Source organism: Phascolarctos cinereus, unplaced genomic scaffold (genome assembly GCF_003287225.1).
Source record: "Phascolarctos cinereus isolate Bilbo 61053 unplaced genomic scaffold, phaCin_HiC Scaffold_4;HRSCAF=312, whole genome shotgun sequence".
NCBI lineage: Eukaryota > Metazoa > Chordata > Mammalia > Diprotodontia > Phascolarctidae > Phascolarctos > Phascolarctos cinereus.
The window spans coordinates 680913613-681057791 of record NW_027555847.1 but is presented as its reverse complement, the minus strand read 5'-3'; the positions used below and the strand labels follow the sequence as shown (position 1 = coordinate 681057791).

The following is a 144179-nucleotide window of genomic DNA, read 5'->3' as shown; positions in this document are numbered from 1 at the left end:
CTAATAGATCTGATCATGAAATGCAAAGTTGAGGGGCTCACTTTATTTGCTTCAGCAATTCCTGGGGATGGCTCACCAGTTAGGGGATCAGGAAGAGATAGAATAGGAAGGGGATCAGAAATGAAGGTGATGTGGAAAACAAAGGATACCTAGATTGAAACCCAGGTCGTCCCCCAACACCTTTTCTTTCCCCTCTTTTTTGAGATTACAGTTTTGTTTATTTTTAAAATCAATGACATTATAAGAAATGGGGGGGGGGGGGAGAATTGCATATTCACACTAAATTCCCATCAAACTCAACAGGAAGAGTGTCTTCTCATGGAAAGTTTTGTCTCCCATTACACTCCAGCCTTGTGCCTGTACCTGCACAGGGCTGAGGCCAAAAGCTGGGTGGGCTGGGTGGGAATGGGCAGATCTCTGGGGTGTTCTGGTAACTCATTGCTATCAGGATTCTTGTTCCCATGGCTGCAGCGGAAAGGCCCTCCAATGCCTTCCACTGCAACCCCCTCTCCATACCCCATATTCCAATTTGCCTCCAATGCATCAGCCTTATCTGGGTCCAGGCCTTGTCCTCCCCTGCCACCTCCCTGCATTCAGTTAAACCACTTGAAGGTGCAAAACATGTCACTCTTCTTCTTTGTATGTTCAACCCAGCACACCAACATCTCAACTGTTTGCTAAACTGAAAGTCTCATGTGAGTCTAGGTACCATGAGTCATTTTTCCCAGGTCCCCTTTCCCCACCCCAGAATAAGCTGACCACTAACTACCAATCTAAAATAACTATGCCCTGGGCCACCGAATCATAAGAACATAACTGGAAGAGACCTTAGGTCCAACACTTTCATTTTACACATGAGGAAACTGAGGCTCATAGAGATTAAATGACTTGGCCAAGGTAATAAAGCCTACATGTTCATAAGATCATAGACTTAGATCAAGAAGGGACCTTACAGGCCATCTGCCAATCCTTTCACTATGCCGTTGAGAAAAATGAGACCCAGAAAGATTAAGTGACTACCTAAGATTATATGGGTAATGAGACAAAGGTAGGAATGGAAATCAGGTCCTGTTCAAAAGCTTATTCTCTCTCCACTGTGCCATGACACCTACCTCACATCTCCCCCCAACTCTGAGACACCATAAGACACCCTAAGACCGAGTCTGACACAACTTTTAAAAAGGTCATTTCCTATTATAATGTTGACCACCAACTTCCAGATGGAGGAATATTGCCTCAGTCCCCTCTGCATCTGCCCCTGTGCTCAATGATCAAGCTCACATAATAGGCCCCTAATAAACATGGTAAAGGGAAAAGAAAGTTCAGAGCAAAGTCAGAGAAAATTCTGCCTTCAGAGCTAGAGCGAGAAGGGCAGCCTGCAGTGGTGAGTAAATAAAGAGTCAGAGTTAGGAAGAGCTGGGTTCAAGTCCCTGCTCTCACTTACTGCCCAGGTCAAGAGTCAGCATGGTGTAGTGGGAAAATCACTGCCTTGGGAGTCACAGGACCTGGGTTCAAATCCCATCTCTGATGCCTGCAACCCAAAAAACCTTAGACAAGTCACTTAACCTCCACGGGCCTCAGTTTCTTCATCTGTAAAACAAAGGGACTCTGAGGTCCCTTCCCTTCTCAATCTTGAATCCTGGAACTAAGGTAACCTTTCTGCATCAGTGGTAAGAGTTTTCTTCACCCGGAGTTCCTATGTGCACTGATGAAATCTCCAGCATTGACCAAACAAACGGCTTCCTTCCCAGCCCCATGAAATGTAGTAAGGGCCATTGGGTGCATGGCAAAGAGGAGACAGGATGGCTCAGAATCCTCAGTGAAGGTGCATGAATGCACCTCCTGGCCATCTCCACCATGCCTCCTAGATGGCCCATCACACTCCCCTCCCCCGGCTCCCTGCCATCTTCCTCCATTAGAATGTAAGCTCAATGAGGGCAGGGCCTGTCATTCTTGTTTGTATCTGCATCCCCAGCACTTACAACAGTGCCTGGCATATTGTCAGGAACCTCTCAAGTCCAGAAATAGCTCCTTCCCGTGCCTTTCTAGCCCTGAAATTGGGGAGAAACTTGAGATCACACGTGCCTCCTCCTGACATGACTTCCTAGCCCCCCCCCAGAATGCCGTTCCCTTCCTGCGATCACCCATGGCCAGAGCCTAAAGGGACCTACTCCAACCCTGAGCTTCATGGGAATCCCTTCTCTGACATCCCCTATTAGCAGTCTACCATCTTCTACCCTAACAGTTCCAGTGAGAGGGATAAAATGAGTTAACATATGTAAAGCACTTTGCAAACTTTAAAGTGCTATAGAAATGAGAGCTATTAGTATTGTTGTTGTTGTTGTTGTTATTTTTACATCCCATAGAATACCATTCCACTTTTGACCAGGTCTAATTTGTAGGAATTTTCCAAAATCTGCCTCTTTGCAACTTCTTTCCATTCCTTCCAGGCCCACTGTCTGAGGCCAGAGAGACCCTTATCGTAGCCTCACTATGTCATACAGGTGTGGGAGCACCTGGCCTCGTTAGCTGGATTCTTCTCTTCAGGTTATCAAATCTCAGCTTCCTAAGCAGGGGTGCTGCTTTACAGACAACTGAATTTACATTCGGTAGCCACACGGTGGCGCTGTGGCCAATCAGGCTAGATGGACACCACGGGCAGTCGCTATGGCTAAATTGAATAAAGTCCCTGGACTTACCAACAGCAGCCATGAGGTGGCGCTGTAGCGAAACATATTAAAACGAACCTGGGCCATACTTATAAAGGCCACAGGATGGCGCTGTGGCTACATATTTACATCCAGTCTCCCAAGCTAGCTTATAACTCTCACCTACGCGCACCTCGCTCTCCCAACCCCAAGACATCTCTGGACGGTGTCTTGTGGCCACATCTCCCCTCTAGAGGATCCAGAAAACAGCAGCAGAGGGGGCGGGGCAATGGGGAGCCCTGCAGCTCCTCCCCCCACCACACCCCACCCCCGCCTGAGCCAGGCTGCAATCCCCCCACGTGTCTGGCCAAAACGAAGGACAAAGAGCTAACGGCCAAGGCGGAAATGGAATGGGGCCGCAGTGACCTCTGGGAAATGGGCAAGGTCACAGAAAAGAGGATTCTGGGAGTGGTAGTAGTCCTGCTGCGTAGGACCTACGGGTTCGTTACTCTTGTTTGCAAAGGGTGTCTTTCAGGACAGGGAAGAGCATGTGGTTTTTGTAAGGAAGAGTGACACCTCTTAGCTGTGTGACCCCAAGAAAGTCACTTGTGTCCAAACTTCAGTTTCCTCATTTGAGGCAGGGGGGAGCCAGGCTCCGAATCAGGGATGTGACTTTTCTGACACTTAGTCGCTGCATGACCCTGGGGCAAGTCACTTAACTTTTCGGCATCCCACTCTCTAAGGCCATTCTCTAAGAATATTAATTTGCAGAGTCCATCAGTCAATACGCATTTATTAACACCTACTATATGCCAGGAACTGTCTAGAACAAGTTACCCCGGAAATCATGGGGTTCCCCATCACTGGAAGTGAACTGTCAAGAAGATTTCTGCCTAGGAGGGGTGAACTAGATGTTTGCCGGATTCCTTCCATCAAAGACATTGGATGAGGGTGTGTCTTCAGAGATGACAAGGACTTAAGGTTTTGGATTTCTGACGGAGGGTGATGGGACCAGCTCTTTGAGCCAGGGTACCCATTCACTGCTCCTGGGAGAGATCGGAGGTTCATTCAGTGGGAACCCAGACTTCCAGCACCCTGTCTCAGAATACCCTCCACCCTACTCTAGAGGCCAACAGGAAATGTTCACAGCCTTTTTCCCAAAAGAGCTCAGTCCTGCTGCAAGGGGGAAGAATAAAGGAGGAAGGTGCATTTCCATGGACAAACTGGAGTGAGGAAGCTGGAGGGAGCCTCAGCTGTATCAGCCCCCAGGAAAGGATCTAGTCACTCTCATGGAGTTCTCGCCTCACCTGGAAGCAGAGAATGAACTGCCTGAGTGACGTGAGACACCTGGCCCTGATGTGTTCCCCGTGTGGCCGCAGACAGGACTGAACCTGTTTTCTCTTCTGAGAATGAGTGTCTCAGAATTCCCTTCCAGCCCTGTCTATGGCCCCAGGAGATGAAGTTTTCTTTTCAATGAGTGGCAGTTTGCTCATCTGTAAAATGGAGCAGTTTGCAACTGCAGTCTTAGAGAGTTCCCTGAGCATTCGGGAGACATTGCCTGCACTTACATTGCTAGTAAGTGTCCACAGAAGTAAGATTTAAGCGTTGGTCTTCTGCGTTCTAGGTTCCACCAGTCCAATCCACGAGCGGCCTCTCTCCTACCGCAGAGGCAGCAAGCACTTAGTCAATGGTTGATGAATTGAATACTACTGTAACTGGGAGGGAAGGAAAGGACCAGTCTCTAGAATCACCCACCCAGGAGGCCACAGACCCCCCAAGCCGAACTACCACTCCCAGAATGCACTGAGAGTCCGCCTCAACACTATATTTCCCAGAGGGCTCAGCGGTGCTCCTCCGCTTCAAGCTCACCGCTTTGCCTCCTCAAGACTCTAACAACCTTGCGGTTAGGTCAGGGTTGGCCTGGAGACCGACCCCGGAGGCGAAGGAGCGGAGGGTATGGTGAGGATGTAGGTGGGGGGTTGGGGCCGGCTCCCCATTCCCCCCTCCCTGCTGGCGCTCCACCTGGAGCTGAGCAAATCTGTGTGTCGCAGTGCTAGTGTGCGGCCACTCAGGGCTACGTGCTAATCTGTGTGACCCACAGCGCCACCATGTGGCCACCGTGTACATGGTCAGACTCTAGGAATCTAGGTTACTATGTGACCTCAGCGCCGTCATGTGGCCAGTCTGTGTATGTCCTAAGGTTGTATTCTGGCTATGTTACCATTGTGTACTTGAGCTAAGGCTCTCTGCTAACTCACGCGACCACAGAGCCATCGTGTGGCCACTTTATATGGCCTGGGTTTGTATTCTAACTAACATCTTCAGCATCACCATGTAGCCACTATGTGCAGATCCTGGGCTAATATAATATATTATGTGTAATATATTAATTATATTTTATTATAATACATTATAAATTAAATTTAAATTAAAAATAAATTATAATAATAATGTAATGTAATAAGATCCATAGCTAACTTAAGCTATGATAGGTTTCTAGCCCTAGCACTCCCTGTGTATGTGGCCTGGGTCTGCATCCTAAACTCACTCCAGTGCCACCGCATGGCCATTGTCCATTTTCTAACTTGCATACCCTCGATGCCACCATGTGTGAGTCCTGGGATTCTAGTCTGACCATCAGGCCACCCTTTGGCTAGTCTGCACGCTGTGGTCCATTCTAATCTTTGTTATTACAACCCTGGCTTATGGCCATTGTAGGTACATCCATCATCTCTGTTCCCACTTCTCTGACCGCAGTACCATTGTGTGGCCTTCTTTTGCGTGTCCAGGTCCTCTGCCCTAGCCAGTGTGCCTGCAGCCCCATCCTGTGGCCACTACATTCCTTGGTAACCAGTGGGCTCTGTACGCCCTTTGAAGCTGCTTGGCCTTTCTCCTTGACATCCATTCGTGTAATATCAGAGCTGAAGAAACTAACAGCTTCCAGCCAAGTTCCCTGCTTTTACAGCAGAAAAAACAAGCTTTGTAGAAGGGAAAGTTTAGGGGCAGCTAGGTGGTGCAGTGGATAGAGCACTGGCCCTGGATTCAGGAGGACCTGAGTTCAAATGTGGCCTCAGACACATAACACTTACTAGCTTGTGTGACCGTGGGCAAGTCACTCAACCCCATTGCCTAACCAAAAAAAAAGGGCCCAGCTAATGAAAGACATCGACCTCAACCTGGTAGTTCCCAGCTCCACTGTGGGTGGGATGGTAAAGAACGTGGTGTCTGGGCCACAAAGGGTTGGGAGAACTTACCCTGAATAAAAGAAGACCTGTGAGGCATATGATCCAATCTGTCAGATTTGTTTGTCACCTGGAAGAGATGTGTTATGCTTGACCCCCAGAGAGCACAAGTGAGAGCACTGAGATTCTGGCTTCATGCAAAGAAAAATTTGCTCACAATTAGAGCTGGTCAAAAGGAGAATCTCCCTTTTGCAATGGCATTAAAATGGTATTTGAACCTGGGTTCAAATCGTGACTCCCAATTACGACCTGTGTAGTACTGGGCTAATAATCATTTAACTTCTCTGGGCCTGTTTTCCCACCTGTAAAACATGAGGGTATTGGGTGAGATGGCTTTTAAGGTCCTTTCCAGTTCTAAATCTATGGTCCTACAATCCTCCAGAGGTAGTGAGCTCTCCATCAGTGGAAGTCTCCAAGTGGTGGCTAGATGACCAATTGTTAGTCTGGTTGTAAAGGGAGTTTCTTTTCAGGCAGGCATTGGACTCAAGGTCTTCTAGGGTCCATATCAAGAATGTGTCCTAGGAGGCAGCCATGACCTGAGGTCCCTCCACATTTCAGGAGAGGCGAAGGAGGAGTGGATCCTGTGCTTGCTGGTGCTGGAGTCATCCCTGAGCAGCCTGCCTGGGAGCTCTGAGACCAACAGTGAGGAGGGAGTGAATTCCAGGAGGGTTGGGGACCAAATGATACACCCTGTGTGGGCCATAGGCCAACTCATCTCAGGGGAGACTCCTTTGAGACATAAGGTTGATGGAAGGCTCATTCAGAGAGGGGGAAGGTTTGGAGCTCTATCTTGGGCCCTCAGCTACAATACATCCTCCAGCCCCTGTCTCCTGCAGAGATCTTGGAAGAGACATCTTTCTACTGGCCATCCCCAAGAGGGTTGGGAGAACAGCCCAGTCACCTCCCACTTCCTGATCAACTCCTCCCTCCAAAGGGCCCTTCCTTCCTGGTCTTCAATCGGGGAAGCTAAGAATTTTTCTTTGAACTTGTCCAAGCACCCTTCCTGACTTTCCATTGTGTGTTCCCAATTGACCTTTGGCACAGAGGGTGGCTCCTGTACTAAGCTGCCTACTGGCTCATGTTAGTAATAAGACCAGGACCAGGACCCACACCTCTAATGCCTAGTTCTGAACCGGCCTGGCTTCTTGGTCTCTCTGATGGCAAAGCAAACGTATCACAACTGTGGAGTTCCAGAGAGCTCAGTGAGTGTGCCCCTCACTCCTCCATGTAAACCAATGGAAATTTTTCAGCTCGGTCAGTGAGGAGCTGGCAGAGAGCTTGGGTTTAATAGTTAGTGTCCTACAACACATAGAAAACAGAGCTGAGAATTCAGTTCCTGCACCCTTGTGCAGACCTGCATGTCCATAGAGCCAGATTACAGAGAGCAGTGTCCATGAACCTCATAGCTCGGATCTTAGAGGATCTTAGAAGGGCTTAGAGAGCCCTTCTTGAGTTGCTTCTGTGTCTTTCCTTTCTGAAAGTAGGAGCAGCACCCCTAAATATCACCTCCTCCATGAAGCCTTCCCTGGTTCCTCAAAATCAGTAATATCCTTCCCCCCCCCCACCCCATTTAACACTTTCCATGTGCTTCCTTAATGGACTTGTCCCACATTATTGCCTTATCATTTGTTACTGTGCAGTTGTTTCAGTCATGTCTGACTCTTCATGACCCCATTTGGGGTTTTCTTGGCAAAGATACTGGAGCGGTTTGCCATTTCCTTCTCCAGCTCATTTTTTGTTTAGTTGTGTCTGACTCTTCGTGATCCTGTGGACCATAGCATGGCAATACTGCACATGGGGTTTTCTTGGCAGAGATACTGGAGTGGTTTGCCATTTCCTTCACCAGATCATTTTACAGATGAAGAAACTGAGGCAAATGGGGTTAAGTGATTTGTCCAGGGTCATACAGCTAGTAAAATGTCTAAGGCCAGATTTGAACTCAGGAAGATGAGTCTTCCTGACTTCAGGCCCAGCACTCTATCCACTGTGCCACCTAGCTGCCCTTAGCATCTGTCATAGTTACCTGTATATTTGTGACATCCATATACTAGTCTTTGAATTCCACGGAACCGTATACCACGTCTTAACTAAACTTTGTGCACAGTGATACGTACCTAGTAGGTCCTTCATAAATATCTGTCATCGTATGTTGTTTGTTTTGTATTGTATTATTGGGATTTCCAGCCTGGACTGATGTGGGATAGGACTCTTCCCTCATACTTCCCTTCTCTTCCCCTAGCTGTGCCTTCCCTGGACTCTGTTCCCCAGAGGAGACAGAAAGGTCTGCTGGGCTCCAGGCAATCCAGTCCCAAGTGTCCTGAAATGCCCTCTCATGTCTCAAGGGCATTTCCTTCCCCTATCCCAGAACTTCTCCGTCCAACACAACTTTATTCTTGGACCTGAGCCCCTCACTGCTTTTCCACCAGGAAAGTGCCACAAAGCTGGGAGAGAGAGAAAACTAACCACTGGGTGATGGAATCAAGTTCCGAAAAAGTAGCTTCAGTCTGGAACAAAGAGACAGAAACTAATTGGACAGAGTCTAGTGGAGAAAAATGTAAAATCCTTCACGTGGGTTCAAAAAGTCATCTGTCCTGTCCAGGTGTGAAGAAGGCAGCAAACCAGACTTTTTCTTACCTGCTGCTTAGTATGAACCAACAGTGGGATGTGTCAGACAAACACATTCAGAGTCCTCAACTATCTTAACTAAAAAAGTCTAGTGCCCAGAACAAGGGACATAATAATCCTATTGTCTCCTGCTCTCATCAGAACACACCTGGCATTACAGAACGAAGGTTCAGAAGCTAAGGATTATCCAGAAAAAGATGAAGAGGAAAGGTAGGAGCTTGCCACCTGATGGCCGGCTCAAAGAACTGGGGATATTTAATAGAGAGAAGATATGGAATGGTAATAATATAACCTGCATTTATATAGCACTTTAAGGTTTACAAAATGTTTCACATTGTCGTTCAGTTGTGTCCAACTCTTCATGACTCCATTTGGGGGTTTTCTTGGCAAAGATACTGGAATGGTTTGCCATTTCCTTCTGCAGCTCATTTTACAGATGAGGAAACTGAGTTAAGTGACTTGCCCAGGATCACACAGCTAGTAAGTGTCTGAGGCTGGATTTGAACTCGAGTCTTCCTGACTGCAGGCCAGATGCTTTGTCCACCACAGCGCCACCTGGCTGAATGTCACAACAACCCTGTGATTCAAACTCATGTGTTCCTGACTCCATGTCCAAAATTCTTTCCACCTTTGCAAGTACGTGTAGGGCTGGCATGTGGAAAGGGGTTTGGCCCTACAGAGCAGAACAATGACCGATGGGTGTGAATCCCCATGGGGCAGAGACGGTGCCATACACACCATCCTGCACCCGGCTCTGTGTTCTGCACAGTAATCACTTAATAAATGTTTGGTGAAGTGGGAAGGGAAGCTAATGTTGTTTCTAGAAAAGGAAGAATCTCCTTGCAAAAATAGAATCAGCTGCCGTGTGAGAAACCAAGGACACTGATATGGCAAACAGCCTTGAGATCATCCATCAGAAAGCATTTATTAAGCATTTACTAGGTGCTAGAAACACAGATGCAATCCAGATAAGGATAAATTGGAGGAACCAGGACCTTTAGCCTTCAGGAGACAAGACTCATGGGAAAGAAGGAAGGAAGGGGTTAGATGATAGGATGGGGGAGAGAGAGAGGGAGGGAGGGAGGAAGGAAGGGAAGGAGGGAAAGAGGAAAGGAGGGAGGGAGGGTGAGTAGGTGGGAAGGAGGGAAGGAGAGAGGGATAGCAAGGGAGTGAGAGGAGGAGAGAGAGAGTTGCATAGAAAGCAGAAGGAGGGAGGGTGGGAAGGAAGGAAGCAGAGGGAGAGAGAGAGGGAAAGAAACAATCATTTATTAAGCACCTACTGTATTCCAGGCACTGTGCTAAATGCTTTATAAATATCTTATTTGAACCTCATAACAACCGTGGGAACTAGATGCTATTACTATACCCATTTGACAATTGAGGAAACTGAGGCAGACAGAGATTAAATTACTTGGCCAGGGTCATACAGCTAGTAAGTATCTGAAACCAGATCTGAACTCTCCAGGCCCAGTGATCTCTCTACTGCACCGGGGACATAAAAACTGTGTTCAAGGATTCAAAAATCAGTCAGGTAAAAAAAAAAAAAAGGCATTAGACTGTTGTGCTTGGACCCAGAGAGCAGCATTGGAAGCAGGAGAGGAAAAGAGGCAGACCTTGGCTGGATATCAGGGGAGACATCCTAAGTATGAGAGCGACTTACCCTGAGTGGAATGGCCTGCTTCAGGCGCTGGCATGCCCCCTTATACACACCAGAAGCCTTCATGCTAGATGGCCGCTCACTGAGTATGCTGCAGTGGGGATTCATTCCCTGGGTGGACTGGCCTCTGGGATCCCGTCTGTCACTTAGATTCTGTGAGCCAGGGAGCTCCTTTGCTGACAAGGATGGGATTAGCAGAACGTGTGTCATTTTGGGACATGTATCCCCAGCCCCCCGCACAGTGCCAGGCAACACGTAAACACTTCTTGATTAATTGATTGATTACTGCAGTTGGGGAGAAATTGGACTGAGAAGCATATAAGGCAATGGTGTCAAACTCAAATAGCAACCAATCTTTTCAGGTGCCTATTGACTTAGAAAACCACAAACTAACATTATCCGTGTTTAATTCTAATGTTATTTGTTTTGTTAAACATTTCCCAATTACATTGTAGTCTGGTTCTGGCATTGGTGGCCAGAGAGAGGGCCATGAGTTTGACACCTCTGCTCTGGAGCATCTTCAAAATCTAAGATTATCTGATTTTCCTTGCTAATCTAATTCAGTTTTCTCCTCTGAATCCCTGGATGGTCACTCTCTGTACCCCATGATTTCAACCTTGATTATTTAAATATATGTGTTTTTAGTCTTTTAAGAGTTTCATGTTCAGGGGGTGGGAGGGATGGAGGGGAAGACTTCTCCCCATTAAAAAAGGAATAGAGCACGGCCCTACAAAGAACCACAGAATCACTCGCAGTCAGGAGGGACCCCAAAGGGCTTCTAATCCAGTCCCTGCCTGAGAAGGGACCCCCCCCCGCTTGATGCCACCCCTGACAAGACAACTACAGCCACTTTTCACATGGTTTGTCCTCTTTCCTCCCCACCTCCCACCATGATATGACCTTCAGCCTTCCCCCTCTGACCCCTGAGGTCCCTGGGTGTGCAGGAACACGGTCTGTGTTTTCAGGAATCCACAACATTCAAGGATGTGGCCGTGGACTTCACCCCCCAGGAGTGGGTGCAGCTGAGCCCTGCTCAGGGGGAGCTGTACAGAGAAGTAATTCTGGAGAGCTTCAAGAACCTGGTCTCCTTGGGTAGGAACAGCTCCTCACTACTCACTACTGGCCCACCCAAACCACTCATTTCGGTGGCCATTCTCCTCTGCTCCTGCTGGTGGGAACGGAGAAGTGGGACAAGAGTTTGGGATCAGGGCTCCTACCTCCTCAGTCCCCTTGGGCCCCAGAACCAGGGCATTTCTGTCAATTCAACAAGCATTTATTAGGCACCTGCTATTTGCTAGACATAGTGCTAAGCACTGGAGGTACAAAGAGAGAGGGGGCAAAGTCCCCGCTTTCAAGGAGCTCACAATCCAATGGGGGAAACACGATGCAAGCAACTGCGTACGAGCTACGTAAAAATAAACTGAAGATAATCAGCAGAGGGGAGACATTAACATCGAGAATGGTAGGGTTTAGCTGAGACTTGAAGGAAGTCAGAGAAGCCAGGAAGTAGAGATGAGGAGGGAGAGAATTCTAGGCACAGAGGACAGCCAGTGAAAGTGCCAGGTCATATTCCCTATCCCCCAGGGAATGTCCTGTGCTTTGTATGGGTAAAATGAGAATTTTTCACTATGTAGCCCCTCAGCCCGCAGCTTTCCCATGTTCTGTTTCCCCAACTTGATGACTGCCCGAAGGGACCGAGGGAGATGCCTCCGTTGGTGATGGGAGGGAAGTCATTGGTTGAGCTCCTTCAGAGGTCTTCCCCACATTCCACTGGGCTTCCCTATTATCCTCTCTTCCCTGAAGACCAAGGGGCTAGCCTGTGAGCCCCATGAGAGCAGGAACTGTCTTATTTCAACTGTGTCTCACCCCAGCACCAAGCGTAGTGCTCTGCGTGCACTGAGTGTTTAAAAATGCACATCAAATGAATGTTGTTGGATGAATGGGGCAGCTATGGGGCAAAGATGGAATGGCTTCATGTCCCAAGCCTGGCTTCTTTTCCCATAAACAGGCCTGCTAGTTTCTAAACCCGAAGTGATCTCCCAGCTGGAGCAAAGGAAGGAGCCTTGGGCCCGAAAGAGAGACAGTGCTAGAGCCATCTGTCCAGGTGAGTGAGGGCAGTGGGCAGCCTATTGATTGGGTGGTTTTCAAAGAGGAGCAAAATGACATCACTGCATTAGAGTCAAGTAACAGTGCCTCCGACTGTGGCTGATCAGACCAGTATGAGCTCAGAATGCTCTACCACAAATTGGGCATGAATAGTCCCTGGGAACATTTGGGGTGGATTCTCTCAATTTGCACAGCTCGCTTTTCTTTTGAGCTGCTTCAGTTCTGCTTTGCTCATATGGCACAGCCCCTTGTCTGATGTGGGCGTGCCGTGGTGACGGTCCTCTGCCGGTGTCTCCCACATCACACGATCAATTCCAAAGTTCTTCAGAGAGACCTCGAGACTGTCCTTGTATCACTTTTTCCTTTTTTTTGGCTAGACAGTGGGGTTAAGTGACTTGCCCAGGGTCACACAGCTAGTAAGTATCAAGTGTTTGGTCTGAGGCCGGATTTGAACTCAGGTCCTCCTGACTTCAGGGCCGGTGATCTACCCACTGCACCACCTAACTGCCCCTGTAGCTACTCTTGGTAGCCTTTTCTGCATCTTCTTTTTTGTGTCTAGGAATCTGTCAACATCAAACTATAAGCCAAACACTGGGGATACAAAAATGGAAAATGATACAACACCTGTCCTCAGGGGTTTTACATTTAATAAGAGAGGAGGCTAAGGCATATATGAAAATAAGCCCAATACAAGGTAAGATATAGTAGGGGTGAAGAGAGATCTAAAAAAAAAGTGATCTAAGAAAATTTGAGGACAGAGTAATCACTTTCAGCTGGTGGGGGAGGGCAATCCAGGAAGCATCACTCATGGAGGCATCTAAGCTGGTCCTTGAAAGAAAATAAAGATTTAAATAGAAGGACATAATGAGGGTAGAATAGAAATAGAAATCCCATTCTCAGATACCACCATAGAACAGAAAATGTAGGAGCACCAAGCAAGGAGAGCCCTTAGAACACAGAATGTCAGAGCTCGGAGGGCCCTTAGAACGTGGAATGTCAGAGCTGGGAGGGCCTTTAGAACATAGAATGTCAGATCTGGGAGGGCCCTTAGGTGATAAACCATATAGGACTTGCCCAAGGACCCTTAGCTATCTAGGAGAGGCGATACTGACACCTCTTGCCTCCCTAGTGGCTTTATCATTGTCTTCGCTTTCCTCAGTCTTCTGCCATGTATGTAACTGTGTTGATCATACATCTTGACCCTACATCTTGAAAAGATTTCCTCCCTTGTCTTTCAAGAACCCACATGACTTTGCATTGTTTTCCTCTGCCTATAACCAATCTAATTCTCTTCTTTCCAGTGACGACTCTGCCTTTTTCCCTGACATCAGTCACAGAGCCATTTTATATTTTCATCTGCCTAGGACTAAGAAGCCCTTTTTCATTGACCTTCCTTCCCAGCCTTCACCAGTTCCACTAAATTCACCGGGGCTCACCCTTTCTTGTCTCTCCCCATAGCCAAGCTCTGTTGAGCTCTGCTCAGTTTTCAGGAGGTTAAAAAAAAAAATCCCTTTTCTGATTGCTGTCTGTCTTCTAGAACCAAGCAGTCATGTAGATCATTCTCCTTCATCTGCTTCTTCTCTGCCCTTAGATCATGGCTTGTGGTTTGCCCCAGATATTCCTAATTATCCAACTCCAACTGACTAATGAGTCAATTATAGAAATTTTGGAATTGGGAAGGAACCTCAGAAATCATCTCTTCTTCATCAGTATTCTGAAGATAAAACTGGAGACTGAGGGAATTGAAATGACTTTCAAAGATCCACAGCTGGCTTCTGTATCACTCAACAACCCGACTGTTTAAAAGAAACATGGTTTTGCAGCACAACCATTGAGTATTAAGCCTATTGTGTGTCCTAAATATAAGAAAAATGATCAGTTTTGCTCTCACTTACTGCCTCTTCTATCCCAACCAGCTCCAATCTCTCACTTGTACTCCAGATAAGTATTTTTGCTTTTGGGTGACCCCCTTACCTCAAACTAACCTTGTCCAGGACCTCACATGGAAGGAGGAGTAGCTCTCTTTTCTTCAGCATTTCATGGCTTACAAAGAACTTTCCTCAACAATCCTTTGAAATATAGCACCAGAAAAGTTATCATGCCCATTTTACAGAGAAGCAGATTGAAGTTCAGTGAAGGGACTTGCCGTTATCACACAGCCAGGAAGTTTGTGAGCCTGAGGTTGCAACCCTGATCTCCTGACTCCAGTTCCACTACTCTTGCCTCTTAGAACCTGTCTTCTTCAACCCAAATCAGTTTCCTTCCCCCCTCCAATCTCCTTCTCTATCACTGGTACTACTATTCTTCCAATCTGAAGCTAGAAAAACCATGACATAATTCTTTGAATCTTTTCTCTCCTTGATTCATTTTATCTGATTGATTACTGAATTCTGTCAGTCTTTTCTATGAGACATTTACCCTGGATGGACAGTTTCATCTCCATGTTCTCTACCCCAGTCTAGACCATTACCATTCGAAGGACCTCCCCCACCTTGTTCCAGCTTCTTCTATCAACCTTTCCAAAACACAACCACCAGGAGACTCTACATAAGACATTTCTTTTATCATGTTACTCTTCTGCTCAAGTATCTACAATGAATCCCTAGCGCCTGAAGTCTAGACTTCCCTGCCTGGCTCTCAAGACCCTTCATAAAACAATCCCATCCAAGTTCACTTTCTTCTACTCATTATCTTCCACCCCAAACCTTCCAATCTTCTGAACTTTGTTGTGTTGTCCTGGGCCCACCATCCTCCCCATCACCTGGGCATCTTTGACTCCATTCGTCCCCAACATCCAGCCCATTGCCCACTCCTGCCACTTCCATCTTCACCATTTCCATCTTCACATCTCTCCTATGGGTCCCCTTCTGTCCACTCACAGACACCAGCAGAGTTCAGATCCTTGCCATCTCATGCCTGGACTATTACAATAACCTTCTTATTGTAAGCAATTGGGAGAGATTGGCTTTCTTTTTAGCTTAGCACAGTGCCTGGCACATAGTAGGCACTTAATCAATGGTTATTGGATTGGAGTCTCTCCTCATTCCAGTCCTTCCTTCACCCAGCTGCCAGAGTGATTTTTCTAAAGCTCCAAGGAGCAAAGAACTCAGACCTGAGGTATACGTCAAGGTTGGGGATTGATGATGATTTATGCTGGGGGGGAGTGGAAGGAGGGAGGTGGTATTCACATTCCCTGATGTTGGGAAAAAGGGACCACAGTTCTTACTCTGTGTTAGGGAAACTCGGGCTTTGAGCCTCCCTGGGACTGCTTCATTTAGGGGTATGCTGGTAAATGTCTAACAATCAGCTCTATTTCTGGGCACGTCTTCCTTTATCAGTGTGGTGGCATCTGGGGTTTTTTAGTACATGTTTAACAATCATCTTTTCATGGGGTGAAGGAATATACAGGTGCCACCTCATTGGCATTATTAATATTTTCTTCATTACTTTCTTAAGTCTAGACAATCAGCAAAACAAGAAGTCAATCTTGATTTATAGCATTTGCTGATTTTCCAAAGTGTAAATGAAAATTTTATAATTGGCTACTGAGAGCCGGTTTTAGCTAGCTCCAGCATACTCCTGGCTACTATACTCTTTACATGATATAATGTACAATGTTTTATATATCATGGTTACCTGGGTTTATGTTATTATCCTCACATAGTTGCCATAATTCTCTAAAACAGTAGGTGCTTAAAAATGTTTGTTGAATGAATGAATGAATTTACTTTCTCCATTTCTTTCAGGTTGGGAGACAAGGTCTAAGACCAAGGTGTCATCTCTCATGAAGGATATTCCTGAAGAAGGATCATACAGGGTCAGGATTTTGGAAAGACTCAGAAGAGATGGTCCAAGGGATGTTATGTTGGGAGAAGCATGGGAAGTCAAACACCAGTTTGTAGTGCAACAGAGAAGCCAGAGAGATGTTTGAGGCGAGTGGTGGTCACCCACAAGAAGGCCTCTCCTGGGGAATCAGCCTGTGAATCAGGAGGAAGCACCAATATGCAGCCAGTTATTGTTGGCCAGACAAGAGTTACCAAAGGAAAAAAAAGAGTTACCAAAGGAGAGAGGCATCTCTCATCTGATGCCTATGGAGAGAGCTTAAGAGAGAAGGACTCAGACCTAGTTCAGCAGCAGAGGAAACTATGGAAGTGCCTCGATTGTGAGAAAGACTTCAAATATTGCTCTGCTTTTATCCAGCTTCAGAGGATTCATACTGGGGAGAAACTCTATGAGTGTAACGAATGCAGAAAAGCCTTCAGTGACAGTTCATCCCTTACTAAACATCAGAGGACTCATACTGGGGAGAAACCTTACGAGTGTCATGAATGTGGAAAAGCCTTCAGTGATAGTTCATCCCTTACTACACATCAGAGAATTCATACAGGGGAGAAAACTTATCAGTGTAATGAATGTGGGAAGACCTTTGGCCAAAGCTCACATCTCATTCTTCATCAGAGGATGCATACCAGAGAGCAGCCCTATGAATGTAATGTGTGTGGGTGACAGTTCATTCCTTACTAAACATCAGAGAATTCACACAGGAGAGAAGCCTTATCCATGTGATGAATGCAGGAAATCCTTTAGTGACATAGAATCCATACTGGGGAGAAACCATATGAATGTCTTGACTGTGGGAAGGCTTTCAACCATAGCTCACTCCTTAAAAAACATAGGAGGATTCATACTGGGGAGAAACCCTATAAATGTAATGAGCGTGGGAAAACATTCAGACAGAGACCAAACTTTACATCAGAGAATTCATACTGGAGAAAAACCTTATGAATGTAATGAATGTGGTAAAGCTTTCAGTGACTGCTCATTCTTTATCAAGCATCAGAGGATCCACCAGAGAGAAACCTTATGAAAGCCATGAATGTGGCAAAGCCTTCAGCCAGAGCCCACACCTTATTCGACATCAGAGGATTCATACCCAAGAGAAACCTTATAAATGTAAGAATGTGGGAAGGCCTTCAGCCAAAGTTCATCCCTTACAAAACATGTGAAAACTCATACTGGAGAGAAACATTATAAATGCAATGAATATGGCAAAGCCCTGACTCAGAGCTCATTCTTGGCCAAACATGTAAGAACTCATACTGGAGAGAAACATTATAAATACAATGAATGTAAGAGAGCCTTCAACAGTAGAGTGTCCTCCATTAAGCATCAAAGAACACATATGGGCCTCACCAAAAAAAAAATAAGTAAATAAATTCAAGGAAAAAAATTATTATCTCAAAGAACACATATGGAAGAAAAACTATGTACATGAAAGGAGGTCTATTTAACCCCAGCTCATCCAGCACAAAGCATCAGAAAATTCAGACCAGTGAGAAAGACTATGAGAAAAAATAATACGGTAAATCTTTGGGACAGTTCAGCCTTTATTGACCTGAAGAGAATTTTTACCAGATGGAAATCCCATCAGTGAAGTGACTTGATCAAATGTTTATCAAGCATTTACTATGCACTTAAGAAAGCAACAGGTGCTAGCTAGGGGGTTACAGAGAAGAATAAACAAGGAAAGGAAAGGGAGTCAAGAAGCATTTATTAAATGCCTAGTATGTGCCAGGCATTATGCTAAGCACTGATGATACACAGAAAGGAAAAGGAGAGTTCAATGGAGTCAGCATGTCAGCATGGTACAGGGGAGTGAGCACTGCATTTACCAGAAGACCTGGGTTCAAAACCCAGTTCAGCCACTCACTCTGTAGCCAAGTGACCTTATTAGAGCATATTTCTCTCTCTCAGCTTCAGGAAGAAATTGGACTCCACTTTCTCTAGGGTTTCTTCTGAATCGATGACTATTTTTATCTCTAGCACTTTGAGGTTCACAAAGGACTTTCCTCACCAATCTCTGATGTTGGTAGTTGGTCAGTCAATAAACATTTATTAAGCATCTACTGTGTACCAGGCCCTGTGCTAAACACTGAGGATACAAAAAAAGGTAAAAGAAGGTCCCTGCTCTCAAGAAGCTTCCAGTCTAATTTGGGGAGACAATATGCAAATAACTATATACAAACAAGATAGAAATTAGAAATAACCAACAGAATGATGGCACCATTATTACCTCCATTTTACAGATGAGGAAACTGAGAGGTTAATGAATTACCCAAGTCACACAGCTAGCAACTCTCAGAGCCAGGATTGGAACCCAGATCATGAGTGTAATTCAAAGACTCTTCTCCGCTTACCTGGAAAGAGTTCTTACTTGGCTCTAGAATCAAAGACCTGGACTCCAAACCCTCTCATGAGGCTTCATACCTGTGTGACCTGGGGCAAGTCATTAACCACTCTGGGCCTCAGTCTCCTTAAAGTGATGGGGTAGAAGAAAAAAGCTTCTGTGGTCCCTTCCAACCCTATATCTGTCAGCCTTGGAATGATACATTGGGCAGGATTCCAGATGGGAGCCTGGAGGTTAAAATTTATCTGAAGGTAGTGAGTTAACACTTACAGTCTTTCCCTCCTCCTCAGGGCCTTGTATATCATAGATGCTCATAAATCCTTGGCAGATGAAAGAATGAGTATTTTCATGGAAGATAATAGCTATCCTTTTTAACATGCCAATGTGTATGGGAGCCCCTGAACCCTTGAAAAGGGATTGGGGGTGACACAAAAGAGAGGGTCTTCCAGCTGAGCTAGGTAAGATAATAAAAATGAAGCTCTGAGAATGAAGGGTTGGAGGGAGGTGGGGGATAGGAAGGGCACAGAAGGAATTCAGGATCAATTAACACAGAACAGATAATGTGGGAATTCCCCTCTTCCCCTCTGCAAAGGCCAGAGAGACAAGATGGCAACATAAGAAAAAGGGAAGAGATGGGAGAAAATAGAACCCTTCCTGGGAATTGATGGAGATTGGGAACTCAGCTTAAGGAAACTTAGTAATGGGCTGAATTCTCCTAACCAGGGGAAAGACTAAATAAGATTGTGGAAAGGGAAGCAGTATTGTAGAGTGGTTACAGCGCTAGACCCCTAACTCATAAGTAAGGAAGAAGTGGGATCAACCCCTATCTCAGGCAGTTACTGGCAGGGTGACCCTGAGTAAGTTACTTAACTTTCTCTTATTATCTTTGAAAGATGATGGGGTTGGACTCAGTGTTCTCTAGGGTCTCTTCCCATTCTAAACCTATGCTCTTATAACCCAGCTAGGATAAGGGCTTATTAGAATAAAATTGACTTAGATATGGACAGCAAATAAGAACCATAATCCTTTGGGTTGAGACCAGGCACAGATCAGAGATAAGTTTACTGATGCCACAACCAAGCTACAGACTTCCCCAACCTCCTCACTAAGTCCCCATTTACCTCATTCAATTCCCATCTAACTATTGATCCCCCATCCCATGGGTCTCCTGACTCCCTTACTGAGTCCCTGGCACCATCTCCCTTGCTCAGCACCCCAACTCCTCACTGGACCCTACAGCATCCCAGCTGAGCCCCATCTCTCTCACCAAACCCTCAGTCTCTTCAAGCTATCCACTTCACAGACCGGTCCCTTCTAATTGAGCCCAACCCTCTCACTGACCACCAGTTCATGGAAGTTGCCTGAAGCTTTCAAGACAAATTAGGGTTTGATAAGGGTCCCTCCACACGTGTTGCCCCTAATCCTGCAAGGAGGCTAGAAAAGGAAAAAGCCAGGACAGGGGCCCACCTGTGGGCATTTCAGAATTCGGAGTGCCTGTGGAAGGGAGAACCAGTTGCAAAGAGGGGGTTGGAGGAGAGGTAGCTCCCTGGAGGGAGCAAAGAGATACTCTGGTATGAGTGTTCTCCCTCCAACCTTAAATCACAAAGTGTCATTACTGGAGGTAGCCTAGAAGACCATCTATCTACTCTAGAGCATCATTTAGAGAAACTGAGGCCCAGAGACTTCCCTGAGGTCCCACAGGGAGTCAGTTACAGAGCTGGGAAAGCTCTTATGACTCCTAACCCGAGGCTGTAGGAGATCTGTCCTAGGGAGATCTGTCCTAGGGAGATCTGTCCAGGAGGGAAAGCTTAACTGCCATCCATCCTAGAGCTTGGGGGGGAGGGGCAGTGAAGTGGTATGCACATGATAACCGTCTCCTCAGGTCAAGCAGAGTTCATAGGAACAGGGGACAGAGGGGCTTTCCCCTCAGGACAATGGCAGGATGGGGAAAGGGAACCTTGTGACCTCCAGGATGGAGGAAGTCTCAGCTCAAGACACCCTTCCCATGGCCTCGCATCCAGGCTGGGACCTGTTTGCCTGGTGTGAGAGGGAAAGTCGATGTCTATGACAGGGTCCAGGAGAAATATGGGGAATTTCCATGGGTCCTGGGAAGATATGAACCCCAGTGCATGGAAACTAGAGGCATAGACAGCAAGGCCAGGAAGTGGGGCTTCTTGATGACCCGGACAGCCAGGTCACTAAAGGAGTGGAGCCCTTATAGAGTAGCTAGGAGGTCCCTGAGAACATAGAATGTCTGGGCTGGGAGGGGGCTTAGAATACAGAATATCAGAGCTGGGAGGGCCCTGAGAACACAGGATGTCAGAGCAAGGACAGTCCTTAGGACATGAAATCCCCTGAGAGAAAGGCAACAAACATTTGTTGAGCACCTACTATGCTCCAGTCACGGTACTAAGTACTGAGGACACAAAAAAAACAGAACCTGCTCTCAAGAAGGTCACGTGTTAAGCAGCAATCATCAAAACTGCTTGGTACTGGCTAAGACATAGGGAGGTGGATCATTGGAATAGGTTAAATATACAAGACACAGTGGTCAATGACTATAGTAATCTATTATTTGATAAACCCAAAGACCCCTGCTTCTGGGATAAGAACCCACTCTTTGACAAAAACTGCTGGGAAAACTGGAAAAGAGTATGGCAGAAACTAGGCATAGACCAAAATCTCATGCCATATACCAAAATAAAGTCAAAATGGGTTCAGGACTTAGATATAAAGGCTGATACTATAAGCAAACTGGGAGAACAAGGAACAGTTTACCTATCAGATCTATGGAGAACAGAAGAATTCATGACCAAACAGGAGATAGAGAACATTACAAAAAGCAAAATGGATAATTTTGATTGCATTAAATTGAAAAGTTTTTGCACAAACAAAGCCAATGCAACTAAGATTAGAAGGAAGGTAGAAAATTGGGAAAGAATTTTTACAACTAGTCTCTCTGATAAAGGCCTCATTTCTAAAATATATAGAGAATTAAGACAAATTTATAAGAACACAAGCCATAACCCCAATTGATAAATGGTCAAAGGATATGAACAGACAGTTCTCAGATGAAGAAATTAAAGCCATCTATAGACATATGAAAAAATGCTCTAAATCATTATTGATTAGAGAAATGCAAATCAAAACAATTCTGAGGTACCATATCACACCTATCAGATTGGCCAACATGACAAAACAGGAAAATAATAAATGCTGGAGAGGATGTGGGAAAATTGGAACGCTAATACATTGTTGGTGGAGTTGAGAAATGATCCAACCATTTTGGAGAACAATTTGGAACTATGCCCAAAGGGCTACAAAAATGTGCATACCCTTTGATCCAGCAATAGCACTTCTAGGGCTATATCCCAAAGAGATCAAACAAATGGGAAAAGGACCCACATGTACAAAAATATTCATAGCAGCCCTTTTTGTGGTGGCAAAGAATTGGAAATTGAGAGGATGCCCATCAATTGGGGAATGGCTAAGCAAGTTGTGGAATACTATTGTGCTATAAGAAATGATGAACAGGCTGACTTCAGAAAAACCTGGAAAGACTTATGTGGTCTGATGCTGAATGAAGTGAGCAGAACCAAGAGGACTTTGTACACAATAACAGCCATGTTATGCAATGACTAAGACTGTCAAACTGAACCCTTCTCAGCATTACGAAGATCTAAGACATCTCCAGAGGCCTCAGGATGGAAAATACTGTCCACATCCAAAGAAAGAACTGTGGAAGTCGAATCACTATCACTTATTTTTACCTTTTGTTGAGTTTTGTTTCATCTTTCTGATGGTTCCTCCTATTGATTTTAATTTTTACTTACAACTTCACTAACGTGAAAATATGTATCACGGGTATGTAAATGTAAAGCCTATATCAGATTGTGCGCCATCTTGGGGAGGGTGGAGGGGAGGAAGGGGGAGAAAAATTTTCAACTCAAAAGCGTATGGAAGTGATTGTTGATAAATCAAAATAAATTAATAAAAATTTTAAAAAATGATCTCAAAAAAAGGTCACATGTTGTACACAACTTCACATGTGTAATGAGTGTCATATTTCTTGCCTTCTCAGTGGGTAGGGGAAGGGCTGGAGAGGGGAAGGGAACTTAGAACTGAAAATTTAAATTTAAGAAAAAAATCAAGGAGCTCATAATCTAATGGGGAAGGGCAATACATTATAAGAAACTGGAAAGATATTAGGGTAGCTTGATGGGAAATGCAAAGGGAGACAGGGACCCAGAGTGAGGGTTACTAAAGAGATGTGAGTTTCAGAGCTGATATGACCTTGTGGGATGACGGCTTTCTGGAGACTATGATGAAGCCCAGAAGAGCAACTGGTAGGAAATAAATGCCTTTAGGATATAGAATATCAGAGTTGGGAGGGACCTTAGAACATGAAATGTCAGAGCTAGGAGGGTCTTAGAACATAGAACTCAGACCATAGACTGTCGAAGCTGGAAAGGAACTTGGCATAGATACTGTCACAACTGAGGAAGAGAGACCTTAAAGAAAACTAAATGCAAACCCCTGATTTTACAGATGAGGAAACTGAGGCTCATAGAGAGGAAAGGACTGACCCCCAGCGAGTTAGGAGCAAAATTGAAACTAGAATCTTATTTGCAGACCAAAGCTCTGTTCCCTGCAGCAAGATGCCCCTCCTGCAAGAACCTTTCCCAACTTTAGGATTCTCTTCCTACTGTCTAAAAGATTCTAATCCAATCCAATCCAATAAACATATGTTTAAGTGGAAGGTGCAATGCTGACAGCCAGGGATAGAGAAAAGAAAAGAGGGAAAGAAAAAAAGAGAAATCCCTGCCCTCAAGGAGCTTACATTCCAGTAAGAGGAATCATACAAGGTTACTTCAGAAGGGAGAAATCACTAATAACTAAAGGGATGAGCTGAGCTTTGAGAGAGGCTAGGATTTCTGAGAAGCAGAGATGCAGAGGAAAAGCATTCCAGATATAGGGGACCCTCACACAAAAAAGACAAAAGCAGGAGACTGAGTGCAAAGTTCAGGGAAAAGCCAGGAGCCCAGGTTGGCTGGAAGCTGAATGCCTGTAAGGGAAGCAGCATGCAATAATCCTGGAAATGTCTCACACAACATTAACTGCTCTCTTACCACACCATTCAGTGTTTGCTTATATACTATGCATGAGCCTTCTATCTCCCTAATGAATCACAGACTGGTAACTCAGTGCAAGGCAGTTAAAATCTTGGGCGTAATCCCAGATCTGCAATTAACATATTATGTGTCCTTGGGCAACTCTTTTGCCAGCTCTGAGCCTCAGTTTCCCCATCTTTAAAATGAGGGGGTTGGATTTGATGGCCTCAAAGGCCCTTTTCCCCCTTATTAGAGTAGGCACTTTTAATAAAAGCTTGTTGGATTGAATTGAATTGAACACAATTAGATGATTCTCTAAAATTTGATACTTCAACTGGGAAACAATTCTCATTCAAGCTATGACAATGAGCCCTGTGTGAGTTGGGTAAGGCTTCTTCCCAAGGCAAAGTGGAACTCTGTTGAAAGCAATAGAGATTTGGAATTAGAGGACCCAGGGGTGAGTCCTGGCTTTCCTCAGTACTTGTGTGATGACCTTGGACAAGTCAATGAACCACTCTGGGCTTGAATTCCACATCTGTAAAAGGAGAAAACTGAATGAGATTACTTCTAAGAGCAAGTTACTGTTCATCCCCTGGCCCTATGGTACCTTGAGAGACATAGTGGATAAAGAGCTGGGCTTGGAGTCAGGAAGACCTGGGTTCAAATGCTTCCTCTAATTCTTATTAGCTGTGTGACTTTGGACAAATGACTTCACCCTCTGGGCTCCAGTTTCCCATCTGAAAACAACTAGGTGGCCTCTCAGGTCCCTTCCAGCTCTGGGTTGGTGATATTGGGACTCCTCTGTCCCAGAGCTGCTGTGGGGATCCAAAGAGGAGATGGACAGGAGCCAGAATAAGTGGCTTATTGTCCTACAGCTTCCCAAGCAGCAATGTCAGGTCCTCCCCATGGGGAAGGATTGGAATCCTGGGGTGGGAGGAGGAAGGATTGAGGGCTCACTCCCTGACATGACGAGCAAGCCACCAGAACAACAGCTGCAGGGAAGTCCCCGCCTCTTTCCCAGTTGCTAGGTGATAGGTGGATGCTGGAATGACAGGCAAGGTTCCCCCGCATCAGTGAGCAGCCCCACAATTTCTAATGGAGGAGGAGGGGAAGAATAGCTCAGGCCCTTAAGCAAAAGAGAGCACATTTCTTCGCCAATTGAGCTGAATCTAGAGACCTGACACTTCTGTAATCAAAGTAGATGAGGGAGGGAGGGAAGCAAGGAAGGAAGGAAGATGGAGGGGGAAAGGAAGGAAGGGGAGGGAAGAAGGAAGGATTGTCGAGGGTTGGGTGCGGCTACCCCCTCCCCATATCCCCACTGAGTGTAGAGCAAAAGAAGAGGAAAATGGGGAGGCTCCATTTATCAGAATGACTTTTAAATTTTTAATATTTTCTGTTTTATGTAACCTTCATTTCCCAATATATAATTTTATTTCCAAATCTATATAACCCTTCCCTGCTCTGAAAGTCATTCTTTTTTACAAACAATAAAAAGGAAAAAGGGGGGGACTACAAAACTAACAGTACATGGACAGCACATGCAGTGTTCTGTACCCTAGTCCCCATAGAAAGGAAAGAGGGACATTCTCCTGTCTCTTCTTTGGTGCCAAGTTTGATCATGATTTTTCAGAGAATGCTATTTTGACTATTTTGTTGTTCTTCCTGTTTACATTACTGTAATCATTGTATATGTTGTTTTCCTGGTTCTGCTCACTTCACTTTGCATCAGCTTGTATAAGTCTTCCCCAAATCAGAATAACCCCCTAATGAATCACTATGTAGGGTATAGCTCCCCAGCACTAAGCCGAGCTGAGCCGCATTAAATCCTGGACACCCACCACCTTAGCTTCTTTTGGGGGGGGCCTTCAACCTGATACACACACACACACACACACACACATACACACACACACAATACAGAACCAGCCATCACTTATCTCCTTTGTCTCTCAGCCCCTGGGAGCTCACCATGGAAACTGGGAGAGAAGTTGGCAGGGCCAGGAGGCAGCCAGAGAGGAGCAAGGAGATTCCCCAGGAGACACTGAGAGATGGTGAGGCATGAGAAAAGACAGAGGGAAAGAAGCAGGAGAGAAACGGAGCCAGCCAGAGTGCAGGCAGGGAGATTCCCTTTTACACAACACAGAGTTGTGAACAGATGGGAAGAGATACAGAGCCAGCCATTGAGACCAGGAGGGGAAATATCCCAAGAAAGACAAGAGACACAGATACTGGAGATACTATAGGAGAAACAGATAGGAGAAATTATACATAGAATCATTGATTTAAGAGGGGTCTAATAGTCCATTTTACAGAAGATAAAACAGGGGCCAAACAGCTGAAGTGACTTCCCGAACATAGTGGGGGTACCCACCCGCGGTTACTAAGTGGCAGAGGTGGGATTTCAACCCCGGGGTCCAGATTTATTGCCCTTTGTACCCCACTGCCTCTCTCTTCCCTAAGACAGATCATAATAGACAGAGCTAGCCATAGAATCGGATGGAATGATCCAGGGAGACACGGAGAAGGCGGTCTAGTAGAGGGTCCAGGGACATTAGTTCAAATCCTGACCCCGCCACTTATTCTGTGTGACTCTGGGCAAATCAGATCCTCTCTCCAGTTCTCGGTTCCGTTATCTGTGGAATGAGGGGGCTGGACTCGGCCTCTAAGGCACCTAGATCTATGAACGTATGATCCCAAGGAAACACATATGAGGAGACACCGAGCCAGGAGACACTGGGAGACACAGAGAGTAGTGGGGAGACAGGGGGAGATACGGTGACACCGGGTGGGGAGATCGTGGGAGCACCACCAGAAAGCCAAGGCGCGATGACCAGAGAGAGCAGACATGGAAAGAAACGAGCCTCTGGGAGCTACAGGGGCCAGAAGACCCCGGCACAGAGGAGCAGGGGGAGCCCCGCGGAGGGGGCCCAGAGCTAGGGGCAGCCCTGTCCGGAGACAGGGACGCGGTCCCCGGGAGCCGGGACGGCGCCGGCCTCGGGACGGCTCGGCCACACCCCCCGAGGGAGCCCCCCGGCCCCCGCGCCCCGTAGCATCCTGGCGCTCGCAGCCTGGCCCCGCCCCGACCGCGCCGCAGCCGCCTCCACCGCTCGCAGCCCCTCCTCCGGGCTCCCGCAGCCGCCGCCACCGGCCCCGCCGCGCCTGCCCCTGCCTCTGCCTTTGCCTCTGCCTCTGCCTCTGCCCCTGTCTCTCGGGCCCATCCCGGAGGCCCGCGGCGCGCCGGGGCTGGGATGCGCAGCGGCTGCGCGGGGCTGCGCGGGGCGCGGGGACCGAGGGGCCGCGCCGGGGAGGGGCGCTTTGTCTGCGCTCCGGCTCGGGCTCGGGCTCGGGCTCGGGCTCGAGCTCCAGCACCAGCTCGGGCTCGAGCTCCAGCTCGGGCTCCGAGTCCAGCTCCCGGCTGCCGCCGCCGCCACCGCCTCTAGACTGGGAGGGCCCCGCCGGTCCCTGCGGAGCCCCCGAGGTAAGTGGGGAGACGTGAGGATGCAGATCCGCGGGGATGCAGATCTGCGGGATAGGACGCTACGCTCCCCCCCCCCCATTCCAATTCCTCCCCCTGCTATCGCTCTCTTCTCTCAGAGCCCTCTGCTCGGGGATGGCATGGGGCTTCTCACCTTCCTGTTCCCCCCACAGACCTAATCGCCCCCCTCCCCTGCTAGCCTCCTGCTCCAGGACCTCTCCCGTCATCCTTACCATCCCCCCAAGAACGGGGCCAGGTTGGGGGGAGGCATAAATCAAGCCCTTTCTGGGGTCCCTTCACCCTCCCAGTTCAGAGATGCCTCTCCAAAAAACTGGGCACCCCTAGACAGGAGATGGGATGGGGCCAGAAAAGCAGGCCTTGCACTGCCTGCCATCACCATCCCCTCAGTACCAGCCCCACCACACACACACAGAGGCATGCATGCATGCATACATATCCTGGGTCCCTTAGAGACCACACATTCACCCTTTTCTTTCCTGTGCAGCCTTGGGGCCTTGACCTGACTGCCCTGTCCCTAGCCCCCAGGACATCATGCTTTCAGCCAAGGAGAAGGCCAAGGGTCCAAAGGACAGCATGACACTCCTGCCGTGTTTCTACTTTGTGGAGGTGATGGAACATGGGGACCAATAGACAGACTAAGCCCAGGAAGGGGTGACTGCAACCCCACTTAGGCAGCCATCCCTCCTCCAAAACAGCAGTTAGAAGGGGCCCTTGAAGCATAAAATATGAAATGTCAAAGCCAGAAGCGTCTTTAGAACATAGGACATAGAATTTCAGAGCTCAGAAGGACCTTAGAATACAGAATGTCAGAGCTGGAAGGGCCTTTAGAATATGGATTGTCAGAGGTGGGAGGGACCTTAGAACACAGAATGGAAGAGGTGGGAAGGACCTTAGAACATGGACCAAAAAATATCAGAGCTTAAGTGGACCTTAGACATGGAGTTCTACCCCCTTACAGAGAAGGAAACTGAGGTCCACAAACAGAAAGAGACTTGTCCATGAAAGTCAGAAGCAGTGCTAGAACCCAGGTATCCTGAGTCCTTAATTCAGAGATCTTTTCTTCTCTACCACCTCTAAGGCCTCTGAGATCTGATTTTCCAGCAGGTGGAAAGAGTACTTAGCTAACTGGTAGTCATACTGGAAGCCAGACGGACAAACAGTGGTGACAGGCAGGCCAGCCAGGGGCAGCCAGACATTATCTGGGTGGCCAGGCCCTAACCTAAGATTTGGCCTTCAGTTCCCCCGAAAGACTGTCAGGATGTTTGTGATTGAGAGAAACAGGACCACATCCTCAGAGGGATGGGGGCAGGCAACCAGGTCCTGGGAGGCAAGACAAATACCCCACCCAGCTGCCAGTATTGGGGTGGGGGGATCACCAGCTGGATCAGTCAGATCCATGGAGTAAAAGGGTCTCAGGCTTTAGACTGGGAGGGACCTCAGAGGTCATTTAGCGCAACCCCTTTCCCCACCACACACTTTTTACAAGTGAGGAAATTGAAACTTAGATGCTAAGTAACATAGCCAGTCATATAAAGGACCAGAATTCAAACCCAGATCTTCTGATTTAAAATCCAGCCTATCCGTTTCATATATATATATAAGATTGTACTTGACCCAAGGTCTTCATTATGAAAATTAATCCTTAAACAATACAATTAGAGATAATAGAAAGGTCCAATTTAGAGAATGCTGTATCCTTAGCGAACACCCCTACCTGGTGTGAGTCGATGATTCATAAGGCCAGCCCCAGTTCCCTCTCCTTCAGAAAGTCTGCCCTAACCACCAGAATTTCTCCCTTTTCTGAGCTCAGATTTGGGCAGGAGAGGTAAAAAAAAACACCAATGAGCCCAGTATGAAAGAGATGGGGAGAAAACTAGCTTGAACAGAATAAAAGGGCACATGGTGGGAAGGTCAGAAAGGGAGGAGTACAGACTGGAGGGTACATAGGGCCTTACAGGGACTTGCATTAATAATAATAATGATAATGATAACAATAGCCAGCATTTATATAGTGCTTTAAGTTTTGCAAAACACTTTACAAATATATCATTGAAGCAGAAAGGTAATCCAGTGGATAGATTGCTGGACCTGGAGTCAAGAAGACCTGGATTCAAATCCAAATACCTAATAACGATATGATCTTGGGCAAGTCACTTAACTTATGCCTCAGTTTCCTTATCTGTAAAATGAGAATAACAATAGCATCTACCTCCCAGGGTTTGTGTGTGGATCAAACGAGATCTAATGGGGGGCAGCTAGATGGCGCAGTAGAAAGAGCACTGGCCCTGGATTCAGGAGGAACTGAGTTCAAATCCAGCCTCAGACACATAACACTAGCTGTGTGACTCTGGGCAAGTCACTTAACCCCATTGCCTAACCCCCCAAAAAAAATAGATCCAATGCAATAATGAGATGTACAAATAGGTAGGGCCAGATCAGTACAAATAGGTAGGGTTCTTCATATGGGCCAGATCAGGTCTATGGTATTTCCCAGGGGATGGATTAGGAAAGAGGCTTGGGGGAAGGAGCGGGGATGTGGATAGAGAGAGACTGCAGGAGCCAGAGTGGATTTGAGAGCTAGAACCCAGATCTAGAGCTTCCCCACACCAAGCCCTCTCTCTTTCCCAATCTACCAGCTCCCCATTGTCGCCTCTTCCATTGTGACCCTTTACTTCTTGGAGCTGACCGACCTTTTCAAGCCAGCCAAGGTGGGCTTCCAGTGCTACGACCGGACCTTGTCCATGCCCTACGTGGAGACCAGTGAGGAGCTTATCCCACTGCTCATGCTCTTAAGCCTGGCCTTTGCTGCCCCAGCTGCCTCTGTAAGTCTTCAGGATGTCCTGTCTTGGGGTGGGTTTGGGAGGATCAGAGGCCAGCAGGATGGAGATTGGAGCCCAGCTGGATTGGCGCATGAGAGACTTCAGTTCTAGCACCCACTTGTCCCTTTGACTCCAATATGTGACACTGGGCTACTCACACAACCTCTCTAGAATTCCCAGTCCTACTGCCCACTGGTCCCTCTGGAGAGGGAAGAACCACGTACCTCTGAAGGCAACATGTGAGTGTCCCTAGAGCCCTTGGTGATTAACTGACTAATAGATATCAGAGCTTGGAGGACTGTCAGACCTGGGAGACCTTACAGAATGCAGGGGTAGGAGATCTTTGGCCACACAACCACATGTGGTCCTCTAGGTCCTCAAGTGTGGCCCTTTGACTGAATACAAGCTTCACAAAACAAATCCCCTTAATAAAAGGATTTGTTCTATAAAATTTGGACTCAGTCAGCCACACCCAAGGACCTAGAAGGCTACCTGTGGCCTTGAGGCCACAGATTCCTCACCACTGGTAGAGTGTCAGAGCCAGACAGAATCTTATAACATAGAACATAAAATATTAAAGCATCAATAGACTTTAGAACATAGAATGTCAGAGCTAGAAGGGACCTTAGAATATAGTGCATTGAATTTTAAAATTGAGAGGGGCCATGGAATGCAGAATGTCAAAGATGGTAGAGTCCTTAGAATTCAGACTGTCAGAATTGGAAGGAACTTCAGAACACAGAATGGCAAAGCTTGAAGGGGCCTAGAACACCATACATGGAATTCAAATCTGGGAAGGGCCATAGAACAGGGAATGTCAGGGCTAGAGAATACCTTAGGAAGAATTTCAAAGCTGAGAAAGTCTGTAGAACAGAGTGTCAGAGCCGGGGGGGAAAAAATAACCTCAGGGATCATTGAGTCCAATCTTCCTGTGAGGAGATTCAACAACATAACTTGGCCAAATGGCTAAGTGCCTGCTAGATGCAGGGCACTGTTTTAAGTGATTGGAATAGAAAAATAAGAATGATGCAGACCCTACCTCCCAATTTGTGGGGTGGGGAGGCAATGATGAGAGGGGAAGAGGTACAGGGTTCACTAGGTTCACGGACCAGGAGAGATCCAGACAGAGTGCTCTGGGAAAATTTAAGAAGAGAAAAAACATTTTCTTTCACCTGAGGAGATTAGCCTAGAGAGGAAGGGGCTTACTGAGGGTCATATTCCCTTTCCTCACACCTGGTGGGACCCAGTGGAAGGAGCTGGGAAGGGCTTGGGAAGAAGCTGCCAGCTGAGGCTAGCCCTTACTCCCCTCCCTGGTGCAGATCATGGTCGGGGAAGGCATCGTTTACTGTCTCCAGTCCAAGCTGAAGGGCCGCACCAACGCGGAGGGGAGCATCAATGCTGGGGGCTGCAACTTCAACTCTTTCCTGCGTCGGACAGTCCGCTTTGTAGGTGAGGATGTAGGCAGGAGAGTCCCTGGTGGGAGAAGCTGGAGTTATCTCTTATCCCCTGCCAGATGGGCCAAGGTCACTCTCCCCACACACATCCCTCACCCTGAGATTATTTTCCAAATTCCACAGCAACTAGTCCTCTCCCCAACTGCCTCTTCCCACACCTACCTCCCAAGGCTGTTGAGCTAGGTGGCACAATGGATAGAGCTAGGGTTAGACTAAGGATCAGAAGAGATAATTTTTGTACTGGGCTCAACACAGTGCCTGGCACATAATAGGTGTTTACCAAATACATGTTCCCTCCTTCCCTCCCTATCACCTCTGGGAGAGGCACCCCAGCACATACTGTCACCGCTGGACTTTCGATCTCCCTTGGCTAAGCCATGCCCACATTCCTGTGGCTTTTCTTGCTTTTCCCATTTGCCTCCTTCCCAATGGGTCTGGATGGGCATAGGGGTAGCTTCTTGGGACAATGTGGGATTCACACACAGCGCCTCTGACCCTTCCCTCCTCCTTCCACAGGCGTCCATGTATTTGGCCTGTGTGCCACAGCCCTGGTCACTGACATCATCCAGTTGGCCACAGGCTACCATGCTCCCTTCTTCTTGACAGTCTGCAAGCCCAATTATACCTTGCTAGGCATCTCCTGTGATGCCAACCCTTACATCACCCAGGACATCTGTTCCGGCCAGGATGCTCATGCCATCCTCTCTGCCAGGTGAGCCGCTGCCCTGGGGGTGGGGCCCGAGAGCCAGGGGCCATCTGTGCCCCAAGAGCAGGGAGCCAGTACTGCTTGACGTTAAATCTCATTTGATTGGAGAGGGTATAAATCCAACCTACCCTGTATATATTTATTTTGAAATCCCAAGCTCTAAGAGAGAGCTTGGCACCAGAATAGAGTGCCGCTCTGGAAGCCAAGAAGATCTGACGCTTTTCAGTTGTGCAGCTCTGAGCCAGGCCCTAAAGAGATGAAGTCACATGTCCCGAATTATGGGGTTTAGAGTGGGAAGGGGCCTTTGAAAATAGAAGGTCAGGGCTGAAAAGGGACCTTGGAGACCATTTCCGTTCATTTTTATAGATGAAGAAGCTAAGACACCAAAAAAGTGAAGTGACTTGCCTAAGGTCACAGTGGTATTAAATACCAGCATCTGAATTGGAACCTGGGTCTTCTGACTCCAAACTGTGTTCTTTCCACTGCACCTCATGGTGTGGTTTCAAAGAACCTTTAGGATAATGTAGTACCATAAGGAGGTTGGAAGGGCAAGATTTTCTAAATTTGGAATCAGAGGACCTAGATTCAGATCCTGTTTCTGATCACTTCACCATCCTCGGCCTCCCTTCCTGCAAATGTAGGAGATACGACCAGATGGCCCATAAGTCCCTTCTAGCTCAGACATTTTGTTTCTGAAGGGTCTTTCCAGCTCTATGTTCCTATCACAAGCTAAGAACAAAAGTTGGGAAGGTCCCTAGAGATGAACAAGCCCAGTCCCTCCATTTTACAGATGAAGAAACTGAGGCTTGGAAAGATCAGGGGGCTTCACTGAGCTTACAGGGAGTCAGGGGCAGAGCCGGGACTAGAACCCAGGGCTCTTGACACACCAAGACTGAAAATCACAGGATCTTAGATTTCAGACTCCAGGCCATGTGATACAGGGATTGGGGAGGGGGAGTATGGGAGCCTGATGCGGATACTGACTCACTTGGCAGGAAGACCTTCCCATCCCAGCATGCCACCCTTTCGGCTTTCGCAGCTGTCTATGTGTCGGTGAGTGAGTCTCCTGGCATTGGGGATGCAGCCTCGATTCCCATCCGCATGAAGTCTCAGAGTCTCCCCTTGTGCCCCTCCCTAACCCTTGACCTGCCCCCTTTCCAAAGGGACCCACCAGCCATTTACCCCTGAATGTGCCGGGCTTCTGCCTGGCCTCCACCCTATCCTCCCAGCCTCCTGACTTCTGCCAGCATCCTCTGCATGTAGTGCACATCTGGGAAGGAGGGTCCAGGTAGAGTCTCCCCGTGGCTCTGACAGGCATCTCTCCACACAGATGTACTTTAACTCCATCATCTCGGATAGCACCAAGCTGCTCAAACCCATCCTGGTCTTTGCCTTTGCTATTGCTGCGGGGGTGTGTGGCCTTACCCAGATCACACAGCACCGAAGCCACCCCAGTGATGTCTACAGTGGCTTCCTCATCGGTGCCGGCATTGCTGCCTACCTGGTGAGTCTGGGAGGAAGGGGTGAGAAGGAGAAAGAGGAGACGTGGTTGGGCTCTCATAGAGGCCCTAGAGATGTAACTCTGCCTTCAGACACGCCCTCTTGGCTGAGGAGAAAACCCAAGCCTGCCCTCAGGGAGCCCCTGGTCTGAGGTAGAGACATAGTTCCTGACCTCAGGGGACCTCCCCCCAACTTTGACACTTGCCCCATATTCCACAGGCCTGCCACGCAGTGGGTAACTTCCGGGCCCCACTGGAGAAGCCCCCAGCCCCACCACCAGCCAAGGATGCCCTTCGGGCCCTGACCCAGAGAGGCCATGACTCTGTCTACCACCAGAACAAGTCAGTCAGCACAGATGAGCTGACACCACAGACCCGACTTGAGGGCGTGCCCCGGCCAGTGCCACGGGAGAAGACGTCGCTGGGCAGTCTCAAGCGTGCCAGTGTAGACGTAGACCTTCTGGCCCCTCGGAGCCCCATGGGCAAAGAGAACATGGTAACCTTCAGCAACACCCTGCCCCGGGTCAACACCCCATCCCTGGATGACCCTGCCCGCCGCCACATGACCATCCACGTGCCCCTGGATGCCTCCCGCTCCAAGCAGCTCATCACTGAATGGAAACAGAAGTCTCTGGAGGGGGGACGGGCCCTGGCCCTGGCTGAGGAGGTTGGACCAGGCCATCTCCGAGGGGCTGCAGAGCCCATGGCCGAGGAAGAAGAGGAAGAGGAGGAGGAAGAAGAGGAGGAAGAGGAAGAGGAGGAGGAGGAGGAGGGGGGCCCCATCCCGCCTTCCTTGTACCCGACCGTGCAGGCCCGGGCTGGGGCCGAAAGGGCAGGGCTGGGGCCCCGGGTGCTCCTGCCGCCACGGGCTGGTGCCCCCCCATTGGTGCATATCCCCGAGGAGAGTCAGGCCACGGCCAGCAGCCCAGCAAGCGCCAGCCTCTCCCCCAAGAGCAGCTCAGCCGTGAGGGCCAAGTGGCTCATGATGGCCGAGAAAGGGGGAGCCTCTGTCACGGCCCCACCGCGCGTGGCCAACCCACCCCGGCTCCTGCAGGTCATTGCTATGTCCAAGGCACCAGGCATGGGGCCTGGGGGTCCGCCGGGCCCGAAGGCGGCCGAAACAGCTTCGTCCTCGAGTGCCAGCTCTGACTCCTCCCAATACCGCTCGCCCTCGGAGCGCGACAGCGGCAGCATAGTCACCATTGATGCGCATGCCCCCCACCACCCTGTCGTGCACCTGTCCTCTGGCAACGGGCCCTGGGAGTGGAAGGCAGCTGCCGGGGCCAAAGGTGCTGAGCTTGGGAGTGATACCTATGAGCTGGGGGAGCTGGCGGGCCGTGATTACCGGGCTGGGGGCAGCTTCCGGGCCAGCAAGGCCCCTGGTGTGTCCCCCGGATCTTCCATCAGTGACGTGGACCAGGACGAACCACCGCGTTTCACCGGCGTAGCCACCGTCAACCTGGCCACAGGCGAGGGGATGCCGACCCCAGGCGAAGGGGTGCTGGGACCCGCCAGCAGGGAGTCCACTCTTCGGCGCAAACCTGGCAGCCTAGCGCTGTCTGAAAGGGATGGGCACGGAGAATCTGAGGCTGAGAGTTACTACAAGAAGATCCCAGCTGGCCGCCGGTTTAAGGACTGAGAACCCAGCCTGGGGGCTGGATCCCAGCCACCACTATCCGTCGGCTTGTTTGCCCTGGTCCAGGGAGACTCTGTCTCTTGGTGCTCAGGGCTCAGAGCCAGGCATTCATGCTGTGGGCAGATCTGTTGCCCAGGGGACCAGGAGATGGTAAGGATGGGGCAGGGGACAAAGAAGAGGGCTGGGGAGGGGAATTTGCTTCAACTAATGGCCTCCCCAGACCTTAGGGCCTGAAGAGGCATGGGGAAAAGGGGCGATACCAAACCCCCTGATGGGTGGGAGGGGACACAGTGGATTTTATCAAAGGGATAACTGTAAATAGGAAATGGTGGGGAAGGGTGAAAGGGGGAGGGTGGAGTAGGGACTTGGGGCACTGCTCATGGGGTGGCATGGGTCTGGGTGGGTGAGAGGACATGGGGGCTAGAAGGCAGAGTCCAGCATTGATTGTAAAATACCATACAATACAAAGTTTGGTGAAAAATAAAGATTTCCAAACACCAGGTTCTGTGTCCTGAGAAATTTCCCCTTACCGTTCTCCATCCTGGCCCTGGGACCTCAAGGATGCTAGGGATAGAGACTCTGGGGTCTTCTACTCCCAACAATGGTCAGGTGGATAGAGTCTTTCCTCAGCCTCCTTGACTTTAAGGGGCTCAGCTTTCCCCATCAATGTCAGAGAAAGGTTTAAGTCGACCTCCCAAATCTCCTGCAGCAGGAGGCAAAGGGTATGGAGATGCCTGCCTACCAACCCATCCCCTTGAAAGAGTTCCACCTACATGGGCATGTCCATGTGCAAATGTGCCACACAGATGGTTCTCTAACACATGCTAAAGCATGTACAGTGCTCATATGTGTACATTACATATGTGCACAGACTACTCAGCCCACTACCCAACTCTCCCTCCATGGAGATGGAGGACCCGTATTCCCTAACTATAAGCCTTAGAGGAAGGAGGTTCTTAGAAAGAGACCCTATGCCCAGACTAGGAGCAACACTTTCCTCACAGGTTACAGCCTCTGCCCCTGCCTAGATCCAAAAGAAACTCAACAGATTAGTGTGATAGGCTGAACCCAGTCAGCTGAAATTTAATAAGGAGAAATATCAAGTACATTTAGGTGTGGCACAGTAGGCCTAGAGTCAGGAAGACTTAAGTTCAAATCCAGTTTGAGACACTTATTAGCTGTGTGACCCTGGACAAGTCACTTCATTTCTGCCTCAGTTTCCTCATCTATAAATTGAGGATAATAACAGTACCTACCTCCCAGGGTCATTGAAATTAAATGAGATAATATATATACAGCACTTAGTACAATGTTTGGCATATAGCAGGCATTTAGGGTTTTTTTTCCATTGTTCCTTCCAAAAAAATCAACTTCACAAAGACAGGATGGGGAAATACAGCCAGACAGTAGTTCACTTGAAAAAGATCTGCAGGTATGAGTGTACTACGTGTTCAATTTAAGTCAATGGCCTCATGGCAGCCAAAAAAAATTAAAAATAAAAAAAAAGGTTAATGCTATCCTACTCTCCCCCTTACCTTTGAGGAATACCCTTGTCATAGCAAGGGGCCCCAGGTCTGGATCAGGTTCATGTCCTGAAGGAGGCTGATCTCAAAGCAAGGGCATCAGGCTCTTCTCTCTTTCTCTGGCTCATTTTCCCTATACCAGAATACAGCTCTGGGAGAAATCCCTTAAAACTTGTCTGGCTCATTCTTAGGGATCCTCCGAAAGGGACTAAAAGATCCCTTCTGGAAAGGTACTCAATATACAAAATAGTTCAGCTATTTACCACCTCCACAATAAAAGAAATGTTAAAACAAAAGATTAAGAAGTGTTTATTAACAAGCATTTTTAAAATGAAATGGTAACCCATCCCTACGAATCCTATGATCTTTATGGTCCCAGCACTTAGCACAGTGCTGGGCACAGAGTAGGTACTTAATAAATAGGTACCGCCCGATTTAAGTTGTCTCTATACATCCTGTCTTTGAGGTCAGTGTTCTGCTTGCGTGATGATCACACTTTCTTTGAATGTTATTGCTCTTTGCTTCTTTTCTTCCAGATTGTCCTTGATGTCATTTATTTGCATTCCCAATTAGTTATTCTCTCTTTTGTTTCTTTGTTGAGACTTGCCACCGTGGATTCAAGTTTTTTCTCTTCTGCCAATTATTTCTGCTGGGCGGGCCATGCATTTCATTTTCACAATTCTTATTCTCCTTTCAACCACTCAGGAATGATGGGTTGTTGTTGCATATTCTCTTTGGTCAGCTCATCGAGTGTTGATTCATTTTCCTTGAGATGTCAGTCAGTCAAGATATCATAGCCATGATGTCATTGATCTTCTTTAAGAATGAAGGAGAAACAATAACAACATTTATTAAGTGCCTACTATGTACCAGGCAATGTGCTGAGCAGTGAAGATACAAAAAAAAAAAAAGACAGGCAGAAGGCCTCTAGGAAGCTACAATCTAACAAGGTAGAGAGCATGCAAAGAACTGTGTACAAACAAACTATAAATAGGATAAATAGGAAACAATCAACCGAGGGAAGACACTAACATTAAGGAGAAATCAGAAAAGGCTTTTGGTAGAGGATGGGATTTTAGCTGAGACTTGAAGGAAGCCAGGGAAGCCGGGAGGGGGAGATGAAGAGGGAGAGCATTCCAGGCATGGGAGATAGCCAGGGAAAATGCCTCGAAGTTAGGAGAGGGAGCTTCTTATTTAAGGAACAGCCAGAATGCTGGTGTCATTGGACTGAAGAGCATGTGATGGGCTGGAAGGTGTAAGAAAACTGGAAAGGTAGGAGGGGGGCAGGTTTTTCCCAGATCTGAAAACCATATTCCTTCCTGCTGTCAAGATCCTCCCTGCTGATTTAGCTGCTTATGTTCAAGGTCCTTAACTGAGTTTTCTTCCTTCTGAGGTCTTTTCTAATTTCAGTCTTTTTTCCTTATCTTTGCCCTATTGTTCACTTTCTGACTGGTTGGCCCAAAGGACAGAGTACTAAGCCTGGAGTCAGGAAGACTTGAGTTCAAATTCAATCTCTAACACTCACCAGCTGTGTGAACCTGGGCCACTCACTTAACCTCAATTTGCCTCAGTTTCCTCAACTGTAAAATGGGTACCTATCCCAACAAGGTTGTTGTGAGCTCAAATGAGATAATTGTAAAAAGTGCTTAGCACAATATCTGGCCCATATCAGCTATACAAATGCTGATTACCTTCCCCCTTCTCCCTTTCCACTTCCCCCTTCCTTTGATGGTGAAGTCGCTGGGAGTTGCATCTCAAAGTCACTTCAGGCTCCTCCTAAACCCAGCAATTTATAGGTTTCCCAGCTTCTGCCATTTGGATTTCTAAGGCACTGGGAGGAGGGTGGGTGGATTTCAGGGGGTTGGCAGCCCTGCCCAAGTCCTATGTGGTGGGCAGTGGGGGAGGGATGCTGAATGAGCCTGTTAGGGACTATCAGACAGTCTTCTCTGCTGTTAGTTCATTGAATTATTACCTTATTTGCATTCTTAGTATCCAGACCATGGAGACGGCTAAAACTGCCTCATCTCTTGCATATAATTCCTATTTTGGAGAGGTTTGAGAGGTGTGAGGATCGGAGAAAATGTCTTAACCCAGTTTTTCCTACAGTAACCCATGATAAAGGGCTCATCTCATCATGAGATACAGAAGACACTCACAAAAGCCCATCACTTTCATTACTGTCTCCTGGGAGGCTTGTGAGACTGCCATACGGATTTCACCCAACATAGAACTGTCCAAGTAATTCACCCAGGTCTGTATCTTCTGTTCATGCATGTCTCATGGTCCTGGCAGGGAATGTCCTGAGAAAGAGTAGCAGCAAGAAGCATCTAGGCCTCACCAACAGGCACCTGGATCCAGGAGCTGCAGAACTCTCAAGTTCAGGAGGTAGCTGTCAAGGATAGAAATACCCATCTCACTATCACTATCTGGTCTCCTGTGCTCAGAGTTGTTTTATGAGCTGTTCATAAAGCAGAAGAGGCAGTCATCAACTTGCAGTACAGTCTCAGGTTCAGATAGGCAAGCACGTGTTACTGCCAGGGAGAAGGAAAAAGATACCCTCCCTCTCCAAACTGGAAGTCCAAGGAAGAGGCCATCTGAGGCCTAAGTGATGAGAGAGAGAAAGAGCAAGAGGAGAGAGGGGAGAGAAAAAAAAGGAGGGGTTCAGAAGGGGAGAAGGGAGATCAGAGAGAGGAAAACGAAAGGAAGGAGGGAAGAAAAAAGAAGGAAGGAAAAAAATGAGAGGAGGGATGAGAAAGAGAAAGATCAGAGAGAGGAAAAAAGGAAAGAAGAAAGAAAAAAGGAAGGAAGGAAGAGAGAAAGAGAAAGAAGAAAGGAAGAAAGGAAAAGAGAAAGAGAAAGAAAGGAAGAAAAAGAGAGAAAGAGAGGAGAGGGTGAGAAGGGGGAAGGGAGATTGGAGAGGAAAAAGAAAGGAAGGAAGAAAGAAAAAAGGAAGAAAAAAATGAGAGAGGAGGGATGAGAAAGAGAAAGATCAGAGACAGGAAAAAAGGAAAGAAGAAAGAAAAAAGGAAGGAAGGAAGGAAGGAAGAGAGAAAGAAAGAGAAAGAAGAAAGGAAGGAAGGCAAAGAGAAAGAGAGAAAGAAAGTAAGGAAAAGAGAAAGAGGAGAGAGTGAGAAGGGGAAGGGAAATTGGAGAGAGGAAAAAGAAAGGAAGGATGGAAGAAAAAAGGAAGAGAGAAAGAAAGTAAGAAGGAAGGAAGGAAGGAAGGAAAAGAGAGAAAGAGAAAGAAAAAAGGAAGGAGAGAGAGGGAGAATCATTTTTCTTTAAGCCCACTGAGTAGGTGGTTTCTCATCCTCTTTGGAATATTCCCACCAATACCCCTGGGGACTAACCACAAATGCCCTACACTCAGGGCACAGAGCCAGGGCACATGTGTCACTGGTATCAGGAGGGCATACAAACTTAGGCTCATAATACTCCATGAGGTTGGCACCCCCAGGCCGTAGGCAAGAAGTTTGCAGGGAGGGCTCCCTCGATTACCCCCATTACTCACTGGTTCACTCATAATGAACCAATGATTCCAGAGGACTGAAGAGGAACCATGCTTCCCAACACCTGACAGAGAAGTAGTGGACTCAGAGTGCAGAATGAGACATACATTCTTTTTTAGGACATGGCCAATGCAGGAATTTGTTTTGCTTAACCATCCACATATGTTACATAAATTTTGTCTTTCTTTTTTTCTTTTTCTACTGAGGGAGAAGTGGGAAGAAGAGAAAATAGATTTTTGTTCATTGAAAAAGATATGATACCATGAACATTCAGGATTTGTCTAATGATGGACCAGGTCTGGCAGAAACTAGCTCTCAGTATTCTGAGACTTAAATTATATGGCCCCAAATGGGGAAGGAACTTGCCCAAGGTCACATTGGTCCAAGGTCAATGACTAACCTGCTGACCTTTGTTATCCTGGGTTAGCCTTCCTGCTATGGCCCATACTGAGACATTAGCTCAGGGCCTTCCCTGGCAGGTCCGATAGCCCCCTAGAACCTGTCCCACCAAATCCTATCACTGACTGATATCCCTTCAGTTTTTCCCTACACACATCTCAGTCAAGCCCATGAGGGAGCCTTGGCTTTTCCACCCTTTCCCCTACTTTCCCTTCCCTCCCAAGCTTGGAAATCTGTGTTTCCAGTCCAAACACCATTCCATTGCCATTCCATTGCTTCAGAGTTTAATTCTAGGGAAAATCAGGCATTTTTAAAGAGGAGGTGAGAGAGTGAGAAGAGTCCTAGAGAAGTCATCAGGAGACCTAGGATCTAGCCCCAAATCAGCCACTAAATTTAGGCAAATTCCTTCCCTCCTCTAGGCCTTCGTTCTACCACCTGTCAATAGAGAAGATTGAACTAGTCTGTAAGGCCCTTTCATGCTCTAACAATCCAGGGAGGAGAAATTAAACCAGATAGTCTCTGCAAGTCCCTTACAGCTCTCAGTTCTATGCTGCACAGTATAGAATTGGGTAAAAGTCCATGTGACAAAGATCTAGAGATCTTAGTGGACTGCAAGCTGACTGAATCAACAGTGCCACATGATTCTATGATCCTTACCCCTCAGCTCCACAGAGGACTTATCCCATATTTTATAGGCATATGCTCTCCAAGATTACCTTCTCACTCTGTTTTGTATATGTCATCTTCCCCATTAGAATGTAAGCTCCTTGAGGGCAGGGACAGGTTTGTTTTTTCAGTTTATCTCTAGCACTTAGCATAGTACATTGCACATAGTAAGCTTAATAAGTGCTTGTCGATTGATTGATTGACTGAAGCCTTTTACTGTGTTTTTTAACCTTTCTTGGGTACCATTCCAGACCTCAGGTTGGCTGTTATCCTTCACTCACTAACCACCTTTTTTCCAATCATTATTTCCTTTATGTTATCCTTGACACCACTTTTTGAAGCCAAGTTCAGCCTACTTGCAAACACATTTTCCCCATTGCCCTTTGAGTCACTGGCAACTGAGACCCTTTAGAGACTTGGAATGCAAGCTTTATTTTTGTAATTTAACTTTTTTTTTCAATTAACAAGTATTTCATGTTCTTTCCGCCCACTTCCCCATCACTCGTAAAAAAGAAAGAAAAACTCTTATTACAAAATATACACAATCAAGCAAAACAAATTCCCACACTGACCATGTCCCAAAACACATGTCTCATTCTGCTTCCTGAATCCATCACCTTGGAGAGCAGGAACATGCATCACCAGGAATACTGGTTAGTCATCGCAATGATTCTTAACTCTTCCAAAGTTGTTTATTTTTATGATGCTGCTGTTATATAATTTATTCTTCTGGCTCTGGTTACCTCACTCTGTTTCAGTTATAAAAGTCTTCCCAGATTTCCCTGAAACCTCTCCTTTCATCATTTCTTATGGCACAATAGTATTCCATTACACTCATCTGCTATAATTGATGGAACCATCCCTGAATTGATGGGCATCCCCTCAGTTTCCAATTCTTTGCTACCACAATAAATCAATCACCATTGGCTAGGAGCTTACTATGTGTCAGGTACTGCACTAGAGATACAAAAAGAAACAAAAGATAGTCCTTGCCCTCAAGAAGCTTACAATCTAATGGAGGAGACAACAAGCAAACATACACAAAGCAAACTATATACGGGATAAATAGGAAATGATTAACAGAAGGAAAGTACTAGAATTAAGAGGGGTTGCGAAAGGCTTTCTGAAAAAAAATAGAGGGGAAAAGGGCCATCATTACAAACAAGTACTTTTGTATAAATGGCTCCTTTTTCTCTTTCTTCAATCCCTTTAGAGTGTAGATCTAGTAATGGTATTGCTGGGTCAAAGGGTATACACAGTGTAGTAATTTTGGGGTGGTAGCTCCAAATTGCTCTCCAGAATGGCTGGACCAATTCCCATCACTACCAACAGTTCACTGATATGTCTAGTTTCTTGAAGTCCTTCCAATATTTGTCATTTTTGTTTTCTGCCGTCTTTGCCAATCCAATAGATGTGAAATGGGACCTCAGAGTTGCCTTAATTTGTATTTCTCTAATTATTAGTGATTTAGAACCTTTTTTCATAGTTTGGATTTCTTTCTTTGAAAACTGCCTGTTCATAAATGTTGAGCATCAATTGATTGAGCAATGACTTTTATTCCTAGAGATCTGAATCATTTCCTTAAGTATCTTAGAAATGAAACCTCTGTCAGAGAAACTTGCTACAAAGATTTTTTCCTCGTTAATTATTCCCCTTCTAATTTTAGCCATATTGGTTTTGTTTGTACAAAAACTTTTTAATTTCAATTTAATTTTATGTGCAAGTTTCATTAAGAAAGCATTGCACAGAAGAATCATGAGATTAAGAGCATCATTGCTCAGAGAGCAATGAAAAGAAGAGAAATGGAAAATGAGTCTCCAGAGGAAGCTTGGTCTAAAACTTAACTAAGCTATATCAGCCTACTAGTATTAATAGGTGACATTAAGACAAATAAACAGAAAATATAATGGGCTTCTCAGCATTGCCTTAATGATCTATCCTGACCATTTATACACGTCTGGACTCTACCTTCTCAGTAGTTATTGTGCTACATAAGATAGTCCAAATGGCCATTAAAAAACTCAAGTGGGGGCAGCTTGGGGGCAGCTTAGGGGCAGCTAGGTGGCTCAGTGGATAGAGCACCCACCCTGGAGTCAGGAGGACCTAAGTTCAAATCCAGCCTCAGACACTTGACACTAGCTGTGTGACCCTGGGCACGTCACTTAACCCCATTGTCTAGGGGGGAAAAAACACCTCAAGTGAAGGAGAGGCTCAGCCTAACCAAGTAAACACAGAATAAATCCAGGCTAGTGATAAAAAGGTTGTGAAAAAACATTAAAGATGGATTTTTTAAAGACATCTTAAGAAAGGGAAGAGACCAGATAATTAGGAGGGAAAGAAAAAAATCACAATACAGTATGCCATCCAAAAAAGATGGCTTGATATTAAAGGCAGCTAGGTGGCACAGTAGACAGAGCTGGTCCTGGAGTTAAGAAGACATGAGTTCAAATGCTTTAACACTTACTAGCTGTGTGACCATGGGCAAGTCACTTAACCCCATTGCCTAGCAAAAAAAAAAAAAAGAAAAGAAAAGAAACAAATAAACATTTACTAGCTGTGGGACCTAGTGGAAGCCCCTTAACTGCCTGCCTCAGTTATCTTATCTGTAAAAGAGGAATAACCATAGCAATTTTCTCCTAACACTATTGTTTCTGGGTTTGTTGTTGTTGTTTTGGTTTTTTGTGAGGCAACTGGGGTAACTGACTTGCCCAGGGTCACACAGTTAGTAAGTGTCAAGTAGCTGGTCTGAGGTTAGATTTGAACTCAGGTCCTCCTGACTCCAAGGCCAGAGCTCTATCCACTGCACCACAGAGCTACCACTAGTAAAAGTACTTTTTTGAACCTTAAGGCAGTATATAAATAGTAGCTATCTATCATTACAGACTGCATCGAGAGGCATGATAGCCCACTTTTTATTCCCTATCCTCCTTGCCTGAAATGCTGCTGTTCTTCCTCAACTCCCCCTTTTGGACCCTCCTAGATCCCTTCAAGGCTCATCTCAAGCTCCATGTCCTTTGAGAGACCTTTCCAGATTACCCTGTGGTCAGCAACCCTTCTTATCTGTGAACATGTTGTATAACCTATTTAAATGTAAGCTCCTTGAAGGCAGGGATTGTCTTTTATATCCATATCCTCAGGACCTGGCCCAGTGCCTAGAATACAGTAGATGCTTAATAAATGCTTGTGAGTTAACTGATTGCTTGTCCAGCTGTCAGGAGATGGCAGTGCTCTCATTCTCTCACCTAGATGGACTACGGAGTCCTGGGATGCCATACTTTTGCATGTGATATTGTGTGTTTATCGTATGACCCTTGGGGCGTTGTAATAGTGGGCTCCTCCATTAATGACTGTGAGCTCCTGGAGGGCAGGGACTGTCTTTGGCCTCTTTTTTGTTTAGCGCACTGCCTGGCATATCAGAGGCACTTAATAAATGTTTTTTGATTGATTGCTTGATTAATTGTTCTCATATCTCCTTAAGACTACACAACGAGTAAGGTAAAACATCACTCCATTAATCCAGAAAACAGTGCAATATCTGAGTTGCCCACCAGCTGGCGCTCTCCTTGAACCGTCAGCCCAGGAGGCCCCTTTGTTCTCTGATCAGGCACGGTGCAGCCTCCCAAAAAGGCTGCCGTATCTCCACTGGCCACTGGAGGTCACTCAACCTGCAAACACCTGAACTACACCTACCATTATCACCACTGCTAGGCCAGTAGGCTTCAAAGTTTAAACAAAGAGATGATGTGAAATGTGGCTCCAAATGATTAAAAAGAGGGAATGAATACCTTTCAAGTTCCCACTCTGAATTCCTTATTGATCCTACCCATCTGTACCCAATAACCAGTCCATCAGTCACCTGGGTACCAGGTACTGATCCTGGGTAGTTGAGGCCTTCTTGCAATCTCATATTCCAGTCCTTACCTCTATTTCACTTTCACAGATACTTCTATAGTGCTGGCCTCTTTTCCTCCTTTGGTCCTGGTCGTCAAAGACAGTCTCAGGCCACAGGAGCCTTAAGCCACCATGCTCCAACAATCAATCCTACCTCCCAAATTAAGGTGCCACTCAACTACTTTATGGGCAGAAAGCCCCAGCTGGATTGCAGGTAGTTCTCTGCTCCCAATCCCCTGCTTGGTAACCAAGAAGTCTCTATCTCTAGGACAAAGGAAGAAATAAAGGCACTCCAGATCTGTAAGCACATCCTCTCAGGCCTTGTTATTTTTTTGTTCTCTTGAACATTGTAAGGTTGTGCTCCCCAAGAGTACTGTTGAGGGGAGGGAGGAAGGACACAGTGACCATCAGAGACCCTGGCAGCTTCTCTCTCTCTGAACTATTGCCATTATCACCTCTGGGACCAGGATAGGAAATAATGATTTCAGTAGATGAGAGAGCAATGCATAGGCATAGACTTCCTGAGGATGATTGACAATCTGAACTGTATCCAAAGAAGAGTGGCCAAGATGGGCAAGGAAATGGAGATCACACCATGCGAAGACTAGCTGAAGGAATTATGGCTGTTTAGCCTGGAGAACAGACTAAGTAGAGATGTGAGAGCTATCTTCATTTGTCTGAAGGGCTGTCACTAGGACTGTAGGGTAACTATAGGGGTTAGACATAGGACTTCATCAGTTGTCGTTGATGCATTCAAGTTGCCTGGTCCAGATGAACTACATCACTGGATCATGAAAGATGGGCAGATGTGATGGCTAAGTCCCTGTCAATGATATCTGAAAAATCATGGAGTTCTACCATACCCCCTTCATCTCCCACCTGCCAATATGACCAAGGGTCCCAAGTGTGAGAAGGAACTTTCTTTTGCTGGACAGGTAACATACCTGGGGAAGGACTGGTATCTCTTCTGCCTGAAATGTGAGAAATATGGAATCAGGAGGCCATATTGAGCATGAAGGAAAGCACCTCTTTAGCCACTTCGGCTATGGAGTCATGTTCAGAACTGGGCCCAAGGGCTTGTGGAAGAGGGGGTGCTACAAGTCTTCACTTTCACACATAAACAGAAGTTCTGGGAAATACTCCACCCCTATTATTCCCTTGAATCCACGGGTAAATTTCAGCCAGACTTGACCACTTGCTGTCAATTATTTCTTCAGCAAACCCTAAACGCACTAGGGAGCCGTCCATCCATGCCTCTGCCATCTTATATACTTGTGACATTGATTTCTTGTATCCGAGTACAAGATCTTCAATTTATTCCTATTTAATTTCATTTTCAGTCAGCTCCCACCTGTGACATCTGTGTCCTAAGGACCCTCCCATTTCTGACATTTTGTATTCTAAGGGCCCTCCCAGTTCAGACATCCTGTGTCCTGAGGGCCCTCCCAGCCCCGACATCCTGGGCTCCAAGGGCCATTCTAGTTCTGACATTCTGTGTTCAGTAGACTACATTCTAAGATCCCTTCTATCTGACAGCCAAGTGCCCCGTCACTAAGGATTCTCACCAGGGAACTCATTGTTGCCTTGGCAACTTGTAGTCCTTTCCTTACATTTATTCAGCAAATATTTACTGATAGCTCTATCTGTGAGATCCGGTGGGCGGAAGGCATATGAAGAGAGGAAAGCTGGACTAGGCATCAGAGTCTCTGTTTTCTAACCTAGCCTCTAGACTCCTGGCTCCCAAGAGTCCCAGAGTCCAGACTGCATCCTTGCCCAATCATCCTCCACAAATCTGCCAAAAGCACTCATCCGAAGGCACATGTCTCACTGGGCCATTCCTCTGCTCAAAAACCTTCGATGGCTGGCACTCAGGATAAAGTATAAAATTCTCAGCCTGGCATTAAAATTCCTCCACAAATCGGTTCCTACCCATCTTTCTCGACTTATTTCATAGCCCTTATCTTCATGTACCTTCCATTTCACCCAAATTGGCCCCCCAGCTGGTGAATGGCAGCAATGCCCATCCCCCATCACGACACCTTTGCAAAGTGCCAATCTCTGGAAGGAGGAAGGGAACAAGCACCTACTAAGCGCCAGGCCCTGCCCACTAAGCTCGTAACAAATATTATGTCATGTGACCACTTGAAGTGGAAAGTAATTCTTCCTCACCTCCACCTTTCAGAGTCCATTCTTTCCTTTAAGAATCCATCCAGATACGACCTCTCCAAGGCAGGGATTCTTGAACCAGGGTCCAAGAATTATTTTTTAAACATTTTGACAACTGTATTTTAACATAATTAGTTTCCTTTATAATTCTACATGTTATTTTATGCATTTAAAAGCTGAGAAGAGGTGCTTAAGCCTCACCATCCCACCAGACTGGTACAGTACGCAAGGGGTAGTGATGGTGGTAGTGACAATAGTAGCAGTAGTGGTAGTAGTAGTAGTAGCAACAGCAGCAGTTAGCATTTACAGAGCACTTTAAGGAACTCACAGTCTAATAGGTGAAATAACATAAAAGTAATTATGTATTAGTAATAATAGCTAGCATTTGTATAAATATGTATTTTTATATTTACATGTGTAAATATATATAAAATACATGATGCTTTAGCATTTAGAAAGCACTTTATAAATGTCATCTCATCTGATCCTCACAACAACCCTTGGAGGTGAGATACTATTATTATCTACAATTTTACAGCTAAGAAAACTGAGGTAGAGCTTATACAACTTACTCCAGGCTACAAATTTGAACTCAGGCTTTTTGCTGACTCCCAATCTATCCACTGCACTGAGATCTTACAAATAAGATAAGATAAATTACAAACAAATTGAGAGAGGCTTTTTTCAAAAGGTAGAATTTTAGCTGAGATCGAAGGGAAGTAAGATGGAGATGAGGAGGCATTCAGGGCATGGTATTCACACCGTCTATGAAAATGGCTGTCACCCTTTGTTCTCCAAAAGGCCCAAAAATGGATGATGAGCTGTATTTGAGGTCAAACAGGTCAGTGCCACTGGATCACAGAGTATATGAAGAATAATAAGGTGTGAGAAGACTAGAAAGCAAGGAAGAAGACAGGCTATGAAGGCTTTAAAAGCCAAAAACAGGATTTTATTTAAAGACCAGGTGGCAATACAGAGCTACTGGGGTTTATTAATAACAACAGCTAGCATTTATACAGCAACTGATAAATACTCGTTTTATCATCACAACAATTCTGGAAGGTAGATGGTATTCTAATCCTCACTTTGCAGATGAAACTGAAACAGAGAGAGGTTAGGCCACACAACTAGTAAATGGAGGTCATATCTGAACTAGCATGTTCCTGATTCCAGGTCTGTTCACTGTGCCACTTATCTATCAATACCTGAATAGAGGGCGGCAGTGACAAGGTGAGACCTATCCTTTAGGAAGATCACTTTGACAGCTGAGTGGAGTGTGGACTGGAGTGAGAACAGAATAGGTAGGGAGACCAACCTGAAAACTAATGCAATGGTTCAGGCATGAGGCAATGAGGACTTGCACCAGGGTGGTGGCAGTGTGAGAGGAGAGAAGGTGGATGTAGACAAGAGATGCTGTGAGGACAGAATCAACAGGACGTGGCTACAGATTGGACATGGGTTTGAGAAAGAGTGAAGAGTCAAAGATAACACCCAAATTGCTATGTCAGAGGCTTCAGAGAGGTCAAGAAAGATGAAAATTTTGGGGTTTTTTTTTGGGGGGAAGGATGGTTTTTTTATTCAAATAAAAACATAGTTAGAAATCCAGTTCTTCCTTGTAGTTTTCTTTTGCTCTCTGCTGTGAACTTTTTAGAGCAGGAGTGAGAGATTTAACAAAGCTAAGGCCCTCCTTCTCTGAAGTAAATTATTACATTGCCAAAGTGCTTTGAGTCCAATATGGGAGGGAGGAATGCGTTTGTCTTACAATCCCCAAGGACTTTCAGGATAAGAATTTTTTAAAAGGCCATTAGATCTGGCAATTAAAAGATTATTATCAAATTTGGAGAGAACTGTTTCAGTTGAATGGTAAAGCCAGAAGCTGGACTATAGAGAATTAAAAAGAGAGTAGAAGGAAATGAAGTGGGGGCAGCAGCTGTGCACAGCTTTCTCAAGGAGTTTAGCCAAGAAAGGAAGGAGAAATATAGGGCAATAGCTAGGAGACAGAAGATCAAGTGAGGGTTTCTCAAGAACAAGGGAGAGATGAGTGTGTTTTTAGACTTCAGGAAAACAGCCAATGGTTAGGAAAAGATTGAAGAGAAGTGAAAGAATGGGGATGACAGAGGGTACAATCTGTTGAAGATGAGATAGAATGGGCAGCTAGGTGGCGCAGTGGATAGAGCACCAGCCCTGAAATCAGGAGGACTTGAGTTCAAATCCAGCCTCAGACCAAACACTTGACACTTACCAGCTGTGTGACCCTAAGCAAGTCACTTAACCCCAGTTGCCTACAAATTTAAAAAAAAAAAAAAGAAGAAGAAGATGGGATGGAATGGCTCAGGGGTATATGTAGAGGTCTTTGCGTTGGCAAGGAAAAGGACAACCACTCTTTGTGTTAGATGGGTGAAGGAGGAAATAGTGGCAGAAAGCAACTGAGTGACGAGATGAGTAGGGGGGATAAGGGAGCTCATGGCAAATGGCCTCAATAGTTTCTATAAAACATAAAGGGGGACAGGAAAAATAAAGTAAAAAGTTCATAGAAGAGAACAAAAGAAAACCTACAAGGAAGAATGTGTAGTATTTATTATATAGGTTTCCCTGAAATGGAAATTCATTTTTTTTATATTGAATCTTTTCTTGTGTTCTGCTGCGTATGTGGAAATGTACTTTTTTTTCCTTTTCTCGTTTTGTATTAAAGTTTAAAATGAATAAAAAAACCTACCAAAAAAAGACATGAGGCAAGGTTCGCAACTGAGAGAGTTGGGAGTGGAGGAGCCATGGGAGTTTTGAGGAGGGATGAAAAAGTTTAGGGGCAGCTAGGTGGCACAGTGAATAGAGCACCAGCCCTGGTGTCAGGAGGACCTGACTTCAAATTTGACCTCAGACACATAATAAATACTTCCTAGCTGTGTGACTCTGGGCAAGTCACTTAACCCCAACTGCCTCACTTTAAAAAAAAAAGAAAAGAAAAAAAAAGTTTGGAAAAGCTGCAGTGGAGAGTGGGATAGTGAGTCAATTAGGAAGGTCAGAATGTAGAAGTTTTTAGGAAGGAGCAAGAGAAGGGGAAGTGGAGGCAATAAGTGATTTTCTCCCCAAGATTTTGACTAACAAAGGGAGGAGAGATAAAGGATGATAGCTATCTGAAATGAGAGATTTAGTGAAAATTTTTTTTAAAAAAGAGGAAGACTTGGTTATGTGTCAGCAGAAAGAAAAAAACAAGCAGCTAAGGAGATGATAAAGATTAAAGGTGGGCAATAACAGGGCAATCTGCTGAAGAAGAAGAAGGGAATGCGATCAAGGGTAAATTTAAAGGGATAGGTCTAAAACAAGAATAAAGGCCACAAAGTTTTCATCAGATACTGGAGCAAAGGAGTTAGTGGGTAACTCTAAGAGTGGAGGATCCTCCGAACAATGGAAATTAAGGCCCAGGCATCTCCACTGAATCAATCAATTCATAATACAAACTAAATTAGAACCTGTCTTTAATAAGGAATAAAGTACATGGATCATTTGATACAGATGACAGTGCATAAGGAACCTCCTAATTAGCTAAAAGAATCAGATACACCATTGGGCTCCATATTAAAAAAAAAAAATTTAGTCAGTGTAGGAGTGGTCAGACTCAGCAATGAAGGACTCCTGAAAGGGAATGGCGTGCTCTTGGCATAGTGAATAAGATGGTTTTTCTCTTTCTCCTGCCCCACACCCAGCTGACCAGGCAACAGCTTTGTAAGCCACACCGTGTACGTTGGAGGCTGAGTCACACTGAGGAAACATAGCATTACAGAATGTGATCCTTCTGAAGGAAGAGAAATGCGGGGTATGGACTGGAGCCCATTAGAGAGCTACAGCTACAGAGAACTTTGATGAGAGCTCTACAAAGAGAAAAAGTCCCCAGTGACTAGTTCATATCTATGTTACCCACTGCTATACATGTTCCCTGGAACTTTTTCTTACAACCTCTTTGCATTAAATTTGAGCCCAGTCTGCCCAGATTTCCTGTATATTCAAGGGGAGAACATGCCCCTAGTTTTAAGGGAATGTTTTTGTAACAGCTGTCTTTGTTACATCTGCTGAGTAAATATCCTTTCTAAAAGCTAATTAAATATGGCTGATAATCACTAAGAAGCACACTGGTGGGGGCTCATGAAAACAGCAGTAGAAACTCCAGACCCTTGTGGTTATCCTTAGAACCCTGAGTAGTAGTAGTCGTCACCCTCAACTGGGGAGAGCAAATGTAAGTTGCGGGAGTAGCCTAGAAGGGATGTTATAATATCAAGGGGCTGAAAGATGAGAAGAGGAGAGGGAGTTCACAGAGAATGGCCTCCACTTTCTCAGGAATATAAGATGCAGGAGATTCAACTGAGAGAGCTGGGAAAGGGTGGTGTGAGAGGCACATGATCCTAGAGGCAACATGGAACCAATGTGTAGTATATTGAGAACAGAAACACGATCGCGCCTAGGTTTGAGGCACACTGGCAGCTGTGAAAAGGATGGAATGGTGTAAAGATTTAAGTCAGAGAAACCAATTAGGATGCTACTGCAATAATCTAGGTGAGAAGTGATAAGGGCAGACTTGAACTAGGGTGATAGATGTGTGAGTGGAGAGAAAGGAGATAGAAACTACACAACTGATTGGATATATTGAATAAGACTGAGAAATCATTGAGGTGGCAAAATTGGGTGATCAGAAGGATAGTGGGGCCCACTACAGAAATAGCAAAGTTCAGGGTTTTGCAGGAATGATACTTTCATATTTGGACATCTTAAGTTTAAGATGCATGTGGAGTATCCATTTCAAAATATCCAATAGGTAGTTGGCAACATGTGGCTGGAGCTCCTGGGCAATCCTTCATGAGTAACGTTGCATTCTATTCTTGCCCACCATGGACCTTTTCATTGCCTTTTGGGCTACATTCTGCTTTCATTCTTTGGATACTGCAATTCATGCTTCACATAGCCTCCATGGAATTCATAGTCTAGAGTTGTCTGGAAGGAAACGAAGAGATTAAGAGACTTGCCCAGGGTCACACAGACAACATCAAGGGAATATCAACCATAAAAAATGTGGGGCTTTGTCTCTTTGACAAAGAACTCGAGGTCATTAGAAGTACTGAACCGCTTTTCCAACCTGCTTTGCTCTTCCTGTTCATTTCTAGGGCTCATTCACTGTCCAGTTCACAGTCCTCCCCTGGTGTCCATCCCAGGTATATGTACAAAAGACAAGAAATCTCTGGGTTGCCCATTCAATTGCATATCATGGTCTGTACAATGGACATTCTTCATCCATTTGTGTTTTCCAGTGAGGATAGTTAAGACTGAATGAGTTCTGGAGAAATTATGGATCTCAATTAGGAGGCTCAGCCACGTTCTAGGGCTTTATGCTATTGGTAGTGTCATCCACAAAAGGAGAACATGAAGGAGCTTGCCACTGGAAATCCCTTTCCCATTTGGACTCTGTGCTGGACTCCCCCATGATTGTGCAAACACTCTTGGCAAGTACGTTTCCCTATTTCATACCTTGCTTATTGTTAATAATCAGAGTTGTCGAACAAAATTATCTCCATTGTTAAACATCTTTCAAAGAATCCTGTATGATTTTCATGTTTACCCAGTAGACACCTGGTGGGACAAGAGTCTTTAAGGAGGCATTTTGGTCCTGTAACAAAACATTAGAAATAAGGTCCAATGGCAGATAGAACAGTCAGCATCCCCCGCACACTCCATCTTCTGGAATGTTGCCCTGGAGAAAAAACTGGCAGAAAGGGGCTGAGATAACTTGCCTCCCAGCTTGAAGGAGATATACTGCAGAGAACCAGGAAAGTGGACCACTAGAAGAACAAAAGCGCAGAGGAGGAATCAGCGCAAACAGCTTGGTTGGAGACCAAGAAAGCAAAAGCCATGGAGAGTGATCACCATGGAAGCGGGAATAGAGATGTAGCAATGAGGTTGCCAACACCAGACTCCAAGGCCACAAGGCATGTTTGGGCAAATCCTGTCTTTGCAGGTCTCACCCAGAGAGGGGCAGACCCAAAGCTGGTGTCTGATCCCTCCCCTCTCCCCTCTTCTCTTTTGCTTCTCCTTTCCTTGAGGAGCATGTACTTGTTTCTTAAATTTCCATTTCTTGAATTTATTTAAGCTTTTCTGTTTACTTTTTCTTTAAGTATAATAAATGTAGTTAGCCATTACATTTCCAGTTACCAGGCCGTATCACTGCACAAATGTGGCAGAGAGATAATAGGACTTCCCTCCCTGGGACAGAAGAGATTTAAAACTGTGACATTTGCTCTGAGTCCTGTTGCTCCTGATGAAGATTCAGAGCAAACAAAAGAGAAGTATATTTCACTTTTGTTTTTGTTTTAAACTTCAGAGGTCAGAGACAGAATCTTGGACTTCGATCTGGCTAGACAAATGTATCTTCTTCTTCTTCTTTTTTTTTTTTTTTTTGGCTTAGACTACAATGATTTGGTTACCACCACCAGAAGGCCAGACATTGGCCACTTCCTTTTCCAAAGTGGGTTTGAACAGAAAACAAGCTAAAACTTCAGCAACAGTATGATAACTGACAGTATGACGTCTGAATGTGTTACTAAGACTTTCAATAAAAAAGGATTTTGCTAAGAAATCTTGGAGCTCAAGCACCATACAAGTTAGCAGACTGATGGAAAACTACCCCATAATTAGTTTTAGAGAGACTAAACAACTTCCCCATTTACAAAATAATCCAGTAGACTAATGGAGGTCTTAGAAAGACAAGAAACTGTAACCCCATATTGTCTATAGGCAAGTTGCTTGACCTTTCCTGAGCCCTAATTATGCAGACTTTGAAACACTTTATCACTCTTTCCTCCTTTCATCTCTCTGTATTTTCAGGACGCCATTCTCTTGATTCTCCTCCTACCTCTCTAACCACCCTTCTCTGCTCTCCTTTGCTGGACCCTCATCCAGGTCATGCCCCCTAACCATAGGTGCCCCACAGGGTTCTGTCCTGCGGGCCCCCCCCCCCCCCCCCCGTCTTCTCCCTCTATACTACTTGGCAATCTCACGCCTCCTATAAATTTATCACCTTTATGTTGATGATTCTCAAATCTACCTGCCCTGCCCCAAACTTTCTGCTGACCTCCAGTCTCACACCTCCACTTGCCTTTCACACATCTCAAAATGGATGCCCAATAAACATCTTTAACTCAAATATCCAAAATTAAATTCATTATTTTTCCCCTAAACCCTCCCCCACTTTCTATTTGGGGAAGTCCCCAGTCACCCAGAGTCATCCAGGGTGGAAACCTAGGTTTCAACTCAACTCTCAACACACACACACACACACACACACACACACACACACACACACATCCAATTTATTGCCAAAACCTGTTAATTTCATCTCTGGAACATCTCTCCAATATGCCCCCTTCTGTCTTCTGACATTGCAGCTACTTTAAGGCAGACCGCCATCACCTCATTGCCTGGACTATTGCTAGCAGCTGCTGGGGTGCCTGGCTGCCCCAAGTCCAACCTCTACTCAGTCACCAAAGTGATTTTCCTAAAGCACGGATGTGACCAGGTCAACTCCCCCACCCAGTGGCTCCCAACCACCACCAGGATCAAATATAAAATCCTGTTCCAGCATTCAAAGCCCTTCGTAACTGACTCCTCCCCTGGGTCTTTGCTGTATTCTTACACCCTCTTCTTATTCAATCCAGTGACACCAGCCTCCTGGCTATTCCTTAAACTTTTAGACACTCCCCTTAAGGAAGGTATTTTCACTGACTGTCCCCCAAACCTGGAATGCTCCCCCCTCCTATCTGTCTTCTGCCTTCCCTAAAGTCCCAACTAAAATCCTGGGGTTTTTTGGTTTTAATTTTATAGATGATATATTTTATCTTTATTGATGACAGAATCACATATCAATTTAAACTTTTATAAACATGCATTTTAAGAATAGATTCTTCAAAGAATAAGGTGTTTTTTTTCTTACTCCTTGTTAAAACATCTTTTTTTTTGTTATCCAAGATCTTTAGGAGGCTAACACAAATATACAATACCAAAAGTGATGCCCCAAGAAACAAATGGACAAGATATATGGATAGTTTTACAAGGAAGAATTGCAAACTATTTAAATGTTCAGGTACAAGACTGCTCCAATCAGTAAAAATGAGAAAAATTCAAATCTTCAGGAAAGAGAAACACAAATCCATTGTCTGGAGAAATGTAATTTGTTCCAACTGTTGTGCACACACTTTGTAATTATGCAAAGACAGTAATTAAAACATCCAGAAACTACATTGCTAGGTGCACAACCCAGGAGAGTGAAAGAAAAAAAAAAGGTCTAATATATTAAAAATATTTATAGTCACACTTTTTTGTAGTAGCAAAGGACCAGAGTTAAAATACTTTTTCATTAAACAGGGAACCATTCAGTGTAGTGGGACATCAATTTAATGGAATATTATTGTGATGTTAGAAATTAATATGAAAAATACAGAGGAGATTGGAAAGACAAAAGAACTGATGCAAAGTGGAATAAGTAGAACCAGGGAAAAAAAAAACAAATATGGAACACTAGTAAAATAAAGAAAAGAACAGCAAAAACAAAATAGAAGAGGCTCTGTAATTAGAATGACAAGGTTGGCCCCAAAGAGGATCTATGCAAATGAACTATCTTTTCTTTAAAAAGATGCGTCACAATGCATGTGGAACATTTCACATACTGTCAGATGTCTTGGTTAGTTTTACTGAACAGCCTGCTTTTCCTTCCTTCCTTCCTTTCTTTCTTTTTCTTTCCTTCTTTCTTTCTTCTCTCCCTCTCTTCTTTCCTCCTCTTCTTTCTCTCTCAGAGATGATTTTGTGTCTATGGGGACTAGCCTATACAGAGCAATGAAAAAGATGTTAAAGGAAAATGTATCATTTAATTTTAAAAATACTTTTACCTAGAGGGCAAGACATAGTATGTGTGTTTATTTTATTAAAAAAATTTCCAGGTGTCTTGGGACCTACACCCATTTGTCATGACGACAAAGGACAGAAAATTTAGGACACTTTTTTTGTAAAAATGAAATAAAATGTAATGCTTTCAAGTTTGACACCTCTTTTGAGAAATTTGTCCAGAGATAAAGAGACGTTTGCTGTAGGGGAAAAAAAGTTGCCATACACAATATAAAATCCTATTTTCTACAAGAAGGCTTTCCCAAGCCTTATTAATTCTAGAGTCCTCTGTTAAAAGTATTTCCTATTTATACTATATATAGCTTGCCTGTACATAATTGTTGCTTGTCTCCAATAGACCAGGAGCTCCCTTAAGGCAGGGACTATCTTTTGCTTCTTTCTGTATCCTCAGTGCGAGGCACATAGTTTACAATACAAACTTGTCAATCAGTCATTTGACAGATGAGGAAACTGAGGCAAACAACCCCCCCAAAAAAAGTGACTTGCCCAAGGTCATACAGCTAGTCCGTATATGAGGCCACATTTGAAACTCAGATCTTCTTGACTCCATGCCTAGCACTCTACGGTGCCACCTAGCTGCCCATATACATAATTACTGACTCCCATAAACGGTTGAGACTGATGGAGACTTAATTTAATAAAAAGCAAAAGATTACCTACTAGTTGTGGAAAGACTGCCTCAGACAGTTTTAGTCAACACTCATTAAAGCACCTGTGCACCAATCACTATGCTAGTTGCTTAGCAATTCTCAGCAATATAACAAAAATTTTGACATTACTTATGATGAAAAATGCCATGCACCTCCACAGGAAGAACTAATCATCTGAAGGCAGATCGAAGCATGCTTTTAAACTTTATTTTTCCTGGGGTTTTTTTGGCTTGTATTCTTTTACAACATGGCTAATATGGAAATATTTTGGATGACTGCACACGTATAATCTTTATCAAAGTACTTGCCTTTCCAAGGAGGGGGGAGGGAATTTGGAACTCTAAAATTATTTTTAAAAATTAATGTTAAACTTACTAGCTGTGTGACCCTGGGCAAGTCACTTAACCCCAATTGCCTAAAAGCAAAAAAATAAAAAATAAAAAGCAAAATTAATGTTAAAGATTGTATTTTACATGTAATTGAGGAAAAATAAAAACATTTTTAAAAATAAAGCTGATCACAGGAAAGCTCAGTCTACTGATATTGACCAGACCAGCGTATACATGTTGCTGGGGAATTTAGAAAAACTTAGACATACATAAGTAAATATGCTTGCATGTCCTTGCATGTTCAATGATGCACATTATTACATGTCTTAAATATGTTTATTTATATGTTTATTTAATTTTCTTGTCTACACGAATGAGCTTCTGGTTTAGGCAAGAATCATGGATAAAATTCATCTTAGTTGTGAAGTTTTATCTTCACACATAAGCTAGCTGTTAGTCTGCATATAAGCCTATCGTTCTTTGGGACAGCTAGGTGGCTCAGTGGATAAGAACACTGAGATCAAATTTGGCCTCAGACACTATCTACAAGACCTTGGGTAAGTCACTTAACCTGCTTGCCTTAATCCACTGGAGAAGGAAATGGCAAACTGCTCCTGTATCTTTGGCAAGAAAACCCCAAATAGGGATCATTTCAGTCCAACACGACTAAAATGACCAGAAAAAAAAAAAACAAACCAGAACTGTCTGTTATGTATGTTTGCTTTGTTCTGGCATACACACTTGTTAAGCACCTACTATGTTCAAGGTGCTGTGCTGCTGATGAAAATGCAAGTTTGAAAAAGAGTGCCTGACCTCAAGAAACTTACAATCTGATGGGGGAAGACAAAGCATAAAGAAATGGCAAGAAGCATGTGCCAAGCCCCTTTCTTAGGGAGAAGGAACCAGGCAGATTAAAGGGCTGTTCTCCACAGAGCTGCCAGAACACTCCCCTACTCCTCTCCTACATCTTCAGTAACTCCCCTTTTTTTTTTTCTCAGAATTGCTTCCACTGTTTATTTACGAGGTACTAATGAGGAGATGAAGTTGAAGCAACTTTGGACTCAGGCAGTCTTCTCCAGAGCAAGGAGAACTCTGACTCTGGAAAGACTAGGCAGCCCCAAGTATTCTTTTTTTTTTTAATCATTAATTTACTTTTAGTTTTCAACTATCACTTCCATAAACTTGAGTTTTAAATTGCACGCACAATCTGATATAGGCTCTACATTCTTATTACACATATTTTCACATTAGTCATGTTGTAAGGAAGAATTAGAACCAATAGGAGGAACCACAAGAAAGAACAAAACAAAACAGAAGAAAAAAAGAGTGAATAGTATGCTTCTATCTGCATTCAAACTTTATAGTTCTTTCTTTGGATGTGGATAACATTTTCCATCGTGGGACCTTTGGAAACGTCTTAGATCCTTGCATTGCTGAGAAGGGCTAAGTCTATCAACCTTAGTCATAGTACAATGTGACTGTTACTGTGTACAGTGTTCTGTTTCTGCTCACTTCACTCAGCATCAGTCCATACAAGTCTTTCCAGGTTTTTCTTAAGTCCACCTGCTCATCATTTCTTATAGCACAATAGTATTCCGTTACATTCATATACCACAACTTCTTCAGCCATTCCCCAATTGATGGGCATCCCCTCAATTTCCAATTCTTGGCCACCACAAAAAGAGCTACTATATTTTTGTATATGTGGGTTCTTTTCCCATTTGTATGATCTCTTTGGGATACAACCCTAAAAGTGGTATTGCTGGGTCAAAGGGTATGCACATTTTTATAGCCCTTTGGGCATAGTTCCAAATTGCTCTCCAAAATGGCTGGCTCATTTCACAACTCCACCAACAATGCATTAGTGTTCCAGTCTTCCCACATCTCCAACATTTATCATTTTCCTGTTTTGTCATGTTGACCAATCTGATAGGTGTCATGTGGTATCTGAGTTGCTTTGATTTGCATTTCTCTAATCAAGTGATTTGGAGCATTTTTTCCAATGACTATAAATGGATTTAATTTCTTCATCTGAGAACTGCCTGTTTATATCCCTTGATGATTTATGGAGGAATGACTTGTATTCTTATCAATTTAACTTAGTTCTCTATATATTTTAGAAATGAGGCCCTTATCAGAGACACTGGTTATAAAAACTCTTTTCCAGTTTTGTGCTTCCCTCCTAATCTTGATCACATTAGCTTTTTGCAAAAACTTTTCAATTTAATGTAATCAAAATTATCCGTTTTGCATTTCATAATGTTCTCTATCTCCTGTTTGGTCATGAATTCTGTTCTCCATAAATCTGAGAGGTAAACTATTCCTTGCTCTCCCAGTTTACTTACAGTATCAGCCTTTACATCAAATCACGAACCCATTTTGACTTTCTTTTGGTATATGGTGTGAGATTTTGGTCTATGCCTAGTTTCTGCCATACTCTTTTCCAGTTTTCCCAGCCGTGTTTGTCAAATAGTGAGTTCTTATCCCAGAAGTTGGGGTCTTTGCGTTTAGCAAATAATAGATTACTATAGTCATTGACTACTGTGTCTTGCATACCCAACCTATTCCACTGATCCACCACTATTTCTTAGCCAGTACCAAGTAGTTTTGATGACTGCTGCTTTATAATACAATTTAAGATCTGGAACTGCTAGACCACCTTCCCCTGCATTTCTTTTCATTAGTTCCCTTGATATTCTAGACCTTTTGTTATTCCAAATGAATTTCATTATTTCTAGCTCTATAAAATAATTTTTGGTAGTTTGATATGGCATTAAGTAAATTAGCTTAGGCAGAATTGTCATTTTTATTTTAATAGCTTGGCCTACCCATGGATGTTTTTCCAATTATTTAGATATGACTTTATTTGTGTGTAGTGTTTTGTAATTGCACTCATGTAGTTCCTGGGTTTGTTTCAGTAGGTAGACTCCTAATATTTTATGCCTACTGTAACTAAATGTAATTTCTCTCATGGCTATTGGGCTTTGTTGGTAATATATAGAATGCCAATGACTTATGTGGGTTTATTTAAAGCCTGGAACTTTGCTAAAGCTATTTCAACTAGTTTTTCACTTTATTCTCTAGGCTTTTCTAAGTATATCGTATCTGCAAAACTTTTTCTTCTTTGCCTATTCTAATACCTTCAATTTCTTTTTCTTCTCTTATTGCTAAAGCTAACATTTCTAGTTAGATATTGAACAGTGATCAATGGATATCCTTGTTTCACATCCCCCTTCCTGATCCTACTGGAAATGCTTCTAGCTTACCCCCATTACATATGATGCTTGCTGAAAGTTTCAGGCAGATGCTACTTATTAAGGACTCCACTTATTCCTATGCTTTCTCGTGTTTAATAGGAATGGGTATTGTATTTTGTCAAAAGCCTTTTCTGCATCTAATGAGATGATCACGTGGCTTGTTAGTTCTGTTATAATCAATTATGCTGATAAGTTTTCCTAACATTGAACCAGCCCTGAATTCCTGGTATAAACCCTACTCGGTCATGGTGCATTATTCTTGTGATAAGTTACTGTCATCTATTTGCTAATACTTTTTTTTAATTTTTGCATCTATATTCAAGTAGGGAAATTAGTCTGTAATTTTTTGTTTTGACTCTTCCTGGTTTAGGTATCAGCACCCTATTTGTATCATAAAAAGAATCTGATCTGGCACGACTCCACCTGCTTTCCAAAATAGTCTATGAGGTTAAGTATTTTATTTCCTCTTCTATTAATGCAACTTATATTTTTGTAAACATTCATCCATTTCACTAAGATCGTCAAATTCATTGGCACACAGTTGGGCAAAATAGCTCCTAATCATTAACTTCCTCTTCCTTGGTGGCAGATTCACCCTTTTCGTTTTTGATACTGGTAATTTGGCTAATTAAAAAAAAAGAAAACCAAAGGTTTAGCTTATTTTTTTCCCCCATAAAACCAGCTTAGTCTTATTTATTAGTTCAGTGTTCTAGTAACTCCCTTTTTTGTTAACCAAATCCAAATCCCATCTGATCTACTTTTATTTCTCCCAGCTGAACTGGAGAGAACCTGTGATTTGAGGAAAGGGATCACTGTTCCTTTAGTCTTTGAATGCCCAGCACCAAGCACATAACTATGCACAGAATAGATGCACAATCTTTGTTCAGTTCCATACTGGCTTCATTTTTGCTTTGAGCTTAAAGGCCTGGCACACAGTAGGCACTTCATAAATGCTCATTTGCTTCCTTGTTCTCTAGCAAAGGTGTATCCCCAGCCAACACCCCCTCCAAACACACACTGCCCTTTCCACCTCTGCTTAGAGACCTCCAGATTGCAAGTCCTAAGAAACCTGGTTTATTACAATAATCTTTTAATTGGTATCCCAACCTCTTGTTTCAACAACTGCTGATTTTCCAGAATCATGTAGGACCTTATTACCCCTACTGAATAGACTACAGGGGACTCCATTAACTGACTTTACATATACTCCTTTACAAACTAGCCCCTTCCCTTTATCCCAGTATTCATATCACCCACTACAGGGTTCCCCATCATGCTTTAGAATTTAACGAAATTAACTGACATGTAGAGTTGCATAGATAGTTTGAGTGACACAAGTAACTGGGAATTGAACCTTAGCTTTCTAAACTTAGTACCACCTTTACCAATGCACCTGCTTACAAATTCTTCCTTTGACCTGTTGGAATCTTCCCCACCACCACCTTTAAGTCCATGCCAACTGTACATCTCTCTAAAGGCTTTCCCTGACTCTTACACCCCATAGTATTTTACACTTCCAACCCACTGTTGTGTTTAGCAACCTGCTGCAATCTTGTCTTCCCACTACAAAGAGACCCCAGTTTCCACCTTTAACTTACGCAGTCTTGTGAAGTTCTCCTTCTTTAAGACCACTACTCAATTATGCTAGCCAAGCAAATTCAACCACTGCTGGTGGATTTTGCTATGTGTGTGACATCAGACAAGTGAATATATTTTGTAAGTACCGACTTACGTAGCATGTGAAATCAATGAAGATTCTTCCTTCCATGTTAGCAGCCAGAATCTAAGGTTGATGGAAAGGCCCTCACTCTGGCTGTTATTGGGCTTGGTGGGAGGGAATGGGGGGGCGGAGAGAAGGGGAGTGTTACCCAACTGGGCATGACTATATAGGAAAAAGATGGGGGCACAGTGGATAGAGTACCGGCCCTGAAGTCAGGAAGACCTGAGTTCAAATCCAGCCTCAGACCAAACACCTGACACTTACTGTGTGACCCTGGGCAAGTCACTTAACCCCAACTGCCAAAAAAAAAAAAAAGAGAGAAAAAGATGTCATTCCATAGCTGGAATTCAATGATGTGGGAAGAGCAAGGAGAATCCATCAAAAGAATGGAGACTGGGAAAAACCTGGGGGAAATCTAGCTAGGCCTATTCATTTTTCTTCTCCTACTGACTCTCACCACTCCCTCTTTTTCAGGACAAAATGTTAGCACCAGGGACTTCTGTAGAGGCTAGGACAAAGCAATGCTGACAGCATAAGGAAATAAAGGGCAAGGAGGGGCCTTAAGTCTGGAGCAAATGTCCCCTGTAGGTATTACTACTGCTTGTTCACCTAAGGCAATCCCTAAGAACAAAATGGCATCACGGATAGGGCCCATGAACACACTCATTTGGAGCTACAGAAGCAACATGAAATAGTCTCCAGTTAAAAAGCTCCTTTCTAAAGGGATGAGTTCTAGGTCTAATTGACCTACTGGCTATGAAAGTACCACCTACCATCTTGCCAGGTTTTAAGGTCTGGCTCAGGTGTCTTAGCCATTCCGGCTCAGAGAAATTGCTATCTCTTCTCAACAGACCATCACTCAATGTTGTAGAGGAGGTATTCCAACTCACTCATGTCCGTGATGGACATCAGATGGCCTCAGAATTCTTTCTTCTTTTTCAGCTGGGATTCTATACTAGTCTCTGATGGTACATTCCTGAGCTTCAGCCTATGGCTGAAATTTATGGCTTTTGTTCGTCAGGCACCTTTCTTTTAAAACAGAATGAAAGCTCTCATTTAGAACCAGATTTAGAGCTTAGAGATAGAAGGGACCAAAGAAGCCTAATCTAGTTCAAAGCTCTCATTTTATAGACACCCCCCCCGTACTGAAAAGTTCTCATCTGATACTCAAATAGAGCAACATCAAGATCTGAGGGAACCAATAACATGGGAATGTCCAAAGTAAGGAGAGCTTTGCCAAACACCATCAAAGAAATGAATGCAAAGTCAGGGCCCACTGAAGCATGTAAAAAGCATGAAGACACTGGAGTTTTGGATGGACTTACTTGAGGTGCTAGAAAAGCATAGAAGAGACCAAGAACTGATGTGAAAAAAGAGGTAACATTTCTAGCAGAGAATACTGCTTTTTTCCCCACTTTTGAAAAAAAATTACACACATTGCACTTGAAAATTTCTATTAAAAAAAACCCAACCCTCCAATAACACTAATATCTCTACTAGGAAGCTCCAGAACAAAAAAATAAACAGCATAACTATCTTTCTTAGGAAGGTTCATTCCAGACACGGAAGGGAAGGGATGGGACTCTGAAGACAGAATCACTGAATGTCAGAAACAGTGTGGAACACCAGTACCCAAGCCAGGCTGGTCGCCTGGTGTCGGGTCCAGAATCCTTTCTTCCAAACCATACAGCGCTGCTAATGTGTGAGCTTATTTTTAAACACTTTTAAGACATACATATCAGGAAGCCTGAGAGGTATTAGACGGACAGGTCAGTTACAAATCTACTCTCTTATTTCATGACTCCGAGCCTGATTTGTCACGTGAGGGTGCTGCAAAGCTGGTGGCACTCAGGCAGAATCAGAGGCTCAGTAGAAAAGAAAGGAATAAAGTTACTAATATGTGCACTGTTCCCTTTGACCATAAAACTGTAATGTCAGAAAACAGTTTCTAAAAAATCCACTAAACTAAATGGGAGGCAGCTGGATTTACATTTAAGAGGAAGAACAGCAGCAAACAAAACAAAAACAGGCACAATAAAAAGATAGGAAAATCAGAAGCAAAGAATATGGAAGAAATTTATTGAACCACAAAGTACAGACTGGCCAATAACTGCTTTCTACAATCCCAACAGTAAATAATAGAGCTACAGGAAGGTACAAAGTTTGTTATAAAATAGTTTTAATTCAATTCTTTTCGCATTACAAACATTCTCTGAAACAGGCAATGGAATTTGTTTGTGGTCACCCCCCCCACTTTCACAATACTGAACCTGGAATAGCTGTTATCAAAATATACAATACATCTGTTCACCATAAAAAAAACTGGGTTTTGCTGCCCCCTCATGTCTTACAACAGGTATAAAAAATTATAAATATGTACACCCTTTGTTACTCACATTCTTTACATGCAAACACAGGGATCCAAAAGACAGACCCGCAGTCGCCTGGGTGCTGGGCTTGCAACAGATTCACTTGCTATCTGGCAAACAAAACAAAACAAACAAAAAAAAACCTGCCTCATTGCTGGGTGAGTTATTTCAACACAAAACCAAAAAACAATGAAGGCCAACCTCCTCACTTGAATTCCAACAAACAGCCTAAAGTAAAGCCAAATGAGGTCTGAGAGCTTGCCCGAGTTGTGCACTTGGGTTCACATGAAATTCCTTGGGAGTAGGGCGAGGAGGGTTGGGAAAAACAGTCCAATCAAGTTTTCCCTCCTAGGAAGGCAGGAGACTTTATCCCAAGTAGTTATGAGGGGGTGAGGGCTAAAGAGGTGGGAGATGGGGCAAGGAATAACAAAAACATACAAAACTGAAATGTAGATTCCTGCAAAAATCAGTTCCTAAAGATGACTTGGTTGCTCCTGGGACAAATCTTTGAGCTAAACCAGCACAGGGGATTAAAATACAATTTTTCAAGGCTATCACAATAAAACATCACAGCTATTATGGCAAATTTCATACCCCACTCCTTCCTACCAGCAAGATGGAAACAAACCACTACCCAAATTTTATGCCAGCAACCCAAGACAAACTCTCACTCAGCTATCACATCCTTCCCTCCAGCACAAGTTCACACCCACACGAGTTCAGGGAAGAACTAAAAAAGTTTAAGACTTCAGATCTTCAGTGCCAGGCCAGCCAAGAGTTTTTCGGATATCATGACTACCAGCACTAAAAGGCAATTAAAAAACAAACAAAAAAAAACTTTGGTCCACAATTTGCAGAAAAAAACCCTGAAAAATGTATTTAAGAGATCTGTTTTGTAGATAAACAGGTTAAAGGTTAAACAAAGATATAAGGCAACATTGGATTTTGTGAAAATAGAAGGCAGAATGGTATGGGAGAAGCGAAGACCATACTCTAAGGCCACCTGAACACAGTACAAGTTGGCTCAGCCCACTAGATGTACTCATCTGCTGCAGAATTTACAGATGTTTCTTCCCTAAGTTCTGAATCTGAGGGGGTGGGTTTAAAAAAGAGAGAGAAGAAAGAGAGAACTTTAGCCTGGGTCCATTCACTCAATCCAACTCTTCAGAAGCCACTTTTATTTGCTGCTTTGAACATTTACATCTACTTAGCCCAATCTATCTTCCAATCCAATTAGTTTCCCTTTACTGATCAACCTCACAGCCATGACCGCAGCTTGATAAATCAAAACTAAATTCCTGCCCTACAATTTCACTTCATTACCAAAGAATAAAATAAAAGCTCAGTATACAAGGGTAATACCACAAGAGTAAATTTAGATTACACTTATACCATTTTTAATCCTCTTCTATAAAAGTTACTTAAACTATCTTTTGCATATAAATGAAAAAAAAAAGATTAGAATATTTGGTCAACTGGAATATTGCTAGGCACAGATGACAGCAAACTGCATCAAAAGTATAATACAAGGATTCAAACAAATGCTGAAGACAAGCAACAGGGACGATGGTAGGAACTACTTGGTCTCAATAAAGGTCAAACTGGAGGCATAAATATGCCTCAGCTTAACATATCACTAACTTACGGGCTTTACCCTACAAAAGAAATCCCAAGAATCATTAAATGCACCTACAAATTTGGGAAAATTCATGCTGATTCATCTTCAAAATGGTTCAATCAATGAAGAAAGTATAATAAGCTTGATCAAGTCATAGAAGGCAGGGGCTCAACTGCTGTCAACACTGGAATAAAAATGTATGACAAGGGAAATTGACTTGCTCAGACCTATTTGCTTGGTCAATTGAATGTTTCTAACCAACCCCACTGACTTCTGCTGGAAACAGAATGCTGATGGAGACACACTGGAAAGATACATGATACTATGCAGATTATGAGACAATGCCCAATATTTTCTTTATCCACTTGGCCAACTTATCTGCTCTGAGCAGAATGAGCTTCTCATCCCCTTCAATGCTCCAAGCTCAAAACCTATCTTTCTGCTGATATATCATGGTAGTTCCCTGCTTCCCCACTCTCCCAAAAGAAAAAAAAAGTTTAAGGCACAGGATAGCAGAATCCAGGATTAGGAGCATGATCCTAAAACCCAGGAATGGATGGGTTAGGGGACCCATCCAATACTTTGCAAGATCCTGACTCTCAGGCGACAGAGTGATCACACAGTGATTGGGGTCTTTAAAGGCTTGACTGGGTAAAGAAAATTAAAAGGCATCAATGTGAAACCTGATAAATTTGTTAGGATTCTTTTAAGGGGATGGGGAGAAAATTCCCAGAGCAATTTCCAAAAAAGCGTAAACTTAACTTGTGATTTTTCATCATGTAGCTTTTGTACAGTCACCAAGATTGTTATCCCACCACCGCAAGGTTAACAATGTGAATTAGATTTAATTTTTTTAAAAACAGGTAAACTGATTCACTTAAAAAAATAAAATCTCTGGTCTTTTAAGGTCACTTCAGCTGCTTTTAAAGTGGCTTTTTTAAATCTGGAATGATGGAAGTGATCCCAGGTGCTCAGCCTGACCAGGCTGAAACCCTGGGGTTCTCGTCAGTCAGGTTCATTCTGTCTTGTGCCTTCCCAAATTTTAAATGGTAGACTTTGAGAAGGACACACGAAGGTGGTGGTTTTCTCCAAGGTCATGGTTATGAAGGTCAATAAGGGACTGAATGGCCTCTTCCACTGAGCCCATCTGGATCAGAGCCATCTTCCGGTCCTTTCTGCCAAGACAAAACAAAACCCAAATGCCTCATTACATTTAAAAATGTTAGGAAAGTAGTAGATTCTCCTCACGAACGTGTAACAGCACCTGGGACAGGCGAGCACTTAATAGCTTGCTTTTATTCTAACAATTAGAGAGTTCAGGAAAGCTTTTGTTGTTTAGTGGTTTTCAATCACGTCAATTCTTTGTGACCCCATTTGGGGTCTGCCAGGCAAAAATACTAGTATGGTTTGTCTTTTCCTTCTGCTCATTTTATGGATGAGGATGACTTGCCCAGGAACATCCAGCTACTAAGTATCTGAGACTGGATCTGAATTCAGGTCTTCATTAACTCCAGGTCCAGTACTCATCCACTGTGCTTTCTTTGGGCTGTTATTTGAAGGAGTAATTTTAATATGTTTACTTACTGGAAGAACTTGAATCCTTTGACCATTCCCCCATTACTTGAGAACAACATCTTAAGGTCTTCTTCAGATATAGAAGGCCTAAAAGTGAAAAAGAGTAAGATGCTTTACCATCTGCTACCTTTAACTTCATTACCAGCCTCTATCTTGGTTTTATTTTGGGGGGGGGGGGGCGCGCGCGCCACAATTGGGGTTAAGTGACTTGCCCAGGGTCACACAGCTAAGTAAGTGTCAAGTGTTTGGTCTGAGGCCAAATTTGAACTCAGGTTCTCCTGACTTCAGAGCCAGTGCTCTATCCACTGTACTACCTAGCTGCCCCCACCCTCTATCTTGGAAGGTAAATGACAAATACTGAAGACGGAACTAGAGAATTAATCTCCCATCTTTGACAGATGGCCAGTTTCTCATTTAACTCCTCCCAAAATAAATTATACTTTGGCTATCCTGGTCTGTGTCAAGCAAGTTCTTCCTTACGTTAAATTCAATTTCTATACTCCTATAAATGCCCCTTGTAGCAACAGGTCATGTGTTATTTTGCCCAGGACCTGAGCCCAAACAATCTTGAACAGCTGACTCCAATTCTTAACATTGACTGACTTGTCCAAGGTTATGCAGCCAGGAAGCAGGAGACTGGATAAGGCCTTTTGGCTGCTCACTATCCATTGAGCCATGCTGCTTTTCTTTGACTCTACTAAAGGAAATAAAGGACCAAAGAGGGAACAAAAACCTTTGCTTGGGGTGGCTGGGACACTAGTAAATTAATATTGTGCTTTATTCATCTGGTCACACACAAAGCCTACATTCTCAAGTCCCTTCCCCTGATGGAAGGTGAAAATATCCCCCACAACACAAGACTTCATGAGAAAACCATTAATTAGAAACATGCTTCCAACAAAACTACCCAAGTTCTGCAAAAGGCATTTCCTTAACTTCTACTGAGACTACTCTTATCACCTGGTAGTAGTATAATGGTTGTTTTGTAAACAGAATGTTAATTCCACCACATATAAAATCAAATATCATACCATGCTGCTTTTCTGCCTTCAATACCTTTAAAACAACTTGTTGATGAACAAATTAAATTTCTGGTATTTCTAAATGTGTATTATCAACCATCTTCATCATGACGCCCCCAAGTTCATAGTTTTCCAAACTGAACCACCTCCTATCCTATTCTTGTATTACAGATCCTTCCCTCCTAGAAAAGCTATTCCTAAATAAACTATAGTCACCTTTTCACGTTCAACTTTTATGAATTAGCCCAAAAAGGAAAATAACCAAAAGAAAATCCCATTCACAATATGACAAGTCCTATTTCAATGAATTTTACCATGTATTGTGCTAGTTGTAGAAACCTCTATGTAACAGAATTGTGGAATATTGGATTATAGTAAATTAAAATGTAAGCCTAACTATCAGAAAACTGTCAATCTAGCATGCTAACAATATATTTCTCTTACAGACATGCAAAGGAATAACTCAAGTGCACATAAATGCTGTTTTGAGAAACTTCTGTAACCACATTCCCAACACAAGGCATTGGAACAGACACTCAAGACATTCCAAAAAATGTTGGTGTATGCTTACGGTATATTAGAAAGGTGCAGGGTAGCAGATGGAGGGAAGATATTTTGAAAGTTTTTGGAGCCTGGTTTCTTGAAACGGTGGAGGGGTGAGTTTCCATAGTCTTTAGTCAAGCCTTGGTCCTCTTGTCCTTCACGGGGAAGCTGAACTGTCTGGTGCTTGGAAAGAGTGATTCGGATTGGCTTCCCGTGAAGTTTCTGCCCATTTAGATGGCTCATAGCTGGAAAAAAGGTGAGATGAGAATAGGTTGTTTGGGCACCTCACTTTGTTTCCATTATGGAAATGTTATTTAGTACCTTGTGAAAAAACTCACTAAGCTTCGCCTATAACAGAAGAGTCTTGCTCTAACTTTACTGTACTAATTGTGATCATTGTCCAATAAAAATAAGGTTATTTCAAAACATCCTACTTTACAATCAACGTTGACATGAAAATTCAAAGAAAAGATTCAAAAAAGAAAATTCAAAGAAATTTAATCATTACACTAACTAGCACCTTGAATTTCTAAAGTCGTGATTTAAATTTTCAGAAAGCCCTTCAATAAGATCACATAAAACAGAAGACCAGGTCTACACTATGCCACCTTGGATAAAGCAACCCTCTCCCATCCTTCCACCTAAAAAGTAGAGTCCATTCCTGAGGGTTTCCAGATTATGAGGATAATGAATGAAGAAGCCTTACCAAGCTGGGCTTGGTTTCCATCTGCCATCTGAACCAAGGCATTCTCTTTCTTATTGAATAAGATCTTCACTCGCTGGACATCACCATAAACGCCTTCAAAAATTCGGGAAACAAGACAAACCTTAGGTAATTAACAGGCTAGGAAAAACTAATAATTATAATTTCTATGAAATAGCCCAAAAAGGAAAATAACCCCAAAAGAAAATCCCATTCACGATATGATGAGTCTTATTTCAATAAACTTTACTATGTATTCTGCTAGTTGTAGAAACCTGTATGTAGCAGAATTGTGGAATACTGGATTATAGTAAATTATAATGTTAAGCCTAACTACCAAAGAACCGTCAATCTAGCATGCTACCAATATATTTCTCTTAGAGACATGCAAAGGAGTAAACCATGCACATCTAAGGGATCACAGTAAAATAAACATAAAAGGCAAACTATGATAATACAAATGAAATTATGCATTCAAAATGGCAAACTGCAAACAACTGGACATTTGAGGCATCAAAAGTAATCTCAAATAAATGAAAACAAAGTAATAAAAAGTGTGAATAATAACATACCGAAAAGAATAAAGAGGCATTGGGGTGTAACTCTCTTTAGAGAACAGCAGAGCAAGGCAGCGGAGGGACAGGGGAGAAGGTAAGGAATCGAAGGGGAGAGCGGAGGTTGCACAAATCGTCCACCACGAGGAAGGGCAGTCCCCGCAGGAAATGGCGAAATTGGTTGATGGATGATGAAGTTTTCAAGATGGTTAATATTGAAGGGCAGGTTGGTTTCCGAAGAGCAGGGTTTTTTGGAAGGGGAATTTTTATTGTGTGTTTTGTTTTGTTTTGTTTTGTTTGTTTCAAGCAACAACAGGAAGCAGAAGTACCGTGCAGTCAGTTGGCAAAGAAATTCCGGATCAAGGGTAGGAAAAAAAAATTGGGAAAAGGGGAAGGGGAGAAAAGAAAAAAAGTAGCAAAAAACACAGGTCAGTAAATACATAAAGAAATATGTAGTGTTCCATCAGTAAGATATAGAATACTCTATACAATACTTGTTTACAGAAAGTTATTAGGTTTTTCCTAGTGGAACACAATGATAAAGAAAAGTATCTTTACTTGATATACACAGAGGAAAAGAAACAATATTGGTGCAGAGTGACTTCCAACATGCCAAATTGCTTTTCATAAAAGCGGCCTAAAGCACAATTTCTGCTATAAATCTGACTTCTTCAGATTTGATTTTGAAAGAATGCACTGTTTCATAACAGCAGTGCTATGTAAGATTTTGCATGTACCAACTGCACAATGCAAGCTGAGAAAAACTGGAGTCAAATAACAAGTAAGCACTATAGCTTGCTCTTCCTTTAGCTCCCCCAGAGCACAATATTTTTATCAGGTCACTAGATAAGCAATTTCAGTTCTAAGACGATCCCATTAATAGGCCAAGTTTGAGTTATAGGGAAAAGGCGTGCATAGGAGAGAAAGGAGTAACTAGTCCCCTTTCTGATACTTCATTTTAACTTAATTTTTTCAGTTTAGGTTCCCATTAAGTTTCACCTACTTCATTAAACTCACTCCACAAAAACATTGTCTCTTACTAACTGGTTACAAAGATAAGTTTCTAAAAACATTGATTACACGAGCAATGAATGACAAGGTTCAAGTCTGTTAGTTTATAGCTTCACTACCAAGTATCAGTCTTTCTAGCTCAAAGATAAGCTGGATGGACAGTAAAGAACTCATCAAAAATGTAAAAAGGCATGACATAGTCAATGGTCCCTTTTCACTAAAAAGTAGTTGCTTGAATCTTCTATTAGCAGATAGCAGATTGGACTCAGATATTTAACCCAATCTAGCACTGAAACAAACAACTGACCAGGAACAATGAATTTCAATCATTTATTAATAAGGAATCCTGGCCCTCCTAATTATTCTAAAATTGTTTCTACTCCATACCTAGAGTGTGCATAAAGCCATGATGATCACAATCCCAGCTGGAAAGGATCAACTGGGAAAGGGGGAAGGAGGAAGTCTAGAGGGGAGTCTTCTGTCCCTTCAGAAAGAGAAACTGCCCTATCTCATGCCTTATGGAAAACAGTATAAGAGTGTCAGACAGATGAAAAGAATGTTCAGTCTGAAATATTGATTAAATGTTAATCCCATCAAGAGTTAAATATTTTGAGCATTACTCTCTCATCCAAACTCTTTGAGGCAATATATTAATCTGACATAAAATTAATACATTTGCCTTCACATGCAGTCTATCTTTTAAGTAGCACAATTCCAGGTCTCTTCCCCTAGTGCTAATGGAAATTTAATACTTCCAATCCAAAAGGTTTTATTTGGGCAGAACGCCACCAAATAACAAAGTCTGGTTAGACTGCATCCTTCGGATTTCATCTCAGTTCTGCTTTTTAAAGATTGCCTTCATTGAAAAACAAAAAATATTTCAACTCTTAGTAAAATTATAGAATTGAAAATGTAAATTTCAAGGTGTTAGGGGAGAATAAGAAAACTTCAAGCAATCTTCGGAAAGGAAAATAAATGTGAGCAAATGGCCAGAGGGGGAAAAACATGGCAGGAGTACACAAAAGCCAAGCTGGCAAGGTTTAAAGACATTTACAGAGAGTAGAGGGCAGAACAGTCTCTCTTCATATTTAATTTAATGTTCATTTTTTTTTCTTTTAGGCAATTGGGGTTAAGTGACTTGCCCAGGGTCACACAGCTAGTAAGTGTCAAGTGTTTGGTCTGAGGCCAGATTTGAACTCAGGTCCTCCTGACTTCAGGGCCAGCACTCTATCCACTGTGCCACCTAGCTGCCCCAATGTTACTTTTTAAAAAACAGTATTGTAATGAAAAAGAGGTTTAACTGAGAGGACCCAACCATCACCAGTTGGAAAATTAAAGAGAATAAGGCTCAGGATTCCCTTCCTTGGAATCATGAAAATGAATGATCCAGGGTTTGTGATATACTCCATTTCTAAGGAAATTACTGCTTAGACAAGCAGACCAACCCTACTGGCTTTTCTAGTTTGGCTGCTTCCTTAAAGGGAATGAGATTTAAGATAAGGTGAAACATTCTCTGAAAGTTTCCAGAAAGTGAAAGCTAAGAGTTAACAGGAAAAAAAAGGGATATAACAAAGCTCCACTAACCTCTGGGTTCAAGTTGCTAACCAGCAAGACAGAATTCCCTGCCCCTGTGAGGCCAGGAATGGCAATTCGCCCGGCTGCAGCCGCAGCAGCAGCTGCTGATGGAATCGCCAGCGGAGCAAGGGCTCCATGAACATTTGGAACAGAGAGTCCTGGAAATTAAAGAGAAGAAACCAATATAAAACCAGTACACAGCCTATTGTTCCCTGGCTGCAGCTGAGGGAAGAAATTTAAGTCTTCCCAGTGCCATGCAAATGATAATGGTTAAAAGCCCGTTTTCCTATAAAAAACTTATACTGAGGCTGTTAAGTAATTTCCATTATTTTAAAACACTTTCAATGATGCTTACTATTTAATTTTAGACACAACCTTACTAACTTCAGAATTCTTAATTTCTACATGCGATCAAACATAGCACAAAGCTTTGGGTCCATGAGTGCAAAACAGAAGGAAAAAAAAATTACAAGCAGCGTGTCTGTAAACCACACTGACCAACTGCATGCTGAGAACGCCATTCTTCCATGCATATAATCAAATACATTAACACAGATTATGCAGCTGGCCCTCTGGGGGCCAAATGAGTCAATTAGTCTTGGTCCACTGTCATGTAAGTAAAACAATCTTCCAACTCTTATGGGCAACAGCATGTATAAACCACCCGAAGGGCACCAGAATGATTTCCAAAGATGAATGGGAGAAAGCATAAGGAATTGCCACACGGAAACAGACTACTTGAATGAAATGTTTTTAGGTGTGCCCACTGTCATCATGCTTCTTAATCTCATGTATGCTGTTTGCTTACCAGGCCATTTATTCAATTTACTATGAATAAACTTCAACCACTCAGTTCAGGCCATCTCCCCTGGAAGCTTGAAAGGGAACCAGAACCACAGAAACTATCAAGTTAACCAGCGATGAGCTGAGGGGGCTCTCGCCAACATGAGACTACAAGCATTAGCATCTTCACAGCTCTCTCCTACTCACTCACTGTCATCATTAAAAACATAAAAGTTAACCTCCAAATATTTTCCTACTACTTCACAATTATTACCCTGGTGCTGCTAAGCAAGGCTTCCCAGGAAGTTGGCTTTCCCTGTGCACTCAGGACTGTTTAATTAGGAATAGTTCTAAATTGGCTTTTTAAAAACTGTTATGGGCATGGTTTTGTTGGTTTTTTAAGTGTTGTGGTGGGGTGTGTGTGTGTGTGTGTGTGTGTGTGTGTGTGTGTGTGTTGGGGGATGGGGGGGCCTCTTTTGTGTTTATTTTGCTTTTTACAGTGAAATGGGCATGCATAATCAAACTACGGGTGAGGATCACAAAATTCATGAATACCTGCAGCTTGAGGAATTGCAAAGGTGGGAGGGAAACCAGCTCCTGCGTATGGAGAGGCAGAGATTATACCAGGTGCACCTAGAAATAAACGAAATACTAATCATCGCACCCACAAACCTCCAGGAGAAAATGTCAGAATGAATCCCAAACAACAAGAGATTGTATGAATATACACCATGCTTTGCTTTAAAGGGAGAGGCTCAAAATTTAAAAGCACCTTTTTACGTTCTCCATACGCTTTCCCCCCAGTGTATTATGTTTAAATAACCAGTGAGTCAAAATAAAATTTCTCTAGGATCCTTAATGGTACTAGAGAACACTAGACACAGCTAATTAGAAGGGAGCTATTATTGTATCCTCAAATGAGAGAAGGCATTTAAAACCACTGGTCAAATTTACAGGACATACAGACATCTATCTAGGCCCTTGTTTATTCTTTGCTTTGTGTAAAAAGTTACACATTCTTTCCCCCACTAATTCCTATTGAATTCCTAGGTCAATGTCAAAAAGTCAGGATGTCATAGAGCATAGAAGCAGTCCTTCCCTGGGCTCAAGGTCTCTTTAGGTGTTCATCTTCAGAAAACCCTAATTTTGGTGCCCAAACTGAAATGTGACAGTGGAAGCGTGGTGTTTTTCTGCTTTACTGCTTTCAATGCTTCACAGGGCTTATTGTTGTAGGTATTAAACATTCCTTTCAGCTGTGCAGCAGGGAACTTTTTAGCCAGTGACAGATATGAGCAAGTTGTTTCTTACTAATACTTATAGCACATAAAAACAGTATCAGCAGGTTGGCATTTCCGATCAAAATGTTGCCACCAGGCTAAACAAAGAAGCTGCTAAGATGGGAGAGAGTCCTTACCAAAGGCTGCTGCCATAGTCTGGTCGAGAGAGGGCTGGCTGTCACCAGAGGGCAGATCTGGGCGGGTGTAGTCTCTGCTTTTATCATTGTTGTATTTCACATTGAGGCTGGTGAGTTTAGAGAAGTCAATGCGCAATGTACAACAGGCATTGTAGATATTCTGCCCATCAAGAGACTAGAGAAAGAAGCCAGAGAGGGAAATAAGCAGACCTGGTCCTGTCATAAGGTCAAACCATTTCAAAGGAAGAGGGAAGAAGGCATTATGAAGTAACAGTGGGTACACTCACCAACTTAGCATGCTGGGCACTCACGGGGTCAGAATATTGTAACAGAGCCTGGAACTGGTTGTTCTTGGTGAAGGTTATTATTTTCAGTACTGTGCCAAACTTGGAGAAAATCTGTAAAGAAAGTGAACCACGGCAAGTTACCCAACAGTCCAAAGGTTGACTCAGCATCTGCTATCAGAATATGATCAATTATGATTTTGCATTCAAACTTGAAGATCCTAACCTAATCTTAAATTCTTTAAAGGAAGGAAATTGGCTTAAATAGCAGAATGAATGTTCTGGAATACCAATAAAAGCCCTGTGCAAAAATCTACAATCAAATTTTCACTACACTACACATACAGTTCCTTTAAGTTTTTATATCATCTACAGGGGCCCTAACTTTGAGGTGAGAATCTTTTAAAATGTTTGATAACTAATATAATATTATTAGTTTCCTTTGTAATCATATTATATTTTGGTCATTTACAAACTTTCTTAGAAGGGCTCCACAGGCCGCACCATACTGCCAAATGGGTCCGTGATGTAAAAAAACAAACAAAAAAAAAACACCAAGAAAAATTTTCACTTTACAAAGAATTATTAAGACAGAGTAGACACTAGTCCTTATGCTAAGAACCTTAAATAGGTAACATACCTGAAACAGTGCCCCAAGGGCAACCCTAGAATTCTAAGTAGAGCACAAACAAAACCTACAGTCTTTAGTTATCTCCAATGTGCTGTTACCCACAGTTCAATCTCACCTGGTGAAGTACATCCAAAGTGACTGGATAGAAGAGATTTTCTACGATGATCCTCAAAACTGGACTCTGGCCAGCCACTGCCATTCCTGCATCAGCTGCTGCAGCAGAGGCAGAGAGGGCCAAATTTCCTGACTGAACAGAGTTTACAGCTTGAAGTGCTGCCTGGGCACGCTGTGGAAGACATTCCCATCTGGTTAGTACTTTCCTTGTACTATGTCCAAAACCTACAGGGTATTCACACTATTTCATCATGAGTAGCCAATTCTTCATTTGCATACTGCTACTACAACCTACTACCACAAGCTGAACAACAGAGCTCCTACTTCTCATTTGACAGGCAGTCTTCAGGGACAAATGGCAACACTTCCTAATGCTGTAATTTCAAGCCTATAGTAGCAAAGCACGAGGGGGGGGAGAGGGAGAGAGAGAGAGAGAGAACATACAGATAGACAGATATAGATATATAGTACACCAAAACTTTCCCATTATCACTTTCAGTATTTTCCTTGGGTTCATCCAAGGCTATAGGACAACCTTAACAAGGTAGACCCACAGGATAGTCATTGTTATTATACAGAGGCTCCACACTGTGTCTCTTCAGTGTTCCTGTCATCAAAGGCATAGGGAGATAGAAGAGGGGGAAAAAATGCAGAATTTCCAATACAACTTTATTCACTAGTACGAAGTTCTAAAGTACACATAAAAGTCAATTCAAAAATTCAAAGCAAGGGGCAAGCTAAGCAGCACAGTAGACAGAGCCACCAAAAAATATTCCAAGCAAACATTAAATACCTGATAGTCAAATATGACATGATACAATTACAGTGAGACTATTAAATCAAATGTAGCTTTTCCCTGAGCTTTCAGAATCCTATTTCCAATAAAATACCCATCTCCCCACCTGCACCCCCCCCCAATCAATACCAATCATCTTGGTATTTTAACTGGCAAGCCAGATACTATATCGGAACCTGAGAAAAACAAGCATCCATCCTCTTTTTGCTTAAAAATTTATGTTCTTCACTGAGATAAGTCTAGATCTTTTGCTGCCTCCAATCTTATTGCTAACCATTCCTTAGAGTCAACATCTCCTTGGGTAAGACTTCAACACTTCAAACTCAGCAACACCAAAACCGTCCTTATCCCAACTGTCTCAATTTGCTCTTTCTCCTGCTATCTCACCACCACTTAACCTATATCAAGGCCTCTATACTGTTAGACAATCTAACAAAGCATTTCTAACAGAAATTTCCAAAGCAAATCACAACCACAAGAACTTCTCCAAAGGCTTCTGCATGGCTTTCAAGGTCTTTCATGATCTTGTCCTATCCAGCCTTCTTTGCTTAGTGCAAAGATCCCTTTCTCAGAGCTCTTCCTATCTCTGCTCTTTCCATTGCCCTACTCCTGGTTCTTATGAGTTGATGCGACTACCTTTGATCATTCATACTTGCTTTCATCATCTAAATTCATTTTAAGAAGCCAGAGCTCAAAAGCTCTCTCTGAAACCTTACACTGGTAAGGTTACATAACTACCTTGATTGGCTTTGTGTCTTGTATTTTTGGGAGGGAACACTGATCCTTTCTCTTGTGTGTGGGAAACATATGCTCCCAAATACCTAGTAAGAAACTCGGACTTATAGTGGGTGGGGTGAGGGACAACTGATTGAGACTCAACAGTAATGAGAATTAATACTCACTGCTTGGTTTGGGGAGTTGTCTGTTTTGAGCTCCTTGTGGTTTGAGAACTGAATGTAGATAGGCTGGCTTCGAAGGACAGGAGTCACTGTGGTATAGTAACTTACCATAGTGTTCGATGCCTCTTCTGTATTCATTTCAAGGAAAGCCTAAAAGTTAAGGATCCTTTGGTGAGTTGGTAATGCCCAAGGCAGCATCAGGGAATTATTCTTGATGAGTCAGGGTTATGCATCGTAACCTAATCGATCAAGCACACTGGAAAAGGGAGGAAGGAGGGGGAAATGTTCTCTTACAGATGACCTTTATCAACTCCTGGGGCCCAGGAATAAGCAGATTTGCTCAAGGTGTAAAAAGTATTTTAACAGCAGGACTATGAGTAAGAACTCAATTATCAGATCAAAGCCAAGAGAGCATAATTATTAACACTGGGGGAAAAACCAAAATCATAAAAATTCCTACTATCTATGACATTTGTTTTTACTGGCTACTCAGCAAATCTTCATAAGACCCATGGGCACTCGTTCCACTAATATACTCATGATTGCACCACACAGGTAACCTGGTGGTCCAAATAAGGAAAGGCAGAAGGGCCTACACTGAAAAAAGTCTATTCCAGTCTAGAGGACCACAAGTAGCTTATCTTCCTTAGCGTAGCCAAGATTATTTCCACACCAGGATGGAGCATGATGGCAGGATTTATGAAAACTTCCCTATTTGCTAAACTTTAAAGCAAAGAGAATGGAAGTTTAAAAAAAAAAACACATACAGAATGGAAGTGAGTGATTCAGTTTGAAATGCTGCCTAGCAGAAGGACTAATCTAAGGTTCATTATCAAAATCTACTCAGGACTCAGTAAAACATGCCCCTTCATATCAAAAAGGCTGGAAAGCAAAAATTCCCTGGGATTAAATAGACTTCTCACATCTGAGATTACTATCCCAACTCCACTATTACTAACACCAAGCAGAGGGGGCAGCTAGGAGGGGCAGTAGATAGAGCACTGGCCCTGAAGTGAAGAGAACCTGAGTTCAAATCTGGCCTCAGACCAAACACTTAATTAATACTTACTGTGACCCTGGGCAAGTCACTTAACCCCAACTGCCTTTAAAAAACAAACAAACAAACAAGCAGAGCTGACCCTTAGAAAGAAAAACTTATGTGCTAGCAAACATCTAAGTAGGGAAGATTTTAAGGTAAAGAATACTTGATTTGGAGTCAGAGGACTTAAGTTAGAATCTACTACTTGCTACTTGGCCTTGTTTTGTTATACTTCCTTATCTAGATCTGTTTCTTCATCCATAAAATGGAGGGGGAAAAAAGTTTAATATCTCTTAAGATTCTATGCCTTTCTCAACAATGAAACACACACAAAAGGTCAAAATTGGAAGAGAAAGTAAGTTTAACAGTTTTGATCTGTTTTTTAAAAATTAACATTTTTCACCATGTTCATTATGTCATTTAAACCTTACTTTAAATATGAGGTAGGTAGTTATCACCACGATATTTAAGATAAAGAAACTGAAGCCCAGAAAAATAATTTACAGGAGGGTAAAGATTTGAAAGTCAAGAGCAGAGCCAGGAACAGAAGACCTCAAGAATAGTTGCTCCAAGACTAAAGAAAAACTGAAAAGGCTTATTTGAGGAAAAGAATACCACCTGCCCTCACACATGCCCTTAATCCAGAGAAAGGTAGCATCTGAAGTACCATTAGGCCCACTACACACTACCATAAGTATTTAATGAGTTCACTGCAAGCCAGATACACAGTTTTTGCATAAATTTTAAATTGACTTCAATTTTCTAAGCCTTAAGTCTAAAGTTAATGAGTATAATTATATTCCAAATATACTTAAGAGAAATATCAATACCTGGTTTTTGCCTTTCAGCATTAGAAGATTGGTGACCTTGCCAAATGGTAATCCCAGGGAAATAACCTCAGCTTCTGTGACGTCACCTGGGAGTTTTCTCACATGGATTACTCGGGAAGGGACTCCTGTGCTTCTGTTATCACCTTTGAATTTCTTGCTGTCATTTCCATTAGCTGAAAAGAAATGTTTTTATAGCCCTGAATATTACGTGAACTGCACTACAATTAAGACCAACTCTCAGTTCACATGAAGTTTTGTAAAAAGCTGTTTTTCCTGTTATCAGCCCATTGCAGACTAGGCCTCAAATCCCACAGGCTTTCAACACAATGTTAACTTTAATATTAACAGATTATAGAATATGATAGAATATAAAACAGAATTCTCCTCACATACCCTTCAGAATACTACTCAACCTCTTCATACCTGAAGCACTCATATAAATAATTTCCCCAAAAAGCCCTTTTCAATAGTGACTGGAATAAATCCTGAAGCAGGTGATCCATTTTCAAATAAAATTCAATGGACTAATTCTAACCACCCCCACCCCCCAACCTGCCCTGCAGGTTATCCCAAAAAGCACCCCATTTAGATGAAAAACTTCCAGTGTCCAGATTCAATAAGAATCAATGCAACATACTAGTTTCCTTCTCCTTCCTTTATTGTGTTTTCTGTAAACTGAAAAATTCTGATTCCAAGAGTCAAACCAAATTCCAAACTGTTTTAGGTACCTATTTAGAAAAAACCCAAAGATGCTAGGATATATAAAATAAACTACTCTTCACTCACATATAAGGGAAAGAAAAATTTTAATATGATAACTTTCCTTTAAAAAGTCCCAAAGAACAAGAATCAGGAAAACATCAAAAAGAAAGATTCAGTGTCCCATAAAAATCACAGCCTTTCCTTAAGCTTCATGCTTCAAGGTTCAGAGGTCAAACTACACAAAACTAGCAGTATAATTCAACGCACAATTCCTAAATCAGCTCAGACCACATAGGACTAGCTGAAACTGACTCTATATACACTATTACACCATCTGCTTTAGTGAAGTCCAAACCATAAATTTCAAGAAAGAAAAAAGTTATCAAGAACAAAATATTCATTAATCCCCATGTTCACGATTATGCTTCTATAGAATAATTCCTTTAGCTTTCCCAAGTTCCTTCGATCAACTGTGGGCTCTTGGCAAACTGATAATTTGCATGCTCCAAATTCAGTTCCCAAGGTAAGAGTCTGAGCTAACAAATGAAAGCAGCCTTATGAAGGTGATTCTAATTTTCTAGAAAGATTCCCAGCAAACCAATTAAAAATGATGAAGGAGAAGAACAAACAGGCTATTGAAATCTTCTCCACATTTTAGTATCTGTGGAAGCCTAATAACAGGTTTCCTAATACTTCGGCTACCAATTTTACCTGCAGAAGCAGAGTTGCTGCTCATGATAAAGGGTCCGTTAGTAACACAAGTAGAGAAAAGCTCGTCAGATCCCCGCTGGAAGAAAAAAGGAAAAGGGTGAGTTGTATTTACTAAATTATATTTAAAGTACTTTGAGAACAGAACAATTCTGAAATCAGAACCAAGAGATAGTGACAGAACTTAATTGTAGTGCTACTAGCGTAAACCTTGCAAACAGACTTCAATGGATTCCAAAACCTGTATTCAACATGTTACTAAAATGTCAACCAGCCACAAGGATTAACAGGATGCAGGTTCCCGGAGAGGAAAAGATTAGCCAGAAAGACTGACAATCCCAAAAGACAATTATTTAAAAAATATTTTCCCTAAAGTCCAATAAGAGACTATTTCTTTGGAGGTTAAAGTAATCAGGACAATGAAGTGGGCAACATTTGAGATCTCTATGATTTGCAAGACGATGTGATTAGCCAGCAATTACTGTGAAGTCAACAGATCTTCCTGAATGTGACCAAGGGGGTGGCCTGGGAAGAAAGCAGATGGGCACTAAAATTCACTTCTCAAGTACCCAGGTTCTTCCTGTTTTTGAAGTCAGCTATACTTGGGGTCCACAACATAAGTTCCAAATAATCCTAACTTGTACCACTGGAATTTCTCTAAAATTCTGTCCTTTAGTAAGTATATAAAAGCTACAATAAGGCTCCAAACCACAGTGCAAAAAGCACTTGTCCACTTATAAACAATGCTCTGCTGAAAATTCAAAGATTTTAGCTGTCTTGAATTATCACATAAAAACCTAGACTATAGTGATCCAGTGGGTGACAAAGAACTCCTTGTGAATAGGAAGCTGGCTACCTCCATTTCCATAGCCCGCAATGCAGCCAACAGGAAGATGCCCTATTTTCCAGCAGCTCCAATGAAACCATACCCTCTGCTTTGTCACACTTTCAGAGATTACTCGAAACACTATCTCTTTTATCAAGTACTATCCAGTGACAAGTGGGGTAACTGTATCACTTCAAAATACAAGTGCTATTTATTCAGTCATTCCAGCTTCTAGGATACAAACTAGGTCAAAAAAAGAAAAAGAAAAAAAACAAGCTCATAATTTTCTACAGAGAAACTAACTTTGATTTCCTTGCCACCAGTCCCTGCAGAGTGCCAACCTCCAAATGTGTACAAAAGATAAAAACTCCCCCCCCCCGCATTCAATTTTAATCAAGCAAGCTGTGAGGCTGAGGCAATGATACTGAGCAGAAAGCACCTACTAACAGAAGATCAGTAGAGAAATTCAGCAGAAGCAAAGAAATCCTCCATCCTCTCCCTCAATTGAGAAAATACTGTAATGATTATCATTTTATAAATCACACTGGAACTAAATAAAGCACTTGTTTACTTTGAAGGCTACTCAAAGACTTTACTGGAGGGGAAAAGAATTAAACTAAAAGGTAATAAATTAAAATTTAAGTTATAAACACATCTCCTGCAAAACTTTCTTAATTGTTATAGAACAAGACACACACTTGTGCTCCAAGTTACTTCTTTTTCCATAACTCAACTATTTTAAAGTTACTGCTGTTTAGAAAAGCAAGATCATTTAAGCCTACCAAATAACTGAACTGGTAAGTAATTTCAAAATTTTTCAAAAATCCATTCCAATTACTAGCCTTATCTTGGTGGACACATGGAACATTATCACTTAGCAATTACAAATTACAAGGATGTCTTCTGTGTGACAGAAGATCAAATGGAATAAACAAAAGGGAGAGTAAAGACAAGTACATGGGAGTAGTTAAATGTAGTTAAGACAAATTAACTTAAATTCCCTTGAGAGCTTCAAAAGTTAATTTTTTTAAGTTGTCCATGACTTTATGAAACAAAGCAGATGAGGTAATAAATCTACAAAAACCAGCTCCCATTGTGCACTGATAACAAAGGTACCCATCTACTCATCTTAACACCCCTGGCAAACCAAAAGCAAGGTCAACAATTTAGAAGTCAAAAACTGCCCAGCGTGCTTACTTTTCTCAGCCAACAGAAGAATGGAACATAGCATAAGCAGAGTCCATGTGGCAACTTCACATCTCCCTTCAATATCTTTCCCCATCCAATTTTACTGTCATTTTACTTATATAGAATTAATTTAATTATCTGAGGTCTGTTATCTACTACTATACCAACAGCAAAACCCAGAACCTTACTTTTTACCAGAGTCCTAATTAACAAATTCATAAACCTTTACAGTGAAATTTTATCTCAAAGGAAGCAAAGGAAATCTTTTAAAGAAAAATTTAAAGGAGCAGCTAGGTGGCGCAGTAGATGGAGCTCCAGCCTTGGAGTCAGGAGGACCTGATTTCAAATTCAGCCTCAGACACTTGACACTTACTAGCTGTGTGACCCTGGGCAAGTCACTTAATCCCAACTGCCTCACCTCAAAAAAGTTCTTTTAAAAAGCTTTCATCAAAGAAAAACCATAAAGTGAAAATAGGATAAATATCAACCAACTTTAACCAAAGATGACTAGCTGAAAACATTTAAGCTTATTGGAAGTGATTGTTGAAAGATAAAAATTAATCAAAAAAATTTGTTAATTATTAAATATCCCAAATGCAGGAAAAACCGTTAGCAATTTTTACTGTCAACACAGCTGTCAAGGAAGGAACTGATATCTTTGTGGTGAGACCCTGGGGGTTTTCCAGTAAATGCAAGACTTGTGCCACTTTCCCTCTACTTTTCCTCAACGCCTCTCAGAAAAATCCTGGTCTGTACCAACTATGTACCTCCAAAGACTTAAGGTTAGGATGAGACGCTGGATTTAAAAATGAAAAGGACCGGAGAAATCTAGTCCAGCTCCCTCATATTTACAGTTGAGGAAACTGTCCAAGATCACAGTGGTACTAATAAACTGGTTAGAATTTGAACAGATCTGACTCCAGATCCACTGTCTCCACAGAAACCAGCTTTTTTTTTTAAAATGGGCCATCTAAGGCAAATTTCAGGAGAAATGTATTAAACCTTTTACTTGATGAGATTTCCAAGTGACCTTTAAAGTTATCTACTACAATCCTCTCATTTCACATAAAAGAAAAATAAGGCTGGAAATGGTCAAGTGACTTTTTTCAAGGTCTCACACAGGAGGAAAATCAGTAATTTCAATTTGTATGTCTCCAAATACTCTCCACACCACCACCAAACAAACCACTGCAAAGATACCACTGGCACAGGGAGATGCATAATTTATTTTTAAAAAATCATCTTACACCTTTACACCACATTAAAATAATCAAATATGCCTGGTGTCCTCTGTAGAATTCCCCTTTCTCTTGCCCCACCTCCAACCAGGAATTTGTTTTTGAAGAGGGACGATGTGGTCTGCAGAGATCTACACTGCTCCAATAAAATTACTTTTCATTCCTAAATCACCAAATACTGTCAAAAAGGGAAAGAGAAACTACTATAAATAACTTAGTTAAGTCTTAGCTGTTCTTATGGAGCTCATTCTAGTGGGGATTATTAAAAACACAGGAGACATTAGCTTTCATTTATGGTAAAATAAATCCCAACAACCTGCCCCTACATTTCTGCTGACAGGTAATGTACTATCTACCAGCAAAACTGAATCCTGATAGATCACCCAGTTCAGAATACCACGAATGGAAGAAATCTGCTAAGCTAGAAACTGTTTTGAAAGATACTTTTTCTATCCTAGGAATTCCAGGGTTGCTCCCATAGAATTTACCTAGTTAATCTTCAATTACCCAAGCAATCCTAATGTGTTCCTTCACGCACTTGTTTTTTCTCATTTACTATCAGTTAACGAAATTATATGTCCCACTAGTACTGTGAGCCCTGGGAGGGCAAGAACTGCCTTACTCATCTTTATATCTCCCTCCCCCACTTTGGAGAGCACATATGCAGCGGAATTCAAAAAACTAGCTATTGAATGAAATGAAACACCAACATCCTGACCTAAAATTAATACATAAAGGCCCAAAGTGAGCCAAGGACATAAGAATTTCATAGCTTTATAAGAAAATTGACATTTGACATTTTTAATCTCAGTATTCTAAAAAAAAAAAAGTATTAAGTTCACATGTAACTGCTCCTGATCCAAAAAATGTCAGAATTAGGTTAAGTGCTGATTGTACAATGGATAAGACCTGAGTTTGAACATAACCTCTGAAGATTATTCTATGTAGCCTTGGCTAAGTCACTTCATCTCTTTGAATCTCAATTTCCTCATCTACTGATAAAGGAGGCATTTAGGGAAGTGGCAGCTTATCTTTTTCCAAAGCTAAGGTTCAGGATTCTACAACTGATGCTCACGTACAATGCACCAAGCAGAAATTGTTAAATCTGTCTACAAGCCAAAAAAATCTCATGTATGTATACAACCCCCATCGTAACCTGAGAATCAAGTCCAAGATCAAGCGCTCATACGATACTCTAAAACCAATGGCCAAATTTTGTTTCCAAAATAGACTGGAAGGAAATAGGGAAGCTATTCCCAACTTCTGTAGATATCTGAGTTGCATAAAGTAAACTAGGATGTGTCCTATCCCTAGAAAAACAAACCATGTATGCAGCATTTTCCCCACAATGAGAAGTAGTGACTACACACCCTCACATACACACAACACCTATCTCACCATGGCTATATCTTCTAAGTGTAGAAACTCAAATTCAAATCCTGATCTCTCACAATCCAAGTCCTGCAGATCTTTTCTATTCAGTATGCCAGATGCATAAGCGTCCTAGGAAAATTCTCATTAAAAAGGCAAACAAAGATTACACCTGTACCCCCAGCACAGCTGTATGAAAAAACAAAGTTACCATAGTTGGTCAATGATATATATCATTGGTTTGTTATTTCTGTCCCCTCTAGCTAAGGGCAGTAAAAGTGGCTATGACAGCAGCCTTGCGTTAAGAGCTTTACAAATATCTCATTTGATCCTTAGAACAACCCTAAGAGGTAATGCTATTACTATCCTCATTTTACAGATGAGAAAATTTAGGCAGATAAAAGTTAAGTGACCTGACTAGGATCACACATCTACTAAGTGTTTGAGGCCACAATGGAACTAAGATCTTCCTAATTCCAGGATCAAAAACTATTTACTGGGCCATCTAGCTGACTTAGAAGGATTTTCATGGTTATACACCAAATCCATAACAGGTCAACGACTTTATAAGAACTGCCAGCTGTAGGCAAAGAAGCAAGGGGGGTGGGGGGGGGAAGAATGATCAAATACTCACATAATACATAAAAATTTTAATCTTCCTTATAGAATGAGGCCTTGAAATCAGTTTTGCCTTTCCAGGAAAGGGTCATGGGTTCTATAGACCCCAGTGCTCCCTTGTCACAAAACTGAAAAGACTGGTTTCTTCAGCACTTGAAACTTCTGTCAACCAAGGAATAATGGGGATCAAAATCTGACTACATTTGTTCCTCATTCCCTTACTAATTCTAAAACAGAAGTGACATAAAAAGCCTTCCATCAAAAACATACCATCTTTGCATGTTTCAATATTTTGCTGCTAATTCTCCAATATCAGAGTATTAAAAAAGCCTAATCTTGGCAACTATGGAAACACCTTATGAAACAAACCAGCTACAAGAATAAGGTGTGGTGACCTTTCAACTGCCAAAAAAATTCTGGAGCCTAGAATTGAAGTAATGTAGTTCTTCCTGCTCTGTACACTATACTACACACCCAAGCCTACAGCCAGGAGCAATGAGAATCAAGTGCCATTTTAACCTCTTCAGGATTAATGATTTAACTAGTATGTAAACTCTCACCCCTCATTCTTCCTCAAGCATAATAGAATACAAAAATTCCTTTGAATTTAAACTTCCTTTAAAAAGCAGGAGCTTGCCCCTCCAAAAAAAAATATACAGTACAAGAAAACAGTCCTCTCACAAGACAAAACATTGGTAAACAAAACAAAAATGTAATACTAGCTGAGCTGTAACATTCTTTCCAGTTCAAAAAGGAGTATGAAATTTCAAATAGCCAGCTGTGGCTAAGATAATTCTGGAAGCCAAGGTACAGCTGACCAGTGTGCACCTCAAAGGAGAAAAGTATAACAGGAAACCCATGATCATTGGTTTGGGCCAGTTGTTTTCCTTCTCTGGGCCTTAAATTTTTTCATCTGTTAAAAACTACTGAAGAATACAGAGGGATGAGTTGGGACTAGATGTCTAGTAAATATTTTTCAGTTCAAAAATTCTATGAACTAGGAATCCTCTATCCAAAGCTTGTAATGAACTGATTAATAAACCTATTTAGCAGACTGAAGTGAATATGCACATATTTAAGGAAAGGCAGACTAGAATTTTTCAAGCCACTTCTAGTCAATTCCAGGTTTCAACATCTCCCTTCCCTCCCCAAAACAGGTTACTGCTTGTAAATTAAGCAATTAGCAAGTATCTGGAAAAGGGGGAGAGCTGTATTAAACACGTGGCATACATGTGCGATCATGCCAGCAACAGCAAGCTTTAAAATAAGTTTCAGTCTTTGAACTACAGCAATAAGGGGGAGACTGGGGATGGGGGAGGGAGAAGGGTTGGAATTTCCTCACAGCATTCTTGGCTAAGTGCCTTAAACCATAATTGCTGTTCCCATGGCAAAGATCCTGGCTCAATCACAAAAACATTTCTATGCAACTAGGCTACATCACACTCAGATGAAGTGCCTTGGTTGTTTTGGTGTTTTTAAAGGGCCATTTTCCGAAGTTCTAACCAAATTTAGTATATGGTGCAGTAATACCACACTTTAATAGCATGTGATGACTATCATGTAAAAGAGCCCCTTAATTTGACAACTTTCATCCCAGTGTAACAAAATTCAAATATATAATTTGTGGCTAGATGCCTTAGGCAAAATTAAGCTTCTTTCCATCTTTCAACTATTACAAAACAAAAAAATTATTACATTAATACATTGAAATGTTAGTAACAAGACTTACTACCAAGAACTACCATTTTCAGGTACATATTTAAATAAAGGGGAGAACAAGAGCTTACATGCAATGTAATTGCATTTCTATACCAGGCTATATAGGATTGGTGTTTCTCCACCAAGTCACACTGGTACAACTCTGACTGGTTTGATGAGAAGTCTTTGCTCCAAAACCTGGTCTCCCTAGCTTGCCTAGGCCAGAAGTGCAGCCTGCACTCACTGCTTTGTTGTTCCAGTCCTCCAACCCACTTAGGCAGCCTGGCAGTATCCTGCTGGAGGGGAAGGGGGGAGGAGAGTTTACCCATTGGTGCCAGACAATCCCAATTAGCTTAGGCCACTGACTCCCACAACTCCTGAGCTCAAGCTATCCACCACCCTCAGCCTCTCTGGGAGCAGAGAATATAAACAAGGTATACTTGTTTATATCAAGTATACCTGAAAAAATCATCCTAAAACATCTGCCCTCTAAGCGTATTTTTAAAACACTCTCCCCCATTATTCAAGAAACTTCAATTCCTTCCAAAGGACCAAAGGACAAAAGGACAAGGACGGACAATTCATCAATTAAAAGTAGCAAAAGTGAAGTGATTGAGAACCTCCCCTACTAGACTAGAACCTCCAGGAGAGCACAATGCCTATTCAGTTATCTTTGTAGCTTGCAGTGTCCTCTGTAGAAAAGCTTTGTCTCTCCCGATCAGCTAACTGATTGTAATGCACATAGGTAGTGCTAAATGTATGACTCAGAATGAGAAGGAAACTCAAAAAATATCTGCAGAAATCTTCTTGGACACGCTAGCAGCAATTTAACCTCCAATCTGAAAATATATTCACAGCCTATTATCTTGTTTCCTGCAACTGTAACTCAATACTCTTAACTCATGGGGGGGGGGGTGTCAAGCAAAAGTACAGTAATAATTTTTACACATGACAGTTCTTCAAATAACGTTTTCTCTTCCCCAAGTATTTCCAATCCCTTCATCTTAGTCTTATCCCTTAGGTCCCCTCCAAATTGGATATTATTTGTAGTTGAGCAGTATTATAATCTGCTTCTATGCATCAATTAAGGCAGCGTAAAGCTCAAATAAGCTTTTTTTTTTTACCTAACACGTCACACGGTTGACTTATAATCATCGTGCTAATTCTACCACCTCTTTTATTTTTTTAAACAAAAGCTTGGTCATACTTCCCCTAGACCCCTTCCTCCAACATCTTGATTTGATGTAACTGATTCTTAAAACCAAATGAAGGACTTTACATCGGTTCTAATGACATTTCATCACATGAAATTCAGCTTAATGATCGTCTGTTGAACTCTTTCTGGATGCAAAGTTATCATCCATTATTCAGATTCACATCATCTGCAAATTGATAAGCATGCTTTTGCTGAAGTCCCAGATTATGCTGAACAGAACCAGACCAAAGGTGGCCCATGTGGCCTTCTCCTAGAGAAGTCCTTCCAGATTGAAACTGATCCATTCTGGAACTGTTCAATCAGGTTACAACCCATATTTTGCATGCAAGAATAACATGGAACTATCAAATGGGCTGCCAAAAAAATCCAGGCATATTACAGCTAAGACTTTCTCCTAGTAACACTATCAAAAAGGTAAAAACTAAGTTGGTCTGGCAATTTCTTGTCATGCTGGCCTGTAAGTATTCACAGGTTCCTTTTCTAAGGGTTAAAAAAATCATACATTAACCTTTTGCCAGAAATAAGTCAAGCAATGTTTATATCTGCCCTTCTTTAAATCCTGTGGGACCTCCTCTAGTCTTCTCAATTTTTCAAATATTTTCAAAAAGCAGTTGAACATTCAATGTAACCTTAGTAGCTATGAACAGTTTCACCAAGATCTAGTGACTCATTTAGAATTAGGTGCTCTTACATTTAAAGAGGAAACCACCTTAGTTTGGCAGTTTTGTATTTAAAATATTTAAGTCTTCATGTTTAATTCCCAAAATTGCAGAAAAATACCTCCTATAAGTGGAGGCCAAGTAATGAGCTACAGATTATAATGCTGTAATAGCAACATTCCAACACCACTTCAAAATCCAGGTATTTAGGTCAAGTGAGGAATTTCCCAAATGTACTACTCTAGCAACACAATGAACACAGAAAAGTTACCCATCTACACAGACATACAAGCACCCATCTCACCTCCTTCAATGCACTTAGGACTAGAATCCAAGCGTCCTGGTGTCCAGTCATTTTCCCTCTTTTCACTATACCAGATGTCTACCAATTTAAGCCTTAGGCTTTCCAAGACCACCCACATATAGATAGACCTTCTGTGGTTAATTTCTGATCCCCTTCCAAATAATGTTCTAGGTTTGTCCATCTAAATACAATCTCTAAATTTGCTCCACTTCATATATCTCAAGTCCAACCTAAAGAATTTTAACATGGCTTTTAATAACACGTTTTTTGGTGATCCAGAGCATTTATTACTGTGGTACTACGGCCAGTATTTATATCCTGGTCAAATTCCAGGAAAGCATTGCCTAAAGTTTAACATCTTTTTTGCTACAATGTAGCCCACTTAAATTTCCCTATTCACAAAAACAAAGCTTTTCACAGTGGCAAACCAGTAAGACAACACCGCTTTCCCTTGTATTACATTTAACAAATGAGCTCGATTTATATATGATTTACCAACTGTTAATTCTTCTAGTTAGTAGAATTGAGACTTGGCCCTTTACAAAAAGACTGGAGGCCAGGTCACTATAACTATCTAGAGTTTAATTTAGGACAAAGCAGTAGCTGAATCCAAGTCCAAATAGCAGCCTAAAGACTACTAAGACTACTCCAGGACTCCGCTGAAAGTGTTTCAATGAATATGATTTACTTCTCAAACATTCAAAAGGAAGTCTGCATTTGCAAATAAACAGTAAAATGAATGTGCCACATGTAAACACTAGTAGTCTAGTAGTCTACCCCCCCAAAAAACTCCAAAAACCCGAATCTCAATGTTGAACACCTGTAGAATGCTTTATCCAACCTCAGTAGAACTTCCCAGACAACTTTTCAACTAAAGGTCTAGAACAAGCTGCTTCAGCAATATCAGTGAAAGTGGATAAATCACAAATGGAACAGCTGAGTAACTGCCAAATCATTTCCCCTAGGAAATATTCTAACAAATGCCCTCTCAAAAGGAAATGAAAAATTTGCCAACTATTCCCTTCTCTCTGAGACTCACCTGAAGAGCTGAAATCAGTAAACATTTAGGTCCTACTAGGTGCCAAGCACTGTGATGGAGCACCAGGGAAATGAAACCAAAAATATTCTCTGGAAATATAATTTATAGTCTACCAAGATTATGAAGCCATTTGAGTTTCTAAGATCATTTCTACATATTTTTGACTGGACAAAATTTAGGGCATTACGTTTTACTTTTTGGTGGACTTTTAAATAACACCGGCATATTACAGCCTTTTCCCTGAAGTTATAGGGTAAGAAGCAGAAATCCTAGAAATGAAGCAAGAGGAAACAGAAAACAGCATCCCAATTCTGTTTGGAAGTGGGCTCTAATTACATTCCATGCGTTGGACAAAAGTGAGGATAGTGGATTCTCCTTTATTCCAGCCAAATCATTAGAATATCCACAATTAAGGAGGTCTCTTGTCTTTTGGTTCTTTCACTCAATCACAAGGTAAAGATGAAAAGGAGCAGTACTTTTACCAGCTCTAACAGGCCTTTCTTTCACTTACCAAGTGTCCAAACTGTGAAAGAAAGCCCGTTCCCTAATTCCTAATTCACTATTCCTCAAGAAGATGGAACTACTGGGTAAGAAACTAATAAAATATTCTCATGCTGCTGAAGTGAAAAACTGTTATTCAGCTAATCCAGAATCAGCACCACTTTTACAGTTTACACATCTGTTGAGGACCTTATTAAAATGCTCAACAATGTCAGGTTCATAAAAATATGCCCAAGTTTCTCCCCCATTCTTATGCCTTTTCTTTCAGAGATCCCGATTCCTCACTTCTTCCCCACACACAAAACAAATGTTTAAAAACCTGAGATTCAGCGTAATCTAGTAGACAAAGCTACTCTACTAACCCAACAGGGAGAAAACTTGAGGACCAGAAGTTGTGATACTAGGGAAATCTCAACTAAAACCCTGGACCCCATGTTACTAAACCAGTGCTCTTTTCACTATTTCACGCTGCCTCTTAAGACTAACAGCAGCATTTTTCAGATAAAATCAAATAAGAATGAAATGTAATAGGTAGAGTTATTTATTTTTAAAGAGACTGCAAGTAAAACATTCATCCTTTATAGTTTAAAAAAAAGTATATAGTGCTTGCAGATAAAGGTTATTTCCTATCAGCACTCTGAATTTTAGGAAATGTTCTCCAGAGACTGGAGAAGGCTAAAGGTTGCATTTGCAGTTAAAAGGAAAAGGTTAAGAATTAACAGGTATCTCAGGAGTAAAGATACGACATACAGTCAGGGATTAAATTAAACGACGTCTAGCTCAACCAAACAGATTAACATTCCAATATTTGATGCTGAATTCAGTGCTCAGGTGACTGAATCATTTTTTGAAATTAAAAGATTCTGGCTTGAAAATTCCTTATTTCCCAGATTCAAATTGCTGAAAAGCAGGAACATTGCTTTAGGACTGGAAAATAAAAGACCTACCTAAACAATGGAGAAGCAGATAAGAGTTCTCAATCTTTTCAACTGAAGGCTAATACTAAACTAGATCAGATGCTCAGCAAGTGTAACAGAGAGAAAAGTGAGAAAAGTGCCTACCTTTGTACCAACTGTTATATCTGGGACAATGCTGTAGGAAAAAAAGAAAGAAAAGGATAAAAAGGTTAGATAGGTTTGCCACAATCATCAGCATAGTCACAGCAGTAAGGAAAAAAAGCTAGTCAAAGTGAACAGCTGTCTCCACAAGGAGCAAAGAAGAACTTACACAAGAGCATAAAATGTATCACAGATGTTAGGTGGTGGGAAGGGGAGACCCGAAAATCAAAAACTAAAGGAAATCTTCAAATACCCCACCTAATGCAAAATTTGCACCTTTCTTTTTTCGTAAGGGACAAAGTGAGAAAAGTACCCAAGTACAGGAGAGAAACATAACCAGAATTTGGTTGAAAGGAGGGGCAAGTAAAATTCATAGTTACGATAGTTCTACCAACTACCATTTTGATCTAAAAGTAGTAAGTGTTCAGACTTTTATCCAAATTAAAATTGACTCAGCAATTCAACCAGGATGCTATCTAATGTCATATCCCAAGACTTTTTCATGCCCTTCTCCACAAATTACTGAAGTCTGTATCACAGATAATCCTATTATAACATCTAAAATGACATATAACACAAAACAAGATTTTAGTCAAAACTTGTCTTTTTTTGTAAAAGAGGAAACTGAGGCACAAAGTTTATGTAACTTGCCCAAGTCACAAAGTGGGGCTAGGGATTTCAACCAGGTAACTCTCAGCACTACCCTAATTCCCATACTGAGGCTCCAGGGATCAGCAACTTTACTACTTCCCTTCAGCAGCAGAAACTGGAGAACGAGAGAAGGGGGATATCTGGCCCAGTCACACACATTCAATTCCATTGTACAGAAAAGGAAACTGAGGCCTGAAAAGTAACTACTTCTCTTGGTAGGTAATGTTGGTTTTGATTAACTCAATCAACATGAATTTATTATTCCTGTTGGGAAGTGACTGGCACATATATTTTTTGAAAGAATAAACATTAAAGTGACTAACCCCCGGATACCTCCAACCAGTTGGTGACAAAGCTGAAACTAGAAACTTATCTCTAAAACAGACAACAGATTTTCTGCATATATATATAATGGCCATATCTCAGGACAGTGTGACCTTGTTGAACATCCTACCCCAGCAACTATCTCCTTAAATTATTTTATAAATATTTTCTCAACTTAAAAAGTTCATTAAAAATTATTTCTTCAAATTAAACCTTATTGGGTCCATTCACTTGAGAAAACTGAACAGGTTTTGTCATGGATATACAAGAAACTCATTTGTAGCACTGTTTTTCGAGCCCTTTCCTTTCTAATAAAAAGGTAAAGATGGTTCTGCCATAGATGGCTTGTTTGTTTTCAAAAGAACTATTAATGAGGAGATAGCCCTGGAAAAACCAAAGAAATTTCCTGAGCACTGGAAGTTATCAGAGCCTTTTCATTCAGCTTCCTGTTCCACAGGAGGGCCTGAGACACAGGAAATGTTTTATATAAAGTAGCCTTTATAGAAAATATTCCAATTGTTTCAACAGGAAGAGATTTCAAACTCATCCCCCACCCCAACTGCTGTGATTGGACTCATCAGTTAACAAACCACAGAATATAGTACATTATGTTAAAAGATAAACTCTAAAGTTGATGCTTCATGTAATCTCAAAATTACATGGACTTAATGTAAGTTCCACTCATTTTCCTGTAACATTTAGGCATTTAAAAAAAAACGTGAGGACCTTCCAAAAATGTCAAGTTTTTTCCATTTTCAAAGCCATTTTTTAAAAGTCCACCTAATTCCAGACTCCAGTCAAAACAATATAGTGAAATTTCTTACTCTAAAGACTTATTGGACTTTTCCTCCATAAATATTCTCAAAGGAGAGCTCACTATATCAAATTTCTCAAAACAGAGCACTTTCTGCAATACACACAAAAAGCAACACTAACTTTAACATGAGTTTAAAAACTGTAGGAAAGAGGCAGCGAGATGGCGCAGTGGATAGAGCACTGGCCCTGAATTCAAATCCCACCTCAGACCAAACACTTGCCGTGTACTAGCTGTGTGACCCTGGGCAAGTCACTTAACCCCAAATGCCTCAAAAGTAAAAACAAAAAAAAAAAAAACTGTAGGAGAAAGTCTTAGATAAAAGGTTAAAAATAAAAAAGAATATCCAAAGCTGGATATCCAATATTGTCCATAAGAGTGAGCTTTGTGACTTTCTCCAAGGCTTCATATTCCAAGTTAGTTCAAATTAACATACAAAAATGCAAGACCAAAAAGCTAATTACAATGGTCTTTTTCTGCCAAATGATATTTAAAAGATTTAAGTCAAATCTCTCACAGTTAACTTACTTGCCAGACTATTAGTCTGGCTAAAGTGTAGCAAAAACTTTACGCAACTCAAAACTGGCTGAGCTCCAGACCCACACAAGCTATCCTGTACAATAGCAGAAGGGCCAAAATACTTTCAGATTGCAAAGATAAAGAGATAAGCTTTTTCAAAACTATTACCCACCGAAAATTTTCTTTCCTCTGGTTAATGTATCTTTCTCCTTTTTTCTTCTTTACTGACAATGCATTCAAAAGTTTAAAACTTAGTTTACTTTTTAACTTTTAAAAAGAATGCAACATTTCTTGTTTAGTTTTTCCACTACATAACTCTTGTAAATAAAATTTTAACCTTGGGATAACACTGAACTCGATTCACTTAGAAGTGAATTTTAAATACCACTGTCTGCCTCAAGACACCGGGGCTTGCTTTATTATCATTTGTTTATGTTAGGCTTATTCAAGTCTCTGGAAATACTACATAGTCTACATAAACATCGGGATTCTTTACCTAGTGCAGTTCCAGCTCAGGAGTAAAAACAGCCTCTTAAAGACCTTGCAAAATTCTGAATTCATAAAGTGATGCTACTTCTACTCCTGCTGCTTCTTTCCCATCCCCCCCCCAAAGTCTGTAAAAAGACCCATGGGCATTTAAAAAAAAAAAAGCCACCTCCACGGCGTGGACTGTGTGCGTCCCTGCCTGTGTGTAAACAGCCCTAAACTTAAGGCGGCAATCTAGTCCAAGTTTTCCCACTAGGTAGCCACTACCTGAGTGACCTTAAAGAAGTCGCTTAACCTCTCAGGGCTTCAGATTTCCTTCTCTATGAAAAGTATGGGGCTAGTTCATGAAATTCAATTCAATGCCTAGGAAAGGGCTTTTTCAGCTGTACCAATTTACTTGCCTAATCTTTGGGCAAGTTGCAGAATAAGAAAGTAGGTTTACTACTAAGAAACTTCAGACGTTCTAGTCCAAACTCTTCAGCTTACAGCTGAGGAAACTGAACACTTAAGAGAGTAGATTACTTGCCGAAAGGGGCAGAATTGTGTTGTCAAATCTCTAATTCTATAAAAAGTAGAAATTACTGTTCTTCATACCCCAAAAATCAAATGAAAATGTGAATAAGTTATATTTGATCATAAAAAGTGCCCTACACAAGATAATTGCACGACTGAGAAGGCATTCCAACTAAAGCCATCCAATCTATTCAGATGGTTGAATTTTAATAAGTTTGAAAACATGATTGTCCGGGTCAAAGGTAACGAAATGGATATCAAAGGCTTCCATCTTGGAAAAATTAAAAACCTCTCCCAACCCTGCAGTCCGGCAGGCTCCGTAAGGGGCGTTCCTGGGGAGGCAGGGAGGGGTACAGAGGCAAAGACTACGGTGCCTCCTGCGCTGCTCTCTGGCAGAAAACTTAGAGCAACTCACACCTCAGTGCCTCAGTTTCCTCCCGGGGAAAACAACGAAGCTAAGAATAGGGAGGGGGATGGGGAAAAAGAGCAGCCCCACCCCGGGGCTCCCGCGACGGACAGGCCTCGAGGCCCGGCTTAAGCTGCGACCCAGCAGGGCCGCCCCGCCCCGCCCCGCCTCGGTCCCGTCTCCTTCCGGACAGGGCGGGTCACCCCCCAGCCCCACCCGCCCGGGCCCCGGGGAGCCTAAGCCTCCACCCCGGAAAGGCGCACGCTGGGCGGGTGGGGGCGGGGAGGGCCAGAGTCCAGGGGCGGGAAGGCGGGAGGGGCCCAGAGCGCGGAGGAGAGCGGGAAAGGCCGTGGCGAGGCACGAGGAGGCAGGCACCGCGTGGGGCCGCGAAAAGGGGCGCCAAGAGCTCGCAACCGGGAGGGAGGAGGGAGGCGCGCGCGAGAGGCTATGAGGAATAAAAAAAAATCGAAAACGAGGCTCAAGGAGTGAGGGGGAAGAGGAGGGAAAGAAGGGCTCCCGCAGCGAAGCCCAGGCTCGCGCCGGCCGCCCCACCACGCACGCGCGCTCGGGCTCCCGAGGGGGGGAGGGGAGCCGTTTGTCCCCCTAACCCCGAAACGCGCGAGGCGGCCCGCGCCCCGCACACACAGATCTCCGCCTCCCCACGGTCACAGCACCCGTCCCAAACTCCGGCGGCACCCGACCCGCCTCGGGAGCGTGACTAGGGCGGCCATGAGGAGCGAGCGCTGGCGGCCCCCGCGGCGCTGCCCGCGGGTCAGGCGGCTGAGGGAAAGGAGCGCCCGGCAAAAGCCAAGTCCGCGGCAGCAGTGGACAGAAGTATTCTGGGGGGTGAAAATAGGGCTTACCCGTCCATGGCACACGAGGAGACCCGAAGGGAGCGGAGTGGAGGCGCCGGAATAGCAGGAACCGACTCAACGGCTCCGTGTTATAGACTCACAAAATGGCGGAGACGCCCCGACCACGTCCCCCGCGCGCCCTGCCCATTGGCTCCGACTGAGGAGAGGGGGCGGGGCGAGGTTTGCAGTCACCCGCCAGGATTGCCAATTCGTTGCTATGTCTCCTGGAGGGTGGGACCAAAAGAAAATAGAGAGAATCATTAGACCGGATGGCTGCCTGTCAATCCCCAAGGTGGAAACAGCCTGTAGGAACGAAAAAAAGGTCGACCCACGTGATCGTCCATGAGCCACTGAACGGCCATCTTGAGTGTGGTTTTGTGGGTTAACGGTAGCCATCTTGAGAGTGGGTACGTGGCGACTGAGAGAGCGGGAAGCGTGGTGCCCGTTAGGGCGGCCATCTTGTCTAGGGGCAGGAAGCTCAAAGTTCCCCATCTTGGGTGCTAAGAAAGCAAGTCCTCGTCTCCAAGCGTGTGGCGGCCATATTATGTGTGGGCAAGGGACTACCCTGTGGCCATTATCATTGTGGGAAAACGGCCCAAAAAGAAGTCTTTAGACTCCACCAACCCCCTCCCTATATTACATCGTGTTGGAGAAACTGCTGATCGGGCCTACAGTCTGGAACCCAGTAGTCTGTGAGACACAAGTGGAAAGTTGGCTTGTGAAAAAGTTTGAAGCCAGCCCAAGACACAGATGGGCAGTGGTGATGCCAGCAGTTACTAAGCCAAAGTCCTGGGGCAGGAGAGCCCAGGGAGGCCCTCAGAAGGAGGAATGTCAGAAGTGGGAGGGCCCCTAGAACAGAGAATGTCAGGGCTGGGAGGGCCCTCAGAACACAGGATGTCAGAGGTGGGAGGGCCCTTAGAACACAGGATGTCAGAGGTGGGAGGGCCCTTAGAACACAGGATGTCAGAGGTGGGAGGGCCCTTAGAACACAGGATGTCAGAGGTGGGAGGGCCCCTAGAACAGAGAATGTCAGGGCTGGGAGGGCCCTCAGAACACAGGATGTCAGGGCTGGGAGGGCCCTTACAACACAGGATGTCAGGGCTGGGAAGGCCGTTAGAACATGGGATGTCAGAGGTGGGAGGGCCCTTAGAACACAGGATGTCAGAGGTGGGAGGGCCCTTACAACACAGGATGTCAGAGGTGGGAGGGCCCCTAGAACAGAGAACGTCAGGGCTGGGAGGGCCCTCAGAACACAGGATGTCAGAGGTGGGAGGGCCCTTACAACACAGGATGTCAGGGCTGGGAAGGCCGTTAGAACATGGGATGTCAGAGGTGGGAGGGCCCTCAGAACACAGGATGTCAGGGCTGGGAGGGCTCTCAGAACACAGGATGTCAGAGGTGGGAGGGCCCCTAGAACAGAGGATATCAGGGCTGGGAAGGCCCTCAGAACACAGGATGTCAGGGCTGGGAGGGCCCTTACAACACAGGATGTCAGGGCTGGGAGGGCCCTTAGGACACAGAACATCAGAGATCATAAGATCTTTAGAATAGAGAATGTCAGAGCTGGTAGGGGCCTTAATAATAGCATATTTACCTAGTGATTTAAAATTGTAAAGTGCTTTACATTCACAACTCCATGTGATCCTCAAACTCACCCCCCATTGCCAAGATGTTGCCAAGGCCTACAGATTTCACCTTTGTCCCACCTCTTGATCACTCCCCTGTCTCTCCTCTGATACTGTCGCCCCTCCAGTGAAGGGCTTCACTTCATACCTGGACTATGGCAATAGCCTGCTGGTGGGTCTGCCTGCCTCAAGTCTTTCTCTAATCCATCCCCCGTTGAGCACCTAAAGTGATCTTCCTAACCAAGGTCTCACTAGCACACCCAGCCCCCAACTCAAAAAACTCCAGTGTTTCCTTATCACCTCCAGGATCAAATACAGAGTGCTCTGTATTTGATTAGGAGGCCCTTCGTAATCTAGCCTCCTCCTCCCTTTCCAATCCTCTCACACCTTATTTCCCCCCATATACTCTTCAATCCAGTGACGTTGATGTACTAAGTGTTCCCCAAACAAGACATTCTCTTAACTCTGTGAATTTTCACAGGCTGCTCTCCCATGGCTGGGACAATCTCCCTCTTCATCTCAACCTCCTGATTGGGCTGGCTTCCTTAAAGTTCCAGCTAAAATCCCACCTTCTATAGCAATAGGGTCAAACTCTAATGAGAAATGGGAGCCACTAATTCATTCACAAGGATCCATGAGGGACATAGATTGACAGTTTTTTTAAATGTATTAAGTGTTTTTTATAGTTTTACTTATTTTGTTAAACATTTCCAAATTGCCTCCTAATCTGGTTCAAGCCTCAGTCAGAAATGGTGCCTGAGTGGTTGACAACTCTGTTCTACAGGAAGCCTTTCCAGTTCCTTAATTCTAGCTCCTTTCCTTTTCTGCTTATTTCCAATTTATTTTTCATATATCTCGTTTGTACCTTGTGAGGTGTACATAGCATATGGCTGCCCCTCCATTAGAATGGGAGTATGGAGTGTCTTTTGCCTTTCTTTGTATCCCTAGTGCTTACTACATTGCCCTGGCTCATAGCAGGCGTTTAAGAAAATGTTTATTGACTGACAGGTAAAATACTATTGCTATCTCCATTTTATGGGTAAGGAAACTGAGCCTGAGAGGTTGAGTAATTTGCCCTTGGTTACACGACTAATGTCTAAGGAAGAATTTAAACCCAGGGCTTGACCAGGTCTGGAGTTCTTCCCACCAGGCCAGCCATACTTCCTCTCTAACAGAACATAGAAAGTCAGAGCTGGAATGAATCTTAGAGACCTTCTACTCCAACCTCATTTCCTCATTTCATAGAAGAAGAAATTGAGACCCCAGAGAGGACTCCCCAAATCCTATAAAGAGTCAGTAGTAGCCTAATGCTAACACCTCTTCTGAGGTCTGCCTATCTTAGGCTTTCCTAAGCAGCTCACCAGCTGAGCAGCTAAAACTGAGAACCCTCACCCCAAAGGATTGTGCTTGTGGGGCACGGCACAGAACCCAGACGGCTCCTCCACAGCGTTCTCAAGCAGGGCACTTAACTCCATCATCACATTAGTGGTGCTAGCCTGAGAGAAAGGTTCTTAACTTGGCCTCATCTTTGTAGTTGAGGCAGGAGCCAATACTTGGCCCAACAGACAAAGAGAGCCAGGTTTTTTGTTCTGCCACTAACTTGCTGTGACATTCAGCAAAGTCTGAGTATCATTGTATTCACCTATATAATGAGGGCCCTCAAGAAGATGAGTTTATTCCTTCATTTTAAACATAAAGTGAAATATAACTTCCATTCTGACTCTTACAGATATTGGGCTTGCCCAGACAGGGGATGTGAAGCAGGTTACCTGAGTCTTTTGCTCTTTCCAGTGGAGATAAAAGTGTCGAATTCCCTTTTATAAACTATTTATGCTCAATGATATCTCTGACGCCCCAAGGGTCTTTTAGTCCATATGTTAACTGTGTATTAGGAAAAAAATGGCACACCCTACTTCAAGGATGGTTGAGCTCCAGTTTCTTTCCGCAGCCTATTTGGGTCCTGTCTCTTTAGAGATTTCTTTGTTTCCCCTGAAATTCTACAGCCCACTCCCTTTTTATCTTCTCCATCCAGAATGGTCAAGGTAGTTCTTAATTTACATCCCTGCTCACAGTTCTGTCTTGGTATCAAAATATCTCCCTTTTAATAAATGTTGAAAAATAGTACAAAGGCGTCTCGAGGGGAAGACCAGGGTAGTGTGTAGGTTATCCGTCAAACCCCTTAGCAACAGACTTCTCTTGGGGGAAGGAGGGGAGAAGGGAAGCTCCCAGGGTCAGTATTCATGTTTTTACCCACCAAGGTGTCTTATTTTTCCTATAAAGAGCTCACTTCAGGCAGCCTGTCCGCCAGCTCTTCCTCTCAGAGGAGCCTTCTCCTTGCTCCCTGAACCTAATACTGACTCAATTCTTCAAATGCCAAAGTAAAAGTAGTTTATTTATTTACCATTTTACCAGTTTATGTAACAATTTACCAGTTTAACAGTTTATTTACCATTATTTTGGTACTTTGGCTATTTGGATGCAGAAGACAAGAGCACTTCATTCCTCAGGGATGGGAGCCCTGAGAAGAGGCTCCCCTAAAGTAGTACGAATGCTTGCCTAACCATCCTGCCACTCTGGAAGGCTTTGACCCTAGACCTAACAAGAGTTGTCCCCATTTGGAATCCGTGGGAAAGGGGGGGAAGAAGGGAGAACTAGCTCTGGAGCATGTCGGAATGGAGGTCACCTCCATCTTGAAGCCTTCCTTGATAACTCCCCTTGACCCTGACTGGGATCAGAAATGATTTTTCCTCCCTCTGACTCAGGGCAGTATGTTGTTCTTGTTCATTTGTCCTTTCTATTTTGGCTTTTAATTATTTGTGCCCATGTTTTTGGGAAAAACTTTGAGGACAGTGAAGGGTAACAAGCCTAGTTAGTAACTATTGTCAGGAGACATTGTGGTATATGGAAGAGACCAATGGAATCAGAGACCTGAGTTCTAATCCTCCATCAGATATTGTCAAGATGTGCGATTGGGTAAACTCTATAACCTCTCTGATTCTCAGCGTTCTTATTTATAAAAATAATAGCACAAACCTCCCAGGGTTGTTGTGATCAAATGAGAGGTAAAGTTACCGGTAGACATAAATACATGCATGTGTACGTGTATGAATGCATGTATGTATGAATACCTTGTATTGCATTGTGCTGTGGGGGGTATTTTCTGTACTATGTGTTACATATGTGTGTGTCTATACAATTGTTTGAATCAGACCTGTGATTTGATCAGCACAAGGAGCTCCAGGTAAGGAAACTCTCCCTAATCAATGTAGAATGAGGCACCTTCTCTGTAACTAAAAGTCTTAGAAAGCTGCCTGGAGCCTGGGTGTCAAGCTCAAACAGAAATGAGGATAGCTAAATCATACAGAAGGACCTCTGAGGGCCACACATTACCTTAGAAACCACCCATGTTCATGTATTTCTTTTTTATTGTTATTGCTACATCAATACATTAAAATCAGGTAGGAGGGGCAGCTAGGTGGTGCAGTGGATAGAACATCGGCCCTGGAGTCAGGAGGACCTGAGTTCAAATCTGCCCTCAAACACATAATACTTCCTAGCTGTATGACTCTGGGTAAGTCACTTAACCCCAGTTACCTCACTTAAAAAAAAAAGCATACCTAAAATCAGGTAGGAATTACATTCTAATCTAGTTCAGGCAGCACTCAGGAGGGTGGGAGGCTGCCTGTGGGACCCAGCTGGTCCGGAACACTTGGAGCTGAAGTGATCTGCCCCAGGGTCACACAACCAAGGTGTTTCAAATCCCTAGCACAGCTTCTATGACAAGCTGCCTCTCTATGTAACTGAGAGTTGTTATTGTCCAAGAACCAGCCTAAGTCAAGAGACTGACTATTCTCTAGCAGATTAGTCACCAGGTGATGGGTTTTTTTAGGTTACACAGGCTCATGAACCCGCTGTCTAGTAAATCAAGGAGAGGCTATAAAGGAAGAACCCACAGTCAATGAAATCACAAACAGTAATTACTAACATGTATATAGGCTTTAGAAAATAGTTTCCTATCTATACAATAAGCCTCTTCATTGAGGTGACTGGGGAGAATGCTTAGAAAGGAGTGGTCTGGTCAACTCATTTCCAGAAACATTAAGATGACTGACACACATTTCCTTGAGAGAGAAAGGGAAATACCCAGTACTTTTGACCCATTGACTCCTCTTTGAGGTTGTTTCAATGCAACAAACATTTATTAAGTTTCTCTTAAACATTTATGAAGCCCTACTATGTGGCAGGCACCATGCTAAATGCTGAAGATTCAAAGAAAAAAAGGAACTCCCTGTCCTCTGAGAGTTCACTTGCATCTGGAAAATATCATCTCCTTTAGGGCAGGAACAGTTTTGGTTTTTGTCTTCCTATCCCCAGCACTGAGCACAGCTCCTGCAACATAGTAGGGCTTGCTTAATGTTTGTTGATTGACTGGTTGACTGACTGGAGGATATAACAAATTCACCAGTAAATAAAATGTAAATTTTGAGGGAGAGACAGGGCATTGGGAGCTGTTTAAGGAATGGGTCCAGAAAGGCCTATTGTAGGAGGTGGCACCTGAACCCCGGCTTTGAAGGAATTAATGAGGCAGAGGTAAGGAAGGAGAGGAAGCACTGACAGGAGATAAAGTCTGGTACACAGGGAACAGTTTGACTGAAATGGAGACAGTGGAGAAATATGGAATGAGACTGGAAAGGTAGGTGAGAGCCATGTTAGGATGGCTCCAGATGCCTACCTGAGGAGTCAGTAGGAAGGCAACAAAACTCAGTGGATAGAGCCCTGTCTCTGAAGTCAGAGGACCCAGGTTTGAATCCTTGCTCTGTCATTTACTATTTGTGTAGAGTCCCTTCCAGCCCTAAGTCTGGGAATCTATGACCTCAGAGACAAAAGTGACTAGACTACTGTGACAATCTTGGAGAGGACAGATGGGAATAGAGTTGAGTTCATTTTTAAAGAAACCTTTATTAGGAGTGATTTTTGTGGACATGGATTCAATCAGTCTTCACAACTTGATTAGATGTTGGAGATGAGGGGCATCTAGGTGGTACAGTGGATAGAGTTCCGGCCTTGTAGTCAGGAGGACCTGAGTTCAAATCCAGCCTCAGATACTTGACACTTACTAGCTGTGTGACCCTGGGCAAGTCACAACCCCAATTGACTCACCAAAAAGCAAAAAAAAAAAAAAAAAGACATTGGAGATGAAGGAAAGAGAAGACTATAAAGTGATCCTGAAATTACAAACCTTAATGACTTGGGAGGACAGTGGAACTAATGGGCAAGTTTGAAAGAGAGAGTCAGAGAAAGCTTAAATAGAACTAAAGAACAGGTTCCATCAACAGCTGGGAAGAACTGTCAATCAACTGTCCCAACATCATCCTTCTGGGGTTGCCTGGACTCTGTACTTTTTTTTTTCATCTTTGAAGATGTTCATTTTCTTATTAATTAATTTTTAGTTTTCAACATTCATTTCCATAAGATTTTGAGTTCTAAATTTTCTCTCCCTCTCTCCAATCCTCCCTCCCCAAGACTGCATGCAATCTGATATAGGCTCTACATATACCTTCATTTTAAACATATTTTCACATTAGTCATGTTGTAAAGAAGGATTACACCCAGTAGGAGGAACCATGAGAAAGAAAAAACAAGAACAGAAAAAAAAAAAAAGAGAAAAATAATATACTTCGATCTGCATTCAGACTCCATAGTTCTTTCTCTGGATGTGGATGGCATTTTCCATCATGAGACTTTTGGAGTTGTCTTAGATCTTTGCATTGCTGAGAAGAGCTAAGAGTCATTGCACAGCATGGCTGTTGCTGTGTATAATGTTCCTCTGGTTCTCACTTCACTCAGCATCAGTCCATACAAGCCTTTCCAGGTTTTTCTGGAGTCTGCCTGCTCATCATTTTTTTTTACGGAACAATAGTATTTCACTACATTCATGTACCTCAACTCTATATTTCTATCTCCTCCTTTTGGAATGGAAACTCCTTGAAGGCAGGGACTATCTTTTTTTTTTAATTTTAAAGATTTTTATTAGCCAACTAGCATTTAATAAAGCATCTGCTGGGAAGAAAGAGGAAAAGCAATCCTTGTTCTCCAGGAGCTCATAGTCTATTGTTTTTGTATCACCCTGATATTCTCCTCTACCCTTCTCCCCACCATCCTCCAGAGCCATCCATTATAACAAATAATATTTTAAAAGAAAAAGAGAAAGAATAGAAAACAAATTCAGCAAAACCTACCAATGCACTGAAAAAAAATCTTATACAATGTTACAAACAATGTTTTATTCCCACTGATCTGGACTTCTGCAAAGGACTAGAAGTGTGTGGGGGGGGGGTGGAGCCAGGGAATGAGGGGAGCAGGGGGAGTCGTCTATCTCTTCAATGAACCCAAGTTTATTGTCTTTAATTTATTTAGTATTTGTGTCCTTAGCACTTAGCACGGCACCTGGCAGATTGTAATTGGGGGACTTCGCTCTGTGGAGCAAATCAAACACCAAGTCCTGTCTTTACCTTTGAGAAATCTCCCATGTAATGCCCCCTTCTCTCCTCTGACACTGCCACCCCTCTAGTGCAGGCCCTCATCACCTCATCTCCTCCCATTCCAAGTCCATCCACCACTCAGCTGCCAAAGCAATTTTTTTGGGGGGTGAGGCAATTGGGGTTAAGTGACTTGCCCAGAGTCACACAGCTAGGGAGTGTTCTGTGTCTGAGGTCGGATTTGAACTCAGGTCCTCCTGAGTCCAGGGCCAGCGCTCTATCCACTGCACCACCTACCTGCCCCAAAAGTGATTTTCGTAAAGCGCAGGTCACCATCATAACTTAGTCCCCTCTTCCCTTTCCAGTCTCCTTACACCTTACACTACTCCATGCACTACAATATTCTAAAATCTAGCTACATTGACCCTCTTACTGTTCCTTGCACACAATAAACTCTCCCTACCGGGTGTCTTCCCCGGGGGTTTCCCAAGCCTGCAATGCTCTCCCTCCTAGTTTTTGCCTCCAGGCTTTTCCAACTTTCTTCAGGACTCACCTTTCTCAGAGCCCTCTCTTGGACATTTCCTCCTATTCACATTGAATAATGAATCTCATATGTACATAAGGGGTCCCCCCACCTCCACCCCAAGACAATGAGCTTTAAGCATGGGGAATGGACCGAGTTTTTGCCTTTTTTATCCACATCCCTAAGCACTGTAATAAATAATTGTTGACCAAATGACCAAATTCTTGTATTTTAGCTTCCGACTCTTTCTTCAGTCCTCTCCCCCTTTGCTCTGCCTCTCTACTCTCTACTTTACTCTCTACCCTTAGGATCTAAGGGCCTGCTTATTCTCCATTCCAAATCCTAAAGGTATGCAGGAGTACAGAGTCAGAGTCTCAGAGAGATCCACATCTCTTCCATCCATAAGAAAAAAAAAGGGTTGCTGAGTCTCACTGGCAAAACTGAACTCTGCCTCCTTCTCCAGCACAGGAAATGAGTCAGCAGGGAGACTCGGTGGAGACAGAAGCATGCTGAAGTCATGGGCGGAGATAATACTCCCCAGGCCATCGGGCAAGAGGAGGACCAAACTAGCCTCTCCTGGGCCTCTTCTGAAATCTGGCCATGTTGGGAGACCCCACTTTGGAATGCATGTATCAGGGGACAGGACAAATGCTGCGTAAGAAGGGAGCCTTATAATACATTCCAGGGAAAATAATTTAACCCAGACGCTAGGCTATTCAATGAGCTGTGTTCCCATAAAGTCTCCTGTGCTTTTTGCCTCCTTCCAGGCCGAATTCACCTCCCACCTTCCCCAGGAAGCCTGGGAGGCCTAGCCTGGTGAAATGAAAACAGCCTCCAAACTAGCTCCAGGAGCCCTGCATCCTCAAAGAGGCGTCTTTGGTATAGTGGCTTCAATTTCTGTCTCTGTACATGAAAAAGTTGGGTCCTCCTAGCTATGAAATCCAAAAATTCTCTGACCACTCTAGCACACAGGAAACATTCCCACTAAACTATTTTTGGGCTTAATATTTGCACCATGAGCCAACACACAGTGGACAATTGTCTTATTTCTTAGTTATTTTTACTTGTGCATGTGTCTGGCTTGTTGACTTATAGATGCCCAGTGGCAGAGGGTGGGAGTGTTTTACCACTTCCTATCCCCCCACATTGCCTAGCACAGTCGGACAGTCTGCCATTGAATTATAGGATGTCAGAGGGGGCAGGGAACATAAAAATGATCTGATCCAACTCCCTCCTTTTACAGAGAATGAATCAGAAAAGAGAGACAAGCTGCCCAAGGTCACACAGAGAAAGTTCGTGGTAGAGCTAAGATTAGCCCTCAGGTCCCCCAACTCTACTCTGTTGCTTTTTTTTTTCTTTTTCGGCTACTATTGTTGATCATTCTTTTTCCTGCCTCTTATCTCACCAGTGCTGAAGGCTCTTATTCTCTGAAGTTAAAAAAAGCAAACACCATTCTGGAAAACAGTTTAGAACTACACTCAAAAAATCACCAAACTGTCCATATCTTTTGCCCCAGACAAACCGCAGCTGAACATAGAGAGCCTAGGAGGTCAAGGCCAGAGAGAAAGAGCCTTTAATTCCTGACAGCGTTTTTTGTTGTGGTAGCAAAAAACCTGGAAACAAAGGGGATGTCCATCAGTTGAGGAATGGCAAAATACAATGTAGCATACAAATGTAACGGAATATAATTTTGCTGTAAGAAACTATAAGCCTAAGAAAATGTTCCTTTCTCCCTTTCTTTTTTTATAGAATGAATGAAATACTATTCACAAAGCCTTTCTCTTATGCCAAGCACTTCAGATACAAATACACAAAAGCGAAACTCTTTTCCCTGTTCTCAAGGAATTTATATTTACATAGAAAGAAAGAGAGCTGGAGTACTAAGGGTATGTAATATTGAAGATTCTGATATTTTGATGAACTGCTTTTTTCTATTTTTCCTCGCAATCTTTCTTTTTCCCTTTGTTACAATAGTAGCCAAGCCTCTCTGATGAAGTTTTGGCATGACAGCCCTCTCCCCTCCAACACCTCCTTGATATGAGGGATTAGGGGAAACCATCGGACTGACTATTCAAGGTTTACTGAGTCATCCCAAAGTACCAAGGCCATTAGCAGAGAGCACGTTACTGGAAGTGGCCAAGATCCAGGTCCATTCCCATGCCCCAGGATATGTCCTTGTTTACACAAGGGATGTGTATCTGGGGAAGGGAGGTGGGGGAAAGATGGTGGTGATGTAAAAGCAGAAGATGTGAATAATTTTTAAAAATAAATTTTATTCCTATCTACCCCCCCCTCCCAGAGAGCCATCCCTTATTGCTCAGCTGTCCTTCATTCTTGAAGAGGACCAAAATGACATCATTATGTTAGAGTCAAGTTTCAGTGTGTCCGACTGTGGTTGATCAGACCATTATGAGCTGGGAATGCTATGCCGCTGGTCCAGCACGAATAGTCCATGTGAACATTTGGCGTGGATTCTCCAAATTTGTGCAGCTCGTTTTGAGCTACTTCAATTCTGCTTTGCTCATAGAGCACAGCATCTTCTCTGATGTAGGCACGCCAGCATCTCCCATGTCACACAATCAATTCCAAAGTTCTTTATCAAGCCCTTGAGAATGTCTTTGTCTCACTTCATCTGACCACCACGGGAGTGCTTGCTGTCCCTTACACAGAAAGCAAAAAGGGAAAAAAATGTCAGCACAACTAACCCACAGATCTGAAAAAGTCTCACACACGCAGTGTTCCACACACATAGCTCCCAACTCTGGCAAAGAAGCGGATATCTCTTCTTTGGGACCAAGTTTGTCATTCTAATTTCCAATCGTTCAATTTCCATTGTTAATTATTTCAATGGTTATTGTACTTTCCATTTACATTGGCATAATCCTTATATAGATGGTTTTCCTAATAAGAAAATCTAACATTTACATAAGCATTTAAGTTACCCAAAGTGCTTTGTGGATGTTAACTCAATCGATCCTCAAGAGGAGGTGGGTGATATTATTATCTCCATTTTACATTTTGGGATAAGGCATATGAGGCTGACTTGTTTAGTATCACACAGCTAAGTATCTGAGGCATAATTTGAATAGATGCCCAAAGCAACTTTTCCATCTACTGCACCACCTAGTCAACCTTTAGTCTCTAGAGTCCACATCCAAATGCCTGCCAAAAAAAAAGTCCTATCAACTAGCTTCCTAGCTTCCTGGAAAACCAAGCATGGATTCCACTGCTCTACTACAGGCCTCCCAGACTCCCTGAGGCTCACTCCCCTGACCTTTGAAAACTCAAAAGATTGGAACCTCCAGATTCCTCTCCTTCACCTACAATGAAAAAACAAAAGCTTAACCAGATAGATAACCAAGGTGTGTATTCATGTGGCCACAGGCCTGTCCTTCAGAGGCCAACCTTCAGGGTCCTGCTGAAACCAGCTTGAATTTTCAGGGTGAGCATTTAAACCTCAGAAATCAGCAAACACTACATATCAGGGCTTGGTTTAAAATTGGTGGTTTTGTTTTTTAAATTGCCTGTTAATAATACAGATTCAACTTAAAAGTGTATCCTGGATAAATTTTTTTCAGAGATTCTGTTGAACATATGTGTTGTGTTGAACACACCCCTGCCCCAAGACCTCCCCTTAAAGCATTTTCTCATTCTGCTTACTTGAAAAGTTCTTAAATTATTCCAAGTTTCTTCATATTCATTGTTTCTTACAACACAATAACATTCCATTACATTCATGTACCACAATTTGTTTAATCATTCCCTAGTTGATGGGCATCTATTTTGTTTCCAAATCTTTGAAAACATGAAAAATCCCATTATAAATATTTTGGTGTGTATGGGGCCATTCTTTTGATTACTAATCTCTTTGGGTAACTAGGTTGCATAATGGATAGAGCACCCTGCCTGGTGTCAGGAAGACCTGAGTTCAAATCCAGCCTTGGACACTTACTAGCTGTGTGACCTTGGGCAAATCACTTAACCCTATTTGCCTCAGTTTCCTCATCTTCCTGAGTTCAAATCTGGCCTCAGATATTTACTAGCTCTGTGACCCAGGGTGAGTCATTTAACCCTATTTGCTCAGTTTCTTCATCTGTAAAATGAGCTGGAGAAAGAAATGGCAAGCTATTCTAGTGTTTCTGCCAAGAAAACCCCAAACGGAGTCATGAAGAGTCAGACGTGACTGAACAACAATAACGACAATTCCTTGAAGTATATGCCTGGCAGTAAAATCTTCATACAATATTGACACGTTAGACACTTTTTATACAGAATTCTTAGTTGCTTTCTGGAATATTTGGACCAATTCATAGCCATTCAGCCTTCCACACAGGCCATGTCAACATTGGCCTGCTCTTGCCAGCTTGGACCAGCACCCTCCACAATGGACCTGAGATTTAGACCTCCATAACTGATCTGGGACATCTTAAATCCAGGCTGGAAATCCCAGAGGAAGTTAATCCATTCATCTTTGGAGCTCCTTTCCTGGGGCCTTACCCAGTTGATTGGTGACTGCACACGGGCAAAGGAGTCCCCATCATCCATTATATCTATTGACTGACCCTAGACAACACTTCAGCCACACATTCTATCCAGCTACCTGGCCATCCGGCTATCCACCCAGGCCCTACCACCATTTCTTGGCTGTTATCCCTCTAATGTTTGTTCCTGCCATATCTAATGATCTGTGTTCAAAGGGTCCTTCCAAAAGCAACATCCTATGTTCTAAGGACCCTTCAGCTCTAACAATCTCTCTTCTAAGGTTTCTTCTTGCTCAGAGCTCTAGGTCCAAATTGCCAAGTGTTTATTGGATTTCTCCAATTGTATATCCATTAGGCAAATGCCCATGCGTGCATACACACACACACACACACACACACACACACACACACACACACACACACACCCCTTTGATATGTCCAAAACAGAATGTATTATCAGAAATTCACCCTCCTCCAAAATTCTCTATTTAGGTAGAAGACAACCTTTACATGTAACTTGACTCTAGCATAGTGATGTCATTTTGATTTGGTACAACAGCCAGCCAACTGTCTAAACAGCCATTACATCTCTCTCATCTATCCCCTTCTCTCTACTCACACAGCTAAGGTCCTATTCCCTGGACTAGGATACTAATAACTTTGTCGTTGTTCAATCATGTCCGACTCTTCATGACCCCATTTGGGGTTTTCTTGGCAAAGACACTGGAGTAGTTTGCCATTTCCTTCTCCAGTTCATTTTACAGATGAGGAAACTGAGGTAAACAGAGTGAAGTGACTTGCCCAGGGTCACACAGCTAGTAAGTATCTGAGGAAGGTTTTGAACTCAGGAAGAGGAAAGAGTCTTCCTGATTCCAGGCCCAGTACTCTATCCACTGCACCACCTAGCTAATGCTCATAACTGGTGGCTATATAATGTGCTAAAAGTTTGCAAAGTACTATACATGCTCACAACAACCCTGGGAGAGGGTTGGTATTGTTGCCCCTATTTTACCAATGAAGAAATGAGGCTGAGAGAAATCGAGTGGCGTATGCTAGATCACTCAACTAGTAAGTTTCTGAAGCAATATTTCCAAGTCATACAATCTACTGTACCAGCTTCCTCGTCAGAGTGCTGGATTCTTGTCTCTCCCCTCTTGTAAGACACAAGCCTACTCATGCTTTTCCCCCTTCATGGCTCCCTACGTCTACAAGATAAAGTGCAAACTTCCCTAGCATTTACAACTCTTCTAGAACCAGCCTCCGTCGTTCTCTAGGCTTACTGAACATTACTGTCTTTCACTATCTCTCATCCCAAGCAGTCTGGTCTATTTCTTTCTCCCTGAATGGGACTCGACATCCTCTGTCCCACTATCTGGTCACAGTCTTTCTCCCAGTCTCTCTCCCGTACTTCTCCTCCTTGTCTTAGAATCCTGAGCTCCTTTCAAGGCTGAGCTTATACACCATCTCCTAGGGGAAGTCTTTCTCCTTTGTTGTTCATGCTTTCTGCCTTCTCAAATTATCCCACATATACTCACTTGTTCATATGCTACATTCCCCTCAAAAGACCATAAGCTCCTTGAAGGCAGGCACACATCTTTTCTTTGTGTTGTATCCTCCGGCCCTAGCACAATGCCTGCACATACTGTAAGCATTTAATAAATTCTTACTCTGTCACATCAGACGCTCTATGTTCTTTATTCTAGGTTCCTCCCAGCTCTGACAAGTCACAGGACAGTTTCTTAACCTTTTTTTGTGTCATGGACCCCTTTGGCAGTCAGGTGAAGCCTCTGGACCTCTTCTCAGAGGACTGTTGTTGAATGTATCACAAAGGAAACCAATTGTATTGAAATAGTTATCAAAATATTAAAAAAACACAACCAGGTCTAAGGACCTCCATGAAGAACCCCTGATCTTCGTTCTAGGTCCTATTCCCTTGCTATACTTTTTCATTTGTTTGTTTTTGAGGCAATGGGGTTAAGTGACTTGCCTAGGGTCACACAACTAATGAGTGTCTGAGGTCAAATTTGAACTCAGGTCTTCTTGACTCTATCCACTGCACCACCTAGCTACCCCATGCTATATTTTTTCTTTTGGAAATCTCATTCAGTTTCTAGAGCTTCTGCTTGGTTCATTAGATCCTAGCTCCAGAGCAGGAAGGGATTTCAGAGTCCATCTTCTCAGAGTTTAGATTCTAAGGCATCTTCTATTTCCAACATTTTAGTTTCTAGTTTCCAGCCCTGATTTTCTATATTCAAAGGTCCATTCGAACTCCATGAGCAGCTAGGTGATACAGTAGATAGAACACTGGGCCAGGAGACCACAGGTTCTGAGTTCAAATATAGCCTCAGGCTGTGTGACCCTGAGCAAGTCACTTAACTTCTGCTTGCCTCAATTTCCTCAACTGCAAAATGGAGATAATAATAGCACCTACCTCCCAGGGCTGTTGATAAGATCAACCAAGAAATTATTGGTAAAGCCCTTAGGGCAGTGCCTGGTCACATACTGGTTCCTGGTAAATGCTGGTTTCCTTCCTTTCCCGGTTTTAGCCACCAGGACCAGGACCAGGACGTGGCTCCTTCTTTTAAAATTGTAATTTTAGCAGGGCATGAACCTTCAAGTCCAACTTAAACTTGCTTAGCTTATTACTGAAGAGGCAGTACATATTGGCCACAGCATTCCCAATAGTAGGCAGGTATCAATGAGTAATGAATAAATATCTGTTCACTGATCACAGTCCCATGACTGCTACCTATCTGAGGGCCGGAGGGGAGCAGTTCCAGAGAGACAGGAGAAAAAACAAGCTCTTTGGTCTTCCCTTACTTTCGTTACCACCAAATGAACTCTGCATCCAGGCCAAAGGAAGAATCGGACAAATACACCCCACGACTGCTTCCAGCCCGCGGGGTGGCCCAGCTTCTAAGGTTCCCCAAGTCTGTCGATCCTTTTTTACACACAATGGACAAAAACGGGAAAAGGCTAACAGGAAGCTAAGGGGTAGAAGGGGAAGGAAGGGGAGAATAGCGGCTAAGTCACCCTCCTAGGAGGTAATATGATTGATAAGACAACCACATGCTAACGAGGAAGCATCAACCTATGCTGACATGTCAGCTCTCTCGTTTGCTCATAAATCTATCAGAAAAAAAACAAGATTTATCAAGTCGTCCAGCCCTGATTCACAAATCTCTATTTCTTAACGCAAGGCTGTTAAATAGGATTCACCCGTCACATGAACGGCAGAAATATATCCCTCCCCAAATAAACAGTGGGTCCCTAGATCCTCCAAATACATTCATCCCAAATTCACCAATAACATCCCTCTTAATAACGCGTTTAATGCTCTGTTTCCTTTCCTTTCTTAGCCTGTAGTCTTTTGAGAAAAGATGTCTCTGTTAAGACTTGCAGAGGGGAACATAAATTCATCTCGAGGGTCACTGCCCCGGGGGCACTGCTTCTCAGAAAGCTCTCTGGGAGGAGGGAAGCGCTTCCAATGATGTCCCCCGGTCCCAGCCCCCTCTGAGCCCTCCAGGGAGCCGGCCGGAGGTTTCCCAGCCACGCGGTTTCTGAAGCCTCCCAGCTCAAGGTCCTTTTGGCATTCAGAGCTATGCAGGGCTTTGTAAATAAACCTTTGCTTGAAGCTGGAAACAAAGCCGGTGCCCAAGGACTGGAGAATGGCTGAACAAACTGTGGGCGACGAATGTAAGGGGATATTATTGGGATGGAAGAAGCAACAAAAAAGGGAAGTGCAGAGAAACATGGGAAAGCATGTGTGAATTGGTGCCGAGTAAACTGCAGAACAAAGTAGCCGGTCAGGGATGTGACCGGGTCACCAAAAGGCGGCTGCCTCCCAGGCTTGACTCTGATTAATCTTGTAATGGGAGTTCCCCAAACAACCTTACTGGAAGGTGAGCTTTTGTTTTGTACTTATTTATCATTTGGGAGTCTACCAGCCCACCTAACTTTGGGGCTGGAGATTGTGCTCTTGGGAACCTTATGGAGGACAACACTATAGGTATCTCTGGATTAGGATTCAGGGACTGGGGTAGCTTTTTTTGGCTGTAGCAAAAAAAAAATTTTTTTAATGAGATCAAGTATGTAGATTGCCCTGCAGCCTCTAAAGTGCTAATAAAATAAATAAATCCTATTTAACTCCAGGGTGGGGATTGGTAGGGGGTTAGGAGGGAGGGAGGAGGGATTATTTTGACAATGCAGTGCAGTTTAGGGGAAAATCTCCACACCACTGAAACTCATTTGCACTTGTTATGCTTATTATAAATCAAAGAACAGATTCGGGGCTAAAAAATAGCATGGGGCTCACCATGTACCTCTCCCCACCCCCTATTCAATAAACTCTAGGGTGTCCTTTATTATCTCCAAGATCAAATATAAAATCTACTATAATTTCGAGTCCTTCTTACCTTTCTAGTCTTCTTTGATCTCTTTCCCTTCATGATCCAGCTACACTACCTATTTGCTAATCCTCAAGGTCCCAACTTCATTACTTTGTACTGGCTGTCCTCCATGCCTGGAATGCTCTCTTCTTCCTCACCTCTGGCTTCTCAGCTTCCTGCAAGGCTCAGCTCAAATTCCCACCTCCAGCTGGAGGCCTTTCCAGATTGGACCCCTCCCATCCCCCCAGCACCTTCTGGAAGGTGACTATCTTTAGTTTTGCCCCAAAGTACCTTGTTATCCACCTGTGGTCTCCCTGCTCTCCTCTCCCTCCCCATTAGAATGTTAGCTCCTTGAAGAAAGGGGACTTTGCTTTTGCCTTTCTTTTTATCCAAGGCCTGGGATTCTTAAACCGGACGGCCTCTTGTCTGAGGGAGAATCCCTTTCCATAGATGTCATCTAGTCCAGCCTGAATCTCAAGGATGTTAAGGAACTTGCACACAATCACACAGGGAATAGAAGAGGTGTGATTTGAACCCAGATCCTTTGGTGGTATAATAGAGTACTGGCCCTGGAGTCAGGGAGATGTGAGTTCAAATTCTGCCTCAGACACTTACTAGATGTGAGAAATCAGTTTACTGGTTTAATCATTAATGGGAATAACATCAAATTACTATGTGTTAAGTACTCAGGATAAAGAAATTTGAAGACATGGTCCTTGCCTCCAAAGAGCTCAGTCTTACTAGGGAAAATAGCTATATACACACAAGAAATATTGTCGTTGTTTGTCCTTCGTTTTCTTTTTTTTTCTTTTTTTTTTGAGGCAATTGGGGTGAAGTTGATGAGGTCTAGAGGTTTAGCGGTGCCACAATTCCAAAATCATGACACCGAATCCTCCTTTCAGCCAGACGAGGTTTATTAAAGATCCGTCATATTGGCCAGACTCTTAAGAATTCTGAGCACCTATAAGCTATTGGCTAGATTGTAAGAATCTGAGCACCTTAATGGAGACAAAATGGACCTTATATACAGAAAGACTATGGGAGGGATCTAGGAGGAGCCAAGTAGTCTATGCAGTAATAAAACTCCAGAGACCTGCACTACATTGCCGAGGGAGAACAGAGCCTTGATAGGATTAAGGGTGGGAAGTGGCTGGGGGGGGGGGGACGGGAAGTGGGGAGGTAAAACAATGGAGGGCTAGGCTAAAGGTAACTGAGAATTGGGAGATTGGGTGTAGAGACAAAGAAAGGCCAGTTGATGAATTATAGCCTCAGGCAAATGCTGGACATTTGGTCATGTGGGAAAGTCCAGGGTTTTTCCTTTTTGGGGTCTAGATCCCATCCTTATCAAAGTGACTTGTCCAGGGTCACACAGCTAGTGTCTGAGGCTGGATGTGAACTTAGGTCCTCCAGACTCCAGGGCTGGGTACTCTATCCACTTCACCATCTAGCTGCCCCTTGTCCTTCCTTTCCTAAGAGTTCCATTAACATCACAGGTGATGTTTTGATTTTTGAGTGAATTGGATTTAAGTGAGGCAGAGTTGCACAAAGTCATCAGCCTCTCTCTCTTCCAGAGTCTTCAAAGTCAAGATGACTATCAGTGGCCCAGGATGCAATAGATGACCTTGGCATCTTCCATGTCTAACCAGGCTCTAAGCACTGCACAGTACCTGTTTGGAACATGGCCGTTGGAACAAATTGTTCTCATCGGATCATTCAACGGGGAAAGTCTTCACATGCTTGGGGGTAGACAACTCTACAGATCTGAGGCCAGTTGGTTACCCTCTACCTGGTTTAGCCCGTCTGCTGAGAAGGTTTTACCAAGGTGTGTCTCCTGGGCATGCTACAGCTTCTTGGAGCCACAGGTGAGAGTTGGGTGAAGGTGGAGACCAAGGCAGATGAGCAGCCCTGAAAAGAGCTCAGCAAAGCCCTCCCACCAGAGCTGTTGGTTCTTCCTGAGCACCCCATACACCTCACATGAAATATACAGGGAAAATAGAAAGTAATCTCAGCAGAAGGTATTGGCAGTGTGGGAAGACTTTTAAAAGTGGTTAAATTCCCTAATGTAGCTCTTCACAGTTCTGACCCTGTCGCTTCCCTTCAGAAACATCAGCTGCTCTCCATTGCCCTTAGCTTAAAATTGAAATTTCTTCAACATCTAAAGCCTTTCCCAATCTGGCTCACTCCCACCCCTACCCTTTACTTTTCTTCACTCCTCTAACTACAGCTGGCTGGAGCGACCTCCTTCCTCTTCTTTGCGTTTGGCATCCTACCTCCTCCCTCTGTACCTTTATAAACGGTGTCCTCCATGCTTGGAATAACAATAATAATAATAATAACCATAGAATTTATATAGCACTCTAAGGTTTGCAAAGGGTTTTAAAAGTATTATCTCATCTTGGGGAGGGAGGGGGACAAAAATTTAAAACTCAAAAGCTTATGATTGTGGATAAATTAAAATAAAATAATAAAAAAAAAATTTTTAAGTATTATCTCCTGTTATCCTCACAACAACACCGAAAGGTAGGTGCTATTATTATCCCTATTTTACAGATGAGGAAACTGAGGCAGACAGAGGTTAAGTGACTTGCCCAGAGCCACACAGATAATGTCTGAGATTGAACGTTGAACTCAGGTCTCCTTGACTCCAGATCCAGCACTTTACCTCATCCCTTCCCCTATCTCTTATCACACTTCTTATCACACCCTTCAAGAATTAGCTCAGATGTCTTCTCCTATAAGAGACCATTCCTGATGCCCCCCAATTGTTAGTGTACACGGAGCAACCCAAATGACTGATTTTATTTTGTGCATATCTTGTATTTGTTTATCTATGTACATGAAGAACCAGAGTTCCTCAAAGGCCAGGCTACTGTTGTTTCTTTTTTTACTCTATATTCCCAGCACCCAAAGCAGTGCCTGGTATTCAGCAGGCACTTAATAAATTCAAGTTGGATTTAAATGGATCATAGAATTATAGGCTTAGAGGTAGAAAGGATCTCAGAGTTCATCTAATCCAACACCTTCATTTTACAGATGAGGCAACTGAGGCGTGGAGAGGCAGAGAGACTGCCCAAGGTCATAGAGGCAGGAAATTTGAACCTAATGTGGATCCTCCAACCTCAGAGCCAGTGCTCTGTTTTACCTCATTGTCTATATAACCTTCTGTCTCTGTTCCCCATGCCTGGAAAGCTCTCCCTCCTCATCTCCACCTCCTGACTTCCCTTGGCTTCCTTCAAGTTCCAATTAAAATCCCAGCTTCTGTAAGACCCCTTCCCAATCCTCCTTAATATTATCACCTTCCTTCTGATGATGATCTCCAATTTATCCTGTCTGTATTTTGCCTGTACAGTTGTTTCATATTGCCTCTCCCATTAGATGGTGAGCTCCTTGAGGGCAGAACTGCTGTGTTGTTTTGTTTCTGCCTTTCCATGCTTTCTCAGGCTTAGCCCAGAACTTAATAAATGCTTGTTGATTCAACTTTTCCCTATCTTTTTTTCTTCTGGTGAGAGGGCTCACCCACCAACCCAGAAGATATCAGTGGTTATCCGTGACACACCTCAAATCCTGAGAGCAGAGTTTTTGCTTACCTTTGCTTTTCTTTTTCCCTTTTCTAAGGAAATCAATCAATAAACATTAAAGTACCTACCATGCTCCAGGCACTGTGCTAAGTGCCTGGGATACAAAAAGAGGCAAAAGACTTGTCCCTGCCTTCAAGGAGCTTACAATCTAATGAGGGTGCCGACATTCAAATATATACAAAGCTAGCTACCTAGAGGATAAATAGGAAATAATTAACAACCAGCCACCCACGTGGTCTCTGCCTGGGAAGAAAGTTAAGAGACAAAGTCATGAAGGAGTAAAAGACCCAAACTTGGACTTGTTCTCTGCTATTACCATGGGTTATTGAGGCAACAGGCAAGTAAGCAACAAGCATTTATTAAATGCTTACTGTGTACCAGGCACTGTGCTAACTTCTGGGGATAGGAAAATAAGCAAAAAGATAATCCCTGCTTCCACAGAGCATGCCTTCTAATAGAAGGAAGGAAATGAGTATTTTTTTTAAGTGCTTACTATGTGCCAGAAGGGAATGGCAAACCACTCCAGTATATTTACCAAGAAAACCCCAAATGGAGTCACAAACACGGAAAAAAGACTGAAGGACAACACCAGTCGATACCATTGTTACCTAGAGCCTTGGTATGGAAGCGAAGAGGTTGGGCTACTTGCATTTGTGGAGACCTAGACATGAACAAACAACACCGAGCAATTGCCCAGAGTCAACTGAGGGGAGGCAGCAAGAACTAACGTGGGGTCAGTCCCTAAGGTGTAACCTACTCCGTGTAAACCCAGAGCTAGAGGGCCATGGCCATGAATTACTACTCAGATGACCAGTCTCAAGCCTAAGGAATAGATGGATGAAAAACACATTTCTCCTCCTCTTGTTTAGAGAGGTGGGAGACTACAGGTGTGGAATGGTGCCAATGCTTTCAGATGGGGTTTCGATATTGATTCTGTTCAACTTCAGATTTGGTTTTGTTGTTACAGGAGAAGCTCCAAAGATGGGTATCTATCATAATATAAAAGGGAAAGGCAAGATTTTAGAAATCTTTACTTTCAAAATAAATTATCTTTTATTTTGATCATATTTTACCATGTTTAACCTTTTCTTTTCTTTTTCAAATTGAAAGGAGTTAAATTTTCCAATGATGCAATTGCATTATCCACTTAACATTTCTTATTTAATGTTAACCTTCTTTTCTTACCCAGAATTCAAGGTGGTCCAGAATCAATCTGATGTCAACTTACCTTTACAATTTTATTTCATGGAGGATTATAGGAGAGAATGGTAGTGATGATTTGATCTGGTGCTCTTATTTTAGGATAAGGGGATGAAGAAGAAGATGAAGGAACTTCATCCTGACGAAGAAACTGAGTATAAATAGAGTTAATGGGCTTCCCCATTATCACACAGGTAGCAATTAGTAGGGCTAAGAGTGAATCCCCAGTCTGACACTCAAATCTAGTGCCCTTTTCATTGTAAAACTGAGCTACTCTCTGACCCCTAAACACACCCTACCTCCTCCTACCTTTGAGTCATTCCCCACATCATACCTAAAAAATTAATCAATCAAACAGGTATTAAACACAAACTATTTGCCGTCTCCAAAGTATCTGTGTCTAATGAAAGAAGTTTCCCTTCCCCTCCAATGGTTCACTATTATCTCTAGGACCAAAAAGAAAATCTTTTGTTTGACTTAACAACCTAGCCTTCTCCTACCTTTTCCATCTTATAATATGATATGATACAATACTCTTTGCACTTTATTACCCGGGTATTCATACACATACACATGACACTATCCCTGAATGAAGTCCAGGCATTTGCATTGGCTATGCTCCATGCCTACAATGTCCTGCCCCCTCACTTCACCTCCATGTCTCAGTTCTCCTGACTTCTTTTTAGATTTAGTTCATGTCCCACCTTTTGCAGGAGATATTTCCCAGGCCCCCCAGCCACTGGTCCCTCCTTTTTAACATTACCTTCCATTTAAACTGTATGTATCTTGAATGTACAGTTATTTGCATATTGTCTGTCTCATTAGAATGTGAGTTTTCACTTGAAGTCAGGAGCCACATTTTTGCTTGTCTTCATATGCCCATCCCTTAGCACAATGCCTCTAACAAAATAAAAGATAAATAAATAATTATTAGTTGACTGGCTGGGTACTTTACAGTAGCAAAAGATTTTCAACATTTCATCGATCCAGTGTCAAAAAAGTCCATTGGTGGAGGACTCCAGGACTGGGATAACTTTAAAGAGGTGGAGCCTTCTACCTACATCAAAGAGCAGTAAGCGATGGGTAGTGATGAAAGAGTATGACCCACCTTCACCCCACGTTGGTCCTCCAAGAGACTAGACAAGTAGGAGAAAAAGTATCCAACTCAGAGCAGAGTGATACACAGCCAGGACAAATAAGGATACATACAGCTACAGTCAACAGGAGTTACATTTATCCTTTTGCCACATGTGGTCATTACAATTAGAACTCATTCTTCTCATGGACCTGTGTGTACTTGCGGGAAAGTGTGCCCTAAACTTTTGTAGGGCTAGGGAAATGTTTCATATCAACCATTCTTACTATCCCTTTTTTTTTTTTAGCAAACATCCTTTGTTAAAAAGCTAAATGATGTCTACTGACTGGTTACAATGGGAAGTACAAGAAGGCGGGGGTAATGGGCAATGGTATTAGAAATGGTAATCCTAAAACCATGAAGGGAGTAGCAGCTACCTTTCTGAGACCCAGAATGTAAGTGCAATCTGGGGAAATGGCCCCAGATGAGTGTGAACATTTTTTTTATCTCCTTACTATACTATACTGTAAGTTTCTTAAAAGCATTCAATCAACAAGCATTTATTAAACACCTACTATGTGCCAGGCCCAGTGCATATCATTAGGCACTGGAAGATACCAAGACCAAAATGAAACAGTCCCTACCCTCAAGGGGTTTACATTTTCCTGGGGAAGACAACAGGTACATATTATAAGTATGTGCCCAATAAATACAAAAGTTTAGAGCGGGATGGTACTAACAGTGCTGGTGGTTGGGTGTTGGATTCAGGAAAGGCTGTCTGTAGAAGGTGGAACCTAAGGTGAGTAGGAGAAAGTGAGAGATTCCACGCATAAAGGGTCTTTTCAGACATGAGGAATGGGCAGTACAAAGGTCTGAGAAGGGAAATGGTTTAGAAGCAGGAGTGGGGATGTGGCCTCAAGGTCACATGTGACCTTCTAGATCTTTGGGTGTAGCCTTTTGACTGAGTCCAAGTTTTATAGAACAAATCCTGTTATTAAGGGGATTTGTTCTGTGAAGTTTGGATTCACTCAAAAGGCCACACTCAAGGACCTAGAAGGCCACAGGTGGCTTTGAGGTCACAAGTTCCCCACCCCTGGATTAGAGGAACCATTTACCCAACCCTTATTTTATCCCCCACCTAGCACTGTGCCTTGCCCACTGTAGTCACTTAAATGTCTAGACAATTCAATTGAATTGAATTTTCAGTTTGCCCTTAAATTTTTAAAATTTGGGTCATTTAAAAAAATGGTTAGGGCTCTTCAGTATACCAATAGTTTGTTGTCAATGTGGAGCAGTTCAGAGAGCCTTGGGCTGGGAATTGGGACACCTGAGTTACAATCCCAGAGCTACCACTTTCATTGGGATGGTACTCCTGCCACCATTATAGGTTACAACTCCTCTACCACCTTAGGAAAAGAGTTTTTTCCCCAGTTGTTGTGACCAAAAAAATTTCATCACCAGGCGTCCAATGGTCTGGAACTCAGCCTCACCCAAATTAGGGAGTCAGGTCCTCTAAGCAATAGACACTCAGTCCTTGAACCTTTCCAGTTCGGTAGGAGCCATCAGAGCTTAAATCCTGCTGGGAAAGCCTCAGATTCCCTGGACTTTTCATCACACCACAATGAGAAACTGGAGAAGGAGCCTGCAATTAATAAAATGGGGATCATTAGACATGTAGTCCCTACCTTACAGGGTTGTTGCTGAGAATAAATGCTTTGTAGAGCAGTCAGTCAACAAATATTTATGCAGCTAGCACCTTCTCTATGCTAAGCATTGGGCTAAGTGCTGGGGATACAAAAGGGCAAAAGACAATCCCAACTCTTTTGGGGGGGGCAATTGAGGTTAAGTGACTTACCCAGGGTCACACAGTTAGTAAGTGTCAAGTGTTTAATCAGAGGTCAGATTTGAACTCAGGTCTTCCTGACTTCAGGGCCGGTGCTCTATCCACTGTGACACCTAGGTTGCTCCAAGTCCCAACTCTCAAAGAGCTCAGATTCTGATGGGACAGATAACATGCAAACAAGATGCAGCCAGGACGTACTGGAGATCCACAGAGGGAAGGCACTTCCATTTACGGGGATTGGGAAAGGCTTCTTGCAAAAGATGGGATTTTATCTGAGATTTGAAGGAAGCCAAGCAAGCCTGGAGGCAGAAATATGGAGGGATAAATAGGAATTATTAAAATATTCTCCTTAAATCACTGTGGAAATCTTCAGAAGCATCAGAAAGGATTTTGTATTGGGTCTCCAGAAAGAATTATGTGGGTAGATGAGTTGGGGAAAGGAAGGTCCTTTGAGAAAGCTCTGGGTATTCCAGAACAAAGCACTGTCCTAAAATGCCCCAGCAGAGTTACAGTCCCGAGCAGATCTTCAGAATCTGGTGCAGGTAAGATGGTGGGGGATAGGTGGGCGGGAAGGGGGGGGGAGGTAAATGTAAGGCCTGAATTTTCTTGTATTCTCTTGGTTCCAAGTGTGAACACTAGTGTAACCTATGGCCCATTCCCCCATCTTTGAGGTCACTCATATGAGCCAGGTATGATCTTGGGGCTAACTCCAAAAGGACACTAAGGCTCCTTTTCCCCTCCATTCAAAGTTTACTTAGGGAAATTTCCAAATATGGCTTGCATATGAATTTAAGCTTTCACAAATGTTGGTCTCTAGAAACTACAGGTGTTCAAGGTAACATGAATATTCAGTAAAGGTTTTATTTTATCCTACAGAAAGTACAGGTAGGTGGCATGGTGGATAGAGCACCAGGTCCAGAGTCAGAAGGACCTGAGTTCAAATGTGACCTCAGATGCTTATTAGCTGTGTGACCCTGGGCAAGTCACTTAGCCCTGTTTTCCTCAGTTTCCTCTTCCGTAAAAAAGAAATAAGCACCAGTAAGAATAAACCACTCCAGTATCTTTGCCAAGAAAACCCCAAAAAGGGGTCAAGAAAAGTCTGACACAACTGAAAATGGCTAAACAACAACAAACAGAAAATGCAGACGACTGAAGGATTCATAGGCACTCATAGGTGATGACAGAAACACACAAAGGACTCAAGAATAGCTTGCATAGTGCTTTACAAATATTATCTCATTTGTTCCTTAACAGCAGCTCTGGAAGTAAGTGCTTTTACTTTCACCATTTTACAGCTGAGGAAAAACAGAGCCTAAGTGACTTGCCCAAGGTCACACAGTAGTATACATCTGAAGCTGGATTTCAACTCTGGTCTTCCTGACTCCAGGCACCATTTCTATCCACTGGGCTACTTACCTGTCTCAATAATCAATAACCCTTCATTAAAATTTATCTTCCTCTTCTGCTGCATTCTCAGCATCCCTCCAGAGGAAACATTGAAAATGTGTGTCGGGGGGTGCCCAGGAGAAGAAATGGGAAAGGAAAGGAGTAAGCATTTATTTAGCACCAGAACATGCCACCTCAGAAGCCACATGTGGCCCTCTAAGTCCTTAAGTGCACCCCTTTGACTAAGACCAAGTTTTACAAAACAACCCCAACAAATCTTTTTATTTTATTTTATTTTTTTTTGGCTAGGCAATGGGGTTAAGTGAATTGTCCAGGGTCACACAGCTAGTAAGTATTGTGTGTCTGAGGCTGGATTTGAACTCAGGTTATTCTGAATCCAGAGCTGGTGCTCTATCCACTGCACCACCTAGCTGCCCCCAACAAATCCTTTTATTAAGGGGATTTGTTCTGTGAAGTTTGGACCCAGTCAAAGGGCCACACTTGAGGACCTAGAAGGCCACATGTGGCCTCGAGGCTGCAGGTTCTCCACTCGTGGGCTAAGCACTTTTTACAAATATAATCTTATTTGATCCTCACAACAGCTCTGAGAAGTAGGTGCTATTATTAAAATCATTTTACAGCTGAGGAAAGTGAAGCAAACTGGTTAAGTGACTTGCCCAGGGTCACACAGCTATACTAAATGTCTGAGAAGACTGGATTTGAACACAGGTAGCACTTTTTCCACAGGACCAATGGACCTTCAAAAGCAATCTGTTGGCTCCTTTTACAGGACATCTATAGGACAAAAGTGCATCTTTCACGTGGAACTAAGCAATCAGTTCATCTTGGGGTTAGCCCTCTCAGTGAAACCCGTCCTCCAATAGGTACCAAGAGGTATGGCTGCACCTTCCCTGGGAAAGTGAATCAGGAGCGTCACATGAAGCCTTTCCTTGTTTAGTCAAGTCTAACTCTCCGTGACCCCATTTGGGGCTTTCTTGGCAGAGATACTGGACTGGTTTGCCATTTCATTCTCCAGTTCATCTTACAGAGGAGGAAACCAAGGCACAAAGGTTAAGTGACTTGTTCAGGGTCACACAGCTAACAAGTGTCTGAGGCCACATTTGAACTCAGGCCTTACTGATTCCAGGGCTGGTGTTCTATCTGCTGCACCACCTAGCTGCCTTTCCTGGCAAATTCATCAAACTGATCAGGGAATTCATGATCACCCCCTTATGCTAGTAATAATGATGAAGATCGTGCATGCTCTGAGTTGACAAGTTTTATATTTTGCTATTTATAGGATCACAGATCTGGATGAACATTTAGAAGCCACTCAGCCCAACTCCCTAATTTTATAAATGAGGCACAGAGAGGTTAAGTAATTGACCCAAGGTGACATCATAAGGTTGAGAGCCAAGATTTGAACCAGGTTCCCTGGCTTCAAATCCCGTGTTCTCTTCATTGCACCATGATGCCTCAAGGTGCTGCATCTGACAGAGTGGTCCCCATCAGACCTGTTGACATCACACGTGTTAGCCCCATCCCTGTGTGAATTAGCTGTAATACACAATCTCTAGCTTCCCTGCTGGTAAGGAATCCTTGCCTCCATTCTCTTTTTTTTTTTTTTGCCATCTTGACCCTTAGATTCATCCTCTGTGATTTTCCAGCACTGACCAGCTCCCCTGATCTCAGTAAGCAAACTCAACACCCGCACACTCGATCTAACAGCCAGCCTCATCCCTTACTGTCTACGCCTAGAAGATTGTCTCTCTCTACTCAAAATGCAAACCGGGGAATTCTAGTCAAATCTAGTCAACTCCGTGGGTACTTGGAGCCTTTTAACCTGCTTCTTGATCCCTCAAAAAACAGGGAGTGGATTCTCTTGGTATCAACTACAATCTCTAATTCATAATTATGCCTACACAGTTCTAAGAGGGTCTCACAGACAGTGTTTTAGAGGAAACAAATGAATACAGCACAGTCCCTACCCTCAGTGAGCTTAGGGTCTACTAGGGGAGGGAAGTATGCAATAGTAATCCATAAGAGAAGGCAAGATATGAGGAGGGCCTTAATAGAATTGCAGGTAAATTGATAGGTCAATCAATAATCACTTGTTAAATGTTTACCAGTGCCAGGCACTGTCCTAGAAAAACAAAGGTAAAAAAGGAAACCATTCCTGATGGCAAGGTGCTGGGATTTTATTGAGACAATGGGTAGATATCTTTGTATTAAAAAAAAAAATCCAGACCAAAAAAACCCCACAAGGTAATTTTGAGAGAAAAGGGATCAGAAAAGGCTTCATGAAAAAGGTGGCCAAGTTTTGAAAGAAAGGCATTCTAAGAGGCCCAGGTAAGAAGGTGATGAATTCCAGGAATGAAGAGCAGTAAATATGTAACCTGGTCTTTGGCAAATGCCCAGATCATCTAAGATGGATATACCCAAATGGGATACAGCAGGGACATGCTTCTGGGAAAAGACAATCTGTGATTTCCTACCATGTGGGTAGGAAAAGGAATAAGCATTTATAAAGGGCCTACTTTGCGGCAGGGCCTGCACCAAGCTCTTTTTACAAATATTGTACAGTTGAGGAAAGTGAGGCAAATAGAGGTTAAGTAACTTGTGCAGGGTTAAGTGACTATTAAGTGTCTGAGGCCAGATTTGAACTCAGCCTTCCGGACTCCAGGGCCAGTCCTCTATCCACTATCCCATCAGCAGCATCTTTCCATTGGCTGCATAGCCAGAGTGATTAAGTCTTTGAAACAAGCAGGCCAGGAGAGTCTTGGTGGTCTCCACTGCTGAAGATCTTGTTCACCCACAGCCTGGGCATCACTCATTAAGCTGGGTGGGGGAGGGCACACCTTCCCTTTTCACTTGGGCCCTGTGGCCCCAAGAAACAGGCTTGGGGTTTTGGTCTTTTTCAGTTATCCTTTTCAGTTCTAAGCCATAGCAACCTTGGAGCCAAGATTCCAGGCTGGGTGTTGCTACAAGCACAGCAGGGAAGCCCTGAGAAATCAGGGGGCTAGGATAAAAGTTGGGGGGGGCTGGTTTAGACTTGAAATTGGGTGGGGCTATGCTATGTAGGAACTGAGTTAAGCTGTTAACTTAATCCTCCTCCTCTCCCCAGAATCCAAGGAAGTGGGGGTGGGGAGGAAATGTTTGTGTTTATTCTAGCTGTGCCTTTGAAGTTAATATTCCTTTGCAAAAGCCAATCTGACTGTTAAGTGATTACATGGAACTGAGGTGCTTGGACCCCTAAAAGTGGGGTAACACAATTAGGTAGGGGCTTAAGCCAGTGTCAGAGACAAGATATTCCCCCAATCTCTTAAAGGTAGCCAAGAATCCTGGGGGAAGGGGGAAATGTAACAAACCTGGCTTACAGGTAGTAGGGGCCCCAGTAATCCCAGCAAAGGAAGGGAGACAGGAGACTGAGTGTCCCCTTTGAGGAACTGCAAGAAAGTCAGTTTGGCTGGAAATGTAGATTAGGGCCAGGTTGTGAAGGGCTTTAAGAGTCAGAGGAATTTCTATTTCATTCCAGAAACAACAGAGAGTCATTAGAGTTTTTTACAGGGGGTGAGGGGAGGGGTGGGGGGAGGTAACATGGTCAATGATTTAGCAAAATTGCTTTAGCAGCCATGGGGAGGAAGAATTGGAGAGGAGAGGGGGAAAAACTGGAGAAAAGCATACCAATGAATCAGCTATTGCACTCTACATGATAAAGCAAAATTATTTGTGTTGGTTTTTTATTTATTTGTTTTTTAAGCAAAATTATTTGGTGCCAGCTAAAAATTAAAAAGTAGATTGAAACAGACCAGACAAGGAAGAAACAGAAATGGTTGAACTCAATAATCCTCTATTCAATAAACCCCAAAATACAAATTACCTTGAAAAGAATAGCTTATTTGATAAGAAAGGCTGGGAAAATTGGATAAGGAATATGGTTGAAACTGGGTTTAGACCAGCATTATAAACCATATGACCCAATAAATTAAAAATGGATATGTGATCTAAATAATCAATAAGATTATGCCATTAAAAATTTAGAGGAGAAGCACATCATGATATCTTTCCCACCTATGGCTGGAGGTAGGTTCTTAACCAATCAAACAATACAGGGAGTTATAAAAGGTAAAATATGTAATCTTTGTTACATTAAATTGAGAAGTTTTCTGTGAATAAAATACTGGTGAGACTAGGATGAGAAGGAATGTGGTTTAAAAAAAATCTTTATATCATGTGTGTCTGATAAGGGTCTGATAATCAAGATAAATAGATAACTAACAAATATATAAGAACCAAAGCTATTCCCCAGTATATAAGTGGTCAAAGGACATGAACAAAAGGACTGAAAACCATTAACAACCCTATGCATGCATGCTCCAGATCAGCAGTGACTAGAGAAATGAAAATCAAAATATCTCTGAGATTTCATGCCACACCCAACAAGCCGGCCAAACAGCTACAGATGGAAACGGTCAATGCTGGTGGGGTTTGGAAAAGATTGGCGAGCTGATACACTATTGGTGGAGCTGTGAATCGGCCCAACCATTCTGAAAAGCAACTTCAGAATCAAATGAAGAAAGCGACTAAAATGGCCCAAACCCTTTGGCTCAGGGATTCCGCTGGAAGCTGTGTGTTCCAAGGACGTCAAGGCCAAAAGAAAAATGAAATAGAAAGCCTAATAAACATCAAAATATTTATAGCTGCATTTTTTTGTAATAGCAAAGAACTGGAAACAAAATAGGTCTCCATCTATTGGAGGAACGGCTAAACCAATTATGACTCATGGATGTAATGGAATTTTACTGTGCTCTAGATTTAAAAAATGATAAATATAGAGAAACACGGGAAGACGTGAGTTGGTCCAAAGCAAAACAGACAAAACAAGAGAATACACACAGTGACTACAACAATGTGAACGGGGAAGAACAACAAAATAAAACTGGATGCTACGACGTGCTAAGGGCCAAGCTTGTCTCCAAAGAAGAGATGTGAGAAGGCACTTGACCATAGTCTTTATTTTCCTTTTTTCTTTTTTAAGCAGTTAGGGTTATGTGACTTTCCCAGGGTCACACAGCTGATAAGTATCTAAGGCTGGATTTGAATTCAGGTCCTCCAGACTCCAGGGCAGGTGTTCTATCCACTTTACCACCTAGCTGCCCCACCCCCATATAGTCTTTGTATAGAAGTTGAGAACCATAAAAGTGGAACATTGCATATCATGTTTTAATTAAATTTTTTTCATATAATTCTAGACTTTTTCTATGTCAGTTAATTTTGTTGACCTATTTTTTTTTCTCCATTTTCCACTTTTTTGTTTTAAGGGATGGCTCCCTGGAAGAGAGAGTGGGAGGTAGAATGATGCGTTGAGAAATGGAAATTTAAAAAAAATTAAAGCAGACTATTACACTATTCCCAGGTAGAGATGATGAGGGCTTGAACAGGGTGTTGGCAAAATGCTGAGATCAGAGAAAGGAGAAACCCTTTCTGGGTGGGGTTATCAGAGAAAGTTTCAGAGAGGAGGAGCTAGTCGAGTTGGGGCTTGAAGATTGGAAGATGAGGATCAGTCTCAGCAGTTGGAAAGACTAGAAAGTACAAATTATGTCTGGGGAACAGAGAATAATCCAGTTTAGCTGGTGCACGAGCCAAAAGTTTTCAAGCTCTGGTCAGTCCAAATTTCTTTAAGGAATCTGTGTCATATCTTTTCAAAATATCCCTCATAGTTTTCCAAGTGTTTTGAATGTGATTATTACTATTATTCTTTTTTAAAATTAATTTATTTTGATTTATCAACAATCACTTCCATAAGCTTTTGAGTTTAAAATTTTTCCCCTTCTCCCTCCCCAAGACAATCTGATATAGACTATACATATACATTCCTATTAAACATGTTTTCACATTAGTGATGTTGCAAGTAAGAATAAGAACCAATAGGAAGAACCACCAGAAAGAAGAAACAAAACATAACAGAAGGAAAAAAATAGCAAATAGTATGCTTCGATCTGCATTCAAACTCCATTGCTCTTTCTTTGATGTGGATAGCATTTTCCATCATGAGGCCTTTGGAGATGTCTTAGATCTTTGCATTGCTGAGAAGGGCTAAGTCTGTTAACATATTATTATTATTCTTAAAGCATAGTCTTTAGAGTCAAAAGGAGGGATTATCTAGGTTTCTTTCAGATGTCACCTCTTCTGGTTAGAGAACCCTAGGGAATTCTATCGATCAATCGATAGACATTTTCTAAGCATCTACAATGTACCAGGCCCTATGTTAGTTCCACGGGATACAAAAGCAAAGGAGAAAATAATCTTTCCTTGCAACATACTCCCTTGGATCTAGGCCTCCGGACTGTCTATTAAAATTCGATCCCATCAATTTCACAAGTTTTCATTAATTATTTAGGTAGCCTTGCCTCTCCTATCTTGCTTACCTTTCCCTGTATCTCTATCCAAGCTGGAAAAAAACCTCAAACAGAGACTCAGCAATGGTTCTCTCTTTTTATTCCAATCCTGAATACCTGTGTAGTTTTGGGCAAATCACTTCGCTTGTCCAGGCCTCAATTTCCTCATCTGTAAAATGGAGGGAATTGACCAGGTTGACTTCTGATGTCCCTTCTAGCTTTAATAATAGTAATAATTAGCATGTATCTGGTATCAGTTATGTACCAGACACTTATTATTTCATCTGATCCTCACAGCAGCCCTGGTACTATCATTATCCTCACTTTACAGGTAAGGAAACTGAGGCAGATAACGTGAAGTAACTTGCCCGGGTTCACACAGCTGGTAAGTGACTGACACTGGATTTGAACTCAGGTTTTTCTGACACAAGGCCCAGGGCTCTCTCTGCTAATCCACCTAGCTGCTTCTATTATATGGCTCCCAGTTCAAAATTTCCTTTGGGAAGCAGAAAGGGAAGAGGCTGCCCCGTAGTAGCTTCAGCAAACCGCTGATTTCTAGTTCTGAGCCTCTCTTAATTGGGTTTCTTTGATTTGTCTGACACCCAGCTTCTCTGGACATTTTGCCTAGATGTGTTCTACTTTCTCCTGGCTACTCAGGAATGGCCTAGTTGTACTGGCTACCCAAGGTCTGGCTTGGCCTGCTGGTCTGCGAACACTCATCTCTTCAACTCTCTGCTCTTAACCCTCCACTACCTTGTTGGTTGACCACCACTTTGCTACCCTCATCCTTGGTTTCCCAAGGAGCATCTACTTCCCCCTGTGGAGCTAACACATATATACAGCGCCAGCCTGCCAGAGGCCTGGCCATCAGACCTGGTGTGGCTGACTGCTGGTTATCTGGACATGACATGCATGCTACCTGACAGTTTTATAAACTGCTACTCTCCAAAATGGGGCAGCTAGGTGGAGCAGTAGATAAACTGCCTGGCCTGGAATCAAGAAGAGTCATCTTCCTGAGTTCAAATCTTGCCTCAGGCACTTACTAGCTGTGTGACCCTGGGCAAATCACTTAACCCTGTTTGTCTCAGTTTCCTCTTCTGTAAAATGAGCTGGAGAAGGAAATGGCAAACTACTCCACTATCTTAGCCAAGAAAACTCCAAATGGGGTCACAAAGAGTCAGGCATGACTGAAACAATTCTCCAAATGGAAAACAGATGACATTTGGCTATACCACTGTGGCCAATTCAAAAGGGGAAAAAAAAATTAGCTTGGGTTGAGTTTTAACACCCAAGCTGGAAGGGCACCCGGAATATTTGCAGCCTGTGAATATGACCAAAAGAAGCATAGACTCATGTTCTACAGTGGCCAGCCCTGGGATTACGAAAATCTGTCTGAGGGACACTATGAAACATATAGCAGGAAAAAGATTATCATTGAAGTTAGGAGACCCAGGTTCAGGGGTAGCTCTGCCCCCTGACCAGCCGTGTGACCATAAGTCCATCCTTCTACTTCTTTGAGACTTAGTTTCTGTACCTGGAAAATGGACTACATGTGTCGTAGGATTATTGTACAGATTGAATGAGAAAACAGATTTAAATGCCGTCAAGGGGCAGCTGATAAATTCTGCCTCCAAGTTGGTAATGATGGCATCAGTATGGTGCAGATTTGGAGTCGGGGGACCTGAGTTCAAATCCCAGCTCTGCTGATTCCTGGCTATGTCCTTGGACAAGTTATGTTTCCTTTCTGGGTTTCAGTTTCTTCATCTGCAAAATTAAAGGGTTAGGCTAGATGATCTCTGAGGGTATCTTCCAGCTCTTAGCCTGTGACCCTCTCAGTAAGACTTCCACTGCCCCACATGGCCCTTTTCCAATTTCTCTGCCAACCTAAAATCTCAAACCCTCTACCATTCCAATGAGTGTAAAGTATTTTGCAAATCATAAATGTGACATCTAAGCATTAACTATCACCAATCAATCAATAAGCATTTATCTACTATGTGCTGGACCCTCAAATTGCAAAAACAAACCAAGGAAATAATTCCCTCACTAGGAATGAGTATTATTGTTATCATTATCATTATCTTCACCATTACTGTCATCATTGTCATCGTCATCATTATGATCACAACAACGTAAGCATTGGTGGGAAGTGGGTGTCACAAAATGAAATGACAAGACACAAGTTGAGTCCCAAATGCCAAATTCAGAGCATCTCAAACTGTAGAATCTTGCATTGGGACTGGCATCACAGCTCTTCCAGGACTTCGGGTTAGACTTCAGACCATTCTGAAACAGACCCTGCAGAAAATAGTACTGCCATCTTCCCCAAGCTCCTAGAAGTGGAAATTCGTTGATTTTTATCTACTTCAGTTTTACCATCTGTATGTGGATCTGCTGTTTATAGCTCCAGAAAGGCACAGGATTCTATTTCTCTGGCCTGTCATCACTGTTTCTAATGAGATTAAGGAGTTTGACAAAGGATAGGAATCCTGCCTCTTTTCAGTCCAAATGTGCCACATGCTGGGTGGATTATCACTGAATTATTCATCCTCTCCAATGACTTATTCATGAACAGAATCGAGATGGTGTCCAGGAAGACTTTCCATTGACTCAAATAGAATGAACAGTTCCCATTATAAGCAGGGAACGTAGGGAGAGCATGTGGGGACTGGGTGTCCGCACAGATGGGCTCTGTTCTGGACTTGGCCACCCACCCACAGTGTGGTCCAAGGCGAGTGATGGTAGTGTGGGGGATAGCGTTCCCTTCAACACATGGTCAGGCCATGATGAGGAAAGGAAGTAGGTTGGTGGGCCCATCATTTTAGTCAGAGAAAGGAGGAGGGGGCCCAGTTTACATGTGACAAGTCTATTTAAACGGCATCTCCCAGCTTTTCTCATTTCAGGCAATATTTGGTGAGGCTCATGGGTAATAACTAGCAGGAGCAATAACAAAAGGATGAGGAAAGTACAGAGGGAAAAGAAACATGAAGAGACTTTGCAGACATGAGACCCATTCAGTCTGCCTAAGGTCCCCTGCCTCCTAACTCTGGAAGAAAAAGGCTGAAGTTCCAAATTTAGAACCACAGAATGTCAGAATTCAGAGGGCCCTTAGGACAGGGAATGTCAAGAGGAAGGGCCCTTAGAACCCAGGATGTCAGGGCTGGGAGAAGCCTCAAAGATCTTCCAGTTTACCCCTTGTCATTTTAGAGATAGGGAAGGGGATTGCCTCAGGTCTCATTTGGTCAATACAGAAAGCTGTAACTGGTTCTCCTGCCTCACTGTGAAGTGTTTTTTCTCCCCTCCCACTCTGCTTTCTAAGTTTTCTAATTGATCTCATGCCATTAGTGGCTTCCTTTTAGTCAGAAAGTGGCTGGAAAAGGGATATGAAAGAAGAAAGGAAGAAAATAAAATCAGATGCCAATTATATTTTTCAAACAGGATTTGTTTGCCTTCTCCTGATGTTTCTGTTTATTTTGCTTCTTGCCTAAATTTAATCACAGGACCATTGCAGGCAGAGGGCTTTTAACCTTATCTGGGTCCTGGACCTCCATGTCAGTCAGGTTAACGAAGGCTGTAGATGGATGCCTTAGAATCGTGTTGTTAGATGTATAAAATTAAGTCAGTATAGTTACAAAGGAAATAAATAATATTGAAATATGAAATACACACACATACAATATATATCAATATACACACATACAAATACATACATGCACATACATATATACACAGATATATGAGTTCATGCCTATATGTATATTTATAAACGTCTGTATTATGTAGAATACAGGTATGTGTCTAAACATATAGGTATACAGACATAGGTGCTTATATATGTATGTATGTATACAATTCATTCATATGCATGCATTTATATACATGAGCATGTGTACATACATATATCCGTACACATGTATGTGTTGTATGTGCGCACATGTATATGCATTATATACACACATATATGTACACATACATAATACATACATATGCATACATGCAAAGTCACAGACTCCAGATTCAGAGCCAGTGATTAACTAATTAAGAGGGGATCTTGCTGTATATCTCATATGCAAAAAATGCCCGAGATGTTACAGGCCTTCAATAAGAGCTGCTAATATTTGTTAAAGTGACAGTGAGCCCCAGCTACCTCCCAGGTTCTGACCAGCTCTGCCTGGCCACCTGGCATTCCTTCCCGGGGCTGCCTCTCTGTACTGTGGCCTGATCATGCTCTCTGACCAGATGTGACAGAAATAAGCAGTCTGTCCCCGTGAAGGACCTGAAGGATTATGGCAGTTGCTTCTGTAACTTCCTGTCTGCTGAAAGGGCATCCGTACCAGAATAACCACTTGTCAGTGGAAAAACATAGTCATGACCTAAGCCCTGGAGTCAGAGGCATGGAGATTTTAATTAACCTTTTTTTTTTTTGGTGAAAATTTCCCCTTAAAACAAAGTGTGTCAGAGCTAGAAGGGACCTTAGAGAATAGAATGTCAGGGCCGGGGGACCTCTTAGAACACAGGGTGTCAGAGAATGTTAGAGCTGGGAGGGCCCTTAGAACACAGGATGTCAGAGCTGAGAGGGACCACAGAAATCATCAAATCCAATCATTTAGAGATGGACCAAAGGGAAATGACTTGCCTAAAGTCACACAGACAACTCATGTTAGACATAGCACACAAATCTAGGTCTCCTTCCCAGCCGGTGTTCTTTCCATTATACAACCTATTCTAATGATACCCTGGTTAAGGCCTCAGGAAGTGACTGAATTATTCAGACTTCTCAATGTGAAACTGTGTCTGGTTAAAAAAAAAAGTCTGGAAATAAAGAAGGGGAATGGTCAGGAAAAAGTGCTCCTGCTTCCTTTGCCCTAGTGGAGACAGACATGAAATGGGTGGTCGTTTATATAAATAAATGTTCATTCTTGGGTGTGGAATGCAAACTATGCATCAGGGCTGGAAACAGACTGGATGGAAGGCAAGAAGAGGAGGGCAGGGAGGAAGAACCTCTGGCCGGTTGGGTCCCTCCCTCTGAGAGATTCTCATGCATTTTTGACATTTTCAATTCTACTCCCATGACTCCTACTCCCCAAAAGAGTGAAAATCCAAGGTCTGCTCTGTGGTGGGAAAAATACAAGGTCAGGTGAGTCGGCCCCAGAGACCAGGTACACGAGCAGGGATCGATTCACGTGAGAAAAATTGCCAGGATCCAACTTGTCTTTCTGATCTCACTGGAAAATGCAGGCTGCCATCATGAAGAGATAGGGCTAGAATTAGTGCCCTTTCAACCCAACCAGTTCTGGTCAGTTTCCAACCACTTTTTGTGCCCCGTTTTCCCTATCTGCAAATAAGGGGTTGAATTAGATGTTCCAAGCCCTTTCAATTGGGCTGTTCCACATCCAAGGTCTCTTCAAATTGTAAAATTATTTTTTATGTACTCAGGTACTTTCTAGCTCTGACCCGGGTAACAAAGACACTAGAGAAGCGGAGAGAGAGGTTAGGAGCAAGAGAGGGGGCAGGGTGGTAGTGAAGAGAATCGATGAACTGTGCCCAGAGGGGATCAGTTAGCATTTCATCATGAGCCAGGGATCCAGGCAGCTGACAGGTGAGAGATGAAATGCCTGCCCCTAGGGACAATGCATGAGCTCAGGCCCAAGTTACAACTCCCCTGCTCCTCAGCTCTATCTACCTGGCAGGTGTTTGTGATGAGAAGAAGGCTCCCCAGAACCCAGGAAGGCAAAGGAGAGAATGAGCTACAAAGATGGAACCATGAAGTTTCAGGGCAGGAAGGGATCTCTCCAGTCCAACACTTCCCCCACCTTATGCATAAATCCTTTCCGTAGCATCCCTGACAAGGGACCACACCATCTTTGTTCCTGCCCCTCTAGGGATAGAGAGCTCTTGCCCTCCAGAGGTAGCTAGCCTACTCCTTGGCAGAGGAGGACCACCCATTTGCTGCTCAGTTTGCATCTCTTTAAATCTACAAGCATTTGTTAAGGACCTACTATGTGCCAGGCACTGAGCATACCAAGACAAAAAATTAAGCAGTCCCTGCCTGTCCCTCAAGGAGCTTACATTCTATAGAGGAAACAACTTGTAAGCATATCAATGAGTCAACAAGTATTTATGGGCAAAAGCAGGCCCTGCCCTCAGGGAGCTTATACACTAATGGAGATGACATGTAAATCACTATGTATACCCAAGAGATGTACAATGAAAATGGAGGGTGAACTCAGAGGGCTGTGGAGGGAGAAAGGGACCAGGAAGGTCACTTGCAGAAGGTTTATTTGAGCTGAACCTTGAAGGAAACTAGAGAAGCTAAGAGGCAGGAGTTAGGAAGCAGAACATTCCAGGTATTAGAGATAACAGGGAGCTACTGGCCTTTACTGACCACATGGTCAGACCTCTGCTTAAGGAATATCTCTTTGGCAGCTAAGGGGAGGATGGAACTGAATGGGAAGAGATTTGACACAGATTATATGTAGATAGATAGTCAATAAACATTTATTAAGCACCTACCAGGTACCAGGCACAAACTGATAAACACTCATATGCAAATTTACAAAGCAATGCTCTTTTCAGATAATACTTTGAGATATAATTCTCTGTGATTTAAACTATAAACTCCCTGTGGGCAGGGACTTATCTAAAACTCCCATCTCCCTTACTGTCCGTCACAGTACACTAGGTAAAAATGAATGTTTGTTGAATGAATGAATGAACAATTTGTGGGACAACTTGGTTTGTTAGGAAATTCTTCCTTATATTAAGCTGAAATCTGCCACCCTGTAACTCTCCCCCACTGGTCTTAGCTCTGACCTCTTGGGCAAAGCAGAATAATCCTCCACTGAGAGACTACCCCAGACACACAAAGAGGTCAACATTTAACTCCCTAAAGCAGAGCCCATTGAAAACCAGGATTTGTTACAGGACCATAAATGACCCTTATAAACGACTTTCAAGCAAATGCAGCTCTGCGTAGCTGTCCTCTTGCCTTATCTGCTGACATTGACAAACAACCCAGCAGGTAGCCTGGACCCTGTCAGAGACAGTCAAGAATTCAATTCAATTCAATTTAACAAACTTTTTTTTTCAAATATCTGACTTTCTTTGCAACTTATATTGATCTCTTTTGTTTCTACCTTATCTTCATTTCTTCATTTATAAATCTGTAACTTCTGCTTTCCCTTGTCAGGAAGCCATCCCTTATAAGAGAGAGAAAGAGAGAGAGAGAGAAAGGAAAGAGAGACAGAGAGAGAGAGGAAGAAAGAAAGAGAGAGTCAGCAAAAGTAATCAACACATCGGTGGAATCTGACAGTAGGGTAATGGTCCACATCTACTTTCACAAAAGAGGTGCATTGTTTCTCCCTTCTTCAGAACCAGGTTTGAGTATTACATTGACACAATATTCAATTTCATTTTTTAATTCTTTCCATTTGCAGTGCTGTAGTTGTTGAATATGTTGCTTCTCTGGTTCTGTTGACTTCATTCTGGATCAGTTCATGTAAGTATTCCTATACTTCCCTTCCTACAGCTTAATAATATGCAGCTATAAGGAAAATTACTGCTTAGCAATATTCTGTTATACTCTCAGGCCACAATTTATTCAACTATTCCTCTGAGATGGCTCTGGAGGAGAAAGTAAGGCTGGTCACTTTTCATAGCCCTCCCTCACTTAAATACAGTTCACTTGCAAGTCATGGTATCACCTTCCTGATGTCATGGTCCTCTTCCAGGACAAACAACAACAATAACTATTCTTCCAATCAATGAAAATCTACTTTGTTATCCTGCCAAAAAAAAAAAGTGCTTCTACAAACATTTTGATATATAGGGCACCTTTCTTTCTCTCTTTGACCTCCTTGGGGTCTATGACTAGTAGTGTATTCTCTAGGTTTAAGGGTCTATGAACATTTTAGACACTTTTTTTTAAGCATCCTTCCAACGTGTTTTCTAGAATGGTTGGATGAATTTGCAGCTCCACCAATAATGTATCAGTATCTTTCTACCACCTCTCCAGCATTGACCATTCTCTTCTTTTGTCATTTTTGAAAATTTAGTTGGTTGGAGCCAATATAACAAAAATAACAATTCTCCCTAAATTGGTCTACTTATTCAGTGCCGTACCAACCAAACTACCAAAAATTATTTTATAGAGCAGAAAAAAATAGCAACAAAATTCATCTTGAAGAACAAAAGATCAAAAGAATCAATTAAAAAAAAAAAGGGAAGGAAGGTGGCCTAGCTGTATCAGATCTCAAACTGTATTATAAAGCAGTAATTACCAAAACAATCTGATACTGACTAAGAAATAGACTGGTGGATCAGTGGAAAAGATTAAGTATGTAATGCATTCTAGCACATAACCATAGTATTTTAGTAGTTGATAAACCAAAATATCTAAGCTTTTAAGACAAAAGCTCATTATTTGACAGAAACTGCTGGGAAAACAGGAAAACAATATGGCAGAAACTGGGTATAGACCAACATCTCACACTATATACCAAGATAAGGTCAAAATGGGTACATGATTTAGATGGAAATGGTGACACCAGAAGCAAATTAGGAGAGCATGGAATAGTTTACGTGTCAGATCTGTGGCTAAGTGAAGAATTTAGGACCAAACAAGATGTAGAGAGCATTATAAAATATAAAATGGATTGTAGATTATATAAAATTAAAAAGATTTTGCACAAACAAAACCAAAGCAACCAAAATTAGGGAGGGGAGGAATTTTACAGCTAGTATCTCTGGTTAAGGCCTCATTTCTCAAATATATAGGGAACTGAGTCAAATTTATAACAATATAAGTCATTCTCCAATTGATAAATGGTCAAAGGGTACGAACAGGTAGTTTTCAGATGAAGAAATCAAAGGTATCTATGGTCACATGAAAAGATGCTCTGAATCATTCTTGATTGGAGAAATCCAAATCAAAAGAACTCTGAGGTACTACCTCACACCCATCAGATTGGTTAATATGACAGAAAAGCAAAATGATAAATGTTAGAGGGGATATGGAAAAACTGGGACACTAATGAACTGCTGGTGGAGTTGTGAACTGATCCAACCATTCTGGATAACAATCTGGAACTATACCCGAAGAGCAATCAAACTGTGCCTACCCTTTGATCCAGCAATAGTACTATTAGGTCTGTATCCCAAAGAGATTTAAAAAAAAAAAGTGGGAGGGAGGAGAGGGGGAAGAGCCTAATCATACTAAAATATTTATAGCAGCTCTTTTCATGGTCGCTAAGAATTAGAAATTTGGGGGATACCCATTATGTGGGAATGGCTGAGCAAATTGTGTTTTATGATTGTGGTGGAATATTCTCGTACTGTAAGAAATGACGAGCAGGATGCTTTCAGAGAAACCTGGGAAGACTTACACGAACTGATGTAAAGTGAAGAAAGCAGAACCAGAAGAACATTGTGTATAGTAACAGTGATATTATATGATGAACAACTGTGAGTGACTTAGCTATTTTCAGCAATATAATGATCCGAGACAACCCCAGAGGATTCATGATGAAAAATGCTATCCGCCTCCAGAGGAAAGAACTGATGTCATTTGAATACAGACTGAAGCATGCTATTTTTCACTTTTTCTTTTTTTTGTTGTTCGAATTTTTTTGCACAAAATGACTCATATGGAAATGTTTTACATGCTTGTACATTCGTAACCTATATAAGATTGCTTAGTGTCTCAGGGAGGGGAGAATAGAATTTGGAACTCAAAACTTTAAAAAAAAGTGAATGTTTTAAAAAATGGTAGTAGTAGTAATAATAAAAATAATAATGATAAAAAAAGAAAATTTATAGGGTTGGAGATGAAAATGAAGTTATTTTACTTTGCATTTCTCTTATTAATAACTAAATTAATTAAATTAAAAAGAAAGATTGTTACATATCACTATAAGTAATTGTCATCATCATCATCATCATCATAATTAACATTTATACAGTACCTACCGTGCTCCAGGCACTGTGCTAAGAACTTTATAATCATTATTTCACTTGGTCTCATAACAATCCAGGGAAGTAGGTGTTATTATTAGCCCCATTTTATAGATGAGGAAACTGAGGCAAACAGCGATTAAATGAGTTGATCATGCTAGTAAATGTCTGAGGCTGAATTTGAACTCTGCTCTTCCTGACTTGAGACCTGATGCTCTAATATGTCATCTGATGAATTATTAAAAATTATAATTTATCAACATTTCTATAAATATTTTCATAGCATCACATAAATTATAATATATTAATAATAGAAATATCGTGATTATACTTTAGTCAATTACTAAAATTTATTATGTTAAATTGAATTATAATTCATGGATATCATAATGTAAAAATATATTAACAATATATAATTGTATAAGGATGATTATACATAATTATAATAAATGTAACAACATAATAACCACAATTAACAAATTAATCATCAACATTTTTAATTCCTATTATTAATAGAAATAATAGCCATCAATAAGTTACTGGTTATTAAGTTATTTGGAGCAATATTTGTTTTTTGGTTTTTTTCTTCTTGACTTGTGAACCAGACCTGTGATTTTATCAGGGTAGGGAGCTCCCTGTGAAGAATTTTTTCTAAGCAGTACCAATCAACTATTCTCTGCTATTTATGATTTTAGATACTAACAAACATATTAATGTGAGCACTGGGAAAAATAAAAAGGGGGGAATAAACAGGCCCTGTCCTCAGGGAGCTTGTTTCATTAAGTGGCTTTAGGAGGTTGCTTACTAGACATCCAGAGATTATCCTAATGGTTTGTGCTGGCACCTCCTTCTTTTGAAATCATTCCAGGTGGATTCCACGTACCATAGAGAGGCAGCCCCAGAAGGTAATGAGAGTTCTCCTTCCTTTGAGACAGCCCCCACCTGGCTGGCCACAGGCCTGACTCTTGTCCCCCTTTTATAGTAAGAAGACATGAGATCATCAATCCTTTGATCCAGCAATAGCACTACTAGGTCTGTATCCCAAAGAGATTTTTTTTTAAAGCAGAGGGCGGGGAGAGGGAGAAAAAAGGACCTAATTGTACTAAAATATTTATGGCAGGACCACAGAATTCAGATTAAGTCCATCTCTCTTATTTTACAAATGGTAAAACTGAGGCCCAGGGAAGTTAAGTAACTTATAGAAGTAGAACAGGTGTTTAATCAATTACATTAATCCACTAGCTTTTAACTGCCTCCTATGTGCCAGGCACTGTGCTGATTACAAGTATTGATGAATTACTGTAGGTTGATTACCCACAGTTACATAGTTAGAAACCATCAGAAGCAGGATTTGAACCCAGATCCTCTGACTTGAGGGCAGCTAAGTGGTGCAGTGGATAAAGTGCCAGGCCTGAAGTCAGAAAGACTCATTTCCTGAGTTCAACTATGGCCTCAGATAGTTACTAGCTGTGTGACCCTGGGCAAGTCACTTGATCCTGTTTACCTCAGTTTCCACATCTGTAAGGGAAGCTGGAGAAGGAAATGGCAAATTGCTCCGATATCTTTGCCAAGAAAACCCCAAATGGTGTCATGAAGAGACAGAAATGATTGAAAAACAACTGAACAACAACCTCTCACTCCAGACAGTGAGTGCCCTTTCCCCAGGAGCACAATGCTTCCTATGTTTATGTGAATGGACAATTCTATAACCAAACTTTGTACAGAATTAAAACATAAAAATATAAATAAATAAACCTAGATGCAGTCCAGAAAAACTGTCCAGTGATTCCCACACCAAAAACCTGGGCAGATACAAGCTCCTGCGGGTTCCCACAGGTGTCACACTTCCCAACGAGTTAGGATGGTCCTTGAAGTAGGTAGCCACCTCTCCACTCTCCCAGTCTATTTTGTGCGGCTATCTAACTTGTGTGCGTAGAGGAGAAACAAGTGTGACAAAGTAATGAACCTTTACAAGGTCTTCTTTCAGGCTGTTAACTGCAGCATAGCTGTGTTGCATGGGAAAGAGCAGAGTGACAAAGATACTGAGCTATTCTGAGATTTGAAAAATGCATGTCTGAGGAATAGCACACACAACGTTCCTTCTCCCCTTCCCCCTGTTCCCCCCCCTTTCTCCTCCTCCTCCTCCCCCTCCCCCTCCTCCTTCTTCTTCTTCTCTCTCTCTCACCTTCTTTCTTACTGCTGGAGTCTTGTTTGGGAAAGGACAGTTTTATGTCTACATTTAGAACTGAAAGGCACTTCAGAGGCCATCTAATCTAATCCCCTTGTTTTATTGATGAGGAACTGAGGCTCAGAGGGATTAAGTGACTTCCCCAGGGTCACACAGCTAAAAAGCATCTCCTATTAAAAACAATTATCCATTTTAAACTTTTAAAAGTTCCATTTATAAAAAATAATAATTAAAAAAGAAATATCAGGAAGGTCTATTTTAATAGCAAATCCATCCTTCTCAAGAACTTTTTTATGGGAGCGGAGCCAATATGGTGGACTGAAAGCAGTGACTTACTTGAGCTCTCCTCCAAACCCCTCCAAATACTCATAAAAAATGGCTCTAAACAAATTCTGAAGCAGCAGAACCCACGAAAAGACAGAGTGAAACAAATTTCCAGCCCAAGACAACCTGGATGATTGATCAGAAAGGTGTATCGCGCCAGGCTGGGAGCGCAGTGCAGTGCGGTGTGGGCATGCAGGCCACAGCGAACCTGTAGCAGGCCTCAGAGGACTGAATCTCGGGCAGCTGTGGAGGTTTCCAGACTCCTCAATCCAAGAATGCCAAAGACAGCTTAGAAAGTCAGTGGGAAAAGTCTGTTTCTGTCGGTGCTGAGAAAGGAAGGCGGGGTCTCAGCTCCATTCCCCAAGAGCGTGGCCCTGGTGGGGGGCAGCTGCTTCCCAAGCTTCCAGCCCACAGACTGAAGGGGAATCCAGTGGCTGATCAGAGAGGGACTGCAGGGATCTCTTTGCCAGTGCTGAGGCAGGAATCTCTTGCTTTGCCCGTTTGGATCTGGGTCACAGTTCTGGGCGGCAGTGCTGGGGTGAGGAGGAACGTTGGCTTGGTGGAGCTTCTAGTGGCTGTGGAGAGAAACCCCTCCTCACAGTTACAGGACAGAAAGGAATACTTGTAGTCACAGGCCAGGAAAGGAGTAAACACCTCGCCCCTTATCATACCACCTTGGAAGAACTGAAAATTTACAGGTCCCTACAAGTATCTCTGAAAACAGCTATAGAAACCCCTGAAGCTTGGGACAATACATTCTCCACATTGGAAGCAGACTCTTACCTTAACAAAGAGTTTAAAACTCAAGTAATTGGCCAGGATCATGAGCAAGCAGCGCAAAAAGAGTCAGACTATATTATCTTACTTTGGTGAAAAGGAAGATCAAAATATACAACCAGAAGAAGACAACAAAGTTAAAGTTCCTACATCCAAAGCCTCCAAGAAAAATATGAATCAGTCCCAGGCCTTGGAAGAGCTCAAAAGGGATTTGAGAAGCAAGTAAGGGAAGTAGAGGAAAAACTGAGAGTGATGCAATAAAACCATGAAAAAC

General features: G+C 42.8%; 2 protein-coding genes, 1 long non-coding RNA gene and 1 pseudogene across 5 annotated transcripts; 3 read left to right on the top strand and 1 right to left on the bottom strand.

The window, feature by feature from the left end:
* The first annotated feature begins 16039 nt into the window (after nucleotides 1–16039).
* On the top strand, nucleotides 16040–18115 carry LOC110223430 (uncharacterized; annotated as a pseudogene).
* Nucleotides 18116–26965: 8850 nt separating this feature from the next.
* PLPPR3 (phospholipid phosphatase related 3) lies at nucleotides 26966–35598 on the top strand. Its single transcript, XM_021008784.2, has 8 exons — nucleotides 26966–27054; nucleotides 27557–27678; nucleotides 29709–29894; nucleotides 31211–31340; nucleotides 31862–32057; nucleotides 33047–33104; nucleotides 33382–33555; nucleotides 33771–35598. The coding sequence occupies exons 2-8, from the start codon at nucleotides 27604–27606 to the stop codon at nucleotides 35187–35189; spliced, it is 2238 nt and encodes a 745-aa protein (XP_020864443.1). The 5' UTR covers nucleotides 26966–27054; nucleotides 27557–27603; the 3' UTR covers nucleotides 35190–35598.
* A 28689-nt stretch (nucleotides 35599–64287) lies between these two features.
* On the bottom strand, nucleotides 64288–97818 carry PTBP1 (polypyrimidine tract binding protein 1). 3 transcript variants are annotated; one of them, XM_021008785.2, is made up of 15 exons: nucleotides 97699–97818; nucleotides 93126–93156; nucleotides 81410–81485; nucleotides 79997–80169; nucleotides 78131–78277; nucleotides 76434–76604; nucleotides 75691–75801; nucleotides 75404–75578; nucleotides 74545–74622; nucleotides 73216–73364; nucleotides 70639–70672; nucleotides 70070–70162; nucleotides 69392–69608; nucleotides 67808–67885; nucleotides 64288–67398 (listed from the first exon to the last, which is right to left on the bottom strand). In XM_021008785.2, exons 1-15 carry the CDS (start codon nucleotides 97704–97706, stop codon nucleotides 67266–67268), a joined length of 1674 nt encoding a protein of 557 aa, XP_020864444.1. In that variant the 5' UTR covers nucleotides 97707–97818; the 3' UTR covers nucleotides 64288–67265. The 3 variants fall into 3 exon arrangements, with proteins under 3 accessions (XP_020864444.1, XP_020864445.1, XP_020864446.1); XM_021008786.2 differs by lacking the exon at nucleotides 74545–74622; XM_021008787.2 differs by lacking the exon at nucleotides 93126–93156.
* A 16514-nt stretch (nucleotides 97819–114332) lies between these two features.
* LOC110223429 (uncharacterized) lies at nucleotides 114333–119830 on the top strand. Its single transcript, XR_013486451.1, has 2 exons — nucleotides 114333–114699; nucleotides 116757–119830. It is a non-coding gene; the product is annotated as an uncharacterized LOC110223429 (long non-coding RNA).
* Nucleotides 119831–144179: the final 24349 nt, after the last annotated feature.

Coding starts and splice junctions, on each gene's coding strand:
- PLPPR3 (XM_021008784.2), top strand. CDS start 27,604: ATGCTTTCAGCCAAGGAGAAGGCCAAGGGTCCAAAGGACAGCATGACA. Junction 32,058..33,046: donor CATGCCATCCTCTCTGCCAG/GTGAGCCGCTGC, acceptor CTCACTTGGCAG/GAAGACCTTCCCATCCCAGC. Junction 33,105..33,381: donor TCGCAGCTGTCTATGTGTCG/GTGAGTGAGTCT, acceptor CTCTCCACACAG/ATGTACTTTAACTCCATCAT.
- PTBP1 (XM_021008785.2), bottom strand. Junction 81,486..93,125: donor ATATAACAGTTGGTACAAAG/GTAGGCACTTTT, acceptor TTTTTCTTCCAG/CGGGGATCTGACGAGCTTTT. Junction 69,609..70,069: donor TGGAAACCAAGCCCAGCTTG/GTAAGGCTTCTT, acceptor CCTTTTTTCCAG/CTATGAGCCATCTAAATGGG.